This window comes from Melospiza melodia, chromosome 1, assembly GCF_035770615.1.
Source record: "Melospiza melodia melodia isolate bMelMel2 chromosome 1, bMelMel2.pri, whole genome shotgun sequence".
Lineage (NCBI taxonomy): Eukaryota > Metazoa > Chordata > Aves > Passeriformes > Passerellidae > Melospiza > Melospiza melodia.
Genome location: NC_086194.1, coordinates 79,938,908 through 80,083,086, shown reverse-complemented (window position 1 = coordinate 80,083,086; position 144,179 = coordinate 79,938,908). Strand labels below are relative to the sequence as shown.

The window sequence follows — 144,179 nt, the reverse complement described above, 5'->3', positions numbered from 1 at the left end:
AAGAATTATTATTCAACTGAAGTAGATTTCAGAAAGGCAGGGACAGAAAGTCTGAAGTCAAGTAATGTTACTTTGAGTCCATCACAGTTTAGACATTATGGCTTCTTGGTAGTACACTAAGTACAACTTAGTCCAGTAGGGTTATTCAGTTTGTGTCTCTGGGGTTGTTTTCAGAAGGAGATGAGCCAAAGCCCTGATCATAGGATCAGGGCAGCAATCCATCATTCTTGATGTTCAAGGTCACATCTGAGCTGGATAACTGGCATCATCAGCTACAAGAGTACTTCTGTAAACCAAGATGATGCTGTTACTCTGGTAAGGAGAGAATGTGTTTTGCTGTTTCCCGCCATCCTACAGAAGCTTTCACCCTACCAGTGCCAAGACACTGTCTCAGCTCCAAAACACTAGCAAAGGTTAGTAAACAGAGGTTCACCACAATGCTAAGCAAATTATTTCAGCAAGGTCACACCTTTGGAACCTCCAAACCTGTTGCATCTCCTGAAGAGAAAACCTTATATAAATTCTGAGATAAATGTCTTTGGTTTTTCAGTCTGCTATCTCTGCCTGAGAACAACTGCTCTCTCCTACCTACGTTTGATGGAAGAAAACTGGAGTTAGGCCTCAGGGTTTAGTATGCCACCTGTGGAAGTCTACCAAAAAACTTAGTGCCTCTTAAATGTTTCTCCAGCTGTTAGCCCTCAGGCTCACCCTTGGCTAGTCCTGCAGAGAGGAACCTCCTACTTCCCTGATTTTCTTCCTTCCAGGGTGCACCCAGAAGATATTTACCAGGAGATGTTTATTAGGATTCTCTTGTTTCACATCTATATGAAGAGTGAAACAGCTAATCTCATAGAAGGGAAGGATTTACAGTTCCCATCTTTAGGACAAGAATAGAACTAAATAAGGAAAAGGCCCAAACTGAAGTAGGACTGCTCAGTAAAAGGGTTTCTTCTCTGTTGTCAGTCAGCTGCAGACTAAGATAAAAACCCTGTCATGTGCATGCTCACAAGTCAACATTGAGCTGCTTCAGTCAGCTACAATTACCCTATCATCATGGCATGAAGTGTCTACCCTTGGTTTGTTCCTCATCTCTTTTGACATATCAAAATTTTCAGAAATACAGTATCTTCTAGGTTCTTTACTTTTGTCGTGTTGCAAATTAATTAAACTTCCTGCTACCTCTCCTGCAACCCAAGTTAAAATATGAAACAAATCTTAGACACTTCCTGGAAATTTTTAGCTCATCACTTGTTCTGAGTTGCACTTTGCTCTCTACCTCAATGTTATTTCTTGCAGATTGTGGCTGTCAGGTGGTGGTGAAACATCTTGGATGAAACACCATGACAATTTTATTCTCATCTATTTTAACTGTTTGTTTGTTTGTTTGCTTCTTTTCATGGCTGCTGCTTTCCAAAATGAATATTCTTCTAAAGATGGGGAGAAATGACACTTTGGGTAATCACTGAGGACAGGAAGCTTCCTATTTGGACAGAAGTCCGATTCAGAGAAATTGTATTTAATCATGAAATATAGTCTCAGATGTGCAAAGAAATGTAAATACCAGCATGATTCTGCAATTAGGGCAAAACTCACATTGACCTGAGATGAATGTTTTACCTTCAAAGAAGCTGTAGGGTTTTAGTTTGTCCGTAAAACACATATAGCAGGCCTTTCTTCTTCCCATTTAATTAAAGCTAACACAGTGGTCTGAACTCCTTTTATCTCCCTGCTCCTTCACTTGAATCCAGAATTTGATACATTTTTCAACAGAAATGCTTTAGACTACCCTAGAGAGACATCTAATATTTTACCATTCCTATAAAACTATCTATCTCAGAGGTGTTTTGATTTTTAGAACTATGATCAGATAAAGCAGCATTGTTCAGAAACTGTTGCTAAATAAAAAAGAATGGGTGGTGCCCTGTTTGGCATCCATGCAGAAAGTGATGTGTGATTTATTATTAGCAAGCCAAGTATAAGAGAAGATTATCATATGAAGGAGTCCCAGGCTACAGGCTCTGTCATGAGTTTTATTTGCTGCTGCTCCCACATTCTGGAGGGATGTGCAATCCAAGTCCTGGAGGAATTTTGCTTACGCTGTGATGAAGTGACCAGAGTGCCCCAGGAATGTGGAGCAGAGAATTTCTTCCTGCCACAGCCCTGCTCAGGCTGTTTTTCTCCCAGAAATGGATAACCAGCCCTCCATGTTGTGCAAGTGCGTGCCATGAGAAGCGTGGAAGTGGCCTCAGCTTATTTCCATCTGTGCACCACACGGCAGAACTCAGTCCATCCCCATATTAGCTAAAGTGGGCTTATTAAAGTTCCTGTTAACAGCCATGGTAAACTTCCAACTGACTTTAATGGGATGTGGATCAAGCACAGAAGCCACCAGGATCCAGAACCAGCAGCAATGCAATGATACATTTTTACTTTGAGTTTGAGGGCACGCAGGCAAACACGAGCCAGCAGAGCGGGCTGCAGGCAGCACAAGATTAACACAAGCCTTACCGATGGATGAAATATGGAAGCAGTGTCCCGTGGTGATGAGTGTTATTGAAAACTCTAAGACAGGCAAAATAAAAGAAAACACAAATGTAGAAAAACAAAGTCTCGGTCTGTGCGATTACTGAATACGTGTTAAGAACAACCACAGAGTGCTGGAGACCGGAGCTGACCCAAAGCCAAGGAGGAAAACACAGAGGCATGGATAAGTGCCATAAATCACTCTGACAGGCCTATCATTAGATCTGAGTGGAAGACCACCTAGAAGGCCAGAGAGAGGGACTCACCACGGCTGTCTTCTGCTGGAAAGCATTACTGCTGGATGTACGCTCCTCTCTAGAACTGCAGCTTTTGTGAGCAGCTAATAATAGTGCTGCTTTCCAGTTAGTATAAAGCAGGAATTGTTTCCCATGTGATAGTAGAACTATTTAACTTTGTTGACTTGCCTGTCATAACCCAAGAGCAAAGAGTTATGAGATAATTTCATTATCACTTCAGTATTTAACTATCCTGATGAGCTACTAAAAAATTACTAGATGTGTTTTCTCACAGCTTGGAAACATAGTGCCTACTTTCCTTTCAAGGAGTGGTTATGACCTCCAGAACAGATAAGAGTTTTCCCTGGTGGGGATAAAACAACTTTTTTGTATCGTGTCTCAACAGCATTTAAGCAGGACATTTTGTCAGAGAGTGAGTGAAAAACAGAGATTCTGCCTTTTGTCCCTGTGGCAAAAAGTGTATCTGACAAAAACATAATTCTCTTTTACTGTCTGTGTTTCTAAAAGACATCTATTTTAACCTCAGTTTGTTTATTTACTTTTTCATTGGGAGGAGGAAACATTTACTGAAGAGTTCACTTGGGGAAATTGAAACTATCGCAACTTGTTTACAGATGGTCCATTGACAACTGACCAGGCTTAAATTTCATGATTCATCCTAATATGCCACAAATGACACACTACAGTGTGCGAGGAGACTATCAAATATTGGCTACTCCTCGTCTTTCTTCTTGAGGCAGTTGATAAACCTGGTGTTGGTTTTTCTTGAAGGTGAACTATGCTCACATATCAGCATATCTTGCCTCTTTCTAAAGAAGAAAACAAACTGCAAAATGCAGCAAAGAAGTGTCAAAATGCATGTTAACCTAATGTTTGAAAAGTTTAATCATATTCCTTGTGCGTGGGCCATTCCTGATGCCTGGCAATAAAGTGCTCCACACAGGCTAGGCTCTGTGCGGTTGAACTGAGTGACACTTAACTCGGGTTAACAGCAAATGGTGAGGCAGAGCTGAATATTTCTAACTTCCTCATGCCAGCAATGGCTTGTTCTGGAGTCTTGTACTAATTATGACCTGAAAGGAAGGGTAAGGTGGTGTTTTCTGGCTTTCTGAAGCATCACACCGTCACTTCCTTGGCCAGTTTTTCACTGTACTAAATTCCCCATTTCCACACTCAAAAAGGAAGTGCACGTGACAGGCATCCAGTTTTATCTAGCCGTACTAAGTATAACGAGATCTTAAGGACAGTGTTTTATAAAACAGAGGTATTAATTGCATGCTCCTTTCACCACAAGTATTGAGGGCTCCACTCCTTACCAAACCTAAGTTTCCCAGCCAGTGGTGAGCCCTGTGCTGCTGCAGTGCATGTGCTAATGCTGTCACACTCAGCTAATTTAAAGCTAGTTCAGGTGTTGCTGTGCTGCACCAGACACCCACAGAGAGATTAAGTGACTGGAAGTTTTTCATGCAGGAATAGAACTGCACCCTGTAGTCTATAACACTCCATTCAACATTGGTATTGCTTTTGCCACTGGTTTCTGCTAAAACTGGGACACTGAATTAGTTGAAAAACCCTGCCAATAGGCAAAAAAAAGACCCAAACAATAGACACTCTGAAGAGTTGACTAAAACAACTTCCAGCTTAAAGAGACAAATCAGAATGTGAAGTCACTTCTGTTTTTGTCCCTCGGTGCTTAGTATAATGTTGGAGGAAATGAGCGATATGCACTAACTAGGGGGCTCTAAGATCACAAAAAATTGAACAGGAAAGGTGGTTTACCTAAGTGAACTGGGATGCTGTTTCTACTCTCTATCTTTGCCACTAATCTGTTGTGTAACCCTAAATGAGTCACATCCTTGAGGTACCAGCTTGAAAAAAATTGATAAAGTCTCATTTCAGAGATACAGAAACACATTTAAAAGACTTTTATAGCCAACAATGACAATGTGCTTGGAGTATTTTAAAACTGCTGTTCAGTTTTCTGCTGCACAAGCTTAGTTGATCTGTCTCAAGCACTGAAAAGCACAATTTCTATTTGATCAAAGGCAAAAATATTTCCTCATTATGACAGTCCTTGACTTCATCAGGAGTTACTTTTCCCATTTCATATTAGCATTCCTTAAAAGTAGAGAGCAGAGTTTGTTGAAATTGTTTGTTCCAACAATTTGAGCTAAAGACGGACTGCTCTGTCTTGGACAAGCTATAATGCTTTTCCATAGCATGTGATGCCTTGAATCAGATGAAATCCTGTTGTTCCATGAAAGTTGGACCTTAAGTCTGTGCATGACAAATCTCTTGTCATATGGGTGATTGTTCCGTTTTCCCTCTGAGTTTCCAGGTGCTGGGAAAATAGGATTTATCTATTTGGAGTGTTTGAGGGCAACAGGATGTCCGTGTCTGCTCCACCTTCTGCAGTGGTCCTCACAGCTGAGCAGACCTGACCTGCTCAGCAACAGTATCACTCCACTGACAGTGGGCCTGTGTCTGTTTGGAAAGGAGATCTTTGGACACCAAGTTAAACCACACCTCAGTGTAATAGCTGCTTCCCTTAATCTCTTTAATACATTATTAATTCCAAAATTATCTTTGTCATTTACAAAATGGTAGTGTCTGAGCTGTAACTCTGGAGCAAAGTGATGGAGAGTGATGTAAGCTGAGTGCCCATCAGTTTTAACAGCAGGGAAGCAGTTAAAACCCCAGACTTTTACTTCAGGGGGCAGTTGTTGAAGGGGTTTTGTACCCCAGAGAATATCTGTTGCCAGTCACCACTTCTCACATGTAGAAAGTTAAGCTGAAATTGTCCACAGTTGTGAAACTGTGTGTTAGTGTCAACAGGTAAAACAAGATGAAAAGAAACAAACACAAAACATCAAACACCAAAGAAAGAAATGAAAAACAACTGGTCCAGAAATTCTGGTTCTGGCTGCAGGGGCCATAGGAGCTGCCAGCTCTGGGCACACTGAATTCAGCCTGTGCACCACGTCACGTGCATTAAGCCCATCACATTCCTCTTCTGCTGAACTACCCAGACTTCGAAACAGCAGCAAACAGCAAGCTCTTTTTTCCTCTAATCAATCTGCTGCAAGAAATGTTGCTCTTTTAACCAGATTCAAAATCTTCCTTTTCAAAATAATAGCAACTTGAGATTTGGGCAGGACAGTATTGCCACTGGGAGAAGAATGACAAAGCTAAGACCTGCCATCTAGAAGTGGATACTAAACAATGAATAATGTCCCTAGCAAGTACAAAGCAAAACTCCTCTTTCCCCATAAACATGAAGAATTTTGTTCTATTTGTAAATTACAATATCATAGAGAGGAGAAAAAATATTTTTTGCCCTCAGAGGGTCAGTTTTATGGCATTTGTGCCACTTTTCCTTCCTAGATATTTGACACATCACATTAATCCTAAAGCTCAATTTTCAACTCCAAGAAGCTAAAGGAATTCACAGTGATGTGGCATTCAGGCACAGCCAGCTCTTGTGCATAGGCTATTTGTGGTTCCATCATTCTTGAACAACGGGGGCTTTGCCAAGCTTCTGCCAGGAGCCTTTGCACCATCCCTTCCTGGATGTGCACACGCCACTTCTGTTCCCTTCCCTCACACGCGCCCCTCTGTCATTTATATATGTTGTAGGGCTGGCAGCTGCAAGTGTTTATTGCTGATGTTTATCTTTGTGTACTGATTGTTGCTCTCTCCTCATGTAATTTTATTGTTTTTCTATCCTTAATGCCTGTTATTTGTTGGCAAAGAAAAGCTACTGAAAGAGAAACAAAAAGTGCTCCAGAGCAGAGAAGCGTGCAGTGAAAAGAGAGATTGGATGGAGCCTCTTGTTTCCACTCTATGGAAAATGGCTTGCAGTCATTTGAAGTGGGGCATTTTTCCCATAGCTTTTTTTCAAAAGCACATCTTGGCAAAGAGCCAGGCATGGCTGCAGTGGCCACTCCAGGCTGGGGGGTGAGTGGGGACCCTGGTGGCAGTGGCACTTGATGGGAGAGAGTGGCTGGTGGCAGCAACATCCCCCCCCCACCACACCACATGCATGTTATTTTCTTAATGCTTTAACATGTGGGCTTGCTCTCTGAATGACCTGGATTCAGAAATCAACTGGCAACAATTTTTTGTGAGGTCTCACCTCCAGAAAGTCATCAACACCAAAAAGGAGAGAAATTGAGAGCAAAGAATAGTGCATTACCTGACAGAATGGGAAAATGTACTGCCACACAGCTGAGACTGGTGCTTCTGATAAGGAGTGACAGACACAACACCTCACTGCAGGTTTTCTTTTGAACAGCCTTAGGTTACAATGTTTGACCTCAAGCCTGATCTTTTCTGACATTTAGAGGCAATGTGCTCAAGACCATCTTTGACATCTAAAACCTCATTGATAAATTCATCAATGATGTGTTCAAAACTTTTCATTTAATCTCATCCCTGCTGATCACCCCAGCCATAACCAGAAAATCCTGTCATTGTATGTGTGCCTAAGTGCATATTAATGCACCAACCCATATCTTGCAGAAAGAGCATCTGATTGCATTGCAGGTTTGACATGTTGGTAAATCAGAGTTTATTGCAGAAGTGGTGGAAGACAGAAAAAGAAAGTTAGAAAAGGGTACTAGAAATTAATATGCAGTGACAGACAGTGTTAATCTTTAAACTTTATTTCCTGTTCATATCATGAGATTTAATTGCCTCTAATGGAAACATTTTTAGGTGATGGACACAAAGGGATGGAAATCAGACAGTCTATACCAATGAAGATAATACACTTCCAATAAAATTCCCAGTGTTGCTTTCTGTTCAATGGAAAGCAAATTTCAGAATGAGTGGTAACACCACAGCAGAGAGTACTGAACTTTGAAGTTGTCAATAGCAGCATAGTTGTCTAGAAAATTCTTCCCCTGGCTCATTCCACAATTTCCTGCTCTGGTTAGGCTTTATGTCTTCTCACATTTTTACTCATTGACTCTATTCTGAGTCCCTGATTCAGCCAGAGGTTCTTTCAGAGGATGAACAAGAAGCCCTAAAAAAGTCTATTCCCCTTTAACAATGCTTTTAACTACAGGGTTGATATTGAGCTTATTAGTAATTTCACAGGTAACAATACATCAACTTAAAAAGTCTTGGCTGTGATACAGCAACATATCCCTATTCAGCAAAACACTTAAGCACTTTAAATTCTCTGGACTTCAATAAGATTTAAGCCTGTACTTAGGAACCTAAACATTTACATAGGGGTTTTTTCCTTCTTTCCACAGCAGGAATGACTTACTTAGCCTTTTAGTAAATTAAGATGGAACAGACTGTATAGTTCATCATAGTGCATCCCCATGCAGGCATGAGACATTAAATGGGCAGGCGACACAGAGCTGGGATCTAAGTACACTCACCTTTATTTCACTGTGCTCCAGGGGCAGGAGTCTGAAGTGTCTCTTCCTGAGTCTTCAAGTCATCTCTTCATCATCCAAACACCCCATTTGTCACAAAGCTTCATGTGTCTCCCAAGACCTTGATATAAGCAGCATTTTATTGTCACAGCCATTTGAAGTTGAGGAGAAGCCATTTCTCACTTTTTTAATAAATAGAGATACTGTTTATATGAATAAAAGTGAAAATTACTTTCCCTGGATACTTTTGAAACTTCCAGAAATAGTCCTAACTCTCAGCCAAAGTTACTGCTGCTGAGCTTCCCCAGGAGAGCATCAGTACATGGTACTGCTGTGTGAAATATTCTTGCTGCCAGTTAAATTGGTGAGAAATCACGTTTTGGTGGTTTTGTAATAAAACAGAATATTTTGTGGCCTGGCCCCTAATTCTTGGCTTATTTCTAAAGAAACAAAAGCTTGTTTCCATAGCTACTAAAATAGGGAAACATCTCTGTAAAAAATTAGGCTGCAGTCTAGAACTGAGAAATTTCACAATTTTGTCCATAGTGGCATAGTGATTCCATCTGCAAATAGAGAACCTTGTTCTGTTTGCATTGAAACACTGCAGTTTGACAGATGTGTTTTCCTCTTGCTCAGGTTTGAGATGTGTAGGTGGGGGGTTCTCACACAAGTTCCTCTTAGTGCAGAAGTACTCTCTATCACAGGACCTAATCCTGCAAGGTGCAGAGTGCTCTCAGTTCCCATCAGTCACATAGAACACTCTTTCTTTACATTTTTTTTCTTTTGTATCAGAAAGAGCTAGGTTTTGGACTTGCTGATGCATTCCTTACCTACTTGAATAATCCCATAGGGCAACCAGATAAGGCAGTAAAAGTTGTGGTAATATTTCTTTTACTTTTGACATAGTGATAACTGTGGATAGGAAAACAAGCACTAAGGACCAGGGGATGCTGTCACAGATTCCTGCTTATTATTTTCTGCAATGGAGAGGTTATTTGCACACAATCTTCAAGTCTGGGTACGTATGATATGGAAAAATATTAAGTAGATGAATATAGCAAAGTAGAAGGAGATCTGCCAGGCACCAGTGTAACTGCCACCAATTTGTTTAGAATGACAAAACTTCTAATAGTAGATTGAAAAAATTACCTCTGTGTGGCTTTATTTTCAAATGTTTTCAAATATCATACTTATCTACTCTCTCTAAAAAATACAGCTTAATGAATACACACTCATGTGGGAATACATAACTACTTATAGAGCAATAATTTAAAAAATTATTACATTCCAGCGTTTTAAATTTTATTTTAAACATAGCAATATGTGCTTCTATGAATGGGTAAGAGGCACAGAAGCTATCAAATAATAGCACCTTAATGAAGCCCCAGAGCACTGCAAAGAACAGCGATGAGTTCCCTGTTGAGAGAACCCACATTACTTTTTCACAGCCATGATGGTTGCTTAGGGCAGAACAGGACCTGCATACTTCCTGAGCCTTCACAAAAGACAGCCTGAGATGATGGGAACCATCTCCTCCAAACCATCCAAAGAGCTTATGAAATAATTTCACAGTTCAATTCTGCTTCATTACAAATGGGATTTTGTTACAGCTGCATCATCATAAGTCAGTCCCTGTGCGTGCTTTGGCACACTACTGCCACTGCACTTCACTTGTCACTTAAGAGAAGCCCCTTTCAGAGGGCAGAAGCCTCCATTATTGCTAGTAGTTCCTGCTTTGTACAATGGCCCGAGGATTGGTTCTAACTCTATTGCTACTTCATATTCAGGACTCTCCTTCAGTAATATGCATCAGTGCATTTTCTATTAGCACTGAGGATGGTAAAATCCGGTGTTGTAGCCAGGGTCACTTACACAATTCATTTACTGCCAACATAGAGATGCTTGAATGTTCAGCTGTTTCTAGCACCCAAGAGAAAACATGGTGCTATAACTGGACTTCACATTAACTAGCTCAGGTGCTGTTTTTCCACAGGTCAGGTTTGGAACCAGCCCTCAGTGTCTGTCTCTTGTGCCCCATTGATGTGATACAGACATTTCTCATTGAAGCACAGGAATTAGATTTGCTCTTTAGTACTTTGTAAGGTAAAACAGAGGTTCCGCTTAGGTGGGTACATCAAGCCTGCAAGTACAGCAGGGCTGCAGCTCAGGTGCTAACTGCAAGTGCATTTTAATCTGTTTCAGTGATATTTATAGGGTACACCCATACTACCTTTTGGAATCATCTCATAAGAGAGAAAAGACAGTCCATCTCTTAGATGATCTTTTTCTAAATTCTTAAAATTTTCTGGAAAAAGAGCTCAAGTAGCATGTGGAGCTGTTTAGAGCAGCTGAAGACCCAAGGTGGCTTTGGCAAACTATGCCCTGCTGGCAGTCCTTGCTATCCAGCAGAGCTGCCTCCCAAATGCCTCCACTGATGGCTGTCTAGTAGTGTGCTTTGAGGAGGGAGCCTGCATCCAGGGTTTTAAAGGCCAGCACCAATACCTTGAATCCTGCTGGCAGCCAAGGCAGCTCGGAGAGCACTGGTGTGACATGCTGCAAATTTAAGATCTGATTAATATACAACTGCTGCATTCCTGACTTCCTTCAGGCTCTGAATGGCAATAGCCAAAAGGAAAGCATATTACAGGAGGCTAATCTTGAGGTGAAAAGACTGTGGACAAGCATAGCAAGCTCCATTTAGAGGAATTTTTTTTTTATTCCAGGTAGATCAAAAATTGTGGAGTGGAAATTAAAATGCTTATTCTGAACTGCAGCACATGTGAGCTACAGCTGCTAAGCCCATTGAAGTGATTTGATGTTAGGTATTCTGGGGATGGAATGAGCAGCATTTCATTTTTCTACAACTACTAGCAGTTTGCTCTGACTGCCCTTATGTACCTTCACACCATCCAAGGGATTCTGATTTCTGCCCTGGACTGGTAATGAATGTTCTGTTTCATCTCTCCTGTTTGCAAGATGGATGCAGAGAGATTTGGTTGGGTCTCGATTGCAGATTGATGGTATTGTTCCAGACAGACAGAACAGTCACTCATAAAATAATATTTTATGCTAACAGACATATATGTTGCCCACAGCAGTAGATAAGTTGTGTATAGAAAGGGGCACCTAGGGTGACATGCAGCTTTTTTGGAATATAATGTCCCACTAATGCTGGCTCAATTCGCTTATTCATCAAAGTCCCTGAATGTTGCAAGATAAATGAGGATTTAATTCCTAGGAAGTAATTTGCTGTGTTGCATGAAAATTAATGAAAATCTTGCTGCTCCAATAGTGGTAGACAGAATGGTGGAAAAATATGCAGGTCTGGGACTAATTAATAAACCAAGGGATTTTAATGCATTGGATAGAACTGAGCCAGAGATTAATTTGGTCCACATTGTACATACTTTGTGTAACAAAGGATATTAAGGTCCCTTATAATGCAGTATTGTAGGATTCCTACACATTCAGTACTAGTTGCACCAGTTTCCACTTACCCAAAACAGAGACTTTGACAGAGACAGTAGCAGAGTTATGGTGTGTCCCTTTTGCTTTGTATTGAATTTTTCCTGTGGTTTTATTTTCCTCTATAACATAACACACTATGGCTAAATCCTATGCATCCTAACAAAGAGCATCTTTTCTTATTGCTTTCAACAGATGATTGCACACAGGTGCTGCTTCAAGACTATACAGGTGACAGAATCCAGTCCTTCCATAGGAACTCCATTTGATCAGAACTTAAATATTAGTAGAAATATCTGCAAAACTATTGCTAAGGCTCTCTGCCCTCTTCTTTCCAAGCCTGTAGGAAAGAAGCATGCTTGTTTGCTCTGGAGACCTGCCCCCCAGTGGCAACACACCCTAGCCAGGCTGGAAGAGGAGAGCAACAGAGGCAGAGGCAAAAGTCAGATTTCACAGAAGCAAAAGATGATGCCAAAACTAAGTACAGCAATATGGCTATTGCATGGCACTAGGTAAAATAATTTGGTTAGGTCTGTACTCACAGCCCATGGGCCAAAGCACACTGGGAAATCATCATTTTGACCTAAGCAAGTCTCTTCTAGACTTGCAGGCACGTTTTTCAGCCCTTAACACAGATTATGAATCATTCCTGGTAGGCTGTTTGAAAGTGGCCAGACTGATTTGACTGAAGTATTTCACCATCATATGGACACAAAATACATTGCATCTATCATGTTGGTGTCAGGGAATTTGAAATAGTCCATTTTATTATCATTTTAGATTAATATAGAGTTATTGTATACTAATTATTCTATGTCTGTGCTAATAGGATGATTAGTATAGACACATCCTCTGAGACCTCTCTCCCTCACTTCATTCATTCTGTAATATAAGGATAATAATGTTTGTCTCCCCCACTGCCTAATAAGCATGCTGTAAAAAATTATGTTCTAAAAATGGTACAGCTTTGAGGATTTAGGAAAGGACGAGGGGACGAACATGAAATAGCACTTATATTTTAATCTAACTTTTTCATTCCTTCTAAGCATGCTAGCAGCTGCTTTTCCTACCTAGTACCCAGGAATTTATGTTTTCTGATATGGAGAGAAGGGGAAGAGTCCTGGTTAAACTTATTACATTGTCTAAGTGAGAAGTAATTAATTTAAGAATTAGTCTTTTTATTCTGCTGGACAGCTGCTGCAGAATTGACTGCCTTCAAAGGATGGATGTGGTGTACCATTTGCCATGGGCAGAGGGAGAGGCACACAAACACACACACATATACATATATATATTTATTTATATGTATATATATATATATACACACATGCACACATATGCTGTTGTATATACAGTAAGACCTGCTTATGTAAAGGTCACATAAAAACCATCAGCTATACAAAATAACAAGTTGGCTATCAATTGTCCCTAGAGCCAACGTTCTCCAAGACTTAATGAAATCAAGTTGGCAGGATATGAAAGGTATGTTGTTGCTCCCACACGTCTCATGCAAAACTTCAGGAAATTGCATTCATATTTCTTACACCAACACTCGCAAATGAGATTCACTTTTTCAGTGCAAGGACACTCAGAAAGACACATTAAAGAACTGCTATCCTCATCCACTGTGAAATTTCACTATATTAAGTACTGTCTGGAACAGCGAAATCAAGTATATTGGAAAAACACCAGGAAGACGAAGAAGAGGACAGAGCAATTTGTTTGCTGATGTTGAGAAAAATAGGAGAGAGGCAGCAGGTCCATCTGTGCAGACAGGCCCAGGAGAAAAGCCCTGGTGTTGCCCTGTGTCAGAGGACAGGGCTTTTCCAGGAAAAAGGCAGGAGGAGCCCCAACAGGAGCGTGGTCTGCGCCCATTCTCTGTCTAGAAGCTGCGGGGAGGAAATATGAGATGTTAACATTCTAAACAGGCATCTACATTTCCTAGCATTGTTGGAGTGCTTAAATGTGCTGTGGGCTTTGCTTTTTTTCTTTTTCTTTACAAAATTTCTTATCTAGCTGTACTAGGACTTAAAGGAAGAGCAAGTTGAACATTTCCCCTTCCCAGACTCCACAGATACCTCAGAGGAAGATTATCTTGTGCAGAGATTATGTAGAGTAGAAGACTCAGGCTTTTTTGTTGTTGTTGTTGTGTATCACTTCATTCTTCAGTTCAGGAAATTATTGATTTCATTAATTCTACAATCACAATTTAACAAATCCCCTGAATGCTGATACTGCCCTTGTTCTGTTTTTATTTTATTCTTTTAATCTAACCTCTTCAGGTTCCTTTGATGATCCAGAGGGTGTTTATGTCACTGGAAAGCACTGTCTGGAAATTATTAGTGGTATTATGATCTTCTTCAGCCTTGGTGGTTTTCTCTTTTGCACTGAAGCAGACACAGAGTCTTCATATTATCAGTGATGATACTCAGATAAGGAGCAGTAATAAACCAGCGAAGCTGAGGAGAGATCAACTTAAACTGCACCAGCTTTGTTGGTGATGCTTTGTTGCACTGCATGGAGGAGGGGTCCTTGCCATGCGAAGCTACCTTAGCACATGGTGAGCACATGGTGAGCACATGGTGAGTGTGCACCCCACTGAAATCGCTCTCCCAGTCCATGGGCCACTTATACAGGAGAGGAGTTAAAGTCTGGAACTTTAATGTTTAAGGTCATCATGGCACAGAGGCAGCAGCTGAGTGCTCCTGCCTCCTCTGCAGATGCCTGTAGTCTTAAAAGAGCTACAGACAAAATCCCAGCAGTTTGAACAAACATTCAAGTTCAGCTTCAGTGGCAAGGTCCAACACAGAATATAGATGAGAACTGTGACTTAGAGGCCACATGAGATGATGATACTTGTTCCATTTACCCTTCAAAAATGTATTAACTGTAGAGTGTTTGTGACCCTAGGAATGCTTTAGGAGACTGACTTGTCATGAAGACCCTGCCTAATGCATGTGAAGTAGCCTGCATCTCTTGTTGCTGCCATATCTTGATAGCTGAGCTCATGTCCCTGTCCTAATGGAGCACACAAGGTGGGACAGCCAGGCTCAGAAACTTTGTTCTGTGGCTGATGTTTTGGAGCTTGGGACTTTTCAGGGATGCTAATTTAGAAAAAAAATCTTACTTATTCAAATACTGGGTTTCCAGTCTGGGGCAAGCACCTGAAGAACAAGCTGAAAAAGCTGGTTTATAATTGTCATTTTCTGATGGCAAAGCTACAAAACAAAGTGACAGTGCTGGGTGTTCAGCCAACTGCTAACTACAGCCATGCTGGAAAGAGGATGAAGCACAAGAGCCGTGCTTAACTTGCACACCGAAGGAGGCCACTGAGAATGGACTGGGGAAACCTGGAGAAAACAAAACACTATGATTTTATTTCACAGCTTCATTCTAAAAGAAGCCTAAAAAGTCACTGCTGAAAGTCAGCTTTGCCTGGTGATTTTTTCTCTTGTTGAACTGAGGGTGATGTAGCACAGAGCCTAAGTGAGAGGAAGAGGAAGGTTTGGAAGGTGACTCACTACCTTTTGCACAAGCAGAGGCGAACACTTGGTAATTATGGGGAATATTAAATTAATACCTAGACAGACTCATAGCTGCCTTTTAATAATAAGTAAGAGTACTTCCTCTGGTGGCATAACATTGTACATTTGAAAGAGCTGTCCTATGAGGAGACTACATTTTCCCCAGCACTGGAAAGATGCTGAATAGTCATCATTTAGCAATACATGTTCTGAGTTTGTGTTCTTCCTTCTCATAACAGACATGAAAAGGAACAATCAAGGCTAATAACAAGTTAGTAAAGAAGGGATTCCTGTCTTTAAGCCTCTGAGTGCTTTGCTCAAATATAATTAAAAACAAGAGTTTAAAAGAAAAAAAATCCTTGTCCAGTAAGCAGAACAATCATAATTTTATCCTGTCTGGGAAGATAGAACCTTTCCAGAGAATCTGAATATACAAAGTAAGCACCCAGCAACACTGCACACACTTAAATATGTCTGGCCACTAGCTCCAAGCAGTTATCAGGAGAAAGAAGTCTGGGCTGTTTGCACATATATGTGGAAAAATTTTGCGTGTATGTGGAAACAGTTAAAAATCACTGGAAGTTGACACGCATCGTCTCAGGGTGATACCATGCCAGTGCTGCCTCTTCTTTCAACTCATCTGATCTTAGTCACCACAGTAACAGGTAGGTCAACAGGCAACACCACAGATTTGCCAGATATTTTTCAGTTTTGCACGCTACAGTGGTTTGCTGTCAGCCCTATCAGAGGCAAGTAGTGAGCCCAGCTTTCCCAGCTGTGTGGCACTGCTGATTGCCAGGCAGAGGGCTGCACGCTGTCCTCTTGCCATGCTAGGCACAGCCCGCACTCTGCATGGCAGCCCCACGGGCAGGGCACTACAGCAGTCTGCTGGGTGCCTGGAGAAGTTGTGGATGCCCCATCCTTGGAAGCGTTCAAGCAGGTTGGATGGGGCCCTGAGCAACCTGATCTAGTGGGCGGCACCCTTGATTATGGCCAGGGGTTGGAACTAAATGATGTTTAAGGACCCTTCCAACCCAAAGCATTCTATGATTCCATGGTTCTATGATTTACATTAATGCTAGATGTGAAACCCTGAAATGAGATGTGAAGGCCATATCTTCCAACAATCTCAAGAAGAAAGAAGTCGTTTCTGACCATACATTAAATTTGCTCCTATATTCAATTGATTGATAGGGGAAGGAAGACAAAGACAACTTTTTGAAACCCTGGAAACCCCCTTGCCTCAAACCAGTTGCAACAGGATGGATGCCATTACACAGGTGACAGCCTTTAGAAAAGTTTTAGCTATTCCTCAGATTCTTCTGATTGACTTCAACTGTTTGATTCCCACTGCTGGATGCCAAGCAAGTGGCAGAACACTATAGAGAGGAACTGATCCTGCACAGCCTGGCTAATTGATGCAGTCAGATCATCAGTATCTCATAGTCATCAAAAGCTATGTAACACATATTGGGTCTCAAAGTTATTCCAGTCATTAGTTTTTCTCTGCCAGACTCTGATCTGGTAACAAAGAAGCACACAAGACACACTCTCTTTTGTTCACACACCTATGGGATTCATTGAATCATGGGATGGTTTAGGCTTGAAAAGACCTTTAAGACCCCTGAGACCCCCCCAACTCAGCATTGCCAGGTACCCCGCTAAACCATGTCCCTGAGCATCACACCCGCACATTTTTTGAACAGTTCCAGGGACAGTGATTCCACCACTTGCCTGGGAAGCTTGTTCCAATGCTTGAAAACGTTTTCTGTGAAGAAACTTTTCCTCATATCCAGTGTAAACCTCTACTGGCACAATTTGAGGTCATTTCCTTTTGTCCTATTACTTGTTAACTGGAGAAGAGACCAACACCCACCTGGATACAGCCTCCTTTCAGGTAATTGTAGAGAGCTCAGGTCCCTCCTGAGCCTCCTTTTCTCCAGAGTAAATAGTCCCAGCTCTCTCCACCACTCCTTATCAGACTTGTGCTCCAGGCCCTTCCCTATCTCCATTGTTCTTCCCTGGACTTGCTCCAACACCATATATGCCTTTTGCTTCCTGATTGAAAAAGCAATCCAGAGTTACCACCTGTGAACTTGGTCCTGATTTGTGCAGTAAAACATGTAATAGTTTAGATAATCTGACCTCCTGTCTTATCTAGAGGAAACATGGCTTGACAGAATTCATCCACCCACAGGAAGATGCATTTAAATTAACAAAATGAACACTAGAGATTTTGTAAAGATGGGTAAAGTGATCTTTGATGAGTGCGTCTGGTCTGTCAGAGCCTTTGTCTACTATCACCAACATCTCAAGGTCCTTCCCAATATTATGGAGAGTTTGGTACAATACTGTAAATGCATTTGGTAGGAAAAAATAATTTTTCTGGTTCTTCCAAAGTTCTTTTCAAGGGTCTGCCAAAAATTCTTGAGAATAATACATGGCGATATAGAAAAATAATCAAATATTTTCATCTATGCTGTACCTACCTATACTGGTCATGGACTAAATCTAAGTCTTCAGAGCTGTCAACTTTAATCATTAGAAGATTATTTATAGAAAACTGATGTAGAAGGAGAAAACATTTGAAAGAAAGGTCTATGTTTCTTGCAGCTAATCAATTAATTTGCTGGTGTTGTTGTATGTGTGTATCTTCATTTCCTGTGATAACAGTGCACATTAAACAATTCAAACACCTAAATGCTCATCTGCATGGCTGATCTCCTTGCTTAATCAATACACTTTCAGACCTAATTTTTCTGCACATAAAAATGTTTCCTTCAGAATGTACCTTCCCAAACCACTTTAGATATCTCCATAGACAACCCATGGCATAGATGTCATTTTTTACTCTTCATAAAACTTAAACAGTAGCCATGATGATAAGGGGTTTCTACGGCTGAAATGCTTATTAGATCTTCCCTTTTAATATTAAAAAAAAAACTTAATAAAAATGGTGTTGAAAAACCACCAGGGACTTTCCTTGTATGAGTATTGTAGCTTTTCTTACAAAGATGTTTCAGCAACCACATAAAAAACTATTTAGGGAAAAAAAGGAAACAGCGTGTTTAAAGCAAGATTAAAATAAGAGTGTGATTGATCTGAACTTCTCTTTTTTTTTTTCTTTTTTTTTTTTTAAATTCAAAGTTTGTTCTTCCCATATTGTTCAGGAAAATGTGCCCATGTGCAAAAGTATATGATGCCTAATTGGTTCTGAAAGTAGAGTTCATATGTAAATATGTGGTGTGAGAAGACAATGACAAATCTCCCCATTACTCATCAGGATAGAGCTCTTGCTGATTGTCAGGGCAGTTTCCTGAGCTATCACAATTATGTTGCTCGAAGCCATATTTCCAGAGTACCATGTATCTGTATCTGTACCATGTTTCTGTACTTAATTTAGTACAGAATATTTAGAGCTAGCAGCTGAGTTAAGTCTGAGAATGCATTTTCTCCTCCTGGCATTTAGGCTAGACCAGAAGAGGTGGGGGGAGGAAAGCATAAAAAAGAAATCTTAACCTTTTAATATTTAATTCTGTATTTTAAAAGCAAAACTAGGGAAACACAGCTAACAGAAATAACCAGGGGAATATAACATTTAAAACTAACTAAAGAAAGTGGATTTAGTAATATCTTTCAAAGACATTGTAAAGTCAATGGAGTTGCAGTATGTATCTCAGTATTGCATTTTTTAAAAATATTTTTAATACGTTTTCTTATGGCTTGGTCTCTCTCATTTTCCCCCAAATTCAGCATATGGGGAAGAGTCAGGGCAGTATAAAGGTGCTGACAGATAAAAATTAAACCCAAAATGTGTAAGTTCAACTCAATCAAAATATTGTTTTTGATCCAAACTCTTGTCTGTCTACAGATAGTTCTTGCATCCAAGCACTTTCTCCCAAATCTCTCCGTAGTGGCATAACTTGGGAATGATATAGCTACCAAGGGGTTGGTTTCTTTCTATCTTTACTTTTGGAAATGTTCCGTTTCATATAAATTACTAGCTACCACCGTTCTAGAAATCAAAGTAGAGGGAAGATAGCAGGGAGAGAAAAGACACCTTGACTCTCTAGCCCACCAGTCAGGAGACACAGCAAAGTTCAGAGTCCAAAGACCTTCTCAAATAAGTATTTAATTACTAATATTAAGTGGAGCCCTCAGAAGAGAAGATGGGAGATTCTTCCCATATCCGCCAGCAGACTGGTCACTCAGGCAGTCACCTAGAATACGAGAGACTAAGTGTAAGTCCTAAGTTAGGGCTAAATTAGAAAAACCTAGGTTAGAAGGTACTCTTGAGAAGTTCATCTGTTGGCTTATATTAAGATGGATCTTGGTGTTTTCCTAAACACTTGTTAAGTAGGAAAATGTTACTTAGACAAATTGTGCAGTTCTAGAAACCCACTTTTTAAAACACATATTTAATTAAATACATGCAACATTAAAAATGTTTATATAAATAGAAATTCTCTACTCTGAAAAAAATAAAGGTTCAATGGGTCAGACAATTTTCCTGCAACTGACACCTATTAATGCTGTTCTGGGTATTCCCCTGGCATGAGGAAGTAACTGTCATCTTGCCACTAAGGATGTACCCATCGTATTCACTGACCACAAGGAATGCATGCAAGATACTGCTTGGGTACCCACATGAGGAATCTTTATCTGGAACTACAGCTCGAGATAGATATATGCATCTATATAGATATATATATCTATATAGATATATACATCCACTAAGAATTAGCAACTCACTGAAGTACTTCCATGACATTATACTTACCATATGCAGTAGGTGTAGATATTAATTCAGCCTACAACATGCAGATTTGAACCTGTGAATATTTATCAGGAGGGTCTGCTCACTGGTTAATTGTGTCCTGCCAAATGCTGTTAAAACATTTTCTATAATGTATGTAAAGCTCAAAAGTGGGGGATGTAATGAAGTTATGTTCAGATCCCAATACCTAAACAAATGACAGGTACAGAAACCTCCTACCTTTCTCCTCAATGTGTTTGAAATTTAAGGTTAATGTAAAGAATCAAACTGCTATTGGAAGGAGACAAGAAATATACATGTTTCAGCTGATCTACACTTCCACATAAGAAGAAAGATGAGGCAATGATAGGGAAGGGAATGAAGCTGTTAGTGGATTGTCAAAGAAAAGGAAGTGCTGGAGAAGAGGTTTTGGAATTAGGAGACTGATAAACATAAGTTCTGGCCAGAAAATCTGGAGGATAGATTTCACGCTGGAAAACTGACATCTTTCAACAGACGAGCAATAGCTCCAAAACTGTGATCTATAAATGTGACTGCAGTATCTCATTTCAGGCCAGAAGTCCCATCTGCCTGAGGAAGTCTCCCCATCAGTCCCCATCTCCTATGGCCCAGTACAGCTGTGCCCAGCATGAACACGGCTCCTCCAGCGCTGTGGGAGCTGAAGCCAGGATGAGAAACTTGCTCATAGAACAGGACACCAAGTCACTGCATTACATTTTCTATGAGGTAACACTCTGTCACATTCAAATGATTTTGTCTGGAATATACTGGCTGAAATATTGCATTCCCTTTATTGTCAGGTATATTTCCTTATTTTTTCCTGCATTAATTCAGCAATTAGCTGAATCAGCATTTTCCATAGTAATAAACAATCAGCATTTTCCATAGTAATAAACAGATATTCTTCTCGGGTCTACACTGCACATGCACAAAGCAAAAAAAAAAAAAAAAAAAAAAAAAAAAAAGCAAACCTCTGTCTTCCACTGCAAACAGATTTTTTTTAAAAATCAAGCAACAAACATATTTTAAAACTGTACTCAATAGTAAATAATTAAGGGCGTCAATTTTTGAAACAATTTCTCAAGTTTTGTTTAAGGAGGTCGTAGGCTTCCTGGGCAGTTGAATCAATAACATTTCTTGACTTTGTAAAAAGCTGCAATCTCTGCAATGGATCCTTAAGGTTAATCAGTGAAACCAACTTGCTCCTTGATTATCTGTCTACCTGCCTGGCACTGACAGACGGAAGACAAGCCAGAATGTGGCCTCTGAATGTCTTCAGTAAATCATGTGCTTAACCCTTAGGCATCACTGCAGCCACTTTGGAACTATCTTGAAAAAACTGTACAGAAAAGGCAAACCTACTTGTTCCATTGACTCAAGCATTTGCACATATGCTTCCTCAGCACTGAATATTGTGAATTTGTCATTAGATCACTTCATCTGATACTTGTTTTTCATTAGTTGGAGCTGAAAGTCTCAGTTAGAAAAAGCTTTCTTGAAGAAGTGAGCCTTGCCATTGGATCAGCACATGCTGCATGGTGTGTTCTGCAAACGTGTGGCTAATGTGCAGGCGACAGGAAGGGGAAGCAAAGCTGATATTTTTTTCTGTCATTTCTTACCCAGTTCCATCACAGCAGCCATCTTGCTCAAAGGTTTCCCCTGGTGTTAATCTCCTAATAGCTTGGTTTTCCTCCACCCCATTGATTCATTGGTCCAATCTTCTTCAAATTTCAACAAAGAGAAAAAAAGGGGAAAAAAGTGTTTTCCCATTTCCAATAGAAATCTCTGTGCTAGTTCTCTGCCTTTTCCTGTCAGAGGCCTATGGGTTAATACTTGATAAAAGGAAAGAGATAGGTATTTTTCTCCTGCCTGGAAAAAAATTCTTTGCCAGGGAAAACATCTGATCCTGTTGCAATGATTTTTCTTTTAATTGGAATGCAAAGATCTTATCTTTTTATTGCTCTTTTATTGTTGATAACCACTCCACTTGCTCACTCCCCACAAATGTCCAGCTTATATATACAACCAGGGAAGCAGTTCACTTTTCCTCAATTTTAGCTTTAATCATTTGCCTAACAACTGAATTGTGCCCAAGTGGTTCATACATCCCTTCCCACACCAGCGTCTCTTTCTCAGATGCCTGGTCTGTGTCTCTCTAATTTTCAGGCACAGATTGGCCCAGTGACTGCCTCCTGTTCTATCAACTGCCTGAGGTGTGGGAGACCACTTTATGGGAATTCAGTCACACGGGCCGATGCAAAAATAACAGTAAACGAGAAATTTGCAGTGAAAGGGAAACATTGCAGGCAAGTCATACGCCTACTGCTCTCCTAATTTAGTTTCTTTGTGGCTTTGCATCGCCATACGTTCTGTAATGTCAGATTAGTGCGTGGGGAAGCAGCGGCTGCATGGATGGAGCCGAGGCGCAGGAAATCTGGGGTTTATTCTCAGCTCTGCCCGGCTCCCGCAGAAGCACGGCTTGACCCGTCTGCTTGCCAGCACACAGACAGAGCCCTGCTGCCGCTGCACGCCTGCCCTGCTGCTGGGCTGAAGGCTGCCCTCAGAGACACGTCCTGGGAGAGCAGCTGTGGGCACCTCCACAGCCTCAAGGTTTCCACAGCAGCTCCACTGCATGCAGAGCAGCAGGCGTTTGGGGACTTCTTGTAACCAGGACAGCCACAGATGTCTAAACCCTGCCTTTTTCCTGTGTGAGACAGTACCCCTCCTCCTAATACCAATTTTCTGTCAATTCTGACATATGTGTGACTGTGTGTTTGTGTACAAACAATACCACTTCGTCTGTTGCTCTCTTATTACTGTTGTTCTTAAGAACCTCTCTCACCATTGTAAGTTCTCAGCTGCTACCTTAAGTCTCTTAATGCCCTCTTAATGCCCTCCTCCCTTTTTCTTCCTCCTTCCCACATTCCTCTTCCCTTAGCACATTTTCAGTTCTGGTTTTGACTGTTTCTTTCCCTCCCCTCTCCAGCCCCAAAAATGCCCCTGCCACAGGAATTGTGTTCAGAGTGTGGCACAGTGAAGTGCCTGCATATGGATGAACACACCAGTACAGGATCTGTGCTCCTGATACCTGTGCTGCAGCTGTGCTACTGGTCAGACCTCATCATATTGCAAACCCTCTTGAAGAAAAAAATGACTGCTCTTACATGGTCTTGTAGGACAACAAGCCTACTGGGACTCCATCCTAGCAGCAATTACAGGGATGCTGTCCCTTTCTCCTTCTGCCCCTAATTCCCCTGCCACACAGCATGTCACACCAGCCCACAGCTCATACCAAGGCTGCAGGTGTGCCAACCACTGCCTGCCATGGAAACAGACATCATCACCATCTCTGTGCCACAGGGGTGGGGTAAAGTTTCAGTCCTTAACTAAGGAATGTGTGTGTGTGACAGGCTCAGGGTCTGTGCAGTTGTGAACTTGCGGTATCTCTGGTTTGGGATACTATATCTGGAAACATATGAGAACATTAACTGAGTATTAGCTGCAAGGTTTGTTCTTGAAGGTGTTTGTTCTTGTTCTGCAGTTTGTTGCTGCAGTTGGACAGACACATTTAATATGTATTACTGCTTCTATCTGTGCAAGAAGAAAACTCAGATTATACGCCTGGAAAAGATGAAAGAACTTTTGTATAGTTCTGAGTGAAGAGGTAGATGTTTTTTCTCACTTCAATTTAGAAAATGTAGCTACATCTCATACTAAATAGGTATATTTCTGTCCACTTTCAGTTATCATTATATCATTAGAACTGACAGAGATTTTAATTCTGTAAGAATTAAAAAAGAAAAATAATCTTCTCTTCAGATCAAATGGTATTTTCCTGAAGTTACACTGCAAAGAAAAACACAAGTTTTAGAAATGTTACAAATATAGGCTGAAGTCTAGCACTCAGTGTAAGAGTAGCACTTCTCTCAGATATGGTTAAGAGTGCTGGGTACTAACTATAGAAAATGCATTTTCCCTCCATTAAGTCTTCCAGTGAAGGCTGGTTCTGTATCAGATCACAGTAGTCATCCCAGAAACTTTCTGAAACATAAAACTGCCCTTTATTGGGAAGGGGACAAAACAGAACTGCAGCTCTGGAACCTTTATCACACCTCCAGCAGCACTGCTGAACTCTACTTTTTATTTATCTGTCAGTGGACTACTGAGACTACTAAAGACATGTACATAAGCTTTAAAAAAGTGGCATCACTGATAGATACTGCTTGAACAACCCTTTAGTTTTTGTTTTTCAAACTGTCTCCAGCAAGATCTACACTCTTTGTACAGATTTAGCCATGTAGCCAGTGCAATGCTCCAGCTTGGAAATTATAAGTATCAGTGAGATCTTGAGTGTGTGAGAGTGTGTGTATGTGTGTGTGTGTCAGCAGTTCAAAGCAGGATGTATTGTTGAAAACTTGAATTGCATGCAGCAATGATATAGACCTGATAAGACTTTACTGTATTGCATCCTGATAAATGTCACAGAGCAAGAAACACCATCAGCTTCTCACTGTGAAGACCAGATCAGAAAATAGCACCAGTGGTGGCAAGTCAGTTGAATCAACAACCAGCAGAGTCCAGGCCTGAGATCTTTCTTCAACTCTGCCATCATCTAAAACATCTTGGGCATGAGGTGCAGGCAGAATGATGATCCCAGGCTCCCTGCTGCCTCCTCTTGCCCGTGCTGGCACCCAAGCTGCAAGCCCAAGAGGGGACCTAATTAACAACTGTTTGGTTTTGTCAGGTATATTTTCAGATTAAACTAATTTCCTGATTCGACATGCAAAAAGAAAATGGGAAGGTGAAACTTGAGAGAGAGAAGGAAGGCTGAACTGACCTTCTAAACATCATTTGCAGCTCTGTAGGCAGGACGTGCTCTGAGACCACACCGGCAGGGAGTATGCCAAAGATGCAATGTCAGGACTAAAGCTCTGTAAATTCAAAAGCCACTCAGAGTACATCATGTAAACAACCTTTGCAATACAGGTTTTGCACTGCGGGAGGAGGTGTGAATTAATTAAATGCAGAGTCAGCATACAAAGAAAGCTGAAGTACATTTCTGAAATATGGCAGCACCTCACGTGCAGCAGCAGCATTGTTTTCTTATTGGTTCTGTGTTTTCACAATCCACTCTATTTCAAAGGAAACCAGTATATCTTTGTTTTCAAAATGGAAAAAACAGTACTGGTTTTAATTTTCTGTCTAACTATGCTGTCACACGCACAAGGCACATACACAGACAATCGAAACACTGACAATTAAAATCTTGCACTGCCATCCTGTGGTGAATGCCAGTACAACATGAGGTTGTTCTGCTCACAGACACGCGGGTGATCCTCTCGGAAACGCGGAGGCTACGCAGCAGAGCCAGCAACAGCTCAAGCATCAAGAGCTAGCTCCGTGTTATCCCGGAGAGCAGAGTAGAATCTCCAATAACATTATTTCTCATTATTTCTCCAGGTCTTCTAGAGACCTTTCGGAAGACACACGGCCCATCCCCAAGAATATAGATTCTTTTATGGGAAAGTATTCTGTATTAGCAGTGAATAGCACCTAGGACACAGCAGGCCAGGTAAGCACGGATGGACTGGAGGGGAAACATCAGAAGTCACTGAGAACTTGACAGGGCTTTAACTGGCAGTATGGGGAGTACTTTGGCTTGACTTTGACCTATGAAAAGTATGGCAAAGCTCACTTGTAAATAGGTCAGAAATTCCTGCTCACTGGCTAAATGAATTTTTTTCCAGTGAATCACTACTAGGCTTAAGAAGAAAAAAAAAGGGGGGGGGGGACCAGCCAAAAGGGCACAAAGTCAGCCAACAAGGGAATGAGAGAAAAGGAGATGTCATACAAATAGCGTGCAAAGTATGCAGTTGAAAAGTAAAATGTTTACCAGATCTTGACCACAATTGAATTCTATGTGAGGATAGTTCTGACTTGTGCTATCACATCTGATGCTAGCTATTCTACTATGATTTTGCTCCTGTAGAAATGTGCATTTAGTATACTGAATGTTGTCCCAGATGCATACACTGTTCACTTACTTTTCTAAGACAGCAGCACCAAGAACAGAATACATAAATTTCTCCAAGAACCAGTGGTGGGGTGGTTCATCAGTACAGTGTGGCTTCATAGCTTACTATATCTCCATCAGGGGACTAACCTCATAAACATTGTCATAGTCTAGGACTGCACAACAAGAGCTGGCCTCTCCACCACCTGTGCGATCCATCAAAAGCTATAAAAAGCTGGCACCTGGAGCAGAGAAGATCCTGACTGAGGATCATTTCTCACCTCTGTTTTAAAAGTGTCCATCAGAAAGATCAGGGGGAGTCCAAACTTTGCCATCCTGAGAACAGATTATAAAAATGTCTCCCGCAAAATATCCCTAAATGAGAAAAAAAACCCCGCAGAACCATCCATACAGCAAGTTTTCAGATGAAGTAAAAGGGAGAAGAAGATTTAACTCTCAGCTTGTGCAGACACCCACATGGCTGCTACATGTTTCAATATATGATTATGGGTTTATTAGTAACATGTATGGAACCCCACTTTCCCCAGTTCAGAGGCTTACAACTAGCGCTTCTGCCATAACTTATGGTTTTCTAAGATCAGCTTATGAAGCTTCCATGCTTGTCTCTTACATAGTATATGTTATGTCTGCTTTGATCATTTATAGTCCTGTCTTCTCCCTTCTTCTTCAGATGCTCTTCTTTTCATCCCTGCTTTGAATAAAATAAAATTATGCTTACCTCACTCTCCTCACCTGGTAATGACTTCTGTCTCCAGCATGTCCTTCCTCAGCAAGACACCAGACCAAATAACTTTTTTGTTGTCCCTTCAATCAGCAGCTCCCTGATTGATCACTTTTGATTCTGTTTCCTTTGATTCTTTGCAGTGCTATGACTTTTCTTTGCTTAAAAATCACAATTGACAGCTTCTTTCTTCCCCCTCCACATAACTGCTTGGTTTTCTGAACTTTTCCTTATGCACAATAAGTGGGGAAATATTACCTGCAATCCTGTTCTGAACTTTGAATTTATCTGTCCCATTTTGCCTGTATAGAAGAAACAATATGATTTTTTTCCCTAGTTTAGTAGATCTTTTTTCTCTGTTGCTCTAAATAAACATTTTTTTCTTGTTTAAGTAAGAGCTATCTTACTCAGTATTTTAAATATTTGGGTTTTTTTTAAGAACCACCCTATGGCACTCTGCTAGAAAAAGACAGTTGAGAAAGGCAAGTCCTTCAACGTGGTGGGAGCACTTCAGCCCCGCCACTTGCCAGGGACAGTGAAAAAAATTCAGATCTGATAAAAACTTAACTCCTTTTTTTTCCCTCTTTTTCTTTTTCTTTATCTTTTTCTTTTTCTTTTTTTATTTTTTCTTTTTTTTTTCTTTTTTTCTTTTTCTTTTTCCTTGTCTTTTTTCTTCTCCATTCTCTTCCCCTTTACCTTCCCCCCCACTTTTCTTTCTCTTTTTCTTTCCCTTTTTTTCTTTCTCTTTTTTTTTTTGCCTACCATAAAGGGAGGGGCAGGGTGAAAGTTGAAAAATTTGGACTCAATAAACCTTTCACACAAGTCTGATAAGAAGAGCAGATGTTTCATTAAGGCAGGGCTTTTTGGCTGGTTTTCATCTCTATATATTTTCCAGGGGACGTGAGAGGAAAAGAAATTTTCCCAGCTGTAGACTACTAGAGAGCAAAGTGTCTTTCTTAATCACCATCCATGGACTCAGCAGTCCCAAAAGCCTGCACAGGACAGGCTGGAAATCACTGCTCTAACATTATGCATTCACAAACAGCCTAGGTTATAAAAATTCCCCATCCTGTCTGATTGATGGCCCAGTCTAGCACTTGAATGAACTTCTGCTGTGATGGCACAGGAAACTCTGTCATCAGCTTCTCTTCTGAAATGAAAATGTTTAGACATGTTTCACTTCTGCAGAGGAGGAAGGGATTTAAGTTGTATGCATCCCTGCTAAGGAAAGGGAGAACTGTTCATTCACGCTTCCAAGTCATGCACTTCAAAATTACGTGGGCTTCAAGATGTGAAGCGTGACTGTGAAGGCATCGTGGGAGTAGCCCTAACCTAAGTAAATAATGATTTACTTTATGACTAAAGACAGCAACCTGTAGGGTTTTCAAGGGCAGGACCAAAAGGATGTGTCTGTGCTGGTGTGTGTATGGGTAGACAGCCACATACCTGATGATGTGCACGCAGTAATCTCCTGTGCAGCTGATCTGGCATGAGCCTGTCTTGATGCTGCTATACAGAAAAACTTCCATGCACAGGTATTTGCACTGCTGAACATACACCTGTGCAATACTAACCCCACTCACAGAAAAGGAACTGTGGGGAAAATGTAACACTAACATTCACAAACTGTTCATTTTTTTATATCTTTTACTTTCAGGTTGCCCAAGAAAACCAAAAATTGAAAAGCTAAATTAGTCTCTACTATATTTCCACTGAGGAGCACAGAGCTTTGCCAAAGATATTTTCTGGAAGAAAAAAAAGATCCTCAGTTAACACAGTATGAAGATCAAATTTTCAGACACTAAGAGACAGCTGATGGAAAAGCTGCTGACAGTACAATTTAAACTGCCGGCTAATTGACTGTTGCAATGTTAAGAATTTGCATTATCTCCTTTTGAAGGCAATTGACAATATTTCTGATAGTTCAGTGGGAGTGGGATCAAGCTGCAGATATGCATTTTATTGTATTCTGTGTGTTAAAGTAATTCCCTGGGTTGCTTCTGTAAAAGCCAGGGGAAACATTGGCAGAAGGTCCTTGGCTAAGAATTCAAGAATCTAGAGTCAGGAAAGGATTGCCACAATGGAAACTACCCAAACCTCTTTCACACAGGGCACTCACATCCAGCACAAGCTACTTTAGTTTCTGATACTAAGCTCTGCCAGTTTTTGAGGAGGGTAAAGCTTCTCTTCCTACTGGAATTGCTCAAAACACAGGATGAGGTTATTTAGCTTCCCCAGCTGGAATCTGTCACTTGTTATCACAGTGGATACAATAAGGTGTCAGGGCACAGAAGAGCTGTGAGACCTTTTAAATGCCTCCATATTTTTTCATACTATTTAAAAGTGATACCACCCTGCAGACTTCTTATACTGAGGAATTTTATATAAACAGCTACAAACTCCCTGCCATAGGGAATGGCCAATCTGTGGCTCCTGAACAACTTCTGCATCACTTCTGAGTAGTTCAGCAACAGCTCCCATAATAACATTACATCATGTAATTGGCAAAGGGGCTGTCTAGCACCAGGGCAGCTGGTCCATTCAAATCCCCAGCCACAGGGGAAGCTGAGAGTGACTTTGCCCAGACACCCTGAGCCCCAGCTGCATGCCTGGGCTCCAGGCTGGAGCAGGGTCCCTGAGCTGCTGGTGAGCTGCTGTTACAGCCTGTCTGCAAACCACGCCACAGCTCTCCTGAGAGCACTGAGAGATGGAGCGAGAGCCTCGTGGCTCTCCCCCATTTGCAGATCTCTCTAAACCACTTGGAGATTTTGGGAGGCTGACCACCTTGTACTCTACACACTCCCAAGAATTACTATGGAACGGGTATTAGTGAGGATTAAGTATGCTGTGACAGGCTTACAGCATCAGTCATCAGTCTGAATAGGAAAACACTCAGCCAAGTCATCTTTAAGAGGCATTATATAATACATTTTGAATTTGCACTAAAGCTACAACACATAAAGCAGGGTAACGTGTCTTTTATTTTAAAAGAAGTCTTAGCTAAGCATGTTTCAACTTAAGTAACTACACTGCAGATTATCTTGTTTATCCTCTTAGAAGTCAGCTGTATTTTTACAATGTCTGTATTTTTAAAAGTTGATCATTTTCAAGAAGTGCTTTGCCACAGGGCTGTATCTACCACTGCACTGCTTTCACCCAACAGTTCTGTGAAACTGATGTCTACACCATGTGCTTTTGTTCATGCTAGGCATTCAAATACAAAGGCATGGTTAAATTCTGATGTCCTTTTTGAGGGGAAGACTGGGAAAAACATCTGCCTCTTGATGAAAGCCATCTGGTATAACCAGACATGAAGTCAAGCATCCTAACATGGTGTGCTCCTTAGGATTCTACTAGCTTCATAGAATTACAGATTCTGCCCCTAATGCTCTCATCACACACCATCTCAGGGATTTTCCCTTGCACCTACCTAGGATTGATTGGTGCAAATATTTTGTAAACTTTTGTCTCAGGGCAATCAATATAACAAAAACAATAATAATTATTAAGTAGATTTCTGTTGTTATTCTCCCATCTGAGCTGTTCATCTGCACAACTACCGATGCAGAGAAAATCCCAAAATAGTTACTGTGGAAGGAGGGGCTGCAGAGGCTTCCTGAGGTCAGCAGTACTGCAGAAGCTGCAGCACACCTTTAGTTTGTTCCAGAGATAAGAGTTAATGTATCAGAATTGCTAGGGGGAGGTGAGCACTTCTCACTTCATCTCTGACTGGAAGTGTCAGAATTCAGTCACTCCATCAAACCCACCAGTGAGGGATCAAATATTGTGTATCCTTACCCCTCCAAGGAGGCCTGGTAAGATAGATATGACATTGGAACATATAAAAGCTGTGTGGTAGGCCAGCTTTCAAGAAAACGACAGGTGTTAAAGATGCATGACCTTAAATGTGTGTCTTTGAGCGAGGGGGATTAGCAGGCAAAAGGAAAACAGAGCAACTATCAGTTTGAGATACCTGCAAGGCAAACAAAGCCAGACCATTTTTGTGTCATGGTTCTGCTCTGCTGCCAAGACTATCTTCTCCACATACAATAATGCAAGTAATAATTCAGTACCAACAAAGTTTATTTACCTGAGCTAACCTTCAAACACAAGGCAAGATTACACTTAGGGAATCTGGACAAAATTGACAGTCTTTCCTGGTTTTCTTTAAGAGGTTATTTTCTAGGGCAGAAATGGGAAAAAAAAAAAAAAAAAAACAACAACAACAACCCAAAACCCAAAGATGCCTATGAATGTGAGTATGAATATGAAGCTTGTCCCTGGTGCTTCATGCTGTGCTAGGAGTGTCCTGTCACTAGTTTCCCACTCAATACTGTTTAACATCATCATTAATGACCTTGACCATGGTGCAGAGTGCACATTCAGCAAGTCTGCAGGTCATACCAAGCTGGGAGGAGTGAGTGACAGGCTAAATGGCTCTGCTGCCATCCAGAGGGACTGTGACACCCTGGAGAAATGGGCAGAGAGGATCCACATGAAATTCAAGAAAAGGAAATCCCATGTCCTGCCTGTGGAGAGGAACAACTCCAGGCACCTGGACAGGCTGGAGGCCAAGTGTCTGGGAAGCAGCTCTGCAGTGAAGGCCCTGAGGACCCTGATGGGCACCAAGCTCCCCATGAACAAGCAAAGGTAAACTTTGCAGCAAAGAAGACAAGAGCATTCCACGCTGCACTAGGAAGAGCACTACCAATAGTTTAAGGGAGGTGATCCTTCCCCTACATCAGCTTTGGTGACCCCACATTGGGTGTGCTGGGCCCGTGCAAGAGACTGGAATAACAGGAGCAAAAGGGCACAATGCTGTTAAAATGCTTGGAGCATCTGTCACGTGAGAAGAGGCTGAGAGACCTGGGATGGTTCAGCCTGGAGAACAGAAGGCTCCAGAGGGATCTTACCAATGTGTATAAACATTTGATAGAGATGGGGGAAGGTTGATAAAGAAGAGACTTTTGTCAGTGGTGCCCCTGTAAAAGGACAAGAGGCAATTGACATGAACTGAAGCATACAAAATTCCATTTAAACACAAGAAAATGTTTTTTTAATTGTAAGGTTGGTCGTACACTGGCACAGGTTGCTCAGAGAGGCTCTAGAGTCTCCATCTTTGGAGACAGTCAAAACCGAATTGGATGTGACCCAGAGAAACCTGCTAGTTGCCTCTGCTTTGAGATGGGGAGCTAGGACTAGATGATTGCTAAAGGTCCCTTCCCACCCCAGCTATTATTTCATCCTTTCCTTGACTGTTATGACAACCAGTCTTGATGGAACCAGATTTTGCTAGATTTGGAAGTCTAGAAAGTTTTAATAGTGGAATTCCTGATGAATTCTCCTGATCCTTGAGGCTATCTTTTTTTCTTCTGCACTCTCGAGGCAGTCATCAGCCTGCTGTCCCTGAGCAAAACAGTATCAATCCACTCTACAAAAGAAAGAAGGCTGGGTGTGAGATAAAATCACTGAGGTGAGAGTTGAGGAGAAATCCTGCAAGTCGGCACTTCCTGGTAGAGTTTGAAGGTGGCCTCATCAGAGTTCACTGGGGGTTCAAAGTTCAGTTTTCATGTGCAAGAGGACAAGGGCATATTGCTTCAGTGCTGATTATTTTTATTTTCATTTCAGATTTTCAAATTTTATTTATTTCAGATTATGAAAGAGCAAATAAAGCAACACAAGTAGTAGAGAGATGGAATACTATGCAAAAAGTACTCACTTTTTATGAAGCAGCTTTACCACATGTGCAGGACAGCATGAAAGGAACATTAAGAATAATACACAATACAATATGCCATTGCATCTGTGTACAAGGAGCTCATAATAGAGGCACAGCAACTTTCACTCCAAAATTTCCCAGTTTCTGGTTGCTGGTGATGTTGGCTGTCTCACAACCCAAGCTCATAATGATGTTCATAGCAATGTCTTGCAGGTCCAGTTCCCAACCAGTCCACACTGGTTTTAAGGTCTCTCTTAACCAATGTTAAAAGGGAAAAACTCAGGAGTACCTACTGTTTGGAGACTGCCTGTAGAGTGTATGCTGGCAGTCTTCTCCCTGGTAAGGAAACTTCCCTGTCTGACCATCCAGGAGCCACTCTGACATCACCTAATCTGGGACCAAGGCCCCTTTGGCAGCTGCATCCTCCATACTCCCAGTCAGACCAGGTTTCCTTATGGGCTCAACCCCAGGTTTCCTTTAGCAGAATCTCAGACATCCTGATCCTTAAAATAATTTAATCATGGTGCAATATCAAAAATAACAGCTTGAGGTGGGTGCCTCTAAGGAGTGACAAAGGAAACCCTGGGGTTTTATACCCTCTAAGTTAAAGTATGGGAAAGTCTGGAGTCACCAGCTCCTCCTGTGTCTCTGGGTTGCCCAGGTTCCCTGGGTGCACCACAGGTCCCCAGGCCCTTTGTTATGCAAAGGTCATGACCTCTCACCTTGGACTCAGGTTCAGGTTCCTGCCCCTCCAGTGCTCCACCTGCACCTCACACTGCACCTGCATACTGAGCTATGGGCACTACATGTATTCCTCAACATCCCTACCAAAATCCCGTCCACTAGCAAGCCAGTCACTCTCTGGAAAAGACTCCTTGTGGAAGACCCTGGCATCTGCTGCTCTGAGCTCTTAGGTCAAGTTCAAGTTTCAAGTTTCCTTAGTTCAGGAAACACTAATGAGGTAAAAAGATTTGGTGCACTGGCTACATAAGCACTAGAGATGTTGAGGTAGTTGAGCATTCCCATGGAATTCCCATGGAATGTTCAACTGGAGCATGGAGCTATGGAGTATCTCATTGCCCCATAGCAGGCTGCACTAGGTTTGGCACATGGCACAAGGCCTCCATCCTTGGCATGTGGCTGAAGAGATAAAAGTACCCTGCCATGGGTGGGAAGCATGTCCATGGCACCTTTTGGTGGAGAACACATGCCCTTAGGGACGTCAGCTCCAGTCAGCCCCGCTGGCCTTGTTTGGCTGTGCCTCTGCCGGGCCATGTCCACATCCAAGATCCTCCATGGATACACCCACATCCAAGCTCCTCTCTGCCAGACATCCCTATTCCTCCTCCCTGCCCTGCTAGTGTACTGCAGTGTGGGGCCAGTGCCACAGGGAGCTGGCTGCTCTGCCAGGCAAGGGCGCCCTCCTCTTCCACCTGCCCTCCCACCCAGGGGAGAGCTGGAGAATGCTGCAGAGCTTCCAGAGGCTCCTCAGGGTCCAGGCATCAGGCAGCAGCAGCACAGAGCAGAGTGGTGTGACTGTCCAAATGTGTTCTGCAAAGGTGCAGCCTCACCTCGGGTGCTGTGTGCAGTTTTGGGCAACACAATATAAAAAATATATAAACCTCTTATAGAATGTCCAAAGGAGGTCCACAAGGATGGTGAAGGGTCTTGAGGGGAAGCTGTATGAGGAGCAGCTGAGGTCACTTGGTCTGTTCAGCCTAGAGGAGACTGAGGGGAGACTCAGTCCATAGCTTCCTCACAACACAAAAAGGAAGGGCAGGCATTGATCTCCTCTCTGTGACCAGTGACACGACCAAGGGAATGGCCTGAAGCTGTGTCAGGGGAGGTTTAGATTGGTGCTCTGGATTTTGCTAGGGTAGAGTTAACTTCATTCACAGTGGCTGGAATGCAACTGTGTTTTAGATTTATGCTGAGCACAGGGTTGATAATTTAGAAATGTTTTTGTTATTGCTGAGCAGGACTTGCACAGAGCCAAGGCCTTTTCTGCTTTCCATACTGCCATGCTGGCAATGAATGTGAGGGTGCTTGGGAGGAGACAGCCAGGAAAGGTGAAGTGACCCCAGCTGACCAGAGGGATATTCCAGACCCCAGGACATCACGGTCAGTAAATATAGTGGAGGGAGTAATGAGGAAGGGGGCACATTTGGAGTGATGGGTGTTTGCATTCCCAGCTTGTGACATGTGATGGGGCCCTGCTGTCCTGGGGATGGCTGAACACCTGCCTGCCCATGGGAAGCAGTGAATCAATTCCTTGTTTTGCTTTGTTTGAGCACATGGCTTTCGGTTTTCCTGTTAAACTGTCATCCTTTCAACCATGAGTTTTCCAGCTTTTCTCCCCAGTTCTGCTGGAAGGGCTGGGAGAAAGTGGCTGCGTAGGGCGTGGCTGCTGGCTGGGGCTAAACCAAAACAGTCGGATAATAGGAAAATAAAAGGATCTTCACCCAAAGGATGGCTGAGCACTGGAACAGGCTCCCCAGGAAAGTGGTCACAGCACCAAGCCCCACAGAATTCAAGAACGGCTCGGAAAACGCTCTCAGGCACATGATGTGATTCTGGGGGTGTTCCGTGCGCGGCCAGGAGTCGAACCCCAAGACGCCCGCGGGTCCGAACTCGGGATAATCCCAATTCCGGTTCTGTGACGCCGCTCGGGGCCGGCGGGCGGGGCGCGGGGGCTGCCGGGAGCCGTAGTTCCTCCCCGCGCCGCCCCGCGGGCCGGGCCGCCCGCGCCTGTACCTTTAAGCACGGCCGGACGCGCGGCGCGGCGCCTGCGCGGAGCCGCCGTGACCCCGCCGCCGTCGGCGCCACCGGTGACTGTCGGGGCGAACCGACCCCCCCTCCCCCCCCCCCCCTTCCCCCGGCGGCGGTAGCGCCAGGTCCGGCCCCACTGCCGGGCACCCCCGACTCACCCTCCGCCGCCGGCCGGGGCGATGGAGGAGCGGCCGGAGCGGGGCGACGGGCCCGGCGCGGACGGCCCGGCGTCGGTGGCGGAGATCCGCGCTCCCGGCCCCCGGCCGCTGCGTCTGCTGGAGTGGAAGGTGTCGGTGGGGGCGGCGGTGCAGATCGGGTCGGTGCTGGCGCTCTGCGCCCCGCTGCCGCCGCCGCCCGCCCCGCGCCCCGCCGGCCCCGCCGCCGCCCCGCTGCCGCCCGCCGCCAGCGGCGCCTCCGCCCGCCCGCAGCGCGGCGGCCCCGAGCGCAGGCTGCGCGCGGAGCGGCCCGGCGTGGTGCGCGAGCTGTGCGCGCGGCCCGGCCAGGTGATCGCGCCCGGGTGAGTGCGGGCCGGGGGCGGGGGGGGGGGCGGCCGTGGCGGGACGCGGCGCTCGCGCTCCTTGCGAGGGGCCGGGCCGGGCCCCGCTCACAAAGGCCCTTCCTCCGGCGCTGTGCGCAGGGAAGCTGCCGTGCGAGGAGGAGGAGGAGGAGGAGGAAGCGGCCGGGGAGGTGCCGAGGGATCGTGCTCCACGCCCGTGTTTCAGAGCTGAGCCCTTTGCCGTGAGCTCTGTCTCAGGGAGCGGTGCGTCCCTCCTGCTGTGTTGGGGCTCTGTAGACGCTGCGCTTACTGGAAGCGCTACTTGGAAATCACAAAATCGCAGAACGAGTTAGGTTGAAAGGGACCATAGTGCGTCATCTGATCCAGCCTCGCTGCTCATGCAGGGTCGGCCTACGACATGTTGAACGGGATTGCCTCCAGATGGTTCTGGGATATCTGCGGTGAGGGAGGCTTCACAGTCTGGGGCGCCTCTTCTAGTGTACAGCCACTAGCACAATAAAGAAGTTGTTCCCCGTGTTCAGGTGGAACTTCCTGAGCATCAGTTTCTGCCTACTGCCTCTTCTCCTAATAGACTCTTTGTTGTTCGCCTGTTAGGTTGGTGCAAAACTCGGGGAGCAGACAGATAATTTCAAACCATAGAAGGAGTTTTAATGGGAAACAACAGTACGGCAAGGCATTTTAAAATTAAGTACCTTACATGTAACATTGGCCGTCTAAATGTTTTTAATACTGTGAATGTTTTAATGTACGAGACTTCACAAATACAACCAAGATTTTATCTTTCAGAAGAGCAAGGGATTAAAAAAGACTTCTTTTTTTCCTATAGTTTAGCAATGGGTCTGTCTAATAAGGCTGAATGTTCATTGACTTAAATTCTTAAATGCCTGATAGTGGGGCGCCCGGATTTCTACATTGAGTTGGGCAAATAGCCTGCTACCCTGTACTTTAAGCAGATTTATTCTTTCTCAGCAGGAAACTCGTTAAACAATCTACTTCTGGTTTATTACAGCAAGCTATTTACTTTGATTGCAGTTCTCTTGATTTTTAGGTGGGAGCAGCCAGGCCTAAACTTTCTTGATTGAAATTCACTAGTATATGCAAAACATCTGTGAATGGGAGTGCTCTGGAAGGTTCAAGAAAAACTAGTCTGATGCATTTTTATATCAGTCAGTCTTATAATGTGCTACTGAGGAGGTGCAAGCTATGTGTTTCTTGCTATAGAGATATCTCTTTCTGAGATAAGACTGGCTTTCCTTTTGTGCTGCATCAGCATTCTGCTTTTGCATCTGGTGCAGCATGGGCAATCTTTAATACCTGATGTAGAACAAAGGTACTGTAAATGCTAGGTCGGACTAAAAAATATCTTAAAAGTACAGACTGAGATTTTAAAATGCCATATGCATGATGAAATTCATGTTGTTAGCACTGAATAAAAGGGGAGATAACTTTATCAGTTTTTTTGTTTAGCTAAGCACTTGGAAGGAAAACCAAACTAAAGATATTATAAGTGAAAAATATAATCGATTTAAAGTAGTCTGGGTCTGCTGCTGATTTAGCAGCATTTTAGTTTTAGCTTTGCCCAATGTTAACTTCATGGACTGGAATGCACCAATTTTTATATATTGTGCTTACTGGATTTGTCCAGTCAAATGTCACTTGATTATAATTAGCAATTCCTTGCTTTGAGACAATTAGAAAATAAACTGTGTTCTTTATTACCATTCTTCTTGGCTTCTGGAATATTTGTATCTTAAACAACTAAAAGTTTGTGGTTGATATTGATCATTGCTCGGTGTTATGCTTCTGGAATTCTGACTTTTCAGTCAGGTTCCTCTGTTGCTTTTTGCTATGGTATGTACTGGGTGAGTGCAAGGGAAAAGTTCAAATGAAGAGGTAGAATAAGCATGACCTAAGGGTAATAGAACTGTTCAGCTATTGAAGACATAAATGCATTTTTTGGTCACTTAAAAGTTTTTTTAGCAAACATTAAATCTCTTGCCTGTGGCTTCCCATTTTGTGGCATTGAAATAATAGCATTTCAGTAACAATATTTCAATATGTGTTAAGATGTTGCATTATTAAAACACAGGTGTGATTAGAGTAAATAGCAGCTGAAATTTATTCATCATCTGCTGAAGATACCCTTTTTGTGATCCAAACTATCCAGAATGGCCATGCTGCCTTTAGAAAAATGAACTTGATTTAGCAAGTTAGGCTGATTTAGCACTGAATTCTCTTTGAACCAAAGATACTTGCAAGTATTTGTCAGACTCTGAAACACTGTAGAAGTACTGTTTCTTTTCAAAATATTTTTCCTTTTCATTAGAACATGAGAACATAAGTTGATCAAATCTTTTTATTTGAGGATAAGCAATGAGTGGCTGAATTTTCTTCTTTGTCAGATGATAATATTTCTGGAAATAAAGACATCATTTAGCAGAAGTCTCTCCCAATTAAGAAGACACATTTCGAACTTTTGATTATTTTTCTTTCATATCCAGCATGAGATGGAATCTTTTGCCGCATGAAAGTAATTTTGCACATTTACAGCACTTATTTTTTTGTACTGTTATTACCCACTTTTTAGTATTGACAGGGTTGCAAACTTTTCCCAGAGAAGAGCCCAAGGCATGCAGGCAGTAGGTAACTTCTGCTTATTCTTGCAGAGTTAGGCTTGCACCACGAGTCAGACTGGAACTTGAGAGAGAAAGGTGTCTAACCTTTTAGGACTGTAAATAGCAGGGAGTGCAGGAAGCAGTTAATGAAAGGCCTTTGATGTTTAAGAAGCATAATTTTGATGGGTAGCAGGAGCAACAAATAAAGTGCCAAAAATCCTGCACTGCTCTGTGTATTATTAGTGCCAGTTAGCCATCTGGGTTAATCATTCTAAAGGTGCTACAGGTATGGCAGGATTCTGGGTTGGGTCAGTATTAATGCTTTATGCAAATATTTACATAAGTGTTTCTAATGTAAAATGATTGCCTATGTTTCTAATATAAAATGTAAAAGAGTATTACAAGTGTCTTGTTTGGTTCACATTAGAAGAGTCTTCTGAAAGATTTATTGCCTGTATATTTAATCTGGGTATCTTTGTGTCTTCCCACATACCTTTAATAGCAAAAATTCACATTCTTCTACAGAGTATATTCATGTTGTAATAAACATCACGTTTAAACTATCTGGATCCTAGTGAAGCAAAACTTGTTTTGGTTGTGGAGAAGAGAGCAGGAAAGAGGTGGGGATTTGTTCTCTAAAATTCTAGATTTTTGTGTCATTGCTTGTTTTGGTTTGTATTTTGGGGGGTTTTTGTGCCAGAAACTTGATTATATTTTTTTTTAAATAATATCTAATGTCACATAGGCTCAGGGCCTGGTTTACTGTCCACTTAAGGCCAGACCCCAGTACCATGTATCTGACAGTCTTCTAAGGGGGAAAAAATGCTAATGAATTGCAGTTTATTTTAAAATGGTGACACTTATAACAAACTACAGGAAAAAGTACCTTGCTGTTTGTTAGACACAAATGTTTTCATAATATCCTGGCAAATATTTGATGAAGGTATGAGTCTAAAAAACCCCTCAGTGCCAAACATTGAGGATTGTTGAATAATACTTAACAATCCTAACTTAGTGTATCTCTTGTCTAATTCCTTTTTATGCCTGAATTCATCCCATTATTTTTATAGTAAGTTTCAGTATGCATCTTTCTGATTTCAGTCTCTTTTTTTTTTAATTTTCCCCTTCTCCTTTCTGCTGTGTACTGTGATACCAAGAAACATTAAAAGAAGAGTATCTCTCTGGTGTTTGGTTGAACTGGATAGTGAAGAATATGCAAGTTCTAAATGAGGGCTTTTGTCTTTGATTGCCTTCTCTTTTGCCTGTTCCTAGACACCTAACAAGTTGGAAGCTCACAGGATTGTTCATTGGACTGAATGGTAGAGGACAAAGTTCCTTTTTGTTACATGGCCTTGTTTCACAAAACTTGTAGGAGCTTCTTTGTCTATGAGGATCAAGCTGCTCATTTGGGTTTGGTTGGAAACAGGCATCAGGCTTGGAATTTACCAGTAGTATGGTTGTAGCAGCCTTGGGTATGCAGTTTTTCTCAGTGTGGCTTTCTTAGACCTTGGTTTCCTGCTTGCTTCATGCTAATATGAGAGTTGGCTGGAAGGGATGCTCAGACTTGAGTGCCTTCAGCTTGCATTGAGCAGGGTGTTGAAAAACGTGTAAAGATGGCTTGGTTTCTCATCCTTCCCACCCAATCTCCTGTTAAATGGTCCATAGTAATCAATTCACTTGTTTTATTCAGTTGCTTCGACAGGAGTGTGGTACAGGGAAAGGGGGAGTAATTTATCCTTTCAGCAGTAGCCCATAGGTGGGTCAGATCAAAGTGATTGTGTAAATGCCAGAAGAGTCATCAAGGGAATAAATGGCATGTCAACACTGGGGAATAACATTTTTTAAGTTGTGTATGTTCCATTCAGCATTTTGTATGATAGTCTTTATTAACGTTCTTATCTTTAAAAGGTTTCTCCCAAATGAGGGAACTTTCTGCTCTCTTAGTTTGTACTGTGAGTTGCTCACCTTACTTGAGCTCAAGGACTTTTTGCTGTGTGTGAGTCTGTGGGCCAGCAGACAGAATGAGATAGCTCATGGTAATATTTTATGCATCCCATTGGAGAACTACAAGCAGGTTATAGCAGTTTTTAAAACATGTTGGTTTGTAAATGTCTGTGCTGGAAACAGATTGTATTTTTACCCAAATGGTCATGGATTTTCTTTCTTAGTTATTGCTGTCTAGTTTCTTTAGGGTACTTTTGAGCTTTACTTTAATACTAGAGTTGTTTAGAAAACCAGTCTTTTTCAAAGGCAGGTGCACATGTTGTTTCTTCTCTGCAACTGCGACCTGGTTTTCTGTAGTTTTTTTCTTCTGAAGAGAAAATGTATGGATAAAAATTCTCACAGGGGGACTGCAATGAGACCTTTAATTTTTATGTTGCACAGTACATAGATGTTTTTCCTGGGAAGGATTGAAAAAGTTTGAGGAAGGGAGTGACAAGACTTTAGCTTTGAATTGTTCTGAAAGTTTGTCTTGACGTATTAGCCTCAAGGTTCAGTAAAGAGCTGCTAGCCTTTAATTTTTGGGACCTCTTTTGGAAAATTATAATAGACGATTCATTTTAAGTTGTCACTTATAAAATATTCTTGTGGTTATGTATTTTATGTAGTTTAAAAATCAAAGGTTAACTTAAAGTCTTCTGCTATATATGGATAGCTGAATTGGCAGTAGTTGTCTTTTAAAGCAAATAGGGGAGCATGAAATTACTTCCTGGAGAGCAGGTAATGCATTACAGGTTGCAGTTTAAGGATCTTGATTGTGCATTTTGTCTAAGTTTGGTTATGTTGAAGTTAGACCTATGGAATTGGAAGTGTGGGAAGGATAGAAGTGTCACCAGTAGGAGAGACTGCTGGTCTTAAAAAGGCTTTGGAAGATGGAAAGGCTCCCCTCGTTTTCTTTAACACAGTGTTGCTGTGTTAAAGGAAATGCTTTCTTTTTTAAGATAACAGCTGGGATATTGCCACCTCACTATTGCACTAATATCTTAAAAAAAAAAATACTTTTCTACTACTGTTCTAAGAAACAGTGTAGCATAAGGCAGAGATATTGATGCAATAGAATTGAATAATGCCTATTTGTTTGCTTTCCAGTGTTTTCTAGTTTGAAGATGACATCTAAGACTTTGCAGCATTTGAAAAGGTGTGAAAGGCAAATGGTCTTGGTCCAAGCTTAGTGGAGTGAATGCTGTGGATTCCCATTCACAGAAAGGCCGAGCAGGGGCAAGTGGCCCTAACCAAAGAAAGCATTGCTCAAGAAGAGAACTTGATCAATTTTACAGCTGTTTATCACACTTACCTTTTATGAGCTGAGTAACTTTCTAAGCTGTTGTCCTCTGCTTTCAGAGTGTGTTGGGTTTCTGGGCTCACACGACGCTGTTGTCATATGGTTGTTGTCAAATGTGGAGCTGCTGCTCCTCGTTTGAACACTGTGGTGTAACTTAGGACAGTTTGGTTCATAATTGCTCTTCAGGGTGTTAAAAGTTGTTAATTTTTCCTATGTAACTGTGTTCATCTGGTTTAACAGCAAGTCCCAGAGGAGAGTATGCAGGATGTAGCGTCCAGCTCAGTTTGCCACAGTATCTATTAAAGGAAAGGATGGGAGGAAGCTGTTAGACTGGAGGATTGTGCATCCTGCAGTAAGCCTCTTCCCATTTTATTTGCTGTTTGGAAGTAACAGGCAAAAGGACTGTGATTGCCTAAGTGTATGGTTTGAGTGGGAAAAGTGATAAAATGTTTGAAGAAGATGTAATATTCTGTTAATAGATGCAGCTTTCCAAGGCAGAGGGGGAGAAATCACAGGATCCTCACAGAGTTCTTTGCACAAGAAGAGGTAAAACCCATGTTTATAGCTTTGATGTCAGCTGCTCTGTGTGTGTTTGTATTTGAAACTCTCTTTCTCTGCTTTGATGTCCAGGCTGTATTGGTGTTCATCTGTTGCTGTTTGTCTAGATGTGAACCTATAGGTGCAGGAGGCAAACCAGATTTGTTCTGGTAATTACAGGTGATCTTGACTGGGTGTATGAAGAATGCAGTGGTAAGTTGTTCTGAGATAAGGGGAAATTGTGCCTTTATCTGAGGGAGAGTTGTATGCCTGAAAAAAACCCCAAAAATTAGCCAGCAGTGGAATTAGTCCGAGCCTGTTGTCTGGATTTGCAGCAGTTCATCTGCAAATACCATTCTTTAGTAACTGATGCGAAAGTTCAAGTGTGGTTTGAGAAAACTGCAGGTTTAGGTTAATTGTTGTTCTGCTGATTAGAAGGCTATACGGTCACTACTCAGTCAGTTCAAATTTTTGAATAAGTGCCACTTAGATAGCCAGGGTTTTTTTATTTGGATTGATCCTGCTGTCAGATGGATGTTCCTCAACGCCCAGGTGGAGTTTTGCAGCAGGTATTTGAGAACTGCTGTGTGACTAATACTGCAGTCAGAGATAAGTAGCAATAGAAAAGCAAATTCATAAAGGTAATGTCAGCATTTGACAACAGCAATGGGGGGAGTGGGCTGCAGAACTGTTTATTGCTTAAATGAATTACTGAGGTATGACAGCCTGTTTTCTTCTGTGATTATTCAAAGTACTTATTGCTAGAGATACAAGTTACAGAGTTACAGGCTTGCATCTTTCTACTTCTGAATTAATTCTGTGTGACCTTCCTTATTTTGAAGGGGTTCTATGTAAAAGCATCGAGAACTGTATTTTTACCTTCTCCCTTTAAAAAAAATAGTCTTGAATTCTCATAAGTAATAATACTTCTGGTTTAAAATGTTTTAAATAAAAAACACATAATAAATAATATTTGAAAGTTTTACTAGATCTTATGTAATGATTATACATTGTTAACTCTTAGAAGTGGCTTTTAGAAACATGCAAGAAGCTGTTCACAGATGTCTGCATAGAAGGTGGAAGAGGGTTACCTCCTTGCTTGTAATGCTAACTCTTCTCCACAAGTAAATAGAAATACTTAAAGCCTTGCAAATCATGGAAGTAGATTTACTTCAAGCTTAAGATATTTTTTTGGATTATAAATAAAACCCAGAAACTCCAGGCCCATGTTTCTCTTGGCATTTATGACCTTAGTCTCAACCTGTATAGGTATTTTGCCTGAAAAGTAGAGAAAACATTCACCAACAGGTTAACTCCTAGTTGTGAATAGCCTGTATTTAACAGAGGAAAAATCATCTCAAGACCATTAATTTCCCCACTAGCTTTGAAAAACTGAGATGATGCCTTCAAGTGTGAACTGTGCTTTCTGTGAGCTACTGCTCACAGCAGTTCTTAGCAAGTAATCTAGGCTAGGGTACAGGGGTTTTGTTTAGGTTTTGGGGGATTTAATCAAACGGCCTGCCTTGTGTGGGTGAGGCATTTGGGGTTCATGCATATTTCAAATGCAGCTCTGTGTGTTTGCTATCCTTGAGTGTAAGTCAAGTTGCTGCTGTAGTGGACATTTCCTCCAATATCTTGAAGAGGCTGTTGGCCATGTGTTGCCTGGAACAACAAGGGCCGTGTGTTTTGTGAGTCCTTGGTATTTTTAATCAATTATTCAAGGACCCTCTCTGCTTCCTCACAGATATTAATGAGAGTTAAATATATAAATCCAGTTGTTAAATACTCTTATGTGGTGAGACTAAGTTGACTCAGGCTTTGGAAATATCCTTGCTACAAAACTGGAGTCCTGTGTAACAAAGGCTGTAGTTTGATGACAATTGGTTGTAAGGGCCCTTAGTAGGGATTCTAAATGCTGCAGACACACACGCTTGCTTATACCTGAACAAAATATTGTTCTGGTATAAGCAAACAAAAATATCAGTGTTTCAGAAATCTGACTAATGAAACCGTAGAGGCAGGCTTTAGGTTGATGCTAACTTCATCTGACAACTAAAGGATTTTATGCTCATATGTGTTGTGGATCAGTTGGTTGATTGAGTAATGGTTGGTATTAATAATCATTGATCTGGAGATGTGTTCATTTGGTATTTTTACCCCTTGACAGTTTGCCAGTAAAATCCCCTTGAGCATTCTGCCAAACCAAGGCAGTGATTATTCTGTTTGCTTGCACACCAGCATCTCCTTTTGCTGCACTACTACTCTTGGACATCTTCTAATGCAAATTGGAAGGGCATGTGGCATCAGATTGAAGGCAGCAGCTTTAAGGGATCACAGTCACAACTTGGTCTGTGTGTTTCTTGTGGTATTTGAGGTCTCTCTTTATACCAAACAGAGCTGAGGAAACCCAGCAATTGCTTGGCTGCCATATCTTGCATGAGATATGAATCAGTGCAGGGCAGTACCTTCATCTTGGAAATTTGCACTGTATTTTCAATGTCAGTGCATGATACCTTGAAGCAGACTTTAAGATAATAAGTAAAACTTATGTTTCCATGACCGGGAGTTGTCCAAGCTAGTCTTTACAGATAGGCAAGATAAATGCTAACAAAGTGGCCTGTTTACTGTGGAGAGAAAATGTGAGTTGTTCAAACTGTGTCTTGTCTTTCCCCAGTCTTAGCCTTGTTTGTGGAACATTTGCAGCTTTGATCGGTCACCCTTGCTAGACTGGTTTTACCAGCTGCTTGCCTCTAAGACCAGCAGAAAACTTGGTTAGGGCTAGTGAGTTCTATCTTGCAGGGTACTGAAATCGTCTTTTCTGGTAGTGCCAGAGGAGGGGGTGGGCTTTCAGGGGAAACGCGAGGGTGGGGAGTAAGGAAAGTAGGCCATTGCCTTTCTGTGGCAGCGTGACATCGGAGCTGTTGCCTCTGGAAGTGAAGCCAAGCTGTAATAGAAGGCCATGGTTAATGTACAGTCAGGTTTGACTTGTTGTGAGTAACAGAGGAAACCTCTCTATTCCTGTGTTATGCTGAGTATCCTTATGATACAGGGCTTTACTGAAGACAGCTGTGAAGATATCTAATGGCCATTGTACTCATGTGCTGCAGCTGGCCAGCCCTTCCTGATGTAAATAGTAAGCTTATTATGAAAAAAAAAATCTCAGGGAGTTCTTGTTTTTGTTGTTCTCTGACTCTTGTACTTGCTGCTGGAAGTGTTAGACATGCTGAAAAAAAAAATCCACAAAAGAAAATTTGAGCAATAATAGAACGTTTCGGGGAATGCTTTTTGTTTGCAGTGGGTTCCCTTGATCCAGTAAACTGGTTGCTACAACTGAGGTGTAGCACAAATAGAGGAACTCTATTTTGGCGTTCTAATGTAAATCAGTTACCAGGAACCAGGTTATGCTTGATACAAAGTTCTTCCATTTGGAGTCAACAGTAATGACCAGGCCTTAGGATTAGCACAAGCATTAACTTCCGTTGTTAATAAAAGCAAAACCTTCATGTTGGATTTCATAAAAACTTTCCCCCTTGGGTTTTTTCTTATACCATGCTGCTTCCTTAAAGCAGATATATTATTAAAAGACTTGGTTTAAAAATAGAGTGTGTGTAAGTACTGGGAGAATAGTGATGAGCTTATGATCAGTTGCATCCTGAGGCTCTTGGTAAATATCTGTTCCAATTCATGTTTGTGGCCACAAAAAGTAAAATTTTATCTTAATGGCTTGCCTAATTTCTGTGTTGTTTACATGTACATCTGGAAAAAATGTGATTAAGGGCCCAGAGTAGGTTTCCTTATTTACTAGTTCGAGCTTCATTGTACTCAAGACACCACGTGGGTGGTTTGTGGTTCTGTTGCAGTCATTTAGTTATCAGACTGGGTATTGGAATGATCTACCACCTCCATGGTTGCTCAGAAAAAAGTTTGCTTGTCATAGTGCAGTGATTCTTACCCAGTTTCTTTACCCAGCTCATCAGCACAGTTGGGACAGTTTGTAAAACTAGAAAAAGATTTTGCATCTTTTGTGGCAGTTTCCTTGGAATGCTGTTGTTGAAGTAGCCAGTTAGCTCTGCTTATCACCCTGTGGATCCTGAAGAAGATAAGGATGCTGTTAATGTTGCCAGCAGTAAAGTGTGCCCTAGTTCCTCTTATTTGGAGGGGGTGGGAGGAGAAATCTGTTTTATCTTTGTTGTAGAAATGGAATAGGGAAAGGCTCTGTTCTTCTAAGTGGGTTTCACTTACAGCCCGGAGAAGAGAACAGGAAGAAACCTGAACCTGTGTTTGGTGTATGCACCCATTTAAAACCAGTCATGCACACTCTGATTCAGCTCACTTTTGTCTGATAGTTGGCTTTGATCTTGGCCATTACATTTTGAAAATCTCTGACTTCAACAGTAAAGGAGAGCTTCTAGGCATGAAATTTTAAAAAGTCATTCTACTTGAGGTCTGTGTTTGTTCCTCTTTAGTAATTAAAACACATGTGCTAAAATTTAAGTATGCCTAGCCTTACTAGAGTTGAGGCTTTCCTTCTTCAGCACTAAGAAGTGTTGGGCTTTTTCCCTGAGAGGTCTGCCTAAGATCCTGACAGTTGTAATTGAAACTTGACCCTTTGGTTGCTCAGAGCTTTATCACAGCTCTGGAGTTCTTCCTGTGTCCCTTGAGTTAAGCATCACAGAGAACAATATGACAGAGGAGTTTGTATCATGTCCTTTTTTTTCTTATCTCCAGTACATATAAGTGTGACCAGGAGTTCTGGTTGTGTTTAGATTTTGCAGGAGAGGAAAATGCTATTTAGTTGTCATGCTTGGCACGAGATAAGGTACAGAGGTGCTGTTTAGGAACAGTATCAATGAGTAACTTAGAACTCTAATTTTCTTAAAAGACTCATTGCTCTTGCATGTCCAATTTTGAATCACATCTTGGCCCAGGAGTATGCCAGCTTCTCCTGTGGCATACCTGGAGTGTGAGGTTACTTTCACTGTGAAGTAGAGAATGTCTAGAGATATTGTGACTTCCAAGCTGGCGTTAAAAGGCTTTTTTCTTCTGAACTATTGAAAACCAATTCATTTGGGGTATAAACTCAGGCACTGTAATCTCTTAAGCATGTTTCTGTACCCTGTACTGTGGGGCATGTTTTTTGACATTTTAGGTGTGTCTGTAATATCCGATTCGTACACTGAGCACATGGTGAGAATGAAAATGGCGTGGTCATTAGTGTGCATTGGTAGCCTAAAAAGGAGCTTTGCAGTGAATCAAGGTGAAAGACAGAAAGATAGAGATATTGTCAAAGGGAGTGGGGAGAGGAGTCAGATGAAATAATGCAAACACAGGGGGATGAGAGGAGACCAAAATTCTGTGCAATCTGTGAAATGATCACACAGTGAAGGGCCACTAGTGAAGGGCCACTTTATCTTGTGCAGCTCTTTTAAAGAGCCAAGAGTCTTGGCTTTGTTTTCTGGCAATTTGTTTTCTGTGAAATACATACCATGTTTAAAAAAAAAGGTGATCTGAGATGCCTACACAGGAAGAGGAGGTGTAATTTCCAAGCAGAAAGTCCTTCTTCTGTTCATCATTCTCTACTGCAGTAGAGTCATCATTCTTCTGGTTGTTGAAGAACAAGGGACACATTGCAAGTAGGCAGTTGTAGGTATTATTTAGAAACTGAATTTCTGCTTAGAATTCCCAAATGCTTAGTAGTCAGATATATGAATGAGAGATTTGGGCATGCAAAACAGTTTTCTTCATGTTGCAGTCTGCTTATTGCATACAGGTTTGAAGCCATACTTCAGACACTACAGTCAGTATATGAAAGAGCTCAGATTTTGGGTTTTTTTGCTTTTTGGTTGGGTTTTTTTTAGCTGCTTGACCTTTAATTTTTTTTTAATATTAGAGAGATGCTGTAGCTCATTATCACAGAGTTGGTGAAATTTTGTAGTTGCTGAAGTACTGCTATCTACTTAGAATTTTTTAAAAATAGGAAGTCTGAAAGATCAATTTCTCCATCTATAATGACAGAAACAAGTCTCTTACAATGACTGTTAAGTGTTTGAGAGAAAATAAATAATGATATTTTCAAGACCAGGAATTTTGATAACTGGTTCAGGAATACTTTAGTTGGACTATTCAACTGAAAAGTAGAGTTTGTCTTCTAAAGAGTTTGAGTTTGGAATAGTGAATGTCACACTTCTCTGTTTCCAGCTCCAATTTCTGGTTTGGTTTTAGCCATTGTTTAAAAGAAAGAATAAAATACCAGTTCCTATGTCTTTATTTCAACATGTGGTGAGTCAAGGCTTATGGATCAGATATTAAAATATTTTTATGAGAAGATTGAAGCAATATATGTCTGCCATGAAAATAATAAGATTAAGTTGATATAGAATTTGTCTGCCCCTGTGTTTGGCATTGGTGAGGCTGCACCTCAAATCCTAGGTTAAAGTTTGGACTTCTCAGTACAAAAAGGACATTGAAGTCCTGGAGCATATCCAGAGAAGGGCAGTGAAGCTGGTGAAGAATCTAGAGCACATGTCTGATGAGGAGCAGCTGAGGGAACTGGGAGTGTTTAGTCTGGAGAAAAGTAGGTTCAAGGGAGGACTTTATCACTGTCTGCAACTGCCTGAAAGGAGCCTGTAGCCAGATGGGAGTTGCTTCTTCCAAGTATCAGGCAATAGGAGGAGAGGAAATTACCAAGTTGTGCAAGGGGTGGTTTATACTGGATATGAGGAGACATTTCTTCACAGCAAGGGCTGTCAAGCATTGGAATGGGCTGTCCAGGGAAGGGGTCAAGACACCATCCCTGGATGAATCTAAGACATGCAGATGTGGTGCTTAGGGACATGGTTTAGTGGTGGGTTTGGCAGTGTTAGGTTAATGGTTGGACTCTGATTTTAAAAGAGAACCTAAGCTGTTCTCTGATATTAAAGTTTCTGCATTTGGTTTTCATTACTGTGTAGCTCAGTAGGGTATTAATGGGGAGTTGTATGTAAATGAATGTAAACTGTTTCTGGACAAACAATACTTGTTCTCATTGAACTTCCTTGCTAAACTGTGCTTAGAAACTGACCCTAGTATATGATTCAGTTGGCTTCTAAAGTTGTGAAAATTAATAATTTGAAAATAGAGATGATTGTCTTTTTCACCATGTTGTGGCAAAAGCATATATCTTGAGGTTATGACACTCAAGTCATAACCAGAATTTATTCCTTGAATTAATTCAGTCTATGGGTTACTAATCTACATGTCTGTAATCTGCCTTCTGTAAATGGAATGCCTATGACTTTTTCAGGGCTGTCTTGGTGAGACTGGAAGGTTGCAGCCATCCTGTTGTTATGAAAGGCTTGTGTGCAGAATGTGGCCAGGATTTAACTCAGTAAGTATTGTCAGCTTTTTTTTCCAACTTCTCCTTGCTTCTGATTAGGAATTCAAGCTCTTCCTTCTCTCATCTAATAGAGAAGGAATTCAAGCTCTTCCTTCTCTCAATCATAAAATATTCTGGGCTGGAAGGGGCTTGGAGGTCATCTAATTCCAACCCCCTTGCTGTGAGGAGCGTTCCACTCAACAAAGTTGCTCAGGGTCCCATCCAGTCTGGCCTTAAACAGGGATGAGACATCCACAGCTTCTCTGGACAAGCTGTTCCTGTGCCTCATCACCCTCACAGAGAACAATTTCATTCTTACAGCTAATGAAATGTACCCTTTTTTGTTTAAAGCCATTCCCCCTTGTCCTGTCTCTACACATCCTTGTAAATAGTTCCTCTCCAGGAACCTTCAGGTTGCTAAAGGTTGTAAAGAGAAGGCTGCTCTGAGGTCCCTACTCATTTAGGATTTAAGAACTGTGCATGCTCTTTCTTCATTGAGGTAATTCAGGGTAACTTAGGTAGAAAATATAAGGAGCATGTGTAGAGAGGTAAATTCTCAGCACACTGATTTTCCATGTACTCACCAGAGACTGGGAGTTGTATGGTGTGTCAAGAGTGGCTTGCTTAATAAACTTGACAGCTTTATCTGTGCAGGTGCAAATAGCTTAGAGGTAATAGCAGTCTCTTTCATATGCCCTTGCTTCATTTGTACTGTGTCTGAATGGGAGCTAGCTTGTCTCCAGTGCTTTCAATTTAAGGCTTCTTAACTGTTTTCATTTTTTTGTGAAATATTATGCCATGGAACTAAAAGAATTTAAGCCTTAGGTAAAAAAAAAGAAAGCAAATTCAAAAGATGATTGTATTTCTCCTTTGCTGTGTCTCATTGCTTGGTAAAGAGTATGTTTCTTATGCATAGCAAATTACTAATTCAACAGCTGTTCCAAAACAAGCTGTATAGTTGCTTGGATTTTATAAATTAATGTTGCATACTCATTTCATTTGGCTGGAAATACTTATGTTTCATTTTAATTCATGCTCATTGTTAAGAATTATTTTGTGAACATTGTCCCACAAACCAGTGCAAGTGAACTGAATATTGAGAGTGGAAGAAATAGCTTGGTTAATGTTTGGATATAACTTTTTATTTAGATTTAAATATTAATATTTTGTAAACAAGTATTATTTGGCAAACCTAGCAAAGTCAGGATAATCATGAATAGGGCTTTGTCTGTCCTGAATGAGCACTTGATTTGAGGTTTGAATACAGTCACATCTAAATATTGCTCTACTGTTATCGTTGCATATAATAAATCCAGACAAATTCAAGGTATCCAGCAAATTGAGTTTTATTCACTTAATACTTCTTATTATGTCTTATGTCTAATTTTTAAAAGCTCATTTAAAATGCCATTTAGAGTTAAAGATTAATTTTTCTGAAATCTGAAGCAAAGGATGTAAGATACTAAAATGTACAGACTTCAGACCAAATAAATACTTTTGTACTTTTTTGTACTGCACATCAATGCTGCCATACACTATGGTACAGGGAAAGATGCCTCTCTGTGGTTGTGTCTGCCTCAACTCAGTTCAGTACAGTTGATCCTGAGCAGTTTGCTTATCACAAAGTGAAATCTGGTTTAACTCTTGTTGTAGATGTGATACCAAATCTTGTCCTTGATGGGACTGGTACATGGTAGAATTAAAAGATGTGCGTGTGTCACCTAGGTCAAAATTTGTATGGCAGGTTTTTTGAATATTGTTGAGCAATTAGATGTCAGAATTCACAATAAGTTGGTTGATGTAAGATAGTGAAAGTGATCCTATAGAGGGTTATTTTCTGAGTTTTCAAGCAATTTTGTACTTGTGTGTGCAGTCACACACCCGGTCTCACATATATGTATATGCACACAAGGGTGACACCTGTTCTGTGTTGATATCTGTATATGCACACATCATTTTTTTCCAATGGTATTTTTGAAGCAGCAGTCACCCATAAGTCACTCTGTGTGCAGAGAGTAACTTTGTCTGTGTCTATCCTTTGCTCATATTTTTCATATTCTGGCTTGGAAAACAAGTAGATAATTGCTTGCTGAGTGATTGCAAAAAGAAAAAAAAAAAAGAAACTGAGTAGTTTCAAATTTGAGTGGTTTGGTAGTTTTCACTAGTTTATAGCTTGTTTTTTGATGCAAATCAATCCATAAATGTGTTTCATCTTAGTGAAAGCATGTGTTACAAAACAATTGTATGGAAGTATAACTTAGTACAGTGACTTTTTGCACAGTTTTTTTTCTGGTGAGCTTGTTTGATCTCAATCCATTTTGTCTGGTAACTTGCATTAGCAAGAATTTGAAAAAGTGTGTTAGTTAAAATAGATCTTTTTAATAATTTTTTTTGGTGGTAAATAGTTTGAGGCTACAGATTTTAGTCTGTTTAACATTTTGCTAAACTATTATTCTCTCATGTGATGTTTCTTTTCCCTATGTGATTAGGATACGAAGCAAGAATGGAAAGCAGAGCGTACCGTTATCCACAGCAACTGTATCAATGGTTCACAGTGTCCCAGAACTGAAGGTTAGCTCTGAGGTAGGTACCATCATTTGCTTTCTTTGTTCATACCTTTCACAGTAGCTCCACAGTTGAGAAACTTAATTACAGGAGGTATGTACTTGACACAGGGAATTTGGTGTCCCTTTGAAGAAGAATTTGGGGTTGAACATTAATGGCCCCAGGGTTTTGTGAGTTTATCTTAGTGTAGATTGATTTTTCTCATGGTTCATACTGGTGTTTCTTGGAGCTATATACTGCAAAGTTGTCAGTTTGACAGCAGCCTGTAAACTTAGCAGACAAACATTTTTGTCACCAGGAGTGAACAGTTAGTGAGAAGTTCCATTAGCTGACATCTGTTCAAAGCTTGCAATGTCTCTGAAACCTAGCTTTAACCTTCACCTTGAAATTGACCCACTAGATATGGTGAAGGTAGTTTGCTGCAACTTACCTGGATGGTAAAATTATTTCATTATTTTTCAAATACTGTAAGTATTCTGAATCTGTTAATAGTTAAAACATTCATCTGAGTTATCAAAATATGCTTGTTTATTCCTCAGTTTGTGACGGGGAAGGAGCATGTTTATTTTGAAGATGAACATTCTGTTTATCTTCTTTATCAACCTGGTCTCTTTATACTTTTTTATGTTACTACTTGATTTTTTTTTCCTGGTAATTCATCAAAGAACTCCAGTGAGGGAAACTGAAGATATAAGCGTCATTTCTTGTGCAGTTAGTTTGTAGCAGAAGGGCTTTTCAGGTGGGCACAAAAGGTGATAAACCCAATGTATTTCTATGAAGCTAAGCTTAGCAGTGAATATTTCTGTTACAGCAAGCTGAGCAGCTGGGAAGAGAAGATCAACAGCGACTGCATCGAAATAGGAAACTGGTGCTCATGGTAGATTTGGACCAGACATTGATCCATACTACAGAACAGCACTGCCAGCAAATGTCCAATAAGGTATCTGGGGTTACCTTTCAATCCAATATAACAACAGAAGTGTTTCCAACAATATTTAAATGATGGTTCTTTAACAGAACATTCTGTGGTTAGGTAAAATTGTAGTTGAAGAATAAAAGAAAATGAGAAGCAAGTCTTCTGTAATATGTTCCTTTTTCTCTACATTTCAATGGACATTTTTCTTTCATCCATTCATGCTTTCCTGCACTTTTCCTTTATAATAATTTTGAGAGATGTTTCAGGTAGCTAATTTTAATCTCTGCTTTCCTTCCTCTGCAATTCACAAGCTGAGTACTCAGTAATGTGACTACCAACTCTGAGGCAGATACAGTGAATTACTGTTCAAAGTCCCTTTTTGAGCAATCCTGTGTTCCTTTGTCTGTCATTCCATGACTATGTGTAGGGTTTTTTTTTTTTAATCTTTTTTGGGGAGTAAGGAGGGGAGAGGTTGTGTTTAATTTCTTCACGAAACACTTGTTATTGAACTGACAAGGGATATTGGCTTGTAACATTTCGAATGTGGAAGCTCTAAATCACGAAACACGTTGAAATGTGTACAGTGTCTGGAAAAAGAGGATACAAATTCAAACATCAATAGCATGAAGAACTGTGATTGCTTAGTTCTTTTCTTTCCTCTTGCCATTCTTGCATGTAGCCATTCGGTCCAGTAGGCTAAGCATATGTTCACAATTGCTAGGAAGAAGCAAGCTAGAAATGTGCATTGCAATTAAGAGGAAAGGAAACCATGAGTATTCAACTTAAGGATTAAAAAATCTTGTGTGTCTGAAAGGCTGCGCCTCTATCAGTATAAATTCATGGTTTGGAGAAAAATATTTTTTTAAATATTGTGAGGTAAGCTTCTTTCCTGGTTTGCTCTCTGTTGCTGTGTTTCCATAGGCAGACTTTGCTGGATAAAATAAAATACTTTCTTTGAGCTCAATGCAGATTGAAATGAGTCTGTCAGAAGTTCACTGTGAGGTATTGATTGTAGCGAGATCCTGAACTTCTGTGAAATGAGCACATTGAGAAGTTTCTCAGATTGGTTTGCCATAGATGAAGATTTCAAAGAAAGACACCTGCATCATAAATTTTTCAACAATGCAGTTTCCTGCATTTGAAAGCATTATTGTTGGACTGCCTGGCACAGAGCAAAAGCATGCTTTGGATTTTACTTATCTACATAATCCTGTGACCAAAACCCTCTTTGAGTAAGACCAAATAAAGTTGAAGTGAGGGAAGAGGGTAGCTCTGGAATGCTGACATTTTTGTTTGCTATTTTGATAATATTCAACATGGTTTTTCTTCTAGGGAATATTTCATTTCCAGTTAGGGCGAGGTGAGCCTATGTTGCACACACGTTTGCGTCCTCATTGTAAGGAATTCCTGGAAAAAATTGCCAAGCTCTATGAATTACATGTTTTTACTTTTGGCAGCAGACTGTATGCACATACAATTGCTGGTGAGTAGTATGTTTCATTTAACAATATTTACCTACCCTGACTTCATACTCATATAGCTAATTTTCTTTATGCAGTTGTTTTCAAATATTTGTTCTTTGTTTTGTGCAAAGCCACCTCCTAAATAGTCCTGTGGGTAGAATTCTTAGCTACTTTACGAGGCATTGCCTGTATGGCCTGTAATTTCAGAAATAATCCTTTTTTTTCCCCCCATCAGATTTGCTTTGTTTCACTGATGGTTAGAGAATCAGATTGTTAACTAGTACCTTCTTATTAAGTAAGAAATTATGTTGATGGACCCTAACAATGATCTGCAACTTCACTTGTCTTACAAATCTAATATAACTGTTCTGTAAAATTCAGCAATGTGACATCATCTCATCCTGTGAGGAACGCCACCCCCGTTTGGTTTCCTTTCACCAAAGGAAGTTCTGCTGCTATAAATCTGTTTACAGCAATTCTGTTTATGTCCTGGAGCTGAGATACACTTAATGAAAAACAGAAATCTAGCAATATTTTCACATCTTTTTCTCAAGAACTTAAAATCTCCAAGTGAAAACTTATATTTGAATTATAACAGTGGTGGTCTATTGTGTGGGTCACTGGCTCTGGCTGAAATGTTTTCTTGTTTCTGAGCATAAAAGAAAATTGCCCTGGTCATGCGAGTGTATGGGTCTGAATCATGTTTGGAGGGACACCATGAGTTTAAACTATCAAGATGGGGTAAAAGCCAATTTTAGTCTTCTCTGTCAGAAAAGCATTTTCTCCTCAAACTTCCCTTTATCAAGTCTGTTGGTCTAAGATAATATAATTAACAATATTTTAGGTTATAACTGTGTCAGATTATCCATACTGCTGTTCCATGTCTCCTAGCTTTTTTTTAAGTTGTCTTTCACATTTGCTTTTTTTTTTGTGTCATATTGCCAGGAGTGTTTTGAACAACAATGTCTCAGTAATCTCACTTCTTGGCAAGAAAGGATGATTCCAAAATAGAGAGCTAGTTAGCTCTAAAACACTTCAGAAAAAAAAAATACATAATCAGACAATTCTTTATGCATGTTAAATGCCATAGAAGAGGCTTTTAATGGCAATTATAAGAGACTTCTGAATGTTCTGAATGGCAACATACAATATTTCTGTGGTCAAAATGTGGTATTTGTGGTCACCAGCTAATACTCGTTGAAAGGTTTGAGGTATGTCCTGTCCTGCCAATCCAAGTGAATGTTTCTGTGTTGCTCAGTCTTTGACCATAGTTTGAAAAATCTTCCTAAAGCTTTGTCAGTCTTGCTGTTGGATTAAGTGTTGTGTACTGCTAATGCATGAACAATTCTGTTCCTTTCTGTCCTTAGAATGCATTTTTATTTTCTGTGGCAAAAGAGAATAATTTTCTTCTCACTAAGTTTAAATACAAGTGAGGGGACAGTCTTCCTCCCTTGGATCTGTGTGCCATGATCTAGCCTAAGGTCAGAAGCTAGACTATAGCAAGTGGCCTTCAGAGTCAGGGAGGAGTTGCAGATGTAGTTAAATCAGGATGTCTAAGTGCTTTCCCTGTCTTCTCTCAATGCGTGATTTGGTCCACTGCCCATTTTAGTCTCTGAGCCCCAGTGTGGATTGCCTGTGCTGTCGTAGGCTGACACTTTTTGCTGTCACCATGCTCAGGCTACCCCGTTTATTGCCTAGAGGGAATAGCCACCAAAGTAGGGTACTGCTGCTTCCGGTCACCAACAGACTTGTGGGTTTCTGCCTGAAGCTGTTTGACCTCATCAGAAGCATTCAAACTGCGAGTGGGTTATTTGTGCCGTGCTGGTGATCGTTTCAGCTGAAGTCTATGGATGAGCACTGGGTACAGGCCTTGGTCCCCCTGTGCAGCCAAGATGCAGTTCTGGAGGAATACATGGCTGATACATATGGAGAACACTTGATGGCAGTGTTGGTAAAATGGTTTCTCACAGAGCTGTCAGTTTGATACTTTGTTATCCCTGTGTTACATAAAGAAATAACTTGTAATAAAATCCTGGGGAACTTTTTCACAAGAAAAAGGTTGTTTGCTTAAGTCCTCTGTAGACGTCTTATATATCTTTGTGAATCCTGAACTCTGAGCTGCACCTTTCATGTCCTAGAAGGCTTTTGAAAAGAGATGACATCTTGTCAGTCCTTTTCTCTCATCTCAGCTGATTCCTGCTGGCTGTTAAGTGGGATTAGCTGATATTTGTAAACACCATTTATATCTGCTGAAATAATTTATATCAAACCCTTTTTTAGTTTGACATGTTTACGAAGTGATATCTGGTAGTATGTTTATGAAGATGAGCTTTGGATTTTATTATCTAGAGCTCCCTGGAGTATTTCTCTACTAAATTATTATTTTGAGTAATTGTTACTTAATTTCTTCTCTCTATAAGAGAAGTTTGGTATATTTAAAACAGATGTCAGCTTAAAAGCTAGTTATAAAATGTCACAGAGTTTTAAGTTCAGAAGCTATTAAGTAACGATAAAGCAATGTGAAATCACTCCAGATTTACAAGGAAATTTAGGAAGTAGGACCAAGTTGAGAGCATTCATATGTATGGTTTGTTACAGCAAGTATATTACAGGATGTATACAGTGTGTATGTATAATCACCAGTGTCTGAAATTGTCCCAGCTTTTGAAAGATTGGGTCAACAGCTCTTTCCAGGTTGTAAAGTAGAATGTCAGCTTGAACTAAAGGTTCAAGAAATTCAGAATTTCTGAAATTGAATTCAGAAATTCAATTTTAGTTTTATAAATAAAAGGACTTATTCAAATTCATGTTGGTACCAACTGTTACATAACTTCTCCTGGGAACTGCTATTTAACTCAGTCTAAGATTTGAGACATCCCCAATATGAGTTAGTTTTCCACATTGTATCTTCTGATGGTCTTAACTTAGTTTTTACTTATTTATGAATTTTATTTTTTAAGAGAGTCTGTATAAGAGCAGGCAATACGATTTGTTAAGTCTGTGTGCAAAGAGCCAGTCTGAGATGGGAAACAAACAGCTGGGGCAATAGTCTCTGCTAGGTGAGTCTACTGGATAGTCCTTCCTAATGTGGCCAAGGGTAATTATAGCATCTTCAGTTTGTTCAAGAAACTTGGGAGCATACCTAGCACTGTGTCTAATTTATGAGACTAAATGGAAGCTCAGTTTGTCCCAGTCTCTCTTGGTCCCTATCTCAACCCAGGAGCCCTTCTTTATATTTTCTCTCCCCTGTCCAGCTGCAGAGGAGAGTGAGAGAGTGGCTTTGGTGGGTGCAGGTGTGTTGAAGAAAACAAATTATGAAATTAGTGAAATGTTACCTACCCTTTCCCGGAGATGTGAAAACATCAAATTGTGTGAAAACATCAAATTGTTTATGTTGATGTATTTGACTAACATCTAAAAGATGTTATTAGGTAACATCTAAAAGAAACCAGTTTGACCTGGAAAAAACTTTTTAGAAAGAGACCAGTACTGTTTTCTGTGTTGTTACTCAGGTAGCTTAATCTTGGACTCTCCTAAGGTGGGTTGTATCTTTGCAGATGGATCTTTGATGAGCTCTATCCTCATTGTATTTTTAGTTTAGTGGTAAAGTATCACTGTGAAACTTAAGGAATGCTGCCTTATCTCTAATCTCTGGCAGCCAGGCTTTCAGCATTTGGACTTTTTTAGTTCAACTTCATTTTTCTTACAGTTTTAGCTCTGCAGCATTGTGGCTGAGGGCCTCACTCATGGCCTCTTGCCATGTAATTAGTGCACTTCTGTCTAATTCAGTGTAGAGAGTTCCTGTGTATTCAGACAATTAGCAGAAGAGAGTTTTGTTGGGGAGAACAGCAACTTGTGTGACAGCTTGTGTAGTTTGTCAAAGTATATGTGTGTACAGCACTAAATCTTTGTAGCTAATTCTCTCAATTCATTATGCCTAGGTACTGCAAGGGTCTCACTACAGGGGATGATTCTACGAGTTTGCAGCAATTCTTAAGCATAGTCGGGTGAGTTAAGGTTGAACCTCTGTCCTTAACTCAGAATTTTCTTGCTTTTATGGGTTTTAAGTTATTCCAGTTACACATCAATATTAATTACATACAGGATCAACTTTTAGAAGTGATGACTGATTTTTAGGGTTTTTTTTAGACTTTGTTTTTGAAGTCCCAACTTAAGGTACTCTTGGGAGCTAGACTGTTAAAAGGAGTTGAAGACGTGTTCTGTGCAAATCTGAGCTCCTTGAAAGAAAATTAAAGTTGGTCCATAGAGCAACTATGTAGTCATTTTGAATTCTGTTTCTGGTTATAATATGGCCATCATTTAAAGTAAAAGACAGTAAAACTTGAAAAGATGGTTCCCAAGTAAGTATTGACTGCTTTGTATTATTCATAAAAATGAGAAGTTGATACTAGTTTCAGTATGAATTCAGTAAAACAAAAAATACAGGTTAGCATGTAATATGCCAGTTTCTTTTTAAGCAATTATGTGGCTGTGATCTGCTCATGAAGGTGAACTTCATTACTGCAGACTGGATTCAGAAGCATGTGCATGTGTGTTTGTACACCCAAGTCATCATTTTCCTAAATAATAGCACTTTATCTTGCTTGAAGATCAGTTAGCACAGCTTCTGTTTTGGTTTTGGGATTTTTTAAAATTTGTTTATTTGTTTGTTTTAAAGAGTGCAGTCAGAAAAGTTACTACAACTGGGCCTAAATATTTCTAGAAATTCCAGGATATAATAATTATGTGAAAATGTATTGAAGTAGTTGTTAGAGGTACAACTTAAAACCTACAAATGCAAGAGTTCTGGCTGGAACTGTCTCTTAACTTCCTACTGTGCTTAAATATTGCAGCACATTGCCGACTCTTGTGAGACTTCTCTGCAGTCCCTAGGCATAATGAGCTAAGGAGAGCATTTAGCTTTAAAGAACCAGCTATAGAGAGATAAATGTAAGTTGCAAAAATTGTGTGTCTATCACCTGCTCTATCTCTTTCAGCCATATTTATTTGGCTGTCACAAATTCAGTTTTGTTGCCATGTTGAAAGAAAATTAGGTGGAATTTTTAAAATTCTCACTGAATTAGCTACAAATACTTGATCCACTGTACTTTCTTCCATCTGATCTCATGTCTCAAAATTGTCTGTTAAACTGCTGTTGCTCAAATTAAAATAGCAGAAGTATATAAAATATAAGCAAGGAACAAACATCTTGAACATTAACTTTTTGATTTCTTTTTCCAAAAGGATTTTTGGACCCTGAAAAGAAGCTTTTTTCCCATCGGATATTGTCAAGGGATGAATGTATTGATCCATTTTCTAAAACTGGGAACCTTAGGTATGTATGTGGATCTTATGTATTATACAAAACATGACAATAAACAGAGAAGATATGCTAAATAAAATAAAAATTACTCCCTCTGCATTTAATATGTTCATATCCTTCTTTGTCTGCCTCTTAAATATCAACACCATCTCAGTAAAACTGAGGTGTTGGGCATTGCAGCATTTCCTCTACTTAATGGGTTCTTTGGTAGCAGAACAGTAAGTGGGATGCCATGGCATCATGCTTTCACTTACACTTCTTATTCTTGTAATAACAACCATATTTCCACTTTGTCTTGTGATCTTATTATAATGACTTATGTTGTGGGTTTTTTAATTAAACCAAAATTCTCAGTTGGAGTTTAATTCATAATTCAGTACCTAGTATTCTGGTTTTCAAATGTGCTAAAAGCACCTTCTGTTCCTAGTGTTTCTTGAAATTAGGTCATCTAGAGCCTTGAATTCATATTCTAGTCTAAATTCACATTCTGATCTTTTTCAGAGTGTTCTTTATTTTTCAGAGTGTACAGCCAAGATTTTTTTCTAAGACAGATATGTTTAATGCAATTTTATGAAATACTAAAAGTTATTGCCTCTCCACACCTGACTGTAGCAAATGAGAAGCTTTTTTTTCTTTTCTTGATGCTTTTTATATGTATCTTAAGTACTCTACCTTTTCTTCCTCCTAGGTGATGGGTGATATTAGTAATTCTGTTTCCTTTATCTTGGCTTGAATGAATCTAGTCTTTGAAACTCTTCTTGTGTCTTTTTACCTATCTGTATAGGTAGTGTATTGACCTTGTGAAAGTTGACTTTGGGCTATTGGTTGACAAAAACCAAAGAAATCGAGACTGAAATGTTGCGATGGTTTGTTCTTACAGATGTTTCTTGTTTTCTGCTTTTAGCCTTTGGAACACAGATTTTAAAAGAGCCGTTTCCCTTTTATCCACTAACTTTAATTTGTTCAAAGCTTGTGTTTTGAATTCCATAATTTTAATATTGCTGGCTTTTTGTAAGTTTCTTTTGTAAGTTCCATGTTCTGCAGACATGCTCATAATAAACCAGGACATCCATAGAAATTTATTTCATTGCTATGTAAATTTCTAAAACTGGCATAATTTATCAATTATTTTGTCTCTTAGAGATCTCTTTCCTTGTGGAGATTCCATGGTTTGCATCATTGATGATAGAGAGGATGTTTGGAAGTTTGCACCCAATTTGATAACTGTGAAGAAATATGTATACTTTCAGGGCATAGGAGATATTAATGCACCTCCTGGATCAAGAGAAATGCAAATGAAGAAGAAAGGTAATTAGATTGTTTTTAAACCATGTCCACTTTTCAAGCATGACAGATGTAAGTCACTGAGATGGTCTTAGTAATACTGCAGTTGTGCTCAGATGGGCAATCCCAGACTGTTGAAGTTGACAGTACAGATGTGAGTAGCTTGGTAAAACTGGACTATTCTTACTGAGAGCATTTCTTCTGGCATCCACCAGAGCAGAAGTGAAGCAGAAGTGTTGTGGCTGAGAGCTGATTTGGCAATACACCAAACTCTTCAAGAATGTGTAGGGGGACACACTTTCTCCCTCGCTCCCCCATGTAAAACCTGCTGACTTTTTCTTCTCTATAGGTTTCACCTCTTCAGTCCCCTTCCTTGCCCTTGGGACTTGGAGGAATAGGCAATAAACTCTGGCCTCAACACACTGCTGAAAATGAATGTTGAAATCTGCTTGCCTCCCAGTCTAAATCGTGCTAATAAAATTAGTGTGAATTTTTAGCACCTAGTGAACATAGTGTTCTGGCATTTGACACAAGAATCCTGTGTTCAACAGGCTCAGCAGTGTAATACACATAATGGATTTAGAAAGTACACATTACACATTAATTGGTCATTATTTAAGGGCAAAATGTATTTGAAACACAATGTCATAAGAAAGAATTGTCAGGCTTTTTCCAGTTTAGCCAAGGGTTTGGGTTTTTTTTTAATTTAATACTTGTGACATTGCTCTTTCCCTTGTTGATAGAGTGTCCAAGACAACAGTAGAAATGGGATGATCAGCCTGAACCGGGTCACTGTGATGTGAGACCTCTACACTTGACTCCTGTCCTTACTTGCAGGGCAGGAACATGCACACAAAAGGGAGACAAAATAGCCTGATTTCACACAGTGTTCCCAGTGAGCATTTGTGTGCAACAATTTGGAAGTCTGCAGTTTCTTTAATTCTTTCTCTGCTTCTGCAGACATCTGTGGACACATCCTAAAACTATTCTTCTGCTTTTGACTCTATTACCCTTTTACTTGCATTCCATCAGTCTTAAATTAAGCTTGAATGGCATCTTTGTGTTGCTAAAATACATATGTCTTTTCAAGGGCTAAAGTTCAATTATTTTGTTATGAAAATTAGGTAATATGAAAGACATGGCTGTTTATAGATAAAGTTCTTATAATGTAGTACTGGATTAGGACTTTGAAACAAATTCTGCCCATCTGCCCCCAATCTGGTTATTTTCATTGCTCAGAGTTGTTATTGTAGAATTTACAAGATAAATCCTTTAATGCTTGCAGAGTTAACAAATAATTACTTATGACCTGTGATTTAAAGGAAAAAAATCTGCTTATCTAACTTCTTTAAAAAAGTAATGTTTATATTTGAGAGTCCTCTCTAGTAATCATTAACACCTAGAGAATTTTAACAATTTAGAAAAGTGTAGTGATCACTTCCAAGCATAATTAAATCTAAATCCATATATAAACTCTGTGTTTAAGGTCAATGAAAATTAAATTTTCTTAAATCTGAAAATAAGAAAAAAAGGGAAAATATGTTTTCTTTCTTGCCTATGTCTTAGCAAACCACTCTGCAAAACCTGAGGCATTGGATTCAGCAGCGATTTCAGCAAAAGATGTTGAAGAAATAAAGAATGTTATATGTGTAGAAGAGCACAGTAATGGTCTCAAGAAAACTGCAAAGGACACTTGCACTGCAAATGGGAGTACTTCTGTAAGCAGTGAAACATCTGATGGGGATGTGAACTCTCATAATAAAGTTAATGCCCAGGACTCCTTAAATGATAGCACTGGTCACACAATGGACAGTGAGGTCACTGATGATTTGGCAAATACGAAAGAATCTCAGATTTTTTCAGAACAAGTTGATACAACACTTATAGAGAAGCAGCAAACCCAAGAGAAGATAACAAATGATTTGGACTTTGAACTGTCTAGTGACAGTGAAAGTGATGACGGATTGGATACCAAAAAGTCATCCACTTCTGTATCAGATAGTGACAATGAGGAAAAGAGAAGTTGGAAGGAGTCCAAACAACCTCTGCAGGATGAAAATTTGCAGCAAGAGGGTTGCACTGATGTGAATGAGAAAAAGGATGGTCTGGTGAACCATTCTGGGGAAACACAGTCTTTATCTAGTGAAATTATCCAGGACAAAATTGATCATGAAGCGCAAGAGGAGAGTGAACAGGAAAGCCTTTGTGATTTAGGAAATGGGTCTGGAGACAAGAAGGAAGCTGAAACAGAATCTCAGATTAGTGAACAGTCTGGAATTACAATGGGTGAGTCCTTAGACCAGAGCATGGAGGAGGAAGAGGAGGAAGATGATACAGATGACGACGACCATTTGATATACCTTGAGGAGATCCTTGTGCGAGTTCACACTGATTATTACACAAAGTATGATAAATATCTGAAAAAAGAGATTGAGGAAATTCCAGACATCAGAAAAATAGTACCAGAACTGAAAAGTAAAGTCTTGGCAGATGTAACCATCATATTTAGTGGACTTTACCCGACAAACTTCCCTATTGAAAAGACACGGGAACACTATCATGCCACAGCACTTGGAGCTAAAATTGTGAAGAATCTCGTACTTAGTGCCGATGATCCTGATAAAGCAACACATCTCATTGCAGCAAGGACAGGTAGGTTACTGAGCAGCTTTTAGTCTGTTAGAGTTCATGTCTTGAGCTCTTTTGTATAATCTACAGACTTTATTGTAACTGAGATTAGAATCAAAATGAAAGATTCTTCCTAAAACAATTTAGCAGCCTTTTTAAAAGGATCTTTCTCTTTTTTTTTTGCTCAAATGTGACTTTTAATTGTTACAAGTATGAGCCACTAAATACCCTCTGATGCAAGGTGTCATGTCTCAGTTTTTTGTTAAGAATTGGTGATACTAATAGTCCAAGACTCAGAGTTGTTGACTGGAAACCCTTAATATTTGTGTCAAATAAATGTTTATGATCATCTTGCTACAAAGGTGCTCTCTTTCTCAGCTTCTCAAATTCACCTCTCATGGTTCAATTTCACTTGGTATGGAATTCAAATAAATTATTTTAAGAGACTGCTAATACCCTGTCACTGCACTGTGCTTATTATTTTGTCAAAGGAAATGTAAGAGTTTAGCATAGCTTTTAGGTCATCTTTGACATAGCTGCCTGGTTTTTTATAACTGTAATGGATAGCAATGTACTGTTGGTAGCTGCCATAGAGGAGCTACCAGTCAGCAGCTCTAGCTGCTGTTTTGTTGGGGTTTTTTTGTGCTCTGGCACACTGATTTTTATGGGTGCAGCCTTAGTCTTGGTTCCCTCATTGCTGGCCTTTTGAAATTACATGGAATCTAAATATCTGATAGTCAAATTCATGAAATCCAAAAGTAAAACTGCATGTTTTAAATCATCTAAAATTTACGGGTACTTTTGGACACACGTATACATCATAAGCAAAGAAATGCATTATCTGCCACCTATTGGATTTTTTTTTTTTTTTACTGCAATTCATGTGGGGTTTTAGTCCACCAGAAGCAGCTTGGTTTCATTGGCTTGTATTTTAAAAATCTGTATGTCAAGAGGCATTTAAGTAGTAAACACATATGGTAAATGGAGAGAGATGCTTTAGTAGTAAAAACAACCTAAAACTCAGGAGATGGAATTAGATGCATTGAGATTAGCTGGGATTCTTTCTGGGTTGTGAAGATGTGATAGTTGCAACACTGAATGTGAAGGTTTGAAATCAATGGATGCATCAGTTTAGGACTCCGTTGTTTTACTACTGTTGCTGAACAGCTGTTTTAAAACTTCATAAATAGGAGTAATTATTTCAGCAAGGAATTATGCAAGTTGGTCATACTTCATTGAAGACATAATAGCCATCAGTATAAGAGATGATTTTCCAATTTCAAATCTTAAAATATTTCATTTCAAAAATTGCTTTATCTTAAACTAGATGACTTCTAATGTAGTTATACATCAGATGCATCTGTTGTGTGATGGGGTAAAATTGATAGGATAAATGTAAATTAGACTGTCCCAAACATACACGTTTCTCTAGACTGAAAAGTGTTGAAAAATCCATTAAGGTACACATCATGTGATAATGAGAAGCAGTTGGCTTTTTTTTTTTAATGTACCGTTTGAGGGTTGTGTATTTATGTAGATGAATCTATGCATCCTTGTGTTCTATTTTTATAAATAAATTATTTTCCACCTGCACATTCTCAGTGAATCACACTAAAGTACATTTGAATATGAAAAGCTATTTTAACTTTGTTTTTGATTAAATTGCATATTGCACTAATTGTAGTTGAGGTAAATTGGCAGCCATTATTTCTGCCTAATGGGCAATACTGTTGTCATCTTTCATCATCACTTAATTATTTCTGTAACAATGGCCATGAAGTAGAGGTATTTATAGTGAATAAAACAGTATGATCCAATAACCCTTTTTAAGGTCCTTGTGGATTAAGTGGTTCTGGTTTTATGATGGAGTTTTGGTTTTTTTTAACTGGGGACTATTATTCTCTCCTCTGGAAGGTGGGAGTAGTTAGGCTGCATCATTCTAATGTCATGATGGGAACTCCTTATCAGAGATTTTAAGGGTATAAATTTTGTCCTGTCACAGCTGGATTTGTGATAATACATCTGTCCATGTGATTTTCGTAGCGGTTCTTTTATGGTTAGAGAGCAAATTATTACAAGCCTTTTGCTGACAGTAAGCCATACAAATACTGCATCTTTGTCTCCTGTAGCAAACATCTGAAGCACTGCTTGATGTCTAATTGCTGGTGAAAAGAGGAAACAAAAGCATGTCCCTTCTTGAGTTTTTTTTTTTTTGGAAGTCAGTGATGTGAGACCAGGCAATGTTATCTATACTTTTATCTTTTTTTTTCTTATTTTGACTTGTTTGTGGAAAGTGATTTTAAAATACCTTTTAGTTCAGTATTTTGGGTGACACCACTAACAGTGGCAGACCTGGAACTCTGACAAGCAGCTGAATGTGTATGTTTGCTTTTTACTAGCCGAGATGTAAAGAAGGCACATACTTAATCTGCAGTAGTGTTTGGGAATAAATACTATTAGCTTTCTCATTTTGAAGGCAAAGGAAGAATTTGGCAGAGGACGTAAAAGGGAAGAAGTCAGTGTGAAACAGTTAGCCCTTAGGTCTTGAAGTGATGGGGGTTCCCCTGCACCAGAGCTTGGTGCACTGAAATGAACAACTACTGAAAAACATTTTAGGATGTTTTTACAGCATTCTTCCCAGCCTATTAGGGTAAATAATTTAAAATTTTATTCTTTATATGTACTTGTCTCTTTCTCTGCAGATAGGCCTGTTGTTTCCCTGTAGACATAGGTACTCTGAATTCTGAAATTAAATAAATCCTTGTCCCTGAAAAAAACTAGGTCTTTCATTATATTGGGCAAAAATTACTGCCTGGGTTTCTGTAAAATGCAGGATCTTTGCATCATGTAATCAGCTTTCATAAATCTCAGTGACTGACAAAAGGCCATCCTATAGTCCTTTCCACTTATCTATGGTCTGCATAGATCTTGCTTCAGTTTTTGAAACATCTGCTGTTTGCTTTAAGTATCAGTAAACTGCACTGTAGGATGAATTTTTTATAGCTGTGTACACACTTGGCTAAGCAGTTATTACACTATTTCATAAACCTTGTTATGTTCCTTCCTGAACAGATGAAAGACACTGTAGTTGATTCTTGTATTGAGTATTTGCTGGTGGAGCAGATAGAGCTGTTCAGATCTCTCAAAAATTATTGTAGTGTGGTAGGAATGGAAATACATCAGTTTAGGCACCGAATTTTTCTTTTCTTTTTCAAAATATATTTGAGCCCTTCCATTTCCTACTCCTCTGTGTCAACCGCAACATTTGCTGAGAAATATGTTCAGGGGCCATGTCTTTTAAAAAAAAATCGGGTTAAGCACTGCTCTAAATTTGGCCATTGACCAGGTAAGCCTGTTGGTTTTACAGTGCAGAGTTAAACCTGAACTTTAGGCATTGCTTCAGAACAGCACATCTGTCACTTGTTTTAGGTCAGTGTTCTTGCAGAAGAGGATTTAATTTTTATATATCGATCTTGATTTATAATCATCTGAAGAGAAATAAACTTTTAGCCATCCAGATTTTCCAAGCAGTGTCTGGCAGCCTGGTTGCAAACTGCCATAAGGATATGTTGATTTTGGTGTTTTGGAATCAGGAGAAAGTTCTGCAAGTGCTGCTGGTGATCTCTCCCCATTGTGTGCTTTGGTTAGTCCTGATACAACCTTGAGCACTCACACGGAGTTCTGCATGAGACTGAATCAGAGGCCACAATTGCTCAGAGGCTGAGCAATGTTTTCAACAAGTTCAGAAGTAGAATTGATGAGCGCCTTCCCCAGCTTTGAAAATCACATTTTCCAATACTATCTGCTTCAGACTGTATTCATCAGAGAGTAGATGTGATCAATTTGGCCCCCAGCTGCTTCATGTGGAAAACCTTCTGTGCCTTTTTAACTTTTTGGAACAGTTTTAGATTTTGAAGTAGGGGAAGGTGATTAGATGACAATAATTCAAAAAAGTAGTCTGGAAGATCAGTTTTTTTCTAAGTGATTTTCAGCTCAGAGGGGCAATTCAGATGTTTTTAGCTGCATCAGAAGTACTGTTGCTTGGATGGATTAAATCTTTTTGCTGTTTTATCATAATAAGTGTAGTTCAAAAAGGAGAAGTTACACTGGGGAAAGGGAGAGGAGACAGCAAACATATTATCACAGTGCTATTTCTTCTCCTAGTTAAATTTGGTGTTTCACTAAACGTTGTTTAAAGCTAGAAATAGGAAGCCCTCCCCAGGAGGACACATTTGCATTCCCTCATGCAGTTTTCAGTATGCTGGAGTGTGCCATAGGCCACTGCACTTTAGAAATGGGGAAGAGGCAGAAAGCCTTGATGTTGTGGAGGTGAGAAAGGTAAGACTTTTGACTCTTAGGAGGTGGGCTTGGTTACACACAAGTCTGTGTCACCAGCTTTCACAGAATCCTAGAACATTTAGGTTGTTAGGGACCTTAAAAACCATCTAGTTCCAGTAGCAACTTCATACAAAATTGTACTATTTTGGCTTTCATGTTTAAGTTTTCTGTCACAATCCTGTTGACTAGAAGAATTTGCGTGGCTCCTCAGCATACATCCAGTATGAAACAATCAGATATGTGTGAATGCAGAATGTGGGGGTGGGGAGGAAGTAGAAGCAAGATTAAACACCTGACATCAGTGCAGAAACATGAGTTTGAAAAACAGTGGAGAAAGCCATTTCCTCGTGTAACTTCACAGATTTAATATGAGCTGAAGGTGCAATTTTACAGTTTTGTCCATGTTTCCCCCAGTCAAGTGCAGAAGGAGCAGCATGGTCCCGTTATCCAGCAGCATCACCAGCTCTGGTTAGCTATTATGGGCTTACTAGTGAAACCACTGCTACTGCATGTGGTATTCAGTCAGCTCCAGAGCTGTTATGTGCAGGGCAGTATTGCCAGCTCTGTCTGATATCTGATTCAGCGTTTAATAACAGGCACAGATACCTAAACTTCTACCAGACTTCTTGCTCTTGTTGCCTTTTTTTGCTCTGAAACTTATGCTTATGAACATGATTTTAGCATCCTGTTTATAACAGCTGTCTTCTTGCTGATTTATTTTTCTGATGTTTTCATTCCTTTCCTCTTTTATTCTCAAAAAAAAGCAATGTCCAGGCTAAGCCTTAAACTTCTTCAATCCTTTTTCTCCCAGCTCTCATAAACTGATTCTCTCTCAATGTTTGCTTTATTTCTTCTGAAATATACCCTGTGTATAAATTAAACACAGACTTATACATAACTATTTCTAACTGCAGGTATTTCTGCAATTTCTATTGAGGTTAATTAAATATTAATATCTCCAGTCAAAGCTACTTCTGGCACTGTAAACTGGCTCATTTCCAGCAATTGTTGCATGAAATTCCTCCTCAGCTGCTTTTGTAACTCATAATTAATTGGAAAACAGATTTCTTAAATCAGGGCATGTTTTCAGGGAGTACATAGACCTCCCTTATTAGGGTTTTATGTTTTAGCCAGGTAGAACCTCTCAAACTGCGGAAGTGTGCTGGATTTAACACAGTTGCAGTTCTAAAATTGTTTTCACTGAATCTTTGTTGGACAGTGATTTTATTTTTATTATGTGGCAAAAATTAAAATATGATCATTAGAAGTTTGGACAGGACTGTGTCTTGAAGTACTTTTTTTGTGTTTGTGTTCATCTTGGGTTCTTAAGTTAACTTTTTTTTTTCATGTATATTGTATAGTGGTGTGGCATAAAGCTTTATATGTACAGCTCTTACACCCTGAACTGTGCAACTGGTTGCATTTACACCTGAAAAAAAAAATATATTTGTGCACACACCATTGTTTTCTGCTAGTCTAAATCCAAGAAAAAAAGTATGTGTATCTAGAGAAAAACGTAGCCCTACTCCTGTATTCCATTGGGTTTGGGGTACAAAAGTTAGGGAAACAGAGGCTTTCAGGAGTTTCATAAAGGACAATTATCTCCTGCCCTTTCTGTTTAGTTGTTTAATCTTACAGAGGTCTTAAACTGAGCTATCTAACCAACTAGTTAGGTCAATCCTCAAGTGCATTTCAGTTCCATCTGTCTATCCCAGTGGATTGTAGTTCAGCTTGTACAATGGGTATGAAATATTTGAGGTTAGCTGCTTTGTCTCATCTTCAAATTATGTGAAGAAGCATGGGTACTTCAAGATTTTCATCTAAATTGAAACAAGTAAAATCATATTGTTAAATGATAATCATGAAGATGAAACTCCAGGGAACTGTGATGAAAACATCAAATTAATTTACTGTTCTTGCTTGCTTGTCAGAATTGTTCTGAAGCTTTTTATTTTTTTTTCTAGGGGCTTCATTGTTCTCGTGTGTGTGAAAACAGACAAGGGCTCATATTATTAGTATTGTTATATTTTACTTTGTTTCATTAGCTGTTGTTAGCTCACTAGTGCTGTTTTTTTCCCTGATTCTCCTCCCCATCCCACTGGTGTGGTTGGAGGAGTCAACAAGTGGCTGGCATTAAACCACAGCACTGATTTTGCTGCTTTTTGGCAGATTTATAGCAACTTCACTTAGTTTCTCTCTGGTTCTGGCATCCCCAGAGAGTAGAATTTGAGATCACCTGTTACTTGCAAGCTGCACTGTTGATGGTTTCACCTGGATTGTATGATGGTCTCACCTGGACTGCATGCTAGCCTACTTGTGTTTAGCTTCACATTCTTTGCTCCTGTTTCAGCACAAAGGAATTCTATCTGCTTTGCCTCCATCTCTGGTAGATGGAGGTTGGGCGGGTGACAGCCAAAAGGTAGCGTGCTGTATGAACAGAGGGCCACGTGTAAAAAAGTTAGTATGATAAGTTAGTCAGGATTCAACAGCATTGAAAAGCTGCTTCTTTTTGGACTGCTAACAAATACAAGTGAAGGAAATGTTATACAAAAGTGCACTCGTGTTGTTTATTGGGCTAACATGCAGAGATTTTCTGTATAAATCTTAATGGGCTACTTCCATGGTGCCAGTTCTTCAGAAAGTTACCTTCATCCAGCTTGAGTCTGAGATACGCATCTTACTCTGATTCTCACTTTTATTAGCTGTGATTATTTTGTTGGACTGGGGAGGAGTGGTGCTTTTTCTTTTCTGTACAATTGATGACAAAATGTTCTTAGTTTTAACTCTACACTGGTTTATCTTCTGTGTTTCTGGGAGCACTGTAATGTTGTGTTTGACTCTGTAATAGGCACAGAGAAAGTGCGGCAAGCTCAGGACTGCAAGGATCTCCATGTTGTAAACCCTGATTGGCTGTGGAGCTGCCTGGAGCGATGGGACAAGGTTGAGGAACAGCTCTTTCCCTTAAAGGATGACTACATCAAAACACACAGGTAAGTGCTGTTCCTTCAGGGAATAGGGGCCATGAAAACAGGTTTTTCTGATTTGTTAATAAATTGGTTTCTGACAAGTTCAGATGCTTATGGATTTTATGGAACAGCTCCCTGTTTTTCTCCATTTCTCTTTTGTTTAAACTGAAGACTGAGGGATCAGGAGGCAATTCCCTAACTAGCACAGTCAGGAGAGAACTTGTGGTAACATTACTTTCTTTAGCAGTTACTGTTGTTAGCTCTTTTAATTTTGAGAAGTTGCCCTTTTCAGTTCATCCATAAGCCCATGGAGGCTTATGGAGGGAATGCCACCAAAGCACGGGATCATTTATGCTGCCAAAAAATGTACATACTTTGACGACATGAGAAACTAGTAAAGTATTTTTGGTGAAATTTTGCAGTGGTGGGAAAGAGAGAAACAGGAAAATACTATAGAAAATTCTAAGAAAAATTAGAAGGTGTGAAGACAGGAGCAAAAACCGGAAGAAAGGAACTAGTGAGAGGCAATTTTGGGATTATAAGAAAGTGCTGAAAGAGAAAAGGTAAAAAAATAATTAGTGCACTATAGGGTGACAGTAATAGAAGAGGTAGCCAAAAACATTATTAATAAAGAGGAACTTGGACAATAACAGTCCCCTGCATGAAAGTAGCATGGCTAAAGTAACTCATGACAAGGAACTGTCAAGCCAGCTTCTGCTTCTTGGTCTTGGCTTATCTGTTTGGATAGACCCACATCCTGCAAGCATATCAGAGGATCTTCCCTTCCATGTTTAGACTGGAAGGAGCACAGCATAATGGGATTTCTGTATTAAACTGATACTGATGTGATTGACTCTGCTAGGGATTTACTTTCTACTTACAAGATGCCCTGATGAGGGCAGAACATGGGTGTGTCAGGCTTTGAAGACACCCAAAGAAGAAACATGTGGAAGTTAGGGCATTTTATCAAATGCAGCATTAGGTTGAGACACAGGATCCCTATAAGTTGGGAAAAAACATTTAGCCTGCTTATGGCTTGACTAGGATACTTAGTATTTAAAAAGTACTATCTGATGGTTTTAAATCAAACTTTGGAATATTTGCACGAGATGCTTAATTTGACACTGCTAAGTTTACAGTAGAAACCTTTGCAGTAGAAACCTGGACAGTAGCTTGTGAACATTTTTTTTTTTTGATGTCTAGATGAATGTTAGTCTTCATTCCTCTGTTAAATTACTCTTCCTTTTTACTGAGACATAATTTTTCCTACTTCTGTGTTTTCAAATACAATACCTTTTAACTTCATACTTCCCCCCCATACACAAGCTTCAGTCAGTAAGATATCTATCTTAATGCAAATACCTTTACTTTAACCCAATATGTGCAACTGCTTTGGAAAAGATTGTCTCTTTAATGAAGCTGCTTGAAATAGTGATTACAGGTCCAAAGCACATACAAACTCTAGGGGAGAAGCCTGAGAAAACATTTGCATGTAAAATGAACTTAAGATAGCAAGAAAAGAATAGGTTAACTTGGAATTAGTTTACTGTGTTATTGCTACAAGACTACTTCAGAAACATCCATAAAAGCATCTGGTAAAAACTCCAGTTTTGTGTCACTTCTAGTATTTGTTACAAATTATTTGAATTTTTTTTAACATAGTGTTGCTTTCATGGAGCATAACATGCTGTTTTAGTTGATGATTTTTTAAAATTACTCAATTTGCTTGCTTTTTTTTTGGTGGTACTTCATGACAATTGGATAGTACTGTGATTCCTGCAGACTGGTCTCTGAATGTTTCTGCTGACGCTTCGGAAGTTATGTTTTTAAAATGCAGCAGGGTGATCATAGGCAGTTTAGTATTTTAAAAAGTTAGTTAGGATGGCTTGCAAGTTAATACTGCATGTTTATTTTCTCTCAGAGCAAATTTGGAGACCAAATAGAAAGATTGATACGATAGTCTTCTGTTCTCTTTGTTGCATATATGCTGATTATCATGCCTAGCTAATTGTGCTGTTGTTGCTACCTGCAAATAATTTTAGTAACTTTGTGTTTAGACAATTTCTAAGGCATACTTATTAATATTTTATTAATTTAAACATGACATTATCTTGTATTTGCAGTTTTCTGTTTTAAATTCAGTGGGACTTTATTGAGGTGGAGGAGAAGAAATGTTTCTTTAGAGATTTTTCAAACCATTTCCCTCTTCTGCTTTAGAAGAAAAGGGAATCCTTGTTTTTTATGTTCTGGTTAGATAGCTCATTTAAATTTCTAATGCAGTTTTTTTTCTGAACTCCATCTAACAGAGAAAATAGCCCTGCCACGTTTCCTGATGCACCCAGCACATTTCAGACTGCTCTGTTTCACCCAACGCCCATCCATCCAAAGTCTCAACCTGGTCCTGAAGTTCGAATTTATGATCCTAACACTGGAAAGCTGATCAGGAAAGGCACACAGACATCTGGGCAGTCAATGTACATCCAGTCTCCAGCTCCTCCCATCACTTTGCCAGTCCACGGTGAACACTCATCCTTCAGGTACCTAAAGCATAGCTAAGAGTCACATTGTCTACATTTTTAGATTCTCTAGTAAATCTTACTCTCATTACCCCTTCATTTGATTAAATTGATATTTTTGCTTTACTTTGTTTGCTTTCTAAAAAGGCAAGAAAATAAGCAAAAGGAAATAATCAGCTGAAGTGAAGTCAGAATGCTACAATTCCAGATGCTTTCTGTGCCTCACTGAAGTTGAACTGGAAACCTCAAACCAAATAAATTCAGTGTGTAGTTTGTGTAGTCTAAAGAATGTTACAGTAACTGATTGCTGAAGTGAGGCAGCTTGATGTTTCTTAAAGGGTCTTGGAATACTGGATTTTTTTTTTTAATAAAATATACCTGATAGCATTTCATTCTTGTTTATAATTTTTTTTTCACCTAATTCCTTCAAATGGATCATTAACTTTGTTTTTGAGGAGTATCAGAAGCAATGGAAGAGGTGTGTAGCTGACTGAGCATTGTGAAATAAGGCCATATGGCTGAGTGCTCGTTACTAATCCGTAGATCACTAAGTCAAGACACTAATTGTGAAGGAGGAAGAGGCAGTCTGCTTTTTGAAGTACAGAGGCTAGTATCTATCTGAATTTTGTCAAAATTTGTGTTAAGATGCAAAACCACCCCTTGTCTCTTAAGATGTGTGAAATATGTAGAATTCATCCCCAATTATCTAAATGAAAGATCTGACTTTCTAGAATTCTAACAAGCTCAGCAAGGCTTGTTCATTCCACTGGTAAAGACGTATCCAATCAAAGGCAAAGCTTTTCTTTGTTAAGTGTTATCTTTTTGTAGTATTTTTCTGTTAGCTGCTTGTAGCCTTTTTCTTAATTCAGCTTTCCTCTTGTTTTCAACACAGGTTTTTTGAGTCTCTCTTGTTTGTGAAGATGTCCTGTTTTCAGTTCCTTTTTAACTGTGTCTTTCAAAGTCTATTTTCATTTACTGTGACATGGTAAATGATCATTAGAATCTTTAAATAATTGACACAGTGTGTATCCAGAGAGGAGCTAAAAAACATTTTTGGGTTTTTGGTCAGTTATTGCTGAAAGGAATTCTTCTAGAACTAGAGCTGGGAAGGTTTTACCTGTATGTAATTGTCATACTTGTAAGGTGCTTCACTATGATGGGTTATGTTGATATTAATACATCATCGAATGCTTTCAAAAGAATGGGTTTTAATGGTTTCCCTACCTTTGTCAACAATTTTTCCATAATGCTGAGGTGCTTCTTCACTTGTGTATTATACTGAAAAGGAAGAAATATATTTTAGGTGTCTTCTTAATTGAGTTTCATACAGCTTTGGACAGGTTTTGTGGGCAGAGTGTGTCCTTTCTACTCCCATCTTCTATTTCAGTTCAGTGGGGGGTTTTTGTGACTGTCAGTGCTCAGAATTGAGATGTTTTAATCTGACTGTCAATCCAATTACTCCGTGTTGCAACTTTACCCCACAACTATGCAGCTGTAAGAAAAGAGAAGCATAAGGTCTATACTAAGAAAAATTATTTTCATTCACATTTCCTGTTGATTTTGTTCTAGTGGTGAAGTTGGTGACCTGTAAACCCTTAATCTCTTAATTGGGACACATCTCTGTTCCTCAGGGCAGTTCTGTCTTCTTCAGATCCTGAGGAGAGTTTTGGCAAAGTGTAGGAGAAAAGAAAGGGTGTGTAAATACCACAGTGCAGACAGAGCAGAAAGGCAGAGCAGAAAGGCTGTGAAGAAGTAACAAAAAGCTGAATAGAAGCTGCTCTGCTGTGTCTGACTGAGGAAGAGCCGAGGCAGTACTGTGAGCTTTATCTTAGTGCATACGTCAGTGATAGCCTTTTTTTTTTTTTTAGAAAAGCTTCACATCTGCTTTAAAATTGGGTATAATACTTGTCTTAAGAAAAAACTACACTGGTGCAGCAATTTATTGGTAGAGGACTATATTTTTTTTGTCCTGACAGACTTAATGTGCTCCCTTGTTCACATTCTACAGAAAGAGGGGAATATTTGCAACTAAGCTATTGATTTTTAAAAAGAGTTAAAGTTGTTGGCACTCCCAGCTGCTCCTGTTGTGGGTGGGTAGTTATAGCTTCCAATAATTTTCTTTGAGTTTCTCAAATCTTCATCTGATTCTGAATTTCAGATAGTGGGATACAGAATTGCACTGCTGTGAGTGCCTGGGGACGTGGTAGCTGCACATGGCAGAGAAATGGTTCTTGGTGTCTTAGACTAAGAATGGACCTCCTTGTGCTTAGGAGAGAGCCTCTTCCTTACAAGGCAGATTATTGCAAAGGGTTTCAAGTTATCTGAATACCATTTCATAAGAACAGTTTCAGTTCTTGCTGTCTTGGGTTTCAACATTTTTAGTTTCTTTCTGGGATTCAACCTGAAACATAATATAAAATTGGATACAATTAGTTGAAATTTATACATGTAATTTGCAGTAAAACTGTCACCAGTGAATTACAGATGGTTCAGTTAAGGTAGTTAACATTTCAAGTGACAGGTCTTGCCATTCTGCTCAGCTCTGAGGCTTGAGCACCTGCTTTTTTGTCATGGCTGTTGCAGCCCGTGCGGACGAGTGAAAAAAGTTCACGGTTGTAGTAGAAGGAAAGGGAATGCAATGCTGTTCAGGGGCTGCTAGTGGCCACTAGCTCTTCTTTGTCTGAGAACAGGAAGGATTCCTCTTTAAAAATAACCTATATGTCAGAACTTTGACATGCCTTATGTATCTCAATGATTTGCATTTTCATACAAAAACTGTATTCTGCAAACACTGCAGTAAACACTAAAGTTGTAATGGATCATGAGACATGTAATGTAGTTGCTCAAAGTAATGTAAAAGCTAATGGCAGCTTGGACTAGAATAAAGAAAAAGTTATACTGCAAGTTACATTTTAGTGAACACTAGTAATATGCTAACAGATGAGGCAAGGCTTAAAATATGGGTGTCATTTGCATGTGAGAAGTTAAAAGTGGCACCCTGGTTTAAAATAATGCTAATATGCACTGAATGCTTGGTTTGAAAAGGTGTGTCAAGCAGATGTTGGTGGCTTAAGCCATAGTTGAAGATTTTTATAAATTACTTTCACTTACAACATTTTTGTCTGAATTTATATGTTCATAATTACTATTTTTCCTACTTAATTTTATCAATGTTATTATGACAGCAAAAATATGAAGTGCCAAATTGAACATGTGACTGGAATTTAAATATTTTTAACACTTCTGTGATGATAATGTTATTTTAGCTTTTACCCTGATGTGTCACAGAAGGTGCTTGTTGCTTCCACAGATGTTGGCCCCACCCTGCATATATGTCCTTGTGCATGTAAGACTATCAACTAATGAACCTCTGTGGAGTTTAAGATGGTGTTATTTTTAAAAAGGATTTGTGAGTTACATTTAATTAGAAATAAATGTAAATTCCTGCATTTTCATGTCATTAGTTCTTATTCAACTTAAAGGCAGCTGAAAATGTAAAAGCCTAAAAAATGTTTTTGACAAAATAAAAATGTCTTAAAAACCTTTAAAAAGACTTTATTTCACATTGCTTTTGGAATGCTTTCATGAGAGGGCCCGGTGTTTCTTGTCTAGTAGCAGTGGGAAAATACTGGAAAAGACATATGACAGAAGCCTTTAGAAGCTATTAATACAATTATTTTACAGCTAATATTTGTGTGTAATGTAAAAGGAGGAGTTCTCATCAACCATATGACAATGTGCTCTTAAAAATATGCCAGATTTATTTTGATTTATTCCTAGTCTAAGAGAATCTGCTTGGCTGTCATGCTGCATATAACTTCTCTGCAATTCTTGGAATGGTCAAGCTTGTCATATTTTTATTAGAGTTGTGTAAGATGCCTGTAGCTTTTGTTTTCCCATTCTCTGATTTTCTAATAATGTGAATGGCATCACCACCTTTTCTGCCTAGGTTATATAATAAAAAGGTAAGGAGAAATCATACTTTAAAAGAACCATTTGGAAAATATAGTAGAAGGACATATTATCTTTGTCATCTACCTATGAAGATTACCATCTAAAAGCAATTTAATAGCAAAAGAAAACAGTGATCTTTAAAATAGAAAGCATAGTGGAGGGGAGAGAAAAATACACAACCCAAAAACTGGCAGCAGTAGTGAGAAACTCTAGCAAAAAACCAGTTTGAATAGTTCGTTTTTGCAGGATCCAAATTGTATAAGCTTCACAGGAGATTCCACTGTACAGGAATAGGAGACTACAAAGGGGCACATGTCTACTGTGCTGATGAGTTGTGTGTGCTGCTGGGGGTCTTCTGCAGCAGGTAGTGCAGGTCTGGGTAGCATGGCAGTGGCTCACCTCTTTTTCCCTCACAACCTCCCATTCAAAACAAGATTTCAAAATTTCCTGCACCTGTCCATGGGATCTGAGAAGAGAGATGTGTGTTTCCTGAATACGAGCTGTCAAAATGAGCAAAATTGACAGCTTTGTATGACTTTCAGATTTCATACATTCTGGAATTTAAGTACTGAGGGAAAAAAACCCGTGACATTTAGATAACCTTCTTAAGTTGTCAAGTTCACCAAAGGAGAAATAATTTTGTAGGCTTTTTCTATGGGGGGCTGTTGATCTTAAGCTGATTCTTGTAAATCCTGGCTTGATGAGAATTAGCCATTCTGCTAAAAACTCTTGTCTGCAGGCAGAGACTACACTGGCCCTTTTTTCAGTCACAGTCATTCTCAAAACCAGATTGATGGTCTCTCACCTGTTTCAAGTTGCATCTTGAAACTGTGATTTCAAATACAGTTGCTTTTTTACCTGCTTTTGGTAGTCATTCTCCAAATACACAGTCTTATGGCTGACATAAATATTTTGTGACCCATGAGCTATATGACCTTTGAATTGGATTCTGGGTGGTGCTGAGCTGCTGTAATTTGTTCCAGGAGGCTAATATGTCAGACCAGTACTGGAAGTTAATCTGTATTGTATAATAATTTTAGCTTCCAGAAGTCTTTAGTATTTAAAGTAATAGTCACAGAAAAATTTACCCAAGGAAGGTAGAAGTCTCCTGCTGTTGTTTTACATGTAGTCTATCTTGTTATTACTATCATAAAGCAATTCTCATGAAGTTATGGTTATTTTATTCATTTTAATGAAGATTTTGATATTCCTTTTTGTTTGAATTAAGTATAGTAATTAACAATGTAATAAAATACAGACTAAAAGAAAAAGCTACTATATTTCAATACGTTAACCAAAAAGAAATATTAGCTGTTTTGCAGCTTATCCAGGCTTGGCATGTGGGAAATATCTGAAGACTGACACTGCAGAAGTGCTTTCTACATGCAGAACTCTTGTCTGTAAGGTTGAGAAATAGAAGGGTATACTTAGAGACTCAAAATTAAAAGCCTAGCATAGATCAGGGAAAATGCATTAGAATGTCAGCATTGCTTTTGTAATAATAAATTTGTCAAGTGGTGGAGAAACTCCACTTGTGCAGAAATATTCATGTATTTTAAGGGCTACGCATCTGCAACTACTGCAACCCTTGGCAACAAGGAAGATTTGGTGGTTATGTAAAGGGACAATGCAAAGGCAAGAGTGTGAATGCCTTGTCAAAGGTAAAATAAAAGCTTTAGCTGTCAGACTGAAATTAATCAGGAGACTTGACTGACCTGTTGATGAATGCAGAGCTTTATTAAGTGAAAGTGTAAATACATGGCAGTCATAAATTGTTTATAGGATTTTATTTGTAGCTGTGACCCAAGTAAATCTATCTTACATGATACTCCTCAATTTTTTCAGAGTCGTTCAGCCACATCAACAGCAGATGTTTGAAGAAGACGACCTTCCAGCAAGTGAAAATGAAGAGCAGCCTGGTCCATCTAAGAGGAAACGCCAGCCAAGTATGTCTGAAACAATGCCCCTGTACACGCTGTGTAAAGAGGATTTAGAGAGTATGGATAAAGAGGTGAGCTTAACTAATTCTGACAAATTTTTAACATGACATAAGTTCTAACTTTCATTAAATAATGCATGTATGTGAACTGACCTTGTATGCCGCTACAGTAACTTCAAGTAAAAGCCACAGCAGATAAAAGTACGGCTCAGGCTAAAAAGTAGTTAGGTTCTGCAAAGCAGTACATAGTTCTACTTTAAAGGTTACTAACACACCGCAGTACTGTGGTGTGTTAGTAGACCTTTAAAGTAGAATTTCATTTAAGAATAGCTTCTTCACATTAAACATGTTATTGAATTTGCTCTGGATAGCTTTGCCATGTGTCACTTTGGAGTTGTTTTGCTTTACTTTTTTTTATGGTAAATCTCAAATTAATGTGGACAAAAATCAGTGGTGCGATGGGAGAAGAGGGGTCTGCAGATGTAAAATGCACTGACTATATGGAAGATTGGGGAGACAAATGAGAGCATGGGGCCTCGTTATCTACAGACATGCAATTGCAGTGTTATTAAGTCATAACTGTAATTGTTTTGCAGATGAAGGGAGCTTTCTCTTGCAGAGTGAGCTGCATGTCTTTCATACTAAAGAACATTACTTGAAATTCATTGTGAACCTCTAGCTGTTCACTTAACATTCTATGCACTTTTTTCAAATGAGCCACCATGTTACATAAGATGAATCTATGTATCTGTTGATATGTAGAAGAAAAATTACAGATCACTGTGCACCATGTTTTCATGAATTTATCCTCTGTGTGACTTTAGTATAAAATCTAGTGACCCTGGAGCTTGAATTCATCTTCAGGCTTGGATAGTTCATTGGGGTGGGGACGGGAGCATATAACTTGCCATGTTCTTGGCAGTAAATTCATTCCAAGGTTCTAGCTATAGAAGGCTTTGAGCTATCTTTTGAGCTAAAATTTAATAAAAGTTTGAGAAGGGAACTGCATATTTCACCAATAAAAGAGACTTTATGTATACAGTACAGGGTAAATTCGAGATGCGCTTTCAGAAGAATTTAAAGCTGGTATTCTGGGAAAATGTCCCATAACTTTCAACTGCTGTGATGATCTCCTTTGAATTTCTGGTAACTTCAGGCTTCTAACTTTACCTGGTAAACTTTACTTTGGAATTGACAAGTTTTGATTTCTGTTGCTTTTTGTTCTGAAGTATTTTGCCCATTTTATCTCAGACTTTCCCAGAAACAGTATTTCTCCTTGTCATGATACCAGTCCCTGAATCCATCTGTGCCTTCCATCTGTATTGTCAGTAATACTTAAGGGTCACCTTTATGATTTTATGTACTAACATTTTTTTCTAATTATGTGGCTTTTGAAAAATATTAATGAATTACTGAGGCAGTGTGTGCACTGAGTCAAAGGGAAGTGTGCATGTTTTTCAGACTCACTGCATAAAGTATTTATTGTTCTGTTTTTAAAGATACTATTTAGGAACCCTGTAAAAAGTCTGAATCTTTTGGCACCGTTGGTTTTGTGATTGATTGCTCTCTGCTGTTACATTTATGACTAAAGAAATTAAAGTTTTTCTACTTCTCCTGCAACTATAAACATCTTAAATTACAATGATTTGTTCTTAAATTATGCTTTTGCTTAAGCAGCATATTGTGCTTGGAAACTAGACCACATGAACTTCAAAAAAAAAGAAGCCCAAATTCCAGTGACTCTTTTTTTTTTCATAGTTGGATTAGCTTTGGTTCCAGGAGTATGATTTGAGGTAAAAGTTGCTGCCAAAAGTTTTCCCTTGCGCCAAGTCTCTGTTCCTTGGGCAGCTGAACCAGTGTGGGGGGGTATGTTTGGGGTTTGTTTGGTGCAGAAGCACGGTGGGATTTTTCTGGTATTTTAGCTTCCCAGTATGATTTTGTCAAGGATCAAATATTAGCACTGAGACATGGAGGAAGGGCGCGTGCAGAACATGTATCAGGGAGGTTTAACTGTACATGGTAGTGCCAGCAGATCATTGTCTCCTGGAAGCTGGCTATAAAAGGCAAGGAAAACTTGGGACTCCTAGCATCACCTTCGTAAAGGTGTTGTGTTCACATAGAAGAAATGTAACACAAGTAATTAAGCAGGATTTTCTGGCATTGTGTAGGAGTACACTTAGGAAACAGGTGATGTGTGGTAACAAAGTCTATAAAATACAAACGTTCAGTGGAGCGTACACAGTGGAGTCTGCTGTCAGGACCATTATCAAATAAAGTGAAAATAATCTCAATAAGCCTTGCTAGTGAGGACCTAGTTCACTTTGGTCACACTGTGACTTCTTTAACTTCCAGAGAAAGGTGTTAGCCCTCACCTCATTCTTTATCAAAACGTTAAAAGGTAAGAACCTTTCTGGAATCAGATTGTCACTAAGAGATGTGAAATTTCTGCTTTTGCCACAGAAATGCTTTTGCTTCATTTGTATGCATTCAAGTGGCTATGGCAGCCACAAGAACTGCAACTGACTGCAGACTACCTGGGCAGAGTGAGGGAGTCTGTTCCAGTCACAGCAGTGATTTCTTGCTCCACTTCTGGGGTGCTCATGCTGAGGCTGTTTGGGTTAGGAGTATGTGGTCCAAGGAGAGGGAAAGCAAGTTCCAGTGGGATTTTGCTGCAGTGGAAGCCACTCTAGGCTCAACTGCTGTGTCTCTGCCCTTAGCCACTGTTGGTAATCATGGCACCCTATGGCAAGCCAGCTCAGGGAGCTGGTTGGGACAAAAAAGACCATTTCCAGATTAATCTTCATCATTTCCAGCTTCCAGAAATAACCTGCTGTTGCTGCTGCATGAGTGCTAGTGCCAGGAGCAGGCAGAGGATGGGAAGAGCTGGGAATAAGAGTGAAGGCAGAGCTGCATTTAAAGCTTTAAAACTGCATCCTCAGTATTTTTACTGAATTCCCTCATAAATTCAGATAAGATCAAAAGGAGTCTTTTAGCTTTAGGGACTGGGATTTTTTAAAATTAAATCGGAAATGCAAGCATTCATATATACTGTTTCTATGGGTATAACTAGCAATAAATAATTCCTTTGCAGTTAACATGTAAAGAAAATCTTGCTTTTTCTTTGCAAAAATCTGTGAAAGACCACACAGCCCCAGGTAGTTTATATGTGGGAGAGTTGTGTTGGAAATATCAAAATGGAAGCTGATAAAGAGAACTAAATTATTATATTCCCAAATTAAATCCCTTTCCTTCCTTAACCTATTTGAAGGTCACTTTTCCTAGTACAAAGCTTTTCCTAGTAAAAAAGCTTCTGCTGTTCAGTTGGGAAGAACTACTGTGCATAAGCATCTCTTAATATTTGATCTTATGTGGATATTTTTATCCTCTCTTATTTTTTCAGTTGTAATTATGCTATGCATACCAAGTAAATCAAAGGAGATGAATAGCATTTCAGCTATTGGGTTGCAGTTTAAGGTCACTTAGCCTTTTGTATCTTTTTCGGTGCCAGAGATCTGGGAGATTGGCTCCAATGGTAGCTTCCTTTCCTCTGACATGAAGGACTGTTAGAATTTTAGAAAAATGGAAGTACGTGAGTGTTCAGTGTAATAGAATTGCCATTGAAAGGGCAATTGCCAAATCAGAGTAAGTGCATAAGGAATGTATCCCTACTTGGGAAATGTGCAGTATCCTGGTGCTGCTGCCTGACAGTCGAGAGAATGTTTTCCCTTTTTTCCTGTACTAGCCTGACAGAGGTGCTTTCCAACGGATTGCTGCTGTTTGTCTCCGTTATGGGATGGTAAAGGCAGCAGAATTAAATGCTGCCAGTCAAATTAGCTTGTTTATAGTCACTTTTACAAGACTGGATAATTTTTTACTTTTAAATAACTGGCTACCTCCTACATAACCTGCAAAAGGTCATTCCATAAAAATGCTATTTATATAGAATTGTATCTAGTATGCTGTAATCTTCACCAAAGAAAAATCTTTAAAGAAATGGTTTCCTGTTGGGAAGGGTGCAATGTTTGACAAGAAAGTCTCACAGATATATATGCTTGGCAGAAAGATTTTTGAATGTAGAGTCTGATGAAGGAATAGAGATGGAAGCAAGTTTTGATATAGAAGGTTGCTGAGCCAGTTCTACTGGATAACCAAGGAAGCAAAGGGTGTGTTAGTTAGAAGGGGTTTTTATGACTTAGAGCAAAGGATAAACCCACCTCAAACAAGATGTTTTTACCAAGCAGAAAGATAGTACAGGCAAACAAGTCAGCAAATGTTACAAGTAGAAAAAAGATCTCAGAATTTTCCACTGCAAGAAAACTGCATAACAACTTTTAGCTTAAACTGTAATGTACTGACTTTTAGTAATTGGAGAATAGTAACATGAATATGGTAATTATAGTAGTTATGATAGGCTATAGATAAAAGTTAAGGTATAGGTTGGTTCTACTCTGGTATTAAGGTGCTCAGCAAAGAAAAGTATATAATGCATTGTAAGCAAAAGGTTACAAAACCAAAGGGTCTCCAGGCCTGCCTGCAGCTGGAGCTGACAGCTGTAGGTAGGCACAGGCTCTGTCACCCATGACCCTGGACTGCTGTAACATCTTGGATGGAATAAACTGCATTTTGAAGAGCACCTGGAGTCCCACATCTCTCCTTTAGGCTCTTACAATTTCCAATCAATTAAATGCAGTCAATAATTAACTAGAAGCCTCTTGTTCCTAATAGCTGTTCCAGGATGACTTTTGTTTTGTCAGGATCAATTCTGTCACTTGACAGGGAAGTTATCTACCTTTGCTTTCAGTGTTCTGTAGCAGAAGCCTGTTCTGCAGGGAGAAGAAATTAGGCTGTCTTCAGCTCTTCTTTTTCCCCATTTCAGCAGGAATGGACTCGCTCACCTGCAGGAGCCTTTGTTACTTGCTTGGGGTAGGATTGTGTAGCATTATCATCTTTTGCCAGGGATAGGTGGAAGCTCCTGACCTCCCAGTCACTACAACATTGTGTGAATCTGCTGTAGTTTACTGAGAAAAAAATTGAAAGTGGAATCCAGGCTTCAAGTGACTCTTTATTTGTTTCCAGAGATAAGATCTATTAGCTAAAGCAAGAAAGGAATGGCATACAAACCACATGAAGACGTACACGTCTTTCCTTTCATAACTGATTGTCTCTGTACAGGATGCCATGTAGCCCTCCTTCCCAGAGATTACTCATGGATCACCTTGTGAGCCTATTTCTTCTGAACTGATTGCTAGTTCCTTTTTATTAGGGATCATTTTCTTCTAAATTTGTATTCCTGAATTATGTTTGGAGAGAACCTTAATGACTGGGATGGCATCATGCAGTTACTTTGTGAAGTTGATCTAATCCTAACAGTGTTGTGTCCGATGTGTTATACATAAGCTGTTTGTTTTTACATACTGTTGCTTCCTGATGGGCGTTAACTCTGCTTTTCTGTAAATGCCTTCTTTCTTCATGAGTATTTGTTGCAGACACAAAAGGTGATTTTTAGCCTCGTGCATCATGCTAGCTTCTTTTAAAAATTGAGTCAGCTTTATATAGTCTTAAAGATTTTCCCTTTTTTAATAAATGTCCCTTTCATAATTATGTTGACTTTCTTGTCTGTGATAAATGACTTGACCATGAAATAAGTAAACAAGGTCAAGAGTTTTCATTCCTCTCTTCCTTTTGGCTACAAATTATTCTCATCTGTTCCTTCTAGAAGGCTGTCAGTTCCCTTATGTTATTTTTCAGGTTCTTTCTAATTCACTAGTCCATGTAAATAGTAGAAATGCATAGCAAGAATCTTAAGATGCTTCATTTGTAAAATGTCAGTGATAACGAAAAAAGAAATTACCCTGAGCTGAGCTGAAGATCCTGCTCTCAGTTGCTCATATCTCAGCTGCTGCTACAACCATGGTAAGAGTAGAAGGCAGACAGCCATAGGTCTTCATATGTGTCAGTACTTCCAGGACCAGTCCTCGACAGATGCCAGTAGGGGTTTCACCAGTGGGAAGGAAGTTGAAAAGGGATTTCCAGTAAGGCAGTAAGACTGAACAAGTTCAGTAAGGCAGAAAGATTTCTGTTTATTTTGCAGTACCTTCCCATCCAGGATGGCCCAGGATTACTAAGGTCCTGGAACAGCTGTGCACACATTGTTTATTAGCTGTTCAGTACTTCGGCTTTTGTGTTTGTTGGTGTGGTTGGGTCATGGTGTTTGAGAGTAGCATCTGTGTCTTGTCAAGTGTCATCATCTCTGCCATCTAAGGTTAAATATTTTCCTGGTTTAAATTCCTCTCAGTTTGGGACTTGGGACAGGGGAAGAGAGGGAGCGAATCTGATACCAGTCCGACCTTTAGCTTTCCCATCTCTCACTTCAGTTAGTGAAGCTGCAGAGATTCCTCCCATCTGGTTGGGACATGTGGTCAGCAAAAATTCTATGCACGAGTGCATTTAAGTGTAAAGATTTTTCTTGAGTGGGAATTGCCTAATGAACTACTTTTGCATTAACATGGTTCTGTTGATTTGGGATGTATTCTGTGCATTCTTTTCCTTTAACTGAGCTGTAATTTATAGGTCGTATACAAAGACTGAAATTGCACCATTCTGCTCTTACATAAGGCCACTTATGCTCTTATATTTTGTCACTCTGCATTCTGCTTTTATCTAAGCAAGCTTTATCCCTTAATTTCTGTTTTTTATTTCACATTAGTGACTGTACCATGCAGTGAATTAGGAGGGAGTGTTTTTCTCCTTTAAAGTGTTGAAAACTGTTATCTCAGTAAGTGGTTAGCCTCTTGGTTAGTTAAAAAGTACTAATTTGATGTGGAGGATGTGGTCTCTAGAGCAAATAATAGCTGCCTAGGCTCCCTTGGGCAATTACCTTCCACATTAATGGTTCTTTGAATTTCCACAACTACGTTTGTCATACAGATTTTCTTTTTTGACACCTTAGCATATACTATGTCATAAATTGTACAGATGCTAAATTTGGTTAGCTTCTTGTAAATTGTACCTTTTTTTGAAGGAAAAAGAATAAGACTGTGTGTACTCTTGATGTTGTTAGTGATTGTCATCCAAGTCCCTTGGCCCTTGGAAGTGATGAGGTCTTGCTTTGCAGTTGTCAGACAGCTTTCACTCTAACTGGACTTGTAAAAACAATTAAAAACTATTAGTGAAAGTAAATGTGCTGCTCTTCATCAAGACGGTAAGACTGTTGTGAAAAGGATTTGCTAACTTCTGATATAAGCAGACCTGAGGAGACTCAGATTGGCTGGCCTCAGTCCATCGGTGCGTCCTTGTGTCGTTTCCTATTGTCACCTTCCTTCACATGCTGACTCTCATGTCCCCACTGGCTGCTATGCTCTCAACAGAGTTTTGTTTTCTGTGTGGAGTGCTTATTACCGAATGGCTTAGCCCAGCAAGATTGCATGTGCTGCTTGCTTTCTTTTACTGGGAGATGAATTTTCTGGAGGGAAATGGTGAGGATGCAATGCTAGGAATCAGGTTGCTGATTTGTCTTCATGAACAAGTGATGGCTGGCTGATGCACCAAGAAATATGATGTGTTTTTTAAAGAACATAGCTTAAAGCAGGTGTATAAGAAGGAAAGTATATTTACTGCTACTCCCCCGTTTTACAATTTTGACATTCACCGTTTTCTAATATAGTTAAATAATACAGAAGTAATTGAGCATTAATGTTAAAGCAATTATTTCACCCATATCTCATCTGATTAGTAGAGAAAACTGAGTAAAGTTTTCCAATACTATTTTTAATAGTTTGACAGTGAGAATCGGCAGGACAGAACTAAGATACCGGTACAGCGCATTGGAGAGAAAGATGATGAGCACTTAAAAGAAGTTGGCCATCAGTAGTTTGTTTCTGCCTTTTTTTTTTTACTTTGGAGAATTAATTTTCTACCAGAAAATGGAAACCGCTCTGAAAAGCAGCTATGCTTTCTTCTTTTGTTTTCAGAAGATTAGTTTCAGAAGATAGAAATTTGTTTTTAGAAAATTGGTATTGGTCATGCTTAAATTGTAAATCATCCTGACCAGAAACATTGACATGCTAATTGTTATTCACCTAACAGAAAGAGTACTAAAATATATGTAGTGTAGATAAAGCTAGTGAGATTCAAATGGATTATCAAAATGTGAAACGTATGTTTGGCTATTTTTTCGGTCTGATATTTCTCTACAGACCATTAGTTTATGCATTAATTGCATAGAGCTGATTGGCTGCTAGTTTTAAGAGGGCATCATGGTTCAAGCTTGCTTAGCACTTTTTAGAAGTGTTTGGAAAGAGGCTTTTTTATTTAATACCATGTTTTACAAGGAGACAACTCATTACCAAAATAGGAAAAGGATTTTTATCAAAGTTGATATTATCTCAAGTAGGCAATCAGTTGTGGATCACATCTGTTTTTCTGCACAGGTTGCTTAGAAAATGCTATTTAAACACTGTTTTTTTAATGTACTTGGACGTCTTATTTTCATTTCAGAGATTTTTTTTTTTATTTTGTGTGTCATGACACACAAAATGTAATCTTTTGGCATTCAGATGACACACGGTATAAATATCTGCATTTTGTAGATAAAAATGGAGACTACATATATATGTATGAATTAGTTTAATGGCAGTCATGACAAGTTGTTAATTAAAATATGATGTAAGACTTTTGAGCAAAGTGAACGTGATCAATCAAGTTCTTGGCTGGTCAGGCTGTTATGGGGAAAATAAAAGAAAACGTATCACAGAATAAGCAGAGTAGGAAAGGACCCACAAGGATCACAAAGTCCAGCTCCTGGCCCTGCACAACACCATCCCCAAGTGTCACACCATGTACTCAAGAGTGTTTTCCAGACACTCCTTGAACTCTGTCAAGCTTGGTGCTGTGACCACTTCCCTGGAGAGACTGTTCCAGTGCCCAACCTCCCTTTGGGGTGAAGAACCCTTTTCTGATATCCAACACAAACATCCCCTGACATGACTTCAGGCCATTCCCTCTTTTTTATTGAGAATTCACTTTTATTATGCCTACTTTATTCATAAGCTAAGTACAAATATTTGTGCTATAATAGATATTAGTAATGGGCTGCACCAAGTGGACCTCAACTAAAGAAAGAGCCATGCTTGCTTCAGCACTAGCTTCTTCTTGAGGAATCTGATAAAACTCAAAGTAATCAGATTGATGGATTGTCAATAGAAAAACAGGGAAATCCAGGCAAAACTTAGTTAGCCCAAGACTGGTCTGATTTACTTGCCAGCAAAGGTGCTTCTGCCACCTTACATAGTCTTCATACTTTCCTGATTCAATCAACAGTTGATTCAGATCCTCTGCCATTCTCCCAAAGGTGTTCACAACATTGTTTCATTGTAAGCTTGGGTTTTTAGGAGAGATTCTTCTTTTTCCATGTTGCTATCATTCTGTTAAGCATAAAGTAAAATTTATTAGGCAAATAAGGATAAATCCTGAGCTCTGTGATACTGCAGATATTAATGACTTCTGGCTTTTAAACTATGCCTGATTTTATAGCAGATGTGTTATTCTAATGTTACTCCATATGAAATGGAAAGTAGTTCTATAAAGCTTCCACCTCTAGAGTGTTGCTTTATTCTATGGGGAAGAAGGCTTTTCCATACATTCTGTGAAGGTTTTTCAGCCGACTCTGGTAGTGCTACCTGTAGCCTGGCCTTAGTAAGGAGAAGCTGAAAGCCTTTTTCAGCTGTTTACGCAACAAAATGGGGAAAAACCTCTTTAAATAGAGTTCAATAACCTTATTTTAGCATCTACATCTACCTCCGTATGCTAAATGAAATGCAGCTAGGCTGTCAGCGCTAATTGGCCACAGTTAAAAATGAGATGTGTGAGCCATGTTAAACAATTTGCAAGCTGATCCCTCACATAATTCTGAGCAGCTGCATAGAGGGCCTGATTGAGCCTCATCAGGAGTCTAACATGTTTTTACATTTAAATTTGAGCTGTTACTCTCCATGAGAGATATTTAAAGGTGTCTGCTCAAGTCCCAGTCTAAGTCTGAACTGTTTTTTTCGTAGCTTTTTTTTTTTGGTTCATCAAGACCTTCTGATACTTGTATTTCAACATAGAAAGAAATATAGATATGCAGTATGGCATAATGTATGTTAAGTGCTGTGAAGAATCTTTGCAAACATTTGCATAATGCTAGTCTGCTAGCAAACTTAATTTGTGGTTGAAATTCTGGGGTGATAGAAATGCAAGTCCATTTTGGTAGCACAAAGGCAGGGTTATTTCTGCCTACAGAATTGAAGGACAGTTCAGTTTGTACCATTACTTTATGATCAGCTGATCTTGATCAGTTATCATAAGGTGACTTACTGTTAAATTTAATTTATGCATAATTGCATTTGCTTCTTCAGAGACATTTTCAAGGGAAAACATCTCTGCTTTGGTAGTTGTTTTTTTTTTCTTTTAGGTGCCAGCTTCAGGCATGATGAATACAGCTACTCTGCATGATAGTCTCTTCAGTTGCTGGCCTTATCTTTCACTGTATTATGGATTGCTTCTTTACTTTTTCCTTAATTTACTCCATGCCTTATTCTTGCTATTGAGTAGGTTTGTTATGCAGGATGCTTCCACATATACAATGCTCATATTTCAGCACTACTTCACTTAAAAGCTACATGCTTGTCTGTACAGAGTCAAGCAGTCTAATTGCCCAGTTCAGTAGAAACTGGTTCAAAACTGCTGTCTTCACTATCAGCCTTAAATTTCTCATAAAACCATGGTTTTCCCCAATGCTTATTATTTGAGGTCGTTTTGTGAGCTTGAGCACCTTGATAACGATCTCTTGGTTCTTGTAATAATAAAAGCAAGCTAATCAGGCTTATTGAAGAGGGAAGTTCACTGACAAATAATGCTTCATGAAGCCAACTGCCAATGCTAAGTTAAAATTAGCAAGTCAGGGCAGATCCAAGCTGGCTTACCCATCTTAGAGGTGGGTTTGTTCATAGTATGTGTGAATAAATCTATACTGAATACAGCATATCAATGGTTTTATAGCAGTGATTTTGAACTAGTAAGCCCTACTGTATCCCAATTGCTCTACAAATCAATAGTTTCAGTTCCTTTGTAGCTGTGATAACTGCAGAAAGCTTCTGCATGCAGGTAAATGAAAGCAGCTTTTTTCTGTCTTTTGTTCTCACCATAATGTTTTCAGTTTCACTTAGACTGTGACTTCTGAACAGCTTTATATCCTGCTGAAAAAGAAGTAAAGGAGTTCAACCTCTGAAAACAAAAAAACCTTATTTTTCTCTGAAATATATATGTAGTGATGAATATTCAGTCTCTCTAAGCAAAAGGTATGCTTTCAGTTAATCTTGGGATGGTGAAACCCAGCCCTGTGCTGAGAGAGAATATTGTTAAAATATGTGATAACAAGGATTCATTGAGAGAAAGCTTTGAAAGTTGAGATGCAAAAAATGGGAGGGTGGTGTGCACATTTTATCAGCAATTCTTTTTATGCTTTTATGTATCTTCTTTTTAGGGTGAGGATTGCTTGGGTTCTTATATCTTCTGAAGTAAAGTCCATATTTATGGCTGGTGTTCTTCAGCATTTTCTGATCATGACTGTGCAGTAAGAGTGCATTTCTGGTTGCAGCATTTCAGAAGTTTAGCATCTGCCTCTGAGCCGGAGCACATTAGAGTCTCTAAGGTAGTTTAAATAATCTGTAATTCAGGTTGAAGTGTTTGGAAATGAGTTCAAGTCAAGTTTCCTCCCACTCTGTTTTCTCAATGTAATGGGTTAACCAAATGGGTTAAGCCCTAAATGCTTCTCAGCAGTTTTCAAGGACAATGTGCTGAGTGTATTTGCAGGTTGGCTGTGCTATTAACTAATGCCTTTGAGGATGACTTGAAAGAGAATATGTAGATTAGTGTCCTAGTACTTCTGTCATAAAAGCTGAGATTTTCTGTTTAGAAATTCAGGCTGCAAAAACCTGGATCACATCTCATATTAGGAAAAAAAATACCATTTTAAATTCCATCCACCAGTTCAGCAGGTATTTCCAGATAAAATAGTGAGTATATGTTGAGATCTGTCCCATTTTCTTTCAAAAACCATTTGTGCAGTGATCAAGGATCAAGTTGCATTAATGGAGGAAGCCTGTCCATACCTGTTCAGAGCTGCCTCTCTGCATAAGAACAAAACTTATCAGCTGAGCCAGAGTGCAAGTGAGTTTTAGCAGTAGATGGTACTTCATGCTGGCTAGGTGCCCAGGAAACCCATTGCTTACTAGGTTTGGGCCATCAGTATGCTGTCCTCTACAAAATGCTCATGGAGGGGATCACTGCAGTAGATGTGTTTAGCATCCATAGATTCTTTTGTGTTTTTAAGTGAAACTACATGAGAGCAGATACTGTCAAGAGGTCAAGGGATGGTATTTATATACAAAAAAGGCTTGCTCTGAGGGACTGATTAGAAGCAGTACAAGCAGACTAAGTATTTTTGTGCTAAATTATTTTTACTCAAATTTCTATGTATTTATATAACGTAAATATAAAACCAGGTTAGGAGCTCAGAAATTGTGTAATTTCCTTGATAGTAACATACTGCTATCATGTTGCCCTCAGCATTTCATTAGCAGCTTCCTACTGATGTTTCCCCTTGGCAGTGAAGTGTCAGAAAAGATCACTCAGAGTCTAGGCTCTGTGCCCTCTTAAATTGCCATGTGTCATTTTTAATAGAATGTTAGGATTTCTAACCTAATATGTCAGTGGTATTTTGTGACTGTATTTAAACAACATGTGCAAGTGTTCTTTCATTAGCAAATTAGATTAATTTATTTTTAAAGAAATCTAGATTGTGCATGTCTCTTGCTAAATCTCTAGGAGTAAGAAGAAAGTTATGATAACTTCTGGCAAAACTGTGCTTTGGTTAATAGCCCGACTGACAGTTGTTAGAGTCTTGCAAAATTATAAGACAAAGCTGTTCTTTGCTGTGTGTCAGCAAAGCATGCTTTCTACTTTAAAGAAAGGGTAGCTTTGAGAACAAAGTGTGCTGCTGTCTTGTTTTAAAACAGGTGAGCAGTACAGCCATAGGCTGCTACAGCTTTTTAACCTGTTGCTATAAAGTTTTGCAAGATAAGAGCTTAGGGACACATGCATGCAGCGAGCTGAAATCCCTGAAATGTCCACCTGTGTTCAACAAAAAGGGAACAGGTATGGATACTTCTAGTCTTTATCTGACCTTTTTTGTTGGTTGGGAAAATACTACAGTGATCTTAGTCATTGTACATATTGCAGACTTGATAGTTGCTGTGAATTAAAGTACACGAAAGATGCATTTTTATAAGAATTTTCTCCTTGTTCCTTTCTCTTCCCTCCAGGAGTTTCTGTACATTAGTATTCTGTTTGTATAGTATCAACAGAATCTCTAGGTATTCCAGTCTCTGGATATTTAGATAGTGCTTATTTCTACAAAAAGAGAAACAGAATTTGAGTGCAACTGACTCTCGCTTGGGGACTCACTCACTGCCTCATTTCTTCAAGGTGAAGGTTTGCCTAAAGTGAAATCAGGACACTTAGTAATATGTGGCCCTTGAACTTGAGCATGCAGCTTGAGTTTCTGTTCTGTTGCAGGAATTTTTGTTTTGTTTTTTAAGACTTTAAGGTAGAGGTAAACTTGAAAGATGGCCCAGTGACACAAATTTTACTCTTCTGAAGAGAATTTGCTAATAGTACCAATAGGCTGTAGCAGTAGTGCATGGTTCAGTTGACCAGATTATGAAATTCTGTATTGGTCACTAAAAAGCATATGGTAATACTTTAACATAACTTCTCCAGGCCATTGGTCTGTTGCAGTCTTCTGCTATTCAGGTTGTGGCTACACATTTAAAGAGATCTGTCTCCAAAGTCTCTTTGCAGCTGCTTTTTCCTCCTGTGATGTACTGTTACTGCTTGTGTGTTAGTGTAGACATGAAATGAAGTGGGACAGGGAAGTGGTGTAGCTAAACAGTAACCCAGCTTTAAAAAGCGGTTGTAGGTCACTAAGCTGCTGCTGTCTGTCACACAACAAGCAAAGAGATAAATGTATAGCTTTTTCTGGCCACCTTTGGTTTCAGCAAGATGCATTTTCATTTACATGTAGTCATCCAGGACATAAAAGTCAACCTCTAAATGAGTTGTATGGGAAAGAAATCTTATAGAAGCTTTTTTCTAAGGTTTGGTAATAGTCCTTAAACTGTTTAGAGCAATTGTTTCTCAATCTACCAAAGTTGATATAACAACACTGCAAGGTTTGATGTTCTGACCTGAAATATGCCTTTATCAAAATTAAGATAGGACAAAGGTAGTTCTCAGTGTATGGAGATTTAAATAGAGGAAGTGTGCTTCTTCTGTTAAATCATGAACAAAACTGGTCAATGCTGATATTTCTGATTCATCACCTGCTCCAATGAGCTGGTGGTAATTGTGGTAGAGAGCAGTGAAATCTGCCTTGGAAGTGTTTGAGACAAAGGGGTATTGGACACTTGCATAAATGCATTGTGTTACTCTAAAAATTGAGTCAGAAATTTGAAAGGAGAAAAAAGTGCTCTAATGCTAAAGAAAAAAAAACAGATGAGACAGAATGTGAAAGACAAGTTCTCCTGAGGTTACTCAGAAGAAATGAGACTGAGTTACATCACACATTCTCCCTTAAATTTTATGTACTGAGGGACAACTTAACCTGATTCAGACAGCTTGTCCTTCCAGTGACATTTTGTAATAAGAAAAATTTTTGTTTCAAAGCAACTTAAATTCAGCCCAAATCTCTTAATACAGACTGTGTCTATTGTAGGAAAGTTTAATTGTTCACAGGTATTATGCCCTAATATCACCTCTCAAAAGCATGCTGAAATACTTGGTGGCTTCTTTGAAGACATGAGTGGCAATATCTTGCTCCTCAGTTAACTGTACCTAAACATTTGGCTGGTAGGAATAAACATAAAAAAAGCTTTTCAGTTCACGGAGGAAAAAAGTTTTCACATACAGAAGAAAAAATTAAGATCAAAACTAAGTTTAAAATTATTAGACCTTTCCAGATTAGGAAAAAATATTTGTGATGTCAAACTAAGTGGATTCTTTTATGTGCAGTAAAGTCATGGTGCAAGCCACAGTTGCTTATAGCTATGAGAGTGACCTGAAAAGTCATTTGCTGCTGGGGAGGCAGTGTTCTGTTCCCCATGTCATCAGAGGATTGCTTCCCTGCAAAGAACCCCAGGACAAACCTCTTCCAACTACTTGCTTTTTTGCCTTACCTAAGGCCAGAACTTTTCATAAATAATGGTCAGTAACAGACTAAAAACACATTCTTTCTCTGAAGGGTAGCTGTAGATCATGCTCTTACTCACTGGCCCTTAACTTACATTGTTGGAGCCTTTTCTGGAATTTTGACATGGATATTTTCAGCAGTCTAAATTGAAGAATCATTGCATTTAGCAGCCACAGAGCTCCTATGTATGCTGGAGTGTCATTGTTTTAGAAATGCTGCAACCGAAGGAACAGAGGGCTCCACACTTGCTGCCTCCAGTGGCCTCAGGCTGTCTCCTCTCCATCCCAGCCATGAGCTAATGGGCAGGAAAGTTGGAGTTGAAATGCTGTTCTTATTTTTAAGTGGTTCTCATTGAGTCTGTCCTCCTGGATAGGTGAATAACTGTATTCTGGTCACACAGGTATTATTAATTTTTTTTTAGCTTAGACTTCACCCTTTGAAAAAAATTACAATGAAGATTTACAGGCCTATTGCTATTTAACAATCTTTTGGCAAAGGATTTCTTTTGAAAACAGAATAAAGGAAAGGAAGATTAGAGTTATGGATGCCTTCATATAATTGGAAAAAGCCATAGCTTCCAGGCTCCAGTGATGTCCCTGACTCAGAAAGGCTTTGGATAAATGATTGTATTATCTCCCTTGAGACATTTTCTCTTTAGAGTCTTTGAATTAAAAAAATGTTAATATTAAAATCAGTAACTTCTAGTCCATGTGAATTTAATTTAAATTTCACAAATTAAGAGTTAGGAATGGTCTTTTTCCTCTTTCCAGCACCAGTGAAGTGTTACCAATTTAATGAAAGAAAGCAATTTTCATTATACTAATAATCAGAGAATCATATAATGGTTTGGATTGGAAGCGACTTAGATCATCTTGTTCCAATCTCCCTGCTGTGGCCGGGAGCACCTTCCACTAGATCAGTTGTGCTGAGCCCCATCCAGCCTGGCCCTGAACACTTCCAGGGGTATGGCATCCACAGCTTATCCGGGCTGTTCCAGTGATTCAGCGTCCTCACAGGGAAGAATTCCTCCTGATATCTAATCTAAATCTCTCCTCTTTCAGCTGAAAGCCATTCCCCTTGTTCCATAACTAAATTTATGTTTTAGAAAGACTTTGGAATCCTTAAGTCAGCACTCAAGGCACCCTAATTACCAAGGAAGGATTGCACCTTGTGTTTCTTTTAGCAGTTTCACATATTTGTTCTAGGCATCTTAAGAATGTTTACAAGGTTTCTACTCAAATCTAGACATTGCTCTCCAGGTGGGAAATTCAAAATTTTAAATGGCATTATTTGAAGAATCAATCCCATTCAATCATAAGCAAGGATACTTGATTGTTATTAGTGCTTTTTAGTAACAATATTAGTATGCAATCTCTAAGTGATATTTTATTTTATTCCAAAGTATTAATTGCAGTAGTAAAGCCCAAATATAGTGAATTGTGCAGCTGTAGTTGCAGTTACCTTGCCTTTTCATTTGCAGAGGTTAAGTGGTCACATTATCAGAGGCAGTGGGTTGTGGTTTTTTCCCTTCAGATCTGCCTTTTAGGAGCACGGTCTATTGCCCAGGGCTGCAATTAAAACTTGTGATGGCATTGTAGCCCGTGCTGTCAGCAGCGTTGGGAACTGCAGCTATCGGGGCTGCACTGCCATCCATTTCCCATCAGGGTTCCTGTGCAGCCTCCAGGGGTTGCGGTGGAGCTCCTTGTAAGTAAGTTCCACATGGTGTTTTTAAATTGCTGGTTTTCAAGTTTGAGCATAGCAGCTATGCTCAGCATTGAGCCAAGGCTTTTTCTTCTCACATAATTGCTTTTCATCCTGAAACTGGAAGGTTATTACCAGGAGCTGCTAATATTTCTATGTGCAGTTTGATAACAGTAGGTGAAAATAATTCCAGACCACAAGTGCAAGTTACAGGTTTGGTTTTGCCCTCATTCTAAAGGCCTGGCTTGGAATATAAATGAAAAATCTGTTTACTGCCTAAACTAAAAAAAGCTACCTGTGGTTAGTGCCCCTTCATAGAGGAAAAAGGCAATCACCTCCCACTCAAAAATATACCATAAAGTATTTAGAAAAGCAAAATGTATTTTAAATGATACTTTTTGAGTATGAAGCTTTCTTATTCTGGAACTCCAGCTGCTGAGGAACAAAGCAGTAATGTCTTTAATTAATACTTTTCTATTACAAAAAGACAGTAAAATGTTGTAGTGTTTCCTTAATTGCAAATGAAGAAGCTACTGGTAAATATCACTAGGGGTGTCTTTTTGTTGAAAGGTAGCTACAAAAACGATTATGAATACAAATATAGTAAGTGATAAAAATTGCAAAGAAAAACACATTCCCTTATTTTGAAACTGTTTAATATTCTGAAAGCTTGTCATAAAACCATTTTACACCATTAAAACCAGATTCTTTGTTAAATTTATTCACAGAGTAAATAACTGCTGATATATGATCATTAATACAAATTAACTTCAAGTATTTTTTCTTATTCTAGGAAAGGTTTGTTCTATTTTGAAATTTCAATTAACTGTCTTTATGTACTACTATATTTCTTAACACTTTGATTTTGCTTTTTTGCTGTTTGGCTTCACTAGAAATTAAGACTATTTTATAGATACATTGTTGAACTCAGTTGTTTTTATCAAGGGTACAATGGAACACATACATAAAAACTAGATTAATGCTGTGTTCAGTAGAAGATAGCATTCAAATAGGCAGCTATCACAGAAACTTTACTCTGACATATGAAGTTGCATAATTAGCACCTGATCTTGCTTAAGTTTGTCATATGGGTAACGTGTATTATGCTGTTTAGCACAGAACCCGGTGGGATTTGAAATTAAGGGACTGCCTGTGAAAGTTAAGTGAACCAGCACTTTCACTTTCTGCCTCCTGCTCGTGCAGGGGCTCTGCCAGTCCTGTCGGGGCCTTTCGCTCTTCCTTGCCGTGTTGTGCTGCTTTTGTGTCCAGCAGTTAAACTTTCCAAGTCAATTGCACAAATATCAGCTCTTCTGTCCCTCTCCTGATAAACCTTTCCTTGCTTTACCAAATGCCTGGTGTACACTTAGAGGAGCTTGAGGAAAGAGGACAAGCATTTGTGACTGTGCCACAATAATGATTTGTCAAGTGATTGTGTGTGCTGTCTAGAGAGCACTGGTGGGTGACCTCTTGCAAGCTGGGTTATGGGAATATAAGTGCACCTGCTTTAGAGTTATCAGTGCTGTATTCATTCCTGCAAATTACTTTATAGTGTGGAGTTAATAAACTTCTGCAGTATTATTTACATTTCTTTTGCTGCAGACAGAGCAGTTTTGTTTTCACCCCTCAGCACTGGAAGGGTTTGCAAGTTCAGTGCACAGCTCCAGAAAGATGGAGCCACCACTCTCTCTAGTTTGATTTACAATCTAATACCGCCATTCACTGTTAATTTCACATGCTCAGAAGTGCTGCTTGGTTTGTAATTTTCAGTGTCCTTTTTTCTACCTCTGTCTTCTCATTTTGCTGCTCTTTTAAAGTTTCTAAAGTCAGTCAACTGATTTCTGTACCAAAAAGCAATAGTTAGGGACAAAGCAGAGGGGAATGTTGGAAAGGAGCCAGGGGTAAAGATTACAGGATCATTTTAGAGTGATTTTTTGACTTTATATACCATGGTGGGAATATAAGGTATATATTGAAACCTTTTGACACATTCAAATGGCAGACTATATTATTTTTTGCCAGTTCTTCCTAAAATAAAATACATTCAACACAATCTCAAATACACGCTCAGGATGCACAGGTTTTATGCTGAAATGGAGTTGAGTTTTAGCTGTACTTAATGTCAATACTGATTGCTTGCATTGCTTACAATGAACAGATGTTTTTGTGGCAGTAGAAATAGACCTAAAGAACTCCTTGTAAATACTTGGTAGGTTGGTTTTTTTCTATTTCTCCCTTAACTTACACAATCAGTTGGAGCAAAAGTCTTTTTGGAAAGACTGGTGGGGAGGGGCAGAAATGTGTACTGGAGCACAAAATTTACTGCTGTTTATCAAGCCTATTCTTTTTGTAGATTTTTTTCCATACCAGTAAAGAGGTGTTTCCGACAATTGTACCACTTTTGAGATCTTTAAGCAGTTCCAAGTGTTATCCTGTTGGCTAAGGTAGCTTCTCAGTTCTAATAGAACTTAAATGCCAAAGCACTTGCTAGTTTAAGCACAAGAATTAAAGGTTATTCACAGCTCCTTTTTGTTTTTGAATATGTAGTTTGCATTACTGTGTATGTAGTTGTTACTTCCAAAAATTGTATAGTTCTCTGTCATATTAATAAAGCTGTATCAAAACATTGCCTGTAACTTAAATTAAGGAAAAATTGAAGTTGCTCATAGCAGTTTATTTTTTGGTGTTTTTCTTGGAGTCTTAATTCATTTTAAATGTATAAACTCAGCTTCTGGAATAAAAACATTTTTGGCTGATCTGGCTGGTTAGTACTATGGAAGGCTTTGACTTCCCTTTTAGCAAAGCTTAATGTACTTTTCAGCTCTTAATTGGAGAATGAGGCTAAAAATCTCATTGCTTTTTGGTCTTTATACTTTGCATGAGTGCATGCTCTGCTCTTCCTAAATGAGAAATAAAATGGCTTTGTCACATGATGACTTTTACTGGCTTTTGTAATTGAATGTTCAAGAGTTGCCAGGCTTTTGATTCTCTTGCTGAATTAAACAACTTCCATCTTCAAGGGATGAATCATTTTTCTTTTTCAATGTTAATTATTGTTGCTGGGTTATAAAAGTCTATTTTAAAGGTAGCTGCTATGGGCACTAAAGCAGTAAACATCTCTTCACTGTATCTTACCAGTAAGATTTGGAATTAGCTGGCATTTTCTTCTGAAGTGTTATATGTTGCATTTATATTAATCATAAAATCCAATCACATAAGCTGAAGCTATAGTTGGTTCTTGGTACATCTGTATCTGTCATATTCTGAATCAGATTAAAAATTTCCTCTGTTCTTTGAACTTTCTTATTTATTCAAAATTCAGGTGTTTGTGTGTATATATATATATACATATATATATATATATATATATATTCAGGTATAGATAGATAGTTGATGTTTAGTTACTAATGAAGTTTTTTTACCTGTTAACTTGTTCAAGTGTCATGGGCTGAAATCTCACTGCCTCAATGAAAATACTGTTTGTTTTCCATTTCTTTTGAGAATTGTAGAAGATGATGATGTAACACTTAGATTTTTCAGCACATTTGCAATTTAGCCAATAATTAAGCAGGAATTCATGTTTGGGTGCCTTTCTAGTTAGAGATTTGTAGGGACTATCCCACATCATTTTCATATGCAATGATTTTTTTTTTAAATTCAATGTATTTCTGTGAAATGGCATATATCTGTGCACAACTAATTCTAGTAATTCTGATATTAAATGGCATTTCAGATTTCAAACAAATAATGTTATCATTGTACAGGATGAAGGAAAAACAGACATGGCAATAACTAGACTGTTAGTCTGTCAAAATTGTTCACACAAAGTATATTTTAAAATACTATCAAACTTCACTTTGAGAGAGGCATCTGCAATACTGAATGTCTATCAGCCTAACTTTATCCTTTGAAAACCTTAACATATTTTGTAGTGAGAACATAGTTTCAAACCTAAGACTTCCTGGAAAAGTATTGCCTTTGGAATGAAGATCTGTAATTTTTAATGTTAAAGACTTGCAGGAAAGGAGTTGTTAGAGCTGTGGATCTGTGCTGTCGATTACTGGCCATGTCGGCTACCCGGAGAGTCTTCTACCAAATCTATACAGGCAGGGTCTTCCTGCCATCCCATCCCAAACCATAAGCTTGAAACATTTGAGACTTCCACTGCGTTCTGTACATACAGGAAATTCCCCATCCTGTGTACTTCACATTCTTCTCCTTGGTTCACCATTGGCTTATCTCTAGCACTGCTTTCAGTCTCTCTGATTTAATTTAATTGCATTCCATGGTTCTTATTTGCGATGCACACCATAATTTCTGTTCGTAGGAAAAATGGTTTTGGACTAATATTATGGGATTTGACCCAGCAATTCCTACAGTTTATACCTGAAACTACCGTCTGGATTTAGATGTGCTGAACTAGTTTGCATATGCTTTTAACGAGCTAAACAAGGAAATCAAAGGTCCATTTATGAATGACCAAATATAAATTACTGTCTTACAGCTTTCTTTAAGCTTTTGGGATTATATGTATAAAAGCAACAAATAAACAGCATAAAAATTTTTAGACCATTTTCATATGCAGATATTTTTCTCCTTGATAAAGCTGATGTGGATTAGTGAGAACAAAGAGTAGTAGTGAAGCATATTTTAATTTATGTTGAAATAAGCTGCTTCTAGGAAAAATTCTTTAACATCAGTAGAAAAATGCTCACACATGGCTTACTTCCATGTCTCCTGCCAGTCACACAAATTGAGAGACTGGGAGGATCTTCACCTATATTTTCTTATGTTTTTATCTCTTTTTGAAGGTTGAATGCTAACTCAAAGAGATTATAACCTTTTGAAGCTCACTAGGGTGGCTCATGAGTATGATTTGCTTTTAGTGATGGTTTCAGCAAAGCCAGGCCTGTCACATCAAGTTCATAGGTTTTTAGAGGATTATCAGATCCTATGGTAACTTTTCAAAAGTAAAAGACAAACAATTATTTAACAAAATATGTAAACCTTTTGATAGATTTGTCCTTATTAATTAGCACAATCAGGCAGTCACATTAAAATGGGGTTTGTACTTTCTGTTTCATTCATACTGTATTATATAGAAATTGGCTTCTTTACCATTATATATGTATCAAGGAATACCTGTAAATGTAAGAGTTCTTACTGGAGATTTTAATTTGCCTTGCCCAAGTGATTCTATATGTTATAATAATATAAAATATATCTAGTAGAAAGTATGCATCAGTATGTTACAATAGTATAAATCATCTATCTCTTTAATTTCAGAAGACAGCACTCTTTTTTTAATAGTTTCTTGTGTGACTATCATGTATGTGAGAATATCTGCCTTAAGCTAAGCATAGAATAAATGTAGTTTATTGGAATAAAATGTTGCTAGAGTTGTTACAGAAGCTGTGTTGAAGACCTTGGGGTTTAATTTAAATTTTGACAGAGAAGGCCAAGGAAACTTGAAGCATATTCTTAATGATGATTTAAGAGTGATCCAATGATTATGAAAGATTAATACAGAGTTGTCTTCTGGAAGATAAACTGACTCCTCCACTCTTTGGCAGGTGGATGACATCTTAGGAGAAGGCAGTGACGAAAGTGACACTGAAAAAAAAAAGCCAGAAGAGGAAGGTGAAAAACCTCAGACTAGTGCAACAGAGACTCTAGGAAGGAAGGCAGATCAGAGACCTGGATCATCATCGTCGTCGTCAAGTGAAAGAAGTTTAACAGGCAGTGTACCCAGGTATGAATTTTTCAAATGTAAGAAATGTTGATGATGTTTCATTGTGTTTTTGCTTTCAGCATGCTTTCTTACAATCTGGTATTTGCCATCTGATGTGAAATTATATGTAGGTAACTTTTTCTTTTAAGTGTCTGAAGCTGTCATGCTTATCTCTGCAATGTTTTGGGATTTATTTTAGGAAGTGGTCCTAGTAAATGTCTTATTGAGAACCAGTGTATCACCTGTTCAGAAAGAACTGAAGGCAACTGAACTGCACTTCTTTTAAAGTTATCTCAATGCTGTGTAAGATGCAGACCCATGTCCTCTGCAATGTTACTTTAAGTAAAATAAAGTATGGTTTGTAAAGCTATGCTTTTTTTTGTCCTGAATTTTTGAGACAGTTTTATGTTGTTCAATGAGGTTGTTAGGATGCTTTTCTACTGAGAAATTTAAACTTGCTAGTCTCTTCTTCAAAATTGATTTTAGTGTCCCAGCATTGACTGTTGGATAATGACTATCAACCAAGTTGCTAGTATACTAGAACTTAATAAGCGAAGTGCTTATGTTAAATATGTTAATGAATGGTTCTCAATTTGCAGCCTGTTAATACTTTTTAAGCTTAACAATTTAGACTAAGCAATATATGATTTTAATTTAGAATTGCAAGTGTCATCATCTTGTACTATAGGGTGATGAAAGTGAAAACATGACTCAGATGTGTGTTGTGGTTCCTTTCTGCTCTCTGACCAAACTCAATTCCCAACCATAAGACTTTAGGCTCTAACACTTTTTCCAAAATAAGGATAAGTAGTAGGTTGTAAGCAACTCACATTATTTTAACTTTTCTGAGCTTTGTTCTAGCACACAAAGAAGATATGAGAGAAACTACAAAGACTGCCACAGAATGTGATATATAAATGTTTATGGAGATATTTTGAGTGAGGTAGTAATGTTGCCTTATTGTAGAAAGAGCTACAGGAGAAACTTGCATGGCCTTTTAGTTTATCATGGGTATTTCTAATCATTGAACTTCTTTAGAAAAAAGTCTGCAGGTTTAGAGAATTTGATTTGTCTTAAATGGATAGAAGAAAAATTTTCTCCCAAGTGAAGTTTGAAAGAGGAAAGACAAGCAAATGATGAATGTTTCAGAACACAGTTTGAAGCAGCAAGGCATGTCACTGTTAATCATCCTAATATCGTGATGTTTCATTGTGTGAAAGACATACCAGTTTTTGGAAACCAAAAGGAAGAAAGAGTCACATTAAGGAATATTGCTAAATAACTATTCCCCAAGTATGGTGTAAAAAGATAGAGCAAGTGCATTTGTAATTATGTTTTATTCCATATACAGAAAGGTTTTTAAATAAGCTTGGCAATACTTCTTCACTCAGAAACTATATAGACATAGTAATGTTCTTGATGGGATAAAGTCTTTGAGCAGCTTCTTAAGTAACTTTTCTATTCTTTCCACCTCTTAAGAGTTTTCTTGTCAGTTTGCTATATTGTGTTCAGTATTGAGCTTGATAGGCATGCTGGAAAACATACAAAGTGCTGGTTCAGATGCTGACCCAGTGTCTACTAGGCAGGAAATTCTGCTTGATAAGAAGGGAGCCTGTCATTCCAATTACATTTTAAGTTTTAAGCTTTAAACTGACGTTTTCATGTTCAGTAAGTTTTTTATGTGCTAAAAAGGTACTGTATAAGAGGGGAAACTCAAGAACAGTCTCTGAAAAACAGAAGATGAACAAGAAACAGTCCACATATGATCCAGTACTCTTAAGATCTGACTCAGCTCATTCCTATTAGAGATGAGGCCTACAGAGACTGTAGGTTTCTGCTGCTCCTCTACACTTTTCCAGTAGTTGCTGACACTGGAGCCATAACACTTAAAAAAAAAAAAAAAACCTAGCACTTACATTTATTGTTAGTCTTCAGTCTTGAAACTTACAGAATACCATGATCATTTCTCTGATTCGTGCCACTTCTGAAATTCTCAAGCATGGAGGAAAAAATAATCTTTGAGAAAACTGATAGCTCCTACTGGAAGGGAAATGAAGCCTTTCTCCTGGATCCATTGCTAATTCATAATCAAGGAAAATTGAGCTCAGAGCCTCAGAAATCCCACAACTATCTTTTCTGTGCCCATTTACTAGAATTTTAAGGGGAACGGTGATATTTTGAATCCTAAGTGTTTTCTTTCAAATATAATAGTACTTCCTTAGAACAGCCACTCTTCTAGAAGACAAAAATTAGAGTTTTCCTTTCTTTCTTACTGATAGAAAAGACTGCTGCAAACTCCAGTGCAAAATTTTGTTGATGACATCTTTTATCCCAGTTGAATGAATATATTCATTGTCACTGTAACTTTATTCCAGTTTTTTAAATAGATTTAATTTAAGGGGACTAACTGCTAAAGAAAAGGGGATCAAAATTTCTGTATGTGGTCAATGCTTGGATGTTCAAGAAAACATTTAACCTTAAGTGAGCAAATCATAAAGTAAACAATTGCTTGTGTTTGCAGGTAATTGGAAAGTGTTGCTTGTCTGAAGAAAATTCAAATTAATTTTGCTCTTATTGGTAGAACTTCTCCCACATAATTGTTTCAAACTTGTCATCTGAATTCTGTGGTGTGTCATTATTCTAAACGACTTACTTACATTTCTGGAGCCATTAGAATTTTCCATGCATAATAGTGAGGTCCTTTTGAAAATCTCTTGTTCAGACTCCCTCAGTAAGAAGCAGAGTTCATTATTGGAGTTGGCCAGAACTAGAGGATCAGTTAATTTCTAGAACTGCACTGTGGTTTTGGCTGTGGGCCTGCCATGTCAGTGGCCATGGGATTACAGAGGAGCATGTCTCATTTTAAAGACTGTTCCCTCAAAGCTTATTTCATATAGATTCGTGTTGTAGAGGCAGCGCTTCAGTTAAGCATTGGTGAGTGAGTTTGAATCTTGCAGCTTGTTCAGGGGGGTAAGATCTCTGCATAGAATTACAATTGCTGGAAAACTACAGAAAGCAAATACGGCCCGTTTATTGATTTTGGCAATGAGATAATGAATCCCAAATCAATCAAAGTATGTTTGATAGGAAGAGCAGCTCATTGTTGTTCCTTGATGTAATTTGGTAAATAAATGCAGTTTTCCTACTTGAGTGTATTCAATGCATTTTAATGAGCATCTCTATTTCTGAGAGATCCGATATATCTCCTTAACAAAGCAGGAAACCCACGCAGCCTTTAAAGAGAATGTATAATCATTGAGTAGGGAAAAAAAATAGCCCTAAACTCTGCAAAGAGATCCTTGACAGGCAACCACCTCCTCTCCCAGTTGTGGGAAAGACTGATTTGCTGTAAGAATTTGCAGTAATAGGAGGCATTTGTCAGCTGGAAGCTGCTTCCCTGGAAATGCTTCTCTTAAGGTGAAGCAAATTAAGGAAGTTCAACACAGATGATGTGATGGCTCCAATTTTATAGATTATTACACTTGCAAAGTTTCAAATTTTGTTTGAGTCTGTTTCACAGAAAACAGCCAGAATTTGTCTCCCATTATTAATTTCCTGTAAGTTCCGCATTCTAAATTAAATGTCTGAGAGAAGAAAGCATCCTTCAGGTAATAAGACAATTTGATGAATATTTTTATACATAACCAAATTCTGACTGATTTTTGCAAGGTTGTTACAGGTACTTTTTTCTTGGGTTTAAAACTTAACTTATGTGGGTAATACAACACCTGGATTGGCCAGCATGTTCCAGTCTGTACAGTACTCTTGTGATTTAATGACTATTCAGAGGGATGTTTTGAGATGTTAGGAGCTGAAACTTTCACCAACTTTATTTTTCCCAAAACTATTGATTGCATTCAACCTCTAAAATAGAAATTTTTCTTAATTCCTTTTGGTACATTTTTTTCTTGGCATAACAATTGTTCTCATAGTTACTGCAAGCTGAGAGTATGTTTAAATGACTGCATTCCCTTATATTTGTAACACTTTGGAAGTAAACAGACTCTCTGATGTAGTCCACATAAGCAATTAAAAAATTACAGCAGTTTCAGTGAGGTTTTCTTTCCCAGAAGCAATGGTGAAACACTCCAGACTGAAATCCAGGATCAGCTTCTAAAGAAAAGTGCTTCTGTTGGCAGCACATCTTGCTGTTTTCACATGAGCCAGCTGTTCTACAAAATTTTAATGTCATTCCTGTTTGGAAGTGATTTTGATGAAGACTTTAAAATAGAAGACGATTCTGAGCATGCAAGGCATAATTTGCTTCTGTACTTATATATTAAAAATAAGTTTTCATATAGGAATGTTTTTATTTGAAAGAGCTCTTGTTACACAAAATTTCCACATGAGAATATCAATACGGAGCTAATAACAGCTTTTTGAAGCTATTTGAATTAACTTTTTTTTTTCCTACAAAGGTAGGGTTGTTTTTTTTTCAAGTGTGCGTTGTCCCAAGTACTCTACCCTCTGCTATATTGAATCAAGTTGCTTTCAGTTTGCCAGCTAGAAAATTGTAGGTCCAGGTTCTAGAGGATTTGAATAAATGGAAACAAGTGCTGAATCTCAGTTGATAGTTTCTGTATGAAGAGTGTGCCTTTTTCAGGCCCTCTTGAAAATTGTCGAAATGTGCTGAAAACCAGGAGTCCTTCAGCTGTAATCTTTATCTGATAGGCTTAAGATCTGATTAGTGACCACCTCCAAAGCTTCATTAGGGTAGCTTTAGACAGCTGAGGTGCTTCCCATCCCCTTTTAAACACATTCTTTGGGTTATTAAGACATTGTTTTTTTGGCAGTGGTGCTTTTGTTTTCTGTGTTCTGTTTAGGTTGATTATCTGCTTTTTTTTGTCTTTGTCTCACATATGTGTGGTAAAGTTGACCTTTCCTAATTTGTCTTTCTGAACCTGTCCTTCTATCCCTTCCTCTCCGTGGAGAAAAAGTAGTTGGAGATAGGTTGTTTTGCTGACTTGAACTTTCTGCATCTGTTAAATCCCACCCTTTGGATCTTATCTTCTTTACAAAGCACAGAAGATGGTTTTATGTGCCAAGGATGTTTGTGCTTGGAAAGTGTAGTTACAGACCATGCTTTGTTTCATTTAAGTAGCTTTTCTTCGTGAAAAGTAGATTTGATTGAAGTGAAATAGTATCCAAGCTCTTAAGTAATTCCTTCCCTATAGCAATCTTTTTCATAAACCTTCGGTAAATACTGGGGAGTTATTCTGAGTGTGTCTTTACTCATTGATCTGTGGACCTTTAGCTGAAACCTGAAAATTAAGAGGTTTTTAAATCAGAAAAGTTTAACAGTATTAGAATGTAATTGCAGATATCTAGAGAAGTCACTGACAAACTCAACTGTTCCAATATCATATTGGATGCATCTTATAATTACCAGTGGAAAATTTAAAAATGCTCTAGAAGGAATTTGGAACTGGAAATGTTCCTATTCAAACTGTGTGCCAGCATGTTTTTGTTTATCCCCCCAGTTATGATCTTTAGATCCCTTTTTTGTAAAGATGCCAATCATATCACTTGGCTGTAAACACACTTCGAAAAATCATCATTCTTATACTATGGCCTCACAAATGTTATATATAATGAGTAGTGCTTCATTTGCAAGTGAAGTAACAGAGATTGCTGGGACAGTCGTTCTTTTGAAGGAGTATTTGAAGGCTTTTACAATAGAGAACACAAGCATTCAGATGGCTGTGATAGAGCAGGTCCTGTAACAGTGCCACTAGAAGACAGAGATTTTTCTTCTCACTAATGAGGTGAGAATTTCTTATAAAATGGAACTTCTTATAAAATGCTGAGTTACCCTGTAATTAATTTAAAACTATTACACAATATAGTTTTCAAGCTCTCTGATAAGAGAAACTGCTTGCCTTTTTTTTTTTTCTTCTTATTAGAGCAGGATGAGGGATTCAGCATGACTTCTGCCCTGAGGAGGCTGTCAGCTGCAGGCAGTGCTTGTCTGTGTGTTTTCTCAGACCAAAGGGCAGGTCAGAGTCAGGTTTTTCCACCATGTGAAATAATTTAAGTGGAAAACTACTTTTTATGTCTGTAGCCACCAGAAGAACTGAGGCCTGTTCGTTACTCATGGCTCAAAAAGCAAGTTACTGTGCTGGCCACTTGCTGGTCTTTGGCATCTCCTCATATAAGAAGTTACCAGCCATCTTCTATTCAAGAGTAGAATTGTTGTGGACAAGTCAGTTTGTCAGGTGAGGTGAAAGGAGTGCATCCTGTGGAGAGGGAGTGCGGAATTCTTCTTATGCTGGTGTTTCTCCACTGGGGACATACCTGCCTTGTAAAACAGCTGTGAAACAGTTTATCTGCATCTTAACATTTGCTCTCCAGTGAGGCTTGCCATGCTCACTGAAGAGAGTTAACAGTATGAAGGATCTCTAACTCCTTAGGTGCCTTCCAGCTGGTCAGATAGTATTCAGCCTTCAGCTATTTATAGAGTATTGTTCACTTCTGTTTAAAGTCTGCTTTTGTTCTGGAGACTTTTTTCTTCTGTGAGCAGAAAGGAGTACAAGGAACACACAGATTTGGTCAAAGTCACAAGGGATTCTCTCTTTAGGTCTACATTTCAGGTCATTTAAGGCTTTAAATGTGTTCCATTCTGTTTCAAAGCTACAGCACCAATTGTCTTTCCTTAACATTTCAAGGAATCTTTTTGAATTTAAGATTGACTCATCCAACTCTTTTATAAACAATATTTGAAATAATGGCATTTGCAAAATGGCAGTAATATTCTGTTTGTTTACTGTGTCTGAACTGGATAATATGTCTTTGTCGGATGCATTGCAGGAGTTTGCTCAGATGCATGTTGTTGCATGCTTCCTAAATAGCTTTTCACAAAGGATTCAAAATTCCATTGCCATGAAAGGATGATACAAAATTTGCTCTGCTTCCTAGGAAGTCTTTACTAATGGAAAGGTCTCTGTAGATTTTTTATGCTAAAAATGTGATTTTCAAGTTTTTTTCTCAATATTCAATTTAATTAAATCTGCATTCTGCTATAATGAATGCACTGTAAAATTAGGGCTTGTGTTTTTTCCTCCTTCTCCAAAAGTATGAGGTGTATCTAAGGCATCTTAAGCCTGGAAGCCTAACTTTAAATCATATGGGAATAATTGGGTTGGAAAATGCATGTATGAGAGTTATTTCATGGTTTTGTGGCATTGGTGTCAGGAGAAGGTGAAGATGTAGAAGAATGTTCTACACCCTTGTAAATGCACAGTAGGGTAGAAAGATGCTGGAAGTTACTGGTAGGTAGGTGTGCTCTAAGGAAAATAAATGTGTGGTGCTATTTTCAATACACTTTTATTTGATAGTAGAGAGGACAAAAATGTCTGACATGCTTAACTAAATAAACTAAAATTGATAATTTAAACTATTCCCCTTAAACTAAATTGATAGTTTAGGGGAATATCACATTTCTGTTTTAAAACAAAAAATAATTGATGTCTACAAATAAAAGGGTATCTGGGAGATCCCTCACAAGAGGGAACGCTGTTAGACAGGGAGGTTGCCACTATTTTTTCGGAAAATGGAATGGAATTCTCAAATACAAGTAAAAAAACCTCCTAGTTGATGAAAAATGTTTTTCTTCTTCATTCGATATTCTTCCCATGGGGGGGGGGTGAGATAAAATCTATATAAATTTGTTAGGTTTTTGATGAGAAATTATCTTTCCATTTATATCTTAAACTTCCACATCTGGTCTGTGTGTCCTTTACTTTTAGATTTTGTTTAATTTTCTTCTGTTGGTGTGGTAGAGGAGCTTTTTATTTTATTCTTAATTTAAATGAATTAGGCTTTATTATCTCATATAGAAAAATTCATGTGGACAAGTCTAAAAGCTTAAACATCATCAAGCATAGTTAGAACTACTCTAGCTGTTCAGAAAACAATTAGCAAAAGCATAAAATAAATGGATATATTGTTTATTTCAGATTTCATCAGAGGTTAATCAGAGAGGATATTTAGTGGCAAATGTTTGAAAGCAGAAATGTGAGAAATGAAGGAGTTTCTGTGTACAAAGTAAGTAGTACTCAGCCAAGAAGCAAATGGTAGCAGTGAGGGTTCCTGTGGTACTTGGAGGTTGTATCTCCTGCAGTGTAGTAGCCCGGGTGAGGAGTGTGCCTTTGAAGTGCTTTGGTGTGGCTCCCTAAGGGATCTCAGGGTTCACCATTTCCTTTAGGTGAGTGTAATCTGGGGTTTCACTCCAAGAGCTTGCTGTGAACCAGCCACTAATGTACCTTCCATCCAGAGAATGAGCTGAGAGGTTGTCCAGAGTAAAACCCTATTTGTGCCTTAATCAGCTGTAAGGCCCATGTGCATGGATGCCAAATGTATTGTCTCAGTGTATACAGTGTCATCAGGACAAAAGTTTAAAAGTCACTGGAATTACTCTGTTTAAACTTTTATGTGCTTACAGAGTTGGATTCCTTTTTTTATCTCTTTTGATATTCATACATCTAGACAGTGAACACAAATTTGCAGTTATTTCTTGAGCATTTAAATGTTGGGACATTGCAATACGCTATTTTAAAATTTCAAGTGGTTAAATTACTTAAATTATAAGCACAACACTGATAAATGGTAAAAACAGCTGTATAAGCAATGAATGCATGGCTCAGTTTCTTTATGAAAGCACTTAAGTAGATGAGTCATTCATATCTTCGAGCTTGTTAATGATTTTAATGGCCTAAAGTTTCAAACTGTTACTGAAAATATACCTACTACAGCTTCATTTAAGTTGCAGACTAAATTACAGTTGTGTTTCCAGCTGCTGATTAGTCTTGTTGGCAAACAGAGTGCATCCAGTTGTCAAGAAGACTAAAAAAAATACTTGAGAAAAGGAATCTGAATATTCAGTATGTAAGGGAAAGTTTGCCTCCTGTTTTTTTCAGAGAAGTCTTCTCTGCAATTTTGCAGTTAGCTTTACCCATATAATGTCTGTAACACTCTAATGTCATCCAGTTACACTGAAAAATTACAATTTATATTAGAAAGTCTATTCTTGGCTACATATATAAATTGCATTTGCAGCCTGCAAGACTTGGAAGTGACGAGTCCATTCTTCTGATTAGGAAGACTTACCTAGGAAAGTAAGCAGTCCAACAGCTTAATTATCTGTAATGTGTGCAAACAATTTCTTGCACACTCAGGGAAGAGCCTAATAGGCACTTGTACCATCTTCAGCTTTAGATACATGAGCTGCTGCTGCATTGAGAAAATCAGAAAATTGTATGTGATTCATGTATTCACTCTGCTCTTAGTAGAGTCTTAGTCATGAATTACCATAATCTCCATTTTCAATGGTCATGTGGCTTGAAATTGTGTTTTATCCACATACAGAAAGGTAGGCACAAAACCAGATACATTCAGATAAACTGAAGGAAGTGGTAGAAAGCAAGCCTCTGGGACTCTATAGAGTTTTTTTCCAGAGTAGCCCCTGGGAAGTTATTCCTTTTGCAGAATTTTGCAAGGAACCCTCTTCCCAAATTCATAATGAGACAGATGACACTCTGAAAACTCTTCCTGCCACAGGAATCTGTTCCTATTTTCTGTTTTTCCCACTGTTTTCTAGTATCATGAGTTGTCCAGGGAGAAGGAATTCAAATTTTGAGCAGATTTGCAGAGATAGATCACTTAATGTCTTGTCTTTATAATGTATAGCCTGGGTTTGTTCAGCTATGGCCCTTTTTTCCCTGAGAGCTCATGTGTCAGTATGTAAAACACCTGGGAACCCAATGGATTGGGTTTTGAGGCAATGGAGAATGAAAATGGTGGGAAAGTAGATCTCATTATAGCAGGTCTGCCCATCTCTGTGTTCTAGTGCTGTGGCTGTGGAGGCAGGACCAGCATGCTGCTGGGTTTTTTTCTAAAAGTTTTGGAATGTATTTGAGTGAAAGATGAGGAGAACAGGCAAGAGTAATGGTGTACCAGATGTGTCTCCTCAAGTTCGTCTTGCCCTCTTCTTGCCCAGGTGTTCAGCACTGGGAGCAATTGCCATAACAGAGAAGAATAATTTCATATTGCTGCAGGCCTAATCTAGCATTTGTTCTGCATCAGGTTCTTCACATGATCGCAAAGTTTCTGGTGTTTGATGGCTTCTCTGGTCTTGGAGAAGCATGTGCTACTTGTGTAAGGAGTTCTCAAAAGAGCTAGAGAGGCAGGGCAGTAGTGCTGCAGGTTTTAGTATCTCCAAGGATGAAGCCTCAACAGCCTCTCTGGATAAACTGTGCCAGTGCTTAATCACCATCACAGTGAGAAACTATTCCCTGATGTTTAGAGGGAACTTAGGTATTTCAGTTTGTACCTGTTGCCTCTTGTCCTGTCACTGTACACCACTGAGAAGAACCTGGCTCCATTTTCTTTACATTATCCAGTCAGGATTTTGTACATGTTCATTAGATCCACACTCCACTCCATCAGGAGTCTCTGAGGATCCTGAGACACATAACCGAGGGCCTTAGTGAAGTACCCTCTGCTTTTCCCTCATTACCTAGCCAGTGATTTCATTGTAGAAGTGTATCAGGGTTGGTCAATCAGTTTCCCCTTGATGAACCCAGTTCATCTCTACTGATCACTTTGTCCCTCATGTGTCTAGAAATGGTTTCTTGGATCAGTTGCTCTTTCACCTTCCCAGGGACTGAGGTGAGGCTGACCTTCCCTCAGTCCAGCTCCTGTTCAAGGTAGGAGTGATATTTGCATTCCTGCAGTCATCAGGCACATTTCTCAACCACCCTAATCTCTTAAAGACTGAGAGTGGCCTCCCAATAACATCGCTCATCTCCCTTGGCACTTGTGGGTGCATCCCATCAGGGGCTATGGATTCAGGTATGACCCATTTGCTTAAGATTCCTTTCCTGTGCTGTTCCTCTTCCTTGCTGGAGTCTTTCGCCATCTTCTCTGGCCTCTGAAGATTTATCTTGCTAGTAAAGAAAGACTGAGGCAAAAGAGACACACTTACCTCAGCTTTTTCTGTGTCTGTGTCACTGGCTCTCCTGCCTCATTCAGCAGCAGGCTCATATTTTCCAATTTCCACATTTTTCCATTTCATACTTATGGTACAGGACCTTCCTGTTGTCTTTGACTGCATCAGCATCTCAGGGTCATTGCAGCTAAGGCTGCCTTCAGCCTTCCCACCCCCATGCCTCTGCCTCATTCATGCCTGAGGTCCAGCAGAGCAGCTGTTCTCCCTGGCTTCTCTGTTGCTTGGGATCAGCACTGTGCAGGGCTGTGGCAGAAAGGCTGAGGTCATACTGTGCCCTGAAGGAGTGAAAATATCTGAGCAATGTAAGAGCTGGATACAAACTAATGGACACTGAAATGCTGGAGGTGAGCTTGTATAAACTCAGGTCCAGCACCTCCAAGCAGCACAACTTCCCACCAGCAGCTTCTTTTGAATAGCTTGTACACCCTCCAGAACTAAGGATGGGATGCTTCCAGTGTGCTATCTCTGAAGGGCTTGTTTTGAGTGTATTTTCCATTATTCCACTGCTTTTCCACCCATCTGGGAACATTATGTGGAGCTGCAGTACATAAAGGTGGGTCTTGCAGTGCCCTGGCTTCTATCAGTGGGTCTAAATTTTGCTTGCAGTCTCCTGCAATGTGCTCATGTTGCACCTGATAATACTCAAATGACATGAGTTTTCTGTTGGCAAGAATAACCCAGCTTATCCTGTGAGACTGACCTGATCTTTGTACGTCTTGCTGGGAAGAAAGGAAGAGAAATAATCCTCCCCACAAAGTCTTGTTGCCCCTGTTTTGTACAGGTGTGAAAACTAAGGAGCATTTTTTGTAAGAATAGTTTTCTGTAAAAATACTTGATACAAAGCTGGCTATTAAAAGCTGTTCTCACTAAAAATTGCTTTCTCTAGATACTATTGACACATTGCATCAAAGTATGGAAGAAAGAAGGAGAAATAACCATGTTCTCAGTGGAAAGGCTCATCTTCCAAAAGAGCTCAACAACAGTGACATAAACTGTAACAAGTCTTGAAAGTTTTCCTACACTGTACCAATTAAAACAACTTTGATAATTGGTGTCATCTCCTGCAGAGTTGTAGCATTGCTAAATCTTTTTACATTAAAAAATAACCCCTCAAACTGTTCCTGTTGCCTGTGTTTGTGAAGTTCTCCTTTCAGTGTTTCATGGATTTAACCTCTTTCACTGTTCATAAAGGAAAATATATGAATTTTAAGTGATGTTTTATAACAGGAGCTTAGAGCACAAGTGTAAAGTTGGTATTAAAGTGTAATAGCTATGACATCTATATTGCTTATCCAGGGAATGTCTTTTTTTCCAGCAAAACACTTTGCAATTCTTTTGAGTTGAGGAACTCTTCTCCATTTCATCACTTTTCCATTTCCACATGGCTGGATGTCTTAGGAAAAAGGCATGTTTTTCTTGTGAGGATGAGGGAGAATTTGAATTAACCAAGGTAGAAATTTTAGGGAAACTAATAGAAAAGATGTTAAATGTCAGGGATGATACCTTGATGTAAGGAACTGGATATTTCTCAGGGGTCAGAGCAAAGACAACCCAGCAAAATCAAATCCTGAAGACAGTAGAGAAGAAAATATGCTCTTGTAAATCAAAATGGGGTGCTTTGGGTGTAAAGCACCACATACTTTGCATGGCAAAGTCATCACTGGATTTTCTTGCTGCTGTGGTGCACTGTGAACAGTACAACCTTTCCAGGGATAATGGAATGATTGCATTTTCTTTCAGGTATGTCTTTCAGTGACTCCCAGTCTGGAGGAAGAGAATTTTCTGAATCACACTGTTTAAATGTCTTAAGAGTTTAGGTACAGGAATGCCTTTTGTAGATATTCTGTCAGTTACTCCTGCTGGTAGTGTTTTACAACTCTGTAATTGGTTAGACTTCCCATTATCTGAAGCCACTCTTCTAAATGAATATGCCATAGTATCTTTCTATAAATAAAAATGTGAATGAATAATTCCCATGGGCTGGCTGAGGCTTTTATAGTCTCTTGAATGCTTATTCAACATCATCTCTCTTCTCTCATCACCTGCTTCAACATCATCTGTCTTCTTTTTTTCCTTAGGCTTCAGAAAGTTGTTGTCAGTTTCCATTATATAAGAGCTTTTAAATAATCTTAAGATTTCTGAAAGGACAATTGATAAAACCCGATCTTGATTTTAAAAGGAAACTGTCAAGTCTATTACACCCTTTAGATGGCTTCCTTTTAGAAATCAAAATATGGCACATGTCTATGTTTATGTAGATATCAACTGTCCTTCCTGTCTGGAGATCATAAAATACCATAAGACTGAAACTCTTCATTTCTTCAGCAGCAGGGACAAAAGGCTGTGTTCCACAAGCAAAAAAAAATGCAAATTACAATCTCTATAAGAAGAAATTTTAAGTGACTGCTGTCTTATGTATGTTTTGAAGATAAAGCATTTTTAAAGCAGTAATTTTCATACTGGAAGTTACATATATTGATCTAAAGAGATCAGCTTTTAATGATATAAATATTCATAGCTTCCTTTTGTCTTACACAGTTACTTATAAAAATTTAAAAGGGGATGGAAATGGGCAACTCTCCCAAAACCTAGACATCAGTTCTGAGGGATAAGCCTGGGTGCAATGGAAAGATCTCTGCAGTTCAGCCTGGCCAGTTTTGCCCTGAAGATTCATCAATTAATCTTGTAGGAAAATGACTGTGTATTCTTATTAAAATATATTTTATTTGCTTCTCTGGAATATAGTGTTGTATATTTTTTGTGCACCTATCTAATGCTTTAGAAAACTATTAGGAATATTATTAAAATCAGGAGATGTGAGAAAGGTATGCTGTGTGATTAGGCAAGCTTCATGCTTGCAGCTCCATTTGGGAAGCTTGCACTGTTTTAATTTTCTTTATTCTCATTCTTGATGGTGACATTTATGAGATTAAATAACAATGTTGACAGCCTGTAGCCTTAGGTTTCTTTAGAAATTGTATGATTCTGTGAGGGAAATTAAAGCCATAAGTACTTGCATTAGGAAAAATCACAGAAGGACATTGTTCACTTCGTTGCAGCTTCTGACAAGTTCAGAAATACTTGGAGTTCCTGCAAAGGTCTCATATAATATCTGTTAAAGAGGAACAGGCATTTTGGAAAGCCTCAGATCATTAACTGGATAAGGAAAAAAAAATCACAGGAGAGAACTGAGAGTGTGAACTTTCACACATCTAGACTATTAACTGCAGCTAAAATTAACCAAAGTGCTGGTTCACATTTCAATCATGAGACTTCAGTCTTGGTCTTGTATTTCTCTATATTTCCTACAAGGAGCAAATGCACAGCTTGTGCATGTTTGCTCAAAGTGTCAAGCTGCTAAATTTCCATTGCAGGGTTTTTTTTCCTTTTTTTTAAATGGAGATTCTTATTCTCCTAAAGGCTTTTAGAAAGTGAACTGCGCAGTGCGCAGTCTAAAAGTTCTCAGGTCCAACCAAGCAAATCTTGGCACAGAATCAATGTGCACTGTGAGAGCCTGGGTTGATCCCAAGGTGTCCCTTTAAGGTACAGCTGGGCCTTTCCCACAGTCCTGAAATGATCAGAGTTGTGGTTATGCCTATTATCTCTATGTCAGCTGTCCTAAGAGAGCTGGCTCTGCTCACAGCTGCAGCAGCAGAATGGAACACATCCAGAGTGCTGCTGACTTGTGCCTGGTCAGTGGTGCTGATCTTGTCCTTGATAATTATCACAATATTATCACAAATACCTGGGGTTTTTTCTTAAGTCTTACAAAGCAGGTGCCATAGCTGAAGTTCAATAGGACTGAATGACTTTTGCTGATTTCTCCTAGGATGAGTCTTTTTTGGAAAGAATATCTGAGCTATTTTTCTTGTACAGTGTTCCTAAAAAACTTGAATAAATTGTTTTCAGTAACATTTATATCCACAAAGCATAAGATTTTTTTCACATCAAGTCTATCAAATATAAACAGCAGTTGAATTTTTTAACCTACTTTCCTTTTTGTAAGAGATTTTTTCCAAAGCATTTCTCTATGCTTACGTGTTCCTTTTTCTGGCAAGTTCCTTTAGCATTTCATGGTATGAGTGAGGTGTTCACCACTTAATCTGTCACCTAAATCTATTAAGCTTTATGTTAAGAATAATGTAAGTTGTTACAATAGTTCTAAGAAGATTTTTTTTTCATTGTTCACCAAAAAGCTGAACAGTGGTGCTTTGAACTTGTGCAAGATACTTTAACATAATTCTCTGGTATCTTTATGTTTCCCTCCACAATATGTAAATTGCCAAAAGACATACAAACTGCAGAAGACTACTTTTCTCACAAAGTGATGGGTTATAATACTTGTGCTTGTGTTAGACCACATGAGATGGGAAGCTTGAAAATGCTTTGAAATACAGCATGGTTAGAGTGAGCATGTGCCTTTAGCCTCTTTTACTCTAAAACTGTGAAAATACCTACAAGTTGTTCAGGTGCAATAATACAATATAATTCAGTCCATCTGTGTCTGTGTGTGCAGTTATTGCTTGGCTTACACTGATACTATGGTTATACCTGTTAGTTAATATAGCAACTATGCAATTGAGATCAGGAAAAGAAGTGTCTTTGGAAAAGTGAAAAATAGCATAAAGCTGTCTTATACTGCTTTCAGTATTGGATTTGAAAGCTGGTTTGTATTGGTATGTTTTTTATCAAATTCTCTATATCAATACCATTTTTTGGTCATGGGGTTTCATATTTCAATACTATGTAGATTAACTGTGCAAGTTTACATGATGCTAAGTTCTAACAGTTCTGGTACTTCAGGGGAAGGATACACAAGCAATTAAGAATCTCTGTGTTAGTAGTATGTTACAAGACTTAGGAAAGTGCTGTTAAAATACATCCTTATTTTTCTCAATTCACTTAAGGTCTAAATAGGTTTTACTTGTGCTTTTCAATAGACATGTGCTGGTATCTGTAAAATGAATTGGGGAGTCTAAGTTGCCATTTTTTCTAGGAGCAAAAATTTGGAATCATAATATAGGTGATCAAGCAGGAGAGTTCCTTGTTCCCCTTGTCTCCTTAAATGTGTTAATAAATGCTAAAGTATGTGCAGGAATTGCTGTTATTATTACATTTCTCTGTTCTAACTTTTGCTGTCTATAATGATTTAGTGACTCTGTCTATAACTAAAGAGTTCTGAGTGAATAATGAGATTGATTTCTCAGTAATGCCTCAATGTATTTGAAGTAGAAGTCTTTCTGCAGTCATTGCCTTTTATCACTGCAGAGCCATTAACTAATAGCTTCCATCCTGGGACAATGGAGTGACTAGAGCCTGAGGGAAAATAATTTTCTATAATATATCTGCAAGAAGTACCAATCTACAAGAGCTAGATTTTTGTAGAAGCAGACTTCAGAAATCATTTGTTACAGTCATTTTGGGAAGAGTGAGGGCTGAAAAATGATGAGAGGCATTCACATAATCAGAGAGAAAGAACAGAAAGAAGAGACGTGCTTTCTAGCAGAGAATTCTTGTTTAACTGTGAGGTTACCTGAAGAAGAAAGTACAAAGCAATGAAAAACAACACTTCAGCTTGGAGAAGAGGCCATATGTGGTAGAGACAACCCTGGCACCCTTCCAGGACCCCAAACTTAGGTTTAAGCAGCGATCAAGACTAGTGAAAAGAAAACAGGTCAACATGTTTGTCTTTTCATCTAGCTCTGTTTTTCTTGTGCTTGTGCAGTAGCGATGAGTTTGTCTCAGGATCAAGAATGAGTGTTGAAATAATCAGTATATCACAGTTAAGAGATCTGTAAAATCCACATTGCTGAGATCAATGTTGAAAGAAAGTGCGTGGATTAACTACCTGGGAGTGAGAATAGCCCTGAGCAAGTGCTGGGAGCCTACAGCAGAGTCAGGTCCTTGTGGTGAAGAAGGAAGAGAGCTTGTGTTGATAAGATTCCAGTATAACCCTACCCAGGGGTACCAGGAGCTGTCTGACCCTGTATGAGAAGCCTCCAGACAAGGAGAACTCTTGAAAATTTAATACTACCCCTTCTAAGTTGTGAGAGTGAAGAGTTTTCAGAACAATGCACAGATATTCATCAACTGTCAGGTAACAGGCAGTTGCCTAATGCTGGTTCCTCTAGCCCAGCTGGGGGAGATGCTACTGTGTGAAACATTTCATTTAGGTATTCCTAAATCCAAAAAATGTCAAAAGCATACTTTATGCTTGAATAAGTGAAGGCTGCAAGAAACCAGGATGATGGGGAAGGAATTTGGAAGTTACTGACTTGATCTGCTTAATGCCCTGCCACCTTGAAGAATGAGCAGTTTCAGTTTGGTTCATGTGATTGCTAGGGCAAGAGGGTGAGAACTAGAACCCTGAGTGAATTTAAAAACCTGAGCTCCTAGTGTTCCCTCACAAAGGGAGGAGTAGGAAAACCATTTCATTCTGTCTTCAACTTCAGAGCACTTGTAACACCCAGAGGGGACAGTTCCTTTCTCTTATGAAATCTGAGTTCCAATAAGAAACTGGAGCATCAGATTGTCATACGTATCCATTTCTGTTCCTGCACAGGAGTAATTAACTGCACCAGGTTCCAGTATCCTGCTTCCACTCACATAACCCCAGCACCCAGTTCCCCCAGCACCACTAACCTATTCCAGCAGTCTGTAGATATTAATGTTGTTCTGCATCTGTGGCTAATGGTGTGGGATAAGAAAGATGTAAAGCAGAAGTTCGGGGTGAGGCAAGCCCATAATGTACTGCTTTGGTTTGTGTGTTGGTGAAAGAGCTGCACTGGGAACAGAAGAATAGCAGGGGGTTGCCCTTCAGGTAATTTAGGCAGCATTTTTTCCTTTAGTCAGGCCAAGTTCTTCACTGCAATTTATGAGCTATTAAACAATTTATGTTTTTCCTTAGTAAGATATGTGGATATCTAAATATCTCTGGAGAATAAGGAAACTAAGAAGTACATTAAGATGTGTCAGTGAAGGTTTTTAATCCTTCATTATCTTGAGACCTAGGACATTAGTGGGAAACTGTAAGGTAACATTGTTCCAATCAAGAAAAATAGCTCTAGTTTCCCTAATGAATTCTAAAAGTACGTTAAATTCCACATAATAACTAATGTGCATTAATCTTGATCCCTGCAAGTCTTAAATGGCTGCTAAACAGCAGTGTGTTTCTTCAATTAAAATGCCAGCTTGAAGCATGTGCTAACAACGTTGGTAGAAGAGAAGCAGTACTGCTTCTTAATGGAAGGGGAGGAAATCTAGGAATCAAAATGGGTAGATATTCCCATTTCCAAGTAGTTTATTAATCACTTCTAATAGGTACTTATATTGGGAAGAACAAAGTCAGATATTTTAGAAACCTTGGATTTGCTTCAGAAGACTGTTGTATCTGTATCAAGCCAGTTATGGAGATCTGTCCCTGTGTTGTTTTCAGCCATGCATGTGAAAAGCAGAATAGGGATGTTTTGATTCTCCACACCACTGTAGATGGCAAAGCAGCAAACATGTCCTTTACTGTGTGACCCAAGTATATTGCCACTGCATTGCACAGAAGTGGTCCCCGTTTGCTGAGGGGAAAGTCTCCTGTTCAGAGCCTCCTTCTGCTGTTCTCAGATTACCACTGTGGCTTGAGTGTGCCTTTAGCTATCGCAGTGAATATTTACTGGAGAACACAATTGAATACATGACAGTATCTGTTTTGCCAGTTGCAGTGAAATATCCCATCAGACAAACCACATTACATTAAGTATTCTTGCAAAGTATGTTCCTGCTAGGTAGAGAACCTGTAAAGCTTGCAGATTAACACAAAAAATTGTGAAATTATATGTCTCTGCTGATGTTGCTGTTTGCTTCAGACCACTGAATGGTAATACCAGAAAGTTTTGTGTGCCAGGTGTTAGCAAGGGTGGATAAACAGCCTCTGAGCAGTGGGGCAAGATCCTGGTGTGTGGCCGGGCTTCTCCTCTCTGCCAGGGCTGTGCACAGGCCCTGCCCCTCCCCCTTGAGGGTCACCTGTGCAGGCTGAGGAGGACAAAGGGATATCTGAGTAAGGTCAGCTGTGAAATGTGTTCCAGCAGTCTGGGAGAGGGCCTGTCGAGTGCTTTTATTCCTAAAGTCAAACAGAGAATTGTCTCATCCTCTGCCTGGCATTTCAGACCTTGCTCCTGTCCCTGCATTCATGTGGCTCTCTCATTCTCAAGCATTAGAACAACTTGTTGCAGTCTCAGTTTTTGTTACATGTTTGAAGTGCTGTGTCTGTCTAGTCATTTGGCACCTGGAGAAACAGCTTTTCACATTTCCCTCTTGTGCACATCCATATATCCAGGTAAATTGATAATTGTACTTTATCAGGGCCTGTGGCTAGTACCATTACATGGATAAGACCAGGCTGTCCTGGTTTAACTCCAGATATTAAGAACCACACAGCCACTTCCCCCTGCCCTGTGTGGCGGAGAACCAGGAAAAAGTAAACCTATGGCTTGAAATAAGAACAGTTTAATAATATTTGAAACAAAATAAAATATGTAATAGCTTTATAATAATTGTAATGAGAAGGTAGGTTTAATTTCCCTAAGGGAAACAAGTGATGTGTGATACAAATGCTCACCACCTTGCTGCTTCTCCCTCAGCAGCAATCAGGCCCTCCTGTCCAATGTCACAGTTAATGTGCTGGGCATGGCACTGTATAGTCTGGAATAACCCTTTGCCCAGTTTGGGTCAGCTGTCCTGGCCGTGCTCCCTCCCAGGTCCTTGTGCAGCTCCTCACTGGCAGAGCACAGGAACCTGAAAAGTTCTTGGTTCACGGTAAGCACTACTGAGCAATGACTGATCCATCAGTGTGTTATCAACATCAGTCTCACACTGAATTCAAAACATCACACTGTCCTGGCTAGTGGAAAGAAAATTAACTCTCCATGACACAGGCTCAGCAGCTGCCTTTTACTCTGGACTGATTAAAGATAATGAGATGCTTCTCTTTCAGATGCCTTCTTCATTAGTGGTATGGGGGAGGCTGCAGCTGAATAATACCTTGAATCTAGGTTTTGGACAGCACCATCGTAAAAAATTGCAGCTTTGCACCAGAAAGTACAGATCAAGTATAAACTGCCTTTGCTAGTTCAAATTTATTCCAGAAATATCAACAGAAAAAACTGTAGAGCAGACTGTAGAGAGGCCCAAGACTGTGAGCCAGGAGAGCTGTGATCTGCTGCACTGGGTCGTTTGTCACATCGTAGCTGGTGTGAAAACAACAGGTACGGGGAATTCTCAGCCGTGTGGTTCCATTTGGCACATAGGCTGGGGGCTGGCAATGCCTCTTGATCCATATTGAATTGGTGATGCTCACTGACCCAGTATTATAGAGATCCAAATTTAATGAATGCAGACCCACTTTTTTAGGGACTTTGTTGGAATTACACAACAAAAAAAGATGGCTGGCATTTTGTTTCAAATGTATTGCATGTATTTTTATGCTGTATATATCATTTATGCTAACCTTATAAAACTCATGTAAAAGTCACATGGTTCTGGCAGATACTTTCACAACCTCAATTCAGATTTTTCTTATTTGTAAACCAAGCCTTGACCCTACTTTGCTCTGTTTCTAGTGGAAGCCTAGCAAATGTCTAACAAATTTCTGAAAATTTCTTTTACTGAGAAGTGACTTCCTGCCTTGATGTCATTTCATTTTCTAACTTACTAGCTTTTCTAAAACATCCTGTAGCAAAATGGACTGTCTGAAGTCAAGTGTTGACCTTTCAATGCTGATAAATTATTTTCTAGGTTCTCTGTAGCTTTGTATTATAATGCAGTCTTCTTAAAACAGTCTTCCAAAACCTGTTTTAATGCATGAAAAAATATTTATTGTGTACAGTTTCAACAAATAAATAAAGAAAAATATAAGTTGTCAGGGCTAGGAATTTAGGGAAGGAAGAAGTGAGGATTGCCAAGATAACTTGTCTTGCCATTGGGATAAAGAAATTAGTAGTAGAGAAATGTAGTATTGCAGGAAGATGCTGTATGATACAGAGAAAACAATCGTGCAGCCTGTTGCGAGATGTAGCAATCTCAGTGCTAGGTACTATGGTGTAAGCCACAGCCTCACAGCAGCTCCAATGCCCCAGCTGTTGTGCAGTAAATACTCCGTGGAAGCTGACTACAGGAGCTGGTGCACTACTGGCTTACCAGACTGTGAGGCAGGCAGCAGAGTCAGTCGGCTGGGGGTATTCCAGTTAAATCGCATGGCAGTGTGAGGAGGATGAAGGGCTGACCGGTTTTGGCAGGAGTGAGCTAGTGAATTTCATGAAAGAATATACCTGTGTGGAAAGGGGAGTGTGTATTTTAGCCCATAGAACACAACATTTTAAAGGAATTTGAAGTCTCTTTTTCATGCCTCACTGGCAATGACAGTACTACCAGTATCCATATAGAGTCAGTGATGTGTTTTGTCTTATTTTCAATATTTTATGATGAAGCAGAGATGTTGTTAGTTAATATTCTTGTGTGCAAAGCAGAGAATGAACATCCTAGAAGGATGTTTGGTTTAATTATTTGCAATTTTATCTCCATTATTTATTGAAAACAAGGGCAAAGTAAGAGACGAGTTAGTAAAAATCAGAGTTGAAGGCTTTGACTAAAGATGAAAAATCATCTTTCTTTATAACTTGATGTAGTCCATAACCTATAGATTAATATAATCTATGGATATCTTATTTTAAAAGCCACCATATACCAAATCCTACTTCAACCTCCTTGATTAGCACAGTCAGTGTGTTGTCAACTAAATTCCACCTTAACAATTTAAGAAGCCAAATAATGCATTTTGAAGAGTATTCTCAGTGTTTGTAAGTGATGCTGGCAAATCCAATCAGGATTTCAAGTGTTATTTTGCGGTGTTGGGGGTCTTCAAACTGGAGTTGGTTCTCCCTTATATTGGCACAGGGGTACCTCTGCATACACATTGTGCTTCTGTGAGAAAAATGAAGGCAGTTTTACTTTTCTCAGATAAATCAGATGATGTTTCATTTCCAACTTCTTGTTTTGATGTACGGTTTTGAGTTTTCTAAATTGCCCGTGCATCCTAGTTTTTTTTTTGTCCACTTTTCATCTTAATTTTTTATTGCATACAACCATTCTTTGAAACAATGACTCATTTCAATCTCTAAGGAGGATCACTATCTGAGACTATTGCCATCCTATACAGAAATTAGTTTGAGGAATTAGTCCATTTTCAAAAGATGCTTTTCAAACCAAATCCCAGTAGAGTTGGTGTACAATGCCCACCCAGGTACTGGGAAGAAAGACTTGAAACTATTTTTGCTCACTTCTGAGCCTTGGTATTACAGCCTCCCAGAGTTACCCAGAATCCCTACAGAGCTACAGAACTACTGTCTAACTTTTATTGTCAGAATAGGTAATATTTGTAAACTAGAAGAAGCTGGAAAGAGAATTGATGCAAACAACAAAGGCCTGGTTTAACTTTCAAATAGGATTAAGAAATCATATGCTAGAGTGAATCTGGGCATTTTCCCTTATGAAAGTGTCAGGTAAGAGTCTGGCATTCCACATAGTGAAAAGTATATTTAATTTTCTTCTTCTGTCTTCTGGCTGTCTTCTATATGACAAAAATTATTCTAATGACAAAAATTATTTGTTGTCTGATATAAAACCGCCGCTGTCACCTTTGCCTTTTGAAGAAATAATTATATTGCATGTTGTATATGCCTTATAAGTACATGGATTATTTTTAAACAACTTGAAGCTAATAACAAGTAATATTTTAGGGACACAGTTTCTATTTCTGTGACTTAATTACAGAAGCGAAATTGTAGGTTCAACTTTTCAATTTTCCATTATCCAATTTAATTGTTATCTGTATCTAAATTAGTTCAGTGCAGAGAAAATCACACGGCATTTAATTTTAAAGTTTTATTGCTACACTGTTTGGTTTTGGAATATCCCAATGTTTAACTATTAAGAAATCACCATTTTCTTCAAGAAAACATTAATATTGTTAAGAAACCACGGTTGGACTGATTTTCTTGTTATTAAACTTTCCCCTTGATCTGAACATTAAGAAGACACAAGCTCATCAATGAGGCAATTTTAGCAAAATTTATCAACTATCCTTGTAAATCCAGAAATTATTACTATATTGTGCTATATTAAATTTTCAGTGACTTCCTGACTTAAAATACTCTAAATTTAGTGTTTAGTTCAGAGAACTACCTATGAAGCTGTTGTCGGATGTTTTCAGTTTCCATAACAGTTTCTCACCATTGGATTTGTGCACAGGTGTGCTAAATTTTAAGGCAGAAAGGCACTGAAGCTGTACAGAATTTAATTAGCTCTCGCTTTACTGTTGTGTTAGTTAAAATACTCTTCAGAGATGTCAGTTGGAATTGCTGGGTGCCTGCAAGAGGTTTTTGTGAACAGCGTTGAAAGCACACTGTTCCTCCCACTGCAGGGGCTCTCTCTGCACCCCGAGGCTGTGCAAGGAACATTCTCAGTGCATAATTTTTCTGCATATTAGATTTCTGGATCACCCTGTAATCCTGTAGACAGCATTGGGTGAGTTCTTGAGGAAATATATGAGTTGTCTGGCATTTGTTCCTGCGGTGCTAAATAGTATCCTGTTTGTCCCAGCAGGAGCAGAAAGTGAAAACGCACACTGCAGCTTGCCAGCAGTGCTGGGGTGGTGCTGTTTGTGCTCCCACGGCTGTGTGTGTGCCTGGCACTGTGCTCTGCCAGTGCCAGGGAGGAGCACCAGGACAGAAATCCAGTGTCCCTGCACAGATGTTCCAGGGAAATTGCCAGAGGGGAAACACCTGCGTTACAGGCAGGCTGTGGACAATTGCTCACTCTGAATGGGCATAGAATCAGCATGGTTTGGCTTAGAAGGGACCTTAAAGATATTGCCACGTATCCCATGTTAAAAAAACATAACCTCAGACTTGGAACATCTCTCTGAAAATTTAACCATCTTGTCTGTCTGTCCCATGTAACATATTAATGCTCACAGCATTGATTTTCAGTTTGTGTGTTCTCAGAGCTCAAGGCATTGAAGCTTGTTAGCCAGGTACTGGGCTGGCATCTTCAGAATGGGTTGAAGAAGAGTTTTACTGGATAACCAGCCCTACTTCTTCATAACTGAAGAATATTGCCAGAGAACTAGTTTGTCTGAATACAGTGTTCCCACAGTCAAATTCCTGTCGAAGGAAGTCAAATTCTAGTTGCATTACCAAATGCCACATCACCTTCTTTCCATTGTGGAAGAAGTTTACAGAAAGCTGTGGTCTAGGTGTGTATGGAATCCAGGACAAACCTTCCACACAGAGCTTTGGAGGCATGCCAGGGCGGTGTAGGTTGTGGTGCAAGGCTGTGATGATGTTAGAAGGCAGCACACAGTTCCAAAATGCCCTTTCCAAACTACTTATGGCTGCTGTGTGAGTGTTCTCATTAGAGAGAAACTTGGCTGTATTTGGTAGCAAATTGAAGTCCTCATTTATAGCATCAATGCTGTAAGCTGATTGCTTGTAAAAGACTAAACACATTTAGTCTGCAGACTCTGCTTTGTTATTGTAGTGATTTTAGGAGATACTGAAAAAAGTCAAGTCAACTTGCAAAAAATAAAGGGTTTACTCATTATCAGAGTAGTGATGGGGATTTGTGGGTATTTGGAGTTTAAAGGATATGTGAACGATGTATTTAAGTATTTTCTGTAGTTTTCATTTACAAGTCTAAAATAAGGTTTGGAATTTAAGATTTAAGTATGCTTTGTTTAAAGCAAGGGTTACGTTGCCCTTTGAGATCCTTTGCTAATTAGATGTTTCTATTTTAATGTAGCACTGTATTTCTTAAATGGATGCAAAAAAAACAGAGACAATCTGCTTTTCAAGTAAGAAAAGAAGAATGTTTTTCAACATTATTTTCAGCCAATTATAAATTAAGACCTTAAGATAATAGAAGCAAGAAATACTGGGCTTCTTTCACTTTGTTTCCTATGGCTCTCTTAGTGAACTAAATTTAAAGTGAATTCATGAGAATGGAGTTTTCATTCAACTAGGACATTGTAATCAGATTTTAGTGCTCATTTTTTAATGGATCAAGAGCTAAATAAATTTTCATTTTCAGTAAATTTTTCTGTGATTTTTATAGGTATATACTTTGTGCTATTGCAACTCTGTAAACCTGTCTCTTCATTTGGAAAATCACTATTTCTTATTAGCATTCTTTGGATGAAATTTCCCTAAAAACTACTTTTAATTGTATGTAATTACAGATAGTTTTTTCTTTTTATTTTTAATGTCATTGTGAATTACACTTAGTTTATTTAAATCTCTTGACAATTCATATAAATACATGAGATTTTATGAAATGTAGTTCTCTTTTGAAAGGATTTTTCCAGCACATGAACTGGTGGGCCTCCTTGTACTGGATATTACAAAAGAAAAATACTTAATGCAAAGGAAAAGGTAATCTGGATTGTAGAGGTTTTTTCACGGAGTTGTAAGATATTTAAAGTTCTGCATTCATTGTTTTGGCAGTTGTTCATATTTGAGGTTAAAGATACTCAGTTGTTATAAATGTGTTTAGCTTTTAATAACAGTCAAGCAAAATTCGTTATAAAAATGCAAATCAGGCTAATGGAAGCCTGCAACACTGCTGAATCATTTTCTCTAAATAGTAAGAAGGAATTCTGTATGAGCTTAACTTTTCCACTCAAAAGTGCTACATACTATGGCTCTGAAATGGGAAATTACAAAGAATGGGCACAAAACAGTGAGGAAAATATACATTTTAAATTGTTTGTTATGTTAATAGGTACACCACCATGGGGATATACTGCTTTTTCTCTGAAGATAGAAATTATGAACAGAGTGTTATCTCTCTTTTCTGAATTTGCAAAGAAGAAGAGCAGCTCTGTCTTCCTGACATCCTTTCTCTATACTTCTCTGAGGGTTAGCTTTTTATTTCATATCATAATACTCATTTAAATGTTTTTTTGAATACCTGTGAAACTGCAGTTTACAGTACACAAATACTGAAAGATTTTTATATCACAATAAAAAAATGCTAACATTCAAAAGATTTTTTTTCTATAGAGAACTAATACTTAGCTGTGTTTTCTTTTTTGGCTTTTTTATGTTTTTTTCCTCCCTGTAAATGACTAATGTTTCATATTGAGATTGAACAGGGCTGTCATTCTAGCCTTCCTGAAATAACAAGAACTGACAAAACAGATAATGGTCAGGCTTTTGGATTTCCAAAGATACTGTTTAATACAACTGAATGAGGGATGAAATATGGGAGAGGCATCCATTAAGGTTTTTGGAAAGTCATTTTATGGGCTGGAGCTCCATTCTTTAATTAATTAGTCACACTGAGTATTTCAGATTTCTGTATTTAGTTGGTTGTCCTCACCAAAATCTAGTTGCCTTGAAGTACATTGAAATTTTAAAAGTTATTTTCTTGCATAAAGTAATAATTTTGCTAGTCTTTGCTGTTATTATTTAGAAAATTAACTGTTCTGCACTTTCAAGAAATAATGAACTGGCAGTGAGGTATTATTTCAATGCGCTGTTATTTCTTGTATTTCTTCACAGACCATTTTGTTTCTTTTCTGTGAGATCTGTGCTATTGATTTATGTCCCAGTAAATTATAGTATTTAGGCTCTAAAAGCCTGCTTGTCCTGACACATCCTTCAATACAGTATCTGCAGTTGTGTGTACGTTTCAGATGTGTAAATGACAGCTGTCAGATTGCTAATTTCATTTTTTCAGTGGGCAAATGCCATCAGATTCCATAGATGCAGTCTTACAAGCAGATGAATGCAATGTTTTCAGCTGTGAGCATTGTGGTATAGATTCCCTTCATGACTTTATTTCTCAAATAAATAAAGCACTGCATGTGTACTTCTTATCCTCTACTTGTTAAAGGTGCACAACTCATTTCTTCTTTTGCTGAGTAAGACTCTTTCAGGTTTCTTTAATTCCCAATTAGCTTTTCTTTGCTAATAGTATCATTAATGCCTGAAATAGCACTGTAGTTCTGAAGGCTGAAACCATCACTAAGCAAGTGTTGCTAAGGCTCCACATATTTGTATAGCCTTTAATGAAAGTGTGCTGAGATTTCTTCCAATTGGGCATTTTAAGCATGGGAGCTTCCTTGTCCAAACTGCATGCTAATAGAGGCTGTGTGGAAATAATCACTGTTATGCCTGAGAAACTGCTTTTTATTGTAAATTAGGCTACATTTAGTACCCTGAAACTGCTTCAGCACACCACATTTGAGTTTCAGTAGCAAAGTATTCAGGTAGCACTCTTACTTCATCCCATTTTTCCTTGTTAGGGATTTAGAGCCCAGAGTGTATCCAAGGGTTTCAGCCTTGCCTCCCAGGAATATTAATTCTACCACCCTATGCTCAACAGCAAAACCCACCTGACATCAGTGGGAGGAGGTGCTCTGTAAAGCAGCCAGCAGTATCTCTTTGTCCACAGCTGCAGCAGAAAGAGAAGGTAGAACATAGTACTGCTCACTTCCCATTTTGATTTGGACTTCCCTTCTGACTTCCCACCACACCTTGTCCATCTATCTCCCTGAAAAGTGAAAGGATGAGTCAGGTGTCAGTCAGCCAGCTCACACACCAAGCAGTTTGGGCTAATGAGCTTTCCTCTTTCTTGGAAAACAGCAATCAACGTGTCTGTGTAAATAAAAATTGCTTGGTATTTCAGCATTGCTTACAAGCTCACAAGTTTGACTCTTAATCTTTGCCTTCATTTCTTTTGGATATGTATCATTCATGTCAGTATTTATCAAATGTCGTTCTTTCTTGCTATATGCTATTTCTCTGTGGTGTCAGAAGTAACAGGATTATTGTTAAATTACTGTTTTAGCTAAAATAGATAGATCATTTTATGAGTTTTTCATGACTGCAAGTGAGTGCATTCTCTTCTTAATGAAGCCCTACCAAGCAAGGAAAGTTATTTGAGAGATGCCTGCCCCTCTGCATGTATTTTTCTGCTTGAAATTTGAACAAATTATCCTGAAGGATTTTGAAGGTGCTTCTGCATCTCATTATCAATTCTGTGCAATGCAAAAATCTCAACTTTATTTTTGTCTTAGAAGTACACGTCTGATATATAATTCCCTTTGGCAAGGAAAAGAGATTTTATGTTTCCACAAATCCGAATTCTTTTGCTTATGGCTATGTCTCAGTTGAAGCATTAGAATTTCCTTGGAGATCTTTCAGAACCAGGAACATGATTCTTTCAGCAGGGTATGGTGCACATCAGTTTCCTGTTTAAACTGGTTCATTCTCCAGAGATGCAAAGAAATGTGTTGTTCAGCCTGGCAGGACTAATCCAAAGAGACACAAAAGGGAAGGATGGGACCCCAAAGTTTGGAAGCATGAAAGTGTACATGCTGGTGCAGTGAGATGCGGTTCGTCAGTTGTGGTTTTATTTTGATAAGAAAAGCAGAAACTTGAATATTTCGAAATCATACAACAACATTTGTATTTTGGTAATATCTCTTTCACACAATGGCTTCATTCTTTCTTTTGGGATGCAAGAGGAATGTAAATCTACTCATTCTCAAACAGTCTCATACTTTCTTCAGAAGAATGGAAGAAACAAATTAACACTACTTTGTTCTTTGCACCTACTGCTGACAGCACATAACAGCAATTAAAAAACAAGTTGTGTGAACTGGCTACTGTTAGTTCATGAAAAAGCAAGGGGCATACGTTTTGTCTAGGCTGAAAAAAGATGAGTCCTTTAGCCTCACTTTTTCTCATGTTGAATATGAGTCTCTCAGTAAGCACTGAGACACCTCCATTCATGGGTCTTGTCTCTGTCTGTCCTTCCAGGGGTCACAAGCGCAAACTGGATGAAGATGATGCTGCCAGTGAATCCAGTAAAGAATCCAGCAATGAAGATGAGGAAGGAAGCAGCTCTGAAGCAGATGAAATGGCAGCAGCACTTGAAGCTGAACTGAACGACTTCATGTGAGAGTCATGCAGAAGACAGGATTTGTAATTATATGTACTTCTCATAAACAGATCGGACTTCAGATGAGTCCCTCACGTCACTACTCAATGTTTTTCCAAAATGTGTGTGTATATTTTGCAAAGCATCTCAAGAGGTGATACGTTATTTTACAAAATCAGAAATAGATGTTTTTAAGTTGTTTTACTAAATGAAATATACTTTTTTAAGCAAAAAAAAAAAAAAAGTATTAAATGGGACATGGTGTGCTATGCCAAAGACATGTTAGGAGCTCTGCAGAACCTTCATGTATAGGACAGTGATACAAAGACTTGTGATTAAACATACATCAAGTTTCTAAAAATATTGCAGGCTGTGGTTTATGGGTTACAATAAAGGAGATGGAATTGTCCGCGTTGTACAGCAGGAACCTGATGAACTGGTCATCCTTTTCCACAAATAAAGCTATCAAATATAAAAGGATTTTTGAAATAAAAAAGAACTATTTATATTTGTATAGAAACAGACAACGTGATATGCAAGCTTTGTGAACTCTGCGCTTGACCCACCTGTCATTTGCTTGTAAGAGAATACATAGTGGTCAACATGCAACATTTTTAGGTTACTTTGTTGAATAGTTGAGTTCTTTAGAGACATCATTTAGATTTTTAACTTTTCTTCTTTGTAACCAGAAATTTAGCACAGCAGTCTGTGTGGTCCTGTACTGCCACAAGATGCATATTCACCCATTCGTATTGTCTTGGAAAGAACAAGTGCTACTTCAGTCTAGATAGAATTTAATTTCTTTGGCAAGAGATCTGATGTAAAGTTTTTGTATATTTCATATTTGACCCACAAAACAGATTTTCTTTCATTTAATAAAGGTTCATTTTGTATGCTTTGTTTCTCTTTCCTGTTCATTTCCTTCCATCAAATATAAGCATTTCTGTATTATCTTTTCCTTTATTCTGCATGAAAATAATGAAAAATGTTGAAAGCAGGAGCAAATTTGTAGATTCGGGGAGGTAGCTGAAGGACAGAAGAGAAACAGTGGCTCAGAAGATTGATGGGCTCTAACATCTGACTTTTCTCAGGTGTCTTTGACTGGCCTCTGAAATTACCATAAGAGTTGTCTCTCTGGTATTGAATTTCTGTGGCTGGGATCATGGTTTATTTTCAATTGTTAGCAACTGGAGATTGAATCCTTTTAACAATATGTTTGCAAAAGAAGACTTGGTAGTTTGTATGTCATGGTTAAAAGGAGTACTGGTGCCGGAATACTTCATTTTTCCACTTAGCAGTAAAACAGAACATTTCAGTAGAATCTCAGCTGCTTTGCAAATAGCACTCTAATTTTAAAGCTTCATAATGACAATAAAAGGAGGACTGAGAAAATACAAGAGCCTTTTCAGATTCATACTGGTTTTCCACTTAAAAATGCAAAGTCAGCATCCACAGACAAAAATAGTGAATTTTGTGGGAAACTGCACAGTTTCCTGGACATTTACACAGGTACCACACAGCTGAATGCTACAGTGCCCTGCTTGCTGTAGCTCTCCATGAAAAAAAGCAGGATGTCTCCAAGTGACTTTTGATCATATAACAGAAGAAAAAGACTAATGCTTGTAAAATGGGACATCAGAATATTTTCTTTTTTTTCAGCAACCTGAATACAGCATCCCCAGCTACCAGAGGATGACTCCTTAATTAAATACTAAAATGCCAGGGGTTGTGGGGCGTGTTTTGTGTTTTCTTAAAACCCCACTTGAAATAATGTGAAATAACATCAGCTTTCTGGGTCACTGTCATGCTGCAAATGACTTGACAGCAGAAATTTCAGCAGAGACTTGTTCTGGCTGATGGTGTTTGCCAGTCACGCAACTCTGGGGCAGCATTTACACTCTGAATGTAAACACAGGCAGCACACAAAGCCAGCCTTTGCTGGGTGCTGCATCCCAGGCACCGCAGCGGCCTCACAGTATTCCCGAGGGGATTCCCTGTGGACAGGCTGTCTGGTGAGGAAGGCTGTATCTGTCTCCCAGTGTTACTTTATGAATGATGGTTTAACTGGTGGGAGGGGGTGGTCTTAGTAGGAGTCCTAAAAGCCATCAGCACTCCAGTATCTCTTTAACAATCCCTGCCCTCCAGTCCTTGTAGTCGGGGGATCTAGCACAGGGAGGTTGAGCAACTCCTTGCTCACTGCCAGAGCAGGGCAGAAGGCACCAAGCCTGCTTTCTGCTGAAAAGCTGCTGCTCAGCCTCAGTGGTTGTGCTGAGGGCACTGGTCACCAGTCTCTGCACAGGTGGGAGAGACAAGTGGAAACTGAAGATTTAGTAGATGGTAAGTTACATGCCCATTCTAACCTGGCAGCGAGAAGTCTGGATGTATGAAGTTGTCACTCACTCCCACTAGCTTACACTTTTTTGAAGGTGCAGGAGCATCCTAGGAAAAGCAACAAATGTGCTTTGTGAAAGGAGTTTAACTCCTCATTAAGTGACCTAGATATTTGACTGGGTGTTTTATCCTGCCTTTTTGCCCTACTTCTGTACATTTGGTAGTCAGCAAGGACACTGACAGCTGAAGAGGAGGCCGGATTTCTGGTGAGGTTGTTGAACTCACTGGGCAGAACTGCTTTCTGAAAGGGTACTAGGTGTGGAAATGAGCTCAGAATGGGCACCTTGCTTCATCAAGCTTTCTAAGCATGTTCTATCACTGCTGACTAGGAAAGATGGCTCCTAAGGGTTCCTGGTTATTTAACAACTGGGAAGAACCATAATTTTGATTTAAAGACCAATAGTTTTACTTTCTCCTTGACTTGCCCTCACCAGTTCTTAAGAGAATGAGAAGACATCACGGCTCTGATGAGGATCATACAGTAGTTTGGTTTGGAAGGGACCTTTAAAGGTCATGTACTCTATTCTCCCTACAATGAGCAGGGACGTCTTTAACTAGACCAGGTTGCTCAGACCTTGGTCCAACCTGGCCTCAAATGTTTCCAGGGATGGGGATGTAGTGGGACCTGTCAAGGCAAAAAGCATCACATAGTGGCCAAGCTTTTCTTGTGCCTGTGCTGGGGACCGGGGAAGAAGAGGGAGCCATTGCTTAGCACTGAGATGTGGAAAGCTCCAAGTGAGCAGATACTTTCCCTGTTGGGTTTTGTGCATATGTGAAGTAGGCCTTGAGTTTTCTCAGAGTTGGATAGTAACATCCTCTGTGAGGGGTGGGAAGTCTCAATTTTCCTTCTTGGCACTACTACTTGTGGAATAGGTGACTGTCTTACAAGTGTGAAAATACGCATACACAAACCCGGAGCTGTACCTAAAGGTTTCTCAGCTCTGCCTAATTTTACTACAGTGAACGTTGCAGTAGGTGACAAGTTGAAGAATAAATACATAGTGGTCTTGTTAAGGAAGAGGATCTCATCATGTAGCTGAAAATTCAGCATGAGAAGACTCCCAATTCCCACTCTCTGCAGGCAAGCTTTTATACATTTGTTTTTCATATCCAATCCCACCTTCTGTTGTCATTTCAGAAGTGTTTGCAGCCCAGCACCTGGCCCAGCCTCCTCTCCCAGGAACAGGAGGCAGCAGCACCCAATCCCCCAGGCAGCATCACCTACAGCAGGCGTGCATACCTGTACTGAGAGGCTGCAGCTGCATATCCTGTGCTCCTGCTGACCTGGCTTTGAGAGAGAGACAGAGAGATGGCCTGTAGTAACAGCAGTAACAAATAGTACAGAGAAGTGAAAATACTGCCTTTTTGTAGGCTGGGTGTGAGTGCTTCTGTGTGGGAAAAGGAATATCTTTCTTCTAGCAATTTATTCCTCAGTGTCATACAGTTCATAACCATAAATGGAAAAACCTTTGCTTCTGGTCTGGCCTCCCATGAAGATCAACTCAACCATTCTCAACAGCTGTTAAGTCATTGTCCCCAAGAACCAGGCCAGCTGCTTTCCTGGATCTCCTCAGGGCCCACATGAATCCTGTTTTCTTTCTTTCAGAGTAAGTCTGTTGTCACCAATATATGCATGACAGAATGGCTGAGGTGGGAGTGGACCCGGAGGTCATCTGGTCTGATCTTCCCTGCTCAAGCAGGGAGGGTTATCTGTTCATGTCCATGTCCATGTCCATGTCCATGTCAGTGTCTGAATGCCTATAAGGATGGAAAGTCTACAGCCTTTGTTCAGTCACCTCACAGTAAAAAGATTACTTGGGGGGGGGGGGAGGGGGGGGGAAGTGGAAAAGAAAAAAGTAAGCACAAGGAGCATGATTGCTGGCTAAAACAGAGGAGACATAGAACTCACCCCCGAGTTTCTCAAGGAGCCGAAACTTTGGGATGCATGATTGTCAGAAGCTTGTTTTCTTTCAAGTCCAGAGCCAGACACTATACTGGAGGATCCCCTACCACATGTTAGTGAGAGTGTGACTTCTAATAAATACGTGATGGGTTTTTGAGCCACTTGAGAGTTTATTTGGGAGCAGGATTTGAGAAGGATGTCAGTCACCTGGAACACAGGATTGCTAGAACTCTGGAGAAACAGACATGACCTATAAGCCAAGCCCTCTTTTGCACAAATGTCAAGTACTTCAAATGTTTCTATTCTGGTACAGCAATTTATCCCTTTCACTCCTCTCATTCTTCGTGACTTTCTCTTTTTGCTGGAGAGCAGCAGAAATGCCCCGTGACCTGATCCCAGGGAAGGGTGGGGTTGGCATAGATCCCAACCCCAGAGCACTCAGATCATTTACTTGGTGAGATGGGGGCTGATTTTGACTCAGCTTCTGTTGTGTGCACTGAGCAGAGGGTGGGTTTGATGTATTTGAAGTACTTGACATTGCTGACTTCCAGGGGACCTTTTAAACCCCCTGGAGTTCTCATGCCCACAGAGCCTGTGCTGCCACCCCATGAGTCAGAGCTCCCTTGGCAGAGGATGATTAATTCTCTTTTCTTTCCACACTCCATCCTAACTCTGCTCCCTGAAAAGACAAGGAGCCATATCTGGTAGATGTAAGTATGTATGGCACTTCTAAAGATCTCCATCCCAAGATGAAGCTGGGCTGACTTAGTCATTAGGTGGGTTTAGAGGCACTGTAAAGGTAGAGGAGATGCTAACCTGAAACAACAGAGTTAAAAGTGCATTTTGTTGCCCTATCTGCGGGATGGACAGCTGTGTCCATGGGTTCCTTCCATGTGCTGTCCTCTTCCACTGAGCAGTCCTCCACGAGTCAGCACGCTGTGCCGGGAGACTGGGAAGCAGAATAGGGACAGACCTTCCTCCTGAGGCACCACTGCCATCCTCCTGAGCCAAACTCTCACCAGAGCTGGCAGACAGTAACTGTATTGCAGAGCCATATGGATTTAATAGGCGATGACAAAACACCCATCCTTCTCCAAGTCTGCTCTTGGAGCAGTGCAGGTCTCCATCCCTTCTACACCTGCCAGGGGAAGCCTTGGAAAAGTGAAGCTCAGAGACAGGCCTCTACTGACAGTAATCATGAGGGAGAAACCTTGACCAAGGACTGTCAGAAGAGCTGGGTCCTCCTTCCTTTCCCTTCTCTATGGGAGACGAGCATCTCTAAGATGTTTTTCTGTCAGATTTTGGATGTTGTTGCTCCTTCACAGCAATCAAGCTGTTCTTGCTGAAGCACAAACTACCATTGCTATTGATCAATTGTAAGGGTCAAAGGCCATAGGCGACAGCCTCTTCCTCCTCCTCCCCATGCTCCCTTCAGACCAGGTGCTGATGCTTTTCTGGCAGGAAGCACAGCAAGAAGTCAGAAAAGCTTCTTATCTTTTCAGATCTACCACTATGGATATGTATGACCCTTTCAGGACATGAGTAATAAATATGTCACTTAGCTCCAATACAAATGGTGCTTGGGAGATTCTCTGTTTCAATTAAGTGGATGAGCATGGTCCTCAGAGAGCTCAACGTGTCCTTGGGTGAATTAATGTTTTAATAATTCAGCTTTGTCTCTCATAATCTTATAGTTGCAACCCACAGAAAAGCTTTCTTTTCCTTGATACTGAATACCAAATTAAGAACACTCCACCTGATTCCTTTGCTTTTTGCATCCTTGGATCCAAGCTCTCTGCCAACCTGTCAGACCAAGGGGGGAGCCCCACCACAGGGCCCATATGTACAGCAGCCCTGTGCCATGTCCACAGGACACAGCCACCAGCTGCATCCTCCTTGGGTCTGCTCCCTCCAGGGGCTGCCTGTGGAAGCTGTGTCACCTGTGAGCCTGCCTCAGAACAGCAGCTGTGCATCTTCCAGCACCCATCTTCTTCACTGACCATCACTTTTCCCTTGCTGGCAGAAAAGGCTTTCAGCTTCCTGGCACAAAGCACATCTTCCCCTGCAGCTGGCTCCTCCTGTCAGCCACGCAAGACACTTTTCAGTGATTTGGGTTTTGGCACATTAAATCTCTCTTCTTTATTATAATTCCTAAGAGAGCTAAGGAGGTGAAAGCAGGCCCCTGGTGGGCTGTGGGTTGGGAAAGAAAGAAACTCAAGAGTCTGAAAGTTGTGCATTACCAGAAGAGCTCATCTCTCCCTACAGAGGCTATGCTTGGTCTGCGTCCATCTGAACATATCCTTCAGGCAAGGAAAGGTGAACAAAGGCTGGACACTGTTTCCTTACATGAGACGGTCCTCGGTCTATAAGGGGGGAAAAGTGGGAAAAACAGGAGTTCATTAGATTAGAAATTCTGCTGTACAGAATGTGCCCAGGCCTGTATCAGCCCGACACTACTGGTCTCCTTGAACCACAGCCCCGAGCAGAGCCCCTGGTTTGCTCCATCACAGGAGGGTACCCGTAGGTGCACACTGGGGCACAGCAGGGGTTAATTTCAGCTGTGGCTTTATGTAACTTTAAATTGCCCACATTTGACATCTGTGAGGCAGAGGCACTAAGAGTCGCAGTGGAAGTGCTGAGGAACAAGTCCGTGAGTAATTCCTGTTTGATCCCCGGCTTATATCGTTTACCTCATTACGGGACTGCCTGCAGCCTTCAGCTGCTCGCTGCCTCCCCAGGGTTAATGGATTTCGCTCGCCTCTGTGCCACGTCCCTGCCGCAGCCGAGCTCTGCAGGCAGACACAGCGCGGCCTCCCCAGCCCGCCCAGGGTGTGAGGGGAGCCCGAGCGCTCTGTGGCGGGGCTGCAGCCGCTGCTGCCCCAAAATGCGCCGTGCTCAGAAGCAGCCCTGGCCACGGTGCTTTGCTGTGGTGCAGCACAGGCTGGGACACGAGTGGCAGCACGGAAACAGCTGCTGCTTTCGGAGAGCAAATAACAAAACGCTGTACGTGCTGGAGAGGGGCGGATTGCAACTCCGCTGCAGCTGCCCTGGAGCAGCCCGGAGCAGCATTCCGGGCCCCTCGCTACAACATAGGCACTGAGGCGCTGGAGAGTGTCCAGAGAGGGCCGTGAATCTGGTGACGGGTCCAGAGGACAAGTCCAATGAGGAGTGGCTGAGGGAGCTGGGATTATTTAGTCTAGAGAAGAGGAGGCTCAGGGGAGACCCTACGACTGCCTGAAAGGAGGGTGTAGCCAGGGGGGGATGGTTTCTTTTCCCAAGCAGCGAGGGATATGACAAGAGGAATGTATTTCAAGTTGTGCCAGAGGAGGTTTACTTGGATCTGAGGAAAAAATTCTTCGCAAAAAGGATGGTCGGACATTGGAACAGGTTGTCCAGAGAGAAGTGTTCAAAAGGCACCAGGAAATATTGTTCAGTGGTGGACTTGGCAGTGCTGGGTTAGCGAGTTCAATGAGCTAAAAGGTCTCTTCCAACCTAAACTATTCCATAATTCCATGAGACAGCCCCCGTGTGCAGGTCTCTGCCTGGATTTGGGTGAAGCAGGTCCACACAGTCAGCATGAGCTCCATCCCCCAGCAGCCTCATCTGGGATCCAGGTCATGGTATTAGGGACACAAAATGTGCTGCTTTTCTTAGATCCCCCCATTGCTTGGTGCCTTTGTGCTGCAAAGGGCTGTGGGACACCATGGAGCTCCCAGACCAGCAGCTCCTGCGTGGTGGGAACTGCAGTGTCTCCCTTGATGGAAGCCCTGGAGCCCTCCAAGAAGCTCACAAGGCTGAGGAGGTGCCCTCTGGCATCTCTGGAAGCTATTATGGACCACTTTTCAGGTCAGAAGTAAGAATTTAACCCTAATTCAAGATCCTCTTCTGGGTCATTGGGGAAGTATTGGGAAACCTAGAGAGCACAAAGGAAAAACTGTCTTCATTGTGCAGGGTTTCCTTACATGACACTGAAGGCTCACTGCTTGTAGCTCTCATGCTATGATTTTCACTTGGCTTTCTTGGGAGATGTTTAGCTAATCATTATCATTTAACACCTTTTTATCTGTAGATATTGCTGCAGCACTCTTGTGACACACTTCTGCTACTGGCTGCTATCAACTCTCCTCCCACTTAAAAACGGTGGAGTCTGTGAACTACAGGAATTTCAATTTGCACTTTTGAAAAATGTGAATATTCTTTTCTGCTCCTTCAGGTTGTGAAGCAAACTTTGAAATCCTGTCCTGGCTGCACTGTGAAAAAGCTCAGCAGCTCAGCCACGAGTATACCTGGTGATTTTTAAGCTAAGCTCACAGCTTCATGGGGGTTTTGCAATTTTGAATGTGAGGGGCTATGAATAATAATAGTAGTCTTGAGGCAACGAGGTGTAATGAGGTAAACAATACAAGATTTTCCCACTGAGTTGAAATGAGACTCCTTCAAATCTTTTGTGAAATTCTGACACAGCTCAAAGAAACGTTTTCTGAGGAGCATGTGGGCTGCAATATTGGGAACAGATTCTTCCAATGTTAACAAGGATACTGCCTCAGAAATTACATGCAAGCATTTTCAGAGTTGAATATCTTATAAATATATTCTTTATGTTCTGATGTGTGAGATTGGGCACAGGAGGGTGCATCTGTTTTCCAGCAGAGAGGATCTGAATGATGCAGTTTGAAGAGGGGAGCTACAGCTCAAAGATGAAATCTTGTTATAAAGTATCTTACAAAACAAGAAAGCTAGACCAAGATTCAGAATATTTGTGGTGAGAGGGATGCAAATCATGCCACACACCAGTGACTTCAGTGCAATTGCGTAAATACCAGTCCCTCACAAAACTCACGAGTATCCTTTCTTTCAGACAATTTTTACCCCCATAAAGACTACCTGAATTGCAAGCACTGAGTGAAAATCACCTAGGGCAATCAGTAGAATTTCCACTTGCTATTTCCTTCCCATTATCTTGGCATTTTGGTCCAAATGTTTTAAAAATATTTCTAAGGTCCCACCTTGAAACTATCAACATGAAGTTCTTCATTGGTGCTTTCAAGAGGCCCAGGTTCAGCTGGCTGCCTGTGTGCCCACAGACTGACTGATTAGAATAAGACTACATTCTTGTTTGCATCTGCTCCTCCTCTGTCTTTTCATGCTTTAAGCTAGAAGGCCAGTGTGGCCACCCATGTTAAAAATTGTGTGAGATGCTGCACCTGCGTGAGGGCAAACCGCAGTACCAGCGAGGCTGGGGATGGAGATGGAGAGCAGCAATGTGCACTCGCCATCTAGAAAACAAATCCTGTCCTGGGCTGCATCAAAAGCAGCGTGAGCAGCAGGGCAAGGAAGGGGATTCTGCCTTTCTGCTCTGCTCTGCTGAGAGCCCCCCAGAGCAATGCATCCAGCTCTGAGCTCCTCAGCACCTGTTGGAGCAAGTCCAAAGGGGTGTCACAAACACGGAGCATCTCTCCTGTGAAGACAGACTCGGAGAGCTGGGATTGTTCAGCCTGAGGAAGGGAAGGCTTCAGGGAGACCTCATTGCCGCCTTTCAGTACTTAAAGGGGGCTTATGAAAGAGGTGAGATCAGATTTTTTAGCAGGGCCTGAAGGATAGAACAAAGGGTAATGGTTGTAAACTAGAAGGGGTAAATTCAGACTAGATATAAGGGAAAAACTTCTTATGGAGAGAGAGGCAAAACGCTGGAACAGGTTGCCCAGAGAAGCTGCGGATGTCACATCCTGGGGGACTGAGTATCCTGGCCAGGCAGAGCAGGGCTCGGAGCGACCCGGTCTAGCTGAAAACATCCCTGCTTAATTCAGGGAGGGTATTAGACTAGGTGGGCTTCAAAGGCCCCTTCCAACTCAGACTGTTCTACCATTCTATGAAAAACATCAAGGCCCTGAAGCTGAGCTTCTGCACCAAGTTGATTTGAAGAATAAATTTTGAAAATATAAAAATAGGCTTTTAGCAGCCTGCCTGACAGAGGCAGAGACATTGTGTGGGCAAACTGTTCCAGAACACGGCTGTGCAATGGTTATTAAGAGCTGTACTTCCATAATAACAGTGCTGGGAGCTTTCCTTAGCAAAGAACGATAAGCAAGTTTCAGCTTCTTCCTTGCTGAGACCTGGAGGCAGCACTGTGCTTGGTTAGCTCTGGTGCATTATCCTGTAATAGCTAAGCTATATACTTTGAGTGAAGGTTGAATAATAGAGTATTTTCTCTGCCCTCCCCCCCCCCCCCCCACACTTTACTTTCAGAATAGCATCTTCCATTGTTGGTTATTGTCATTATCAACTGATTTCCCCAGTGACTGCTCTAACCATCATTTCTAGCTTCTGGGCATTAAGCAAAGATTGCTGCTGCATAATTGGATTAATTTAGAGACTGACTTTGAACAGCATAATTGATTTGAATTTTATTCTGTTTTCTCTAGCCACTTTTTTCACTAAGAATCACAATGCCTGTGAGCCCAGGCATGAACTTGAGTCTCCTACAGGAAAAGCCTTCATGAGTGGGAGCCCCTCCTTGCTGAGTGGGCACCTTCACCCATGCTCCATGCATCCCTCCACAGGATGGGGAGGGGTTCCTGCCCCTTCCTTTTGCCACCCTTTGCAAGGGCTTCGGGTGCCAGAGGAGCCGTGAGCTGACTCACTTCTCCACCATCACTGCAGGGGTCGCTTCGCGCTGCAGGAAGGGTTTTGTTGTCTGGCACAGGGTCTGTCACTGCTGTGACATGCGGGCCCCTGCCTGCCCAGCTGTCCCCACATGGACCCTCCTTCAGGGATGCTCTGCTGCACACTTCATTCTAACAACACAGGGGCCTTTCCAGGCATTTAGCTGTGCTGCTGCTGTACCCAGCACAGCAAACCTTGTGTCCTGCCATGGATTCTGACTGGGCTTTGATTCTGTGTCTCACACATGTGGGTATGGAATGGGGAGCGCCCTGTGGAGGCTGCAGCAGGGCCTGTGGGTGTCTGGTCAGGTCCCTGAAGCAGCATGCACTCACCAGGGATCCCCAAAACATGCTTCATGGTTCACTGCAAAGCTTTCTTTTTCTTTGCTAAACATCTTCTCTTGGTTTTCACCACACATCTTCACTGCTTGTTAGAAAACGAAAAAGTTTTCAATTATAAATTAGAATAATTATGAAAATCTCGACTGAGTAGCATGGCTGCCGAGCATCCTCCTGAGCAGCTCTGAGCTCCCTGTGCCATTTCAGCTCCTCTCAGCTGACTGCAGGGGTTGGCAGAGGTGCTCAGTGTGTGCCCTTCCTGCTGTGGGAAGGGGTTTCTCTGGGATATTTGGGCACCTCGAAGATGGAGCTGCCCAGCACTGGGTAGGATCTAGGCATGAGTCACTCAGGCCTGTACTACCTGTCACAACTTACACACATGTTGGGAATGCCCTTTTGCATTCCCAACAAGCCCGAGGTTGCCATCCCACTAATTTCAGCAGATTCAAGATGTCTTTGCCACACCTTTGGAGAGTACCTGACTCTCATATTCAAGTGTGGCAGCACATCCCAACATGCCCTCTCAGAGTAGAAAAGGAAAAGGGATAAAACTGTGTTATTTCTTCCCACTTCAGTGCCCAGAAACAACAGAACTAAAAGGAGTGTTGGTCCTTGTCCTTCCTATTGTTTTGGTGAAAGGAGTGGTGCCCAACATACAATTCAGTCCTCTGAAAGTCACCAGATTTTGTGCCTGCAGCAACCTGCTATCCTATTTCCAAATAAATCAGAGGTAGAAGGAATGGAGAAAAGTCAAATCTCATTGCCCAGTGATGCAGGACACTCCTTTAGAAAATCAGCTGCGCCTCAGCTGTCAGCATCTGCCTTGGGGTGCACACCCCCTGCCTGCACTGCTGTCTGCAAGTGCCACAAGGCAAGAAAACCACCTATCCTCCTGCTTTTCCACCCAAAACTGCATATGTGCACTTGCAGGTGAAATTCATATCCTTTAGTACATAAAGGTCACGATCATTGTAGGAATGTTCATACAAACATGGTTGCTATAAGGCACACAATAGATTTTCCCACTTCTCCTGCTTGGAATTGTCTTGTAATGAAGTTCTTGATATTTAGTTATATCCACACTAAAAACATTAGCCTTTTCCTTAGAGTAATATTTTGCTGGAATAACATCCAGCAAACTTATAGCCAAGGAAGCTTTTCCTTCCAATATCTGAGCAACAGTTCTTAGAGGTCAGCTTTGCCAGCTTTCACTAACCTTTCTGCTTGTACTCCTCAGATGCCAAGACTGTCGCAAACACATTAATCTTTTGTGCTCTTATCTCTCAGGATTTTGTAGTAGACACACCTTTAATTACGAGCCTTTTGGGTTTTGCTTCCAGCTTTCCATGTTCTCCCTGGAAGCACAAAACCAAGAAAACAGGACTGCAGAAGTGATGCTGTTGGGCACATGCAGTGCCCCACAAAAACTCCTCTTCCCAGAGCCTGGAAAATTTTATCACTTGCTCACATTCACCTATTCCTCCTCTTCTGTCTCAGTCAGTCATGCTGTCCTCCTTACACGCACACTTATTCCATGCAGATGTTAAAATTGTGCAGGCTGTAATGCACTGGAAGATTTCCCTCCTCCACAAACATCTAAACTTATCCCCAACTACCTTGATAATCTGTCCGTAAGATCCAAATGTCCCCAGCATTTGGGGGTGTTTGGGTTTGGGAATCTGATTCAGGCTTATCTAGAGAAAGCATTGAAAGGTCACTGTGTTTTAATTCATCCAGCAAATGAAGCTGAAGGTGCTTGGTGCTACTGTAGGAAAATGCTGCCTGAAACCAAGATC

The 144,179-nt window shown here is 39.6% G+C and overlaps 1 protein-coding gene and 1 long non-coding RNA gene across 4 annotated transcripts; one reads left to right on the top strand and one right to left on the bottom strand.

Annotated features, from left to right (window-relative positions):
- Window positions 1–19,271: 19,271 nt before the first annotated feature.
- On the bottom strand, window positions 19,272–27,391 carry LOC134419909 (uncharacterized). Of its 2 annotated transcripts, XR_010028197.1 has the most exons (3): window positions 24,774–27,391; window positions 21,556–21,657; window positions 19,272–19,379 (listed from the first exon to the last, which is right to left on the bottom strand). It is a non-coding gene; the product is annotated as an uncharacterized LOC134419909 (long non-coding RNA). The 2 variants fall into 2 exon arrangements; XR_010028196.1 differs by lacking the exon at window positions 24,774–27,391 and having other exon boundaries at window positions 21,556–23,612.
- Window positions 27,392–35,631: 8,240 nt separating this feature from the next.
- CTDP1 (CTD phosphatase subunit 1) lies at window positions 35,632–131,981 on the top strand. Of its 2 annotated transcripts, none has more exons than XM_063159495.1 (13): window positions 35,632–35,696; window positions 49,414–49,497; window positions 51,975–52,068; window positions 52,862–52,990; window positions 54,299–54,449; window positions 59,674–59,764; window positions 60,894–61,060; window positions 62,603–63,688; window positions 70,851–70,992; window positions 73,275–73,505; window positions 79,284–79,449; window positions 101,935–102,113; window positions 130,968–131,981. In XM_063159495.1, the coding sequence occupies exons 2-13, from the start codon at window positions 49,457–49,459 to the stop codon at window positions 131,107–131,109; spliced, it is 2,619 nt and encodes an 872-aa protein (XP_063015565.1). In that variant the 5' UTR covers window positions 35,632–35,696; window positions 49,414–49,456; the 3' UTR covers window positions 131,110–131,981. The 2 variants fall into 2 exon arrangements, with proteins under 2 accessions (XP_063015565.1, XP_063015572.1); XM_063159502.1 differs by lacking the exon at window positions 35,632–35,696 and adding an exon at window positions 38,913–38,931.
- The last annotated feature ends 12,198 nt before the right edge of the window (window positions 131,982–144,179 follow it).

Coding starts and splice junctions, on each gene's coding strand:
- CTDP1 (XM_063159495.1), top strand. CDS start 49,457: ATGAAAGGCTTGTGTGCAGAATGTGGCCAGGATTTAACTCA. Junction 63,689..70,850: donor TCTCATTGCAGCAAGGACAG/GTAGGTTACTGA, acceptor ACTCTGTAATAG/GCACAGAGAAAGTGCGGCAA. Junction 79,450..101,934: donor TAGAGAGTATGGATAAAGAG/GTGAGCTTAACT, acceptor ACTCTTTGGCAG/GTGGATGACATCTTAGGAGA.